This window comes from Sitophilus oryzae, unplaced genomic scaffold (genome assembly GCF_002938485.1).
Source record: "Sitophilus oryzae breed Bouriz unplaced genomic scaffold, Soryzae_2.0 scaffold_499_pilon_pilon, whole genome shotgun sequence".
NCBI lineage: Eukaryota > Metazoa > Arthropoda > Insecta > Coleoptera > Curculionidae > Sitophilus > Sitophilus oryzae.
The window spans coordinates 41,821-185,999 of record NW_022147083.1 but is presented as its reverse complement, the minus strand read 5'-3'; the positions used below and the strand labels follow the sequence as shown (position 1 = coordinate 185,999).

Here is a 144,179-nt window from a genome sequence, read left to right as displayed (position 1 = left end):
ACAGATTGACTTTAGGGTGTAGAGGTTCGATAAGAAGGGATTTTTCGAAACTCGAATTTTAAGGTAGTGAAACTATCCCTCAAATATTAAAATATTTTTTATTTAAAAACCGGTGAGTTTTTTTGGAAAAACTCTTAGACATGTATATTTTATGTTGTTGTTTTACATATTTTAAGATTTTTTATAAATTTATACAGGGTGTTTCATGTTCATCAAATATGACCATTGAGTAATCACGATTCTGCTTAAACTGCTTGACTTTTAAGGCTGATTTTTGGCAAACGGATTGACTGTGGGGTGTAGAGGTTCGATAAGGAGGGGTTTCTCGAATCTCAAATTCCAAGAGGGTGCAAACGCCCCTCAAATATTATAATATTTGTTATTTAAAAAACGGTTAGTCTTTCGGGAAAACGCTTGGACAAGCATAATTTACTTGGTTTTTTTACATATTTTGAAATTTTTTAAAATATCATACAGGGTATTCCAAAAAGTTGGGTAATTTCTTAACCACGATTCTGCTTAAACTGCTTGACGTAAAAAGCTTATTGTTGGCAAACGGATTTTTCGAAAGTCAAATTCCAACGAGATGAAACTACCCCTCAAATATTACCAAGTTATATAATAATATCGCCATATTGTTTTTTCTCATGCTGACATAAATGTGAGAAAATTTTATCCAGTTTGTATGTTAATGGAAATTCTTGCTTTGCTTTATCATCACAATTACAAATGATTAATTCGACGCGAACGAAGTCGCTGGTACACGTTAGTAATCAGATAATCCACATTCAACCAACCTGATTAGTGAAGATTCTCCCACATTTCGTTGCCAGGAAGTAGCCATGCGCATAACGTTTTTCTATTAGCTAGTGCTACATCAAATTAAATGCCCTCCATGGAAATAGTAGAAATATTGACTAGTAGGTATTGAAATAAGGTATACACTTTCTAACAAATATTGCTATATTTAGCAAATCATAAATCAAAATGTAGATACATCAAAACTAAAACAATATTATAAAGTTTGCTGAAAAATATTATATAAATTTCTGATATATTTTCATAAAATATCGCAACTAAAAGAAGTACCACCAGTAGTATTCTCTACCCGAATGGAAAGTGCAATCCAGAGCTGTTACAGAATTTTACACTATCGCCATTCGCTTTGGCATTAAAATATGTGTACGAGTACCAAATTTTAAGAAAAACGGCTTACCAATGTTCTTAAAAATAAACAAAATATATTATTTTTATTTAACATTTTGAGGGCTGTAACTAGCTTGGGAAGCATTTCAGTGCATATTTATGTTCATAGTAAATTTTTGTTTTATTTTTATCTGTAGAAGCACCCATCGATGGTTAGATACACTATTTTTTTTGACACCCCAATACTCTAAAGCATAATAAAGTTCCAATATCAACCCTTTTTAATTTTTTTATTGGCAAAGAGAAAATCGATTTCCAATAATCCTTAATTATTTCGAGATTAAACCACGTGCCACTGTATTTTTATTCAAGGTTAACTGACGAGCGATTATTGTCATTTTTGTAGCATTAGAAGAATTTTTAGGAGGAATTATTATCGTTAGTATAAAATAGATTCGTATTTTAAAATGAGTTTAAACAAATGTTTTGACGTTTAATGAAACTATAAGTCTTGTCTATCCAATTTTGATAAAGAAGTTTATTATTTATCTTTGGGGAAATTAAAATAACTCTCGTTGCACATCATAATACGACTACCAGCAAATTCCATAAGACGACGCATGCTGTCACTGCTGACGTGCAACGAAAGTTGTTTTAATTTCCCCGTAGTATTTTACCGGCATATGGAGGCGCAATAAAATTATCGAGTAAAAATATTTTTTTGCACTATGCATCCTTTGTCTGTTTTCTCTCTCCTAAGTTATAAACTTTTAAATTTCTTGTGATGAAAATGGTTACTATCTAAAAGAAAGTTGTTACATCCAACAGCAGTAGGGTTAAAATTCCAGGCAATTTAACATGAATTTATTTTGCCAAAGTGTATTCGGATTTTAACTCAAGCTCGTAATTTTCCAGACTTTTGAAAATTATTTTACAATATAAACTCGAAACTAATTCTGAGGTATTTTCGAATAATTCTAAAATACTAACCGGTAAACTATACTATGTTTTACTCTTATATTCCTATCAGATTGCTCTTTCGGTTATAACTTTATGTGTTAATTTCTATCAATTAATTTTGTCGACAAGTTCTGCTGTGTAATGAAGCTCTATTTTTTTTATTAATAAAGTACTATAAAATTAGACTAAGATAATTTATTACTTAATTGTTATAATTAGTAAGATACCCCATGGCCTTTGCTAAAAATATTAATATTAAAAAAATATATAAATTAAATCTTTCTTCATTTTTACAGTAAAGGAACTTGAAACGATTGTTTGTTTGAACAAATATGTGTAAAAATAAAGAACTATTGCCGCATGTTTATCAGAGAGAAGCCGGGTTCGTATTTACTCGAGTTTAACATAAACATACTACCGTACACCGTTCTACTATCAGTTCCTCCTGTTAACCACTCCTTACTGCAGCTATACTAGAGATGGGCAAAAGTAACCGGTTTTTTGAATAACCGGTATTTTCCTCTAAAATAACCGGTTATTTAAAGGTAGTTTTTTTTCACCAGTTAACCTAATAACCTTGCATTACGTTCAATAACCTATAGCCGGTTATTTTTTAAAAAATCGTACTTGTTTAAAACAAGTAACAATTAATATTAGCTGTTTGAATCGTAAATTTCGAAGGAGCGAACGGCACGGATCTTCCAGATATTACGACGATAACGGGAGATCCCGCTCCCGCTCCCAAAACGAAAATATATGACATCAAACATCAAATGTCAAAATTAAATCAGGCATCAGGCGAACGCTGATAATAATCAAAACAACAGCCGAATGGCCCTGACAGGTCAGGCCGTAAAACAAAGTACTAATGCCATAGCCTACTACTAGCCACCAGCTAGCCAAGTGATACGAACCTAACTTCAAATAGATTCTCTAAATTCTATATTTAAATTTTAACCGACTTTAACGGAATTTCAACGGTTCTTCAAAAGTTTTCCATGGTTTCGCCCAGTTTCACCGTAAATATATTTTATTTGTAGTTTGAAGTCTCTCTTGAAGCTTAGACTAAGAATACAAAATTGAAGTTCAAGTAACGAATGAAGATACTCTTTCATTATTTATTCATTCAGTCTCCTTATTTTTCTTTGGTATTTGATTAAAATAACTTGGTTGTAGATTGTAGAACTTGTGAGTTGTGTGGTTTATTTGAACGTTAAGTAATTACTAGTTTTAATATCATATCCATGTCTACTCAAAAAAAATGAGGTTAGCATTTTTATTTAAATTCATTTTGTACATATACATACTTACATTGCTACAATCTCTATTTAATCATGCGATTTAACTAAGTTTATTATCTAAATTTGAAGTAGACCTATGGAGTGTAGAGGTAAGTAAACCTATGGAAAACTAAATATTTAGTTTTGCTAGGTTAGGTTATTTTGAATAACCGGTTAATTTGTGTCGGATTAATTTTGTCAGAACAAGAAGTTCGTCTTAAGATATTTTTGAATAAAGAGCTGTCACAGTTTGAATTAATACAGGGTACCACACCGTTAATTGAACATCAGATCAAACTGATTGATTGTGAACCGATCAAACGGAGATACCGCCCGCAGAATCCAAAGATGCAAGAAGTTATCAACACTGAGCTAGAAAGAATGCTAACTGAAGACATAATACACACTTGGCACTTGAAATAACTAGAGGTGGCGCCTGAGAACTTAAAGACAATACTGAAGGACACCTAAGCACCAGTAACGCAACGTTGCCAAACCTAGAAGAGAGCTATATCCTACACTGGATGGAACAAGGCTGAGAAAGAAGAAGACTTATACATTATACTATAATAAATAATCACTAATTATCAATCTCATATTCAGGGTTGTTCACCACATACGACACGGAGTATTGTAGCTAAATGATTAGATTTTTACAAATTGTAAGTTTTGGGTTTGTTGAAGGACTATTAGAGCTACAATTTAAAAATATTTTTACAAGCTTCAGAGTGTCCCAAATAAATAAAAAATATCAAAGTTGCATTTTTTTAAATGGAACTCCCTATATATTATTACATTTTTAGTTTCTACGATTAAAATAAACGTAAATTTGACAAAGGTTTATTACACTAAAACCTTACCGTTTTTGAAATATTTTCAATTTTGTGAAATTGCAGTCAAAATTTTAAGGCTTCATTTCTCCAAGGGTATCGAAGTTTTTAATTCTAAATATTTACTGAAGTTTATTTATTTATCAATTATTGTGTTGCAATAATAAAAATTATACTACCTTATACAGAGTGTCTAAAATTTTAAATAATTACTAGCTTTAAACGGCAATAACTTGTTTAATTTAAATGGAATACTCTGTATATTTTATGAGAATCAGATGCACAATTTAATTGTCTATCAAATTGTATTATACCATTTTTTACCTATCTCTTCAAGTTTCCGTAGAAAATGCATTTTCTTGCAATTTGGAACTCATTTATGGTGGAATACTGACATTTTAGATTATTTTTAAAGATGTACCAACTTTTTAAAGAGTACAGATACTAATATTGTCGATATAGTTTGTTTATTTCATTAAAAAATAAAAAAAAACTGTTATGTATATTTGTTAAAGAGGGCCAATTAATATGATTCCACTATTCAAACTACAATAATTGACTATTTGCGTTGATTAATAATAATTGCTCCAAATACTAAAAAACTGAATTTTGTATTGTATTGTAAAATGTGTGGTAAAATGTAACACCTTTGAAAATGATATTTAATTTTTTGACAAATGCTTATTTATAACAACAGAGACATTCATTTTTCAAGTTATTATTATATTGATTTCTGATTCAAATCCACATTTATTTAGAATAATTTATTAACGAACATAATTAAGTATGTAATAAATTAGTATTTGGGCGGAAATAATGGTGGTATATTTAATTAATGGTATACTCTTTTATAAAGATTTAAATAGTTTTCTTTTTGCATAGAAATGGGCTAGTAATATTATCATTTTGCTAAAAACTATAATATTACTAGCCTGTTCATTTTGTACATTCGTTACTTTAAAAACAATCTAAAATTCCATAGATATATTGATAAATGAGGTCTAAATTACAAGAAAATGCATTTTCTACGAAAACTTGAAGGGATAGGTAAGAAGTGGTATAATACAATTTGATAGACAATTAAATTGTGCATTTGATTCTCCTAAAATATACAGGGCGTTCCATTTAAATTAAACAAGTTATTGCCGCTTAAAGCTAGAAATAATTTAAAATAAATTTTTAGACGCTCTGTAGGAGGTAGTATTATTTTTGTTATTGCAACATAATAACTGATCAATAAATAGACTTCAGTAAATATTTAGTATTAAAAACTTTGATACTCTTGGAGAAATGAAGCCTTAAAATTTTTACTGCTATTTCACAAAATTGAAAATATTTCAAAAACGGTAAGGTATAAGTGTAATAAACCTTTATCAAATTTACCTTTATTTTAATCGTAGAAACTAAAAATGTAATAATATACAGGGTGTTCCATTTAAAAAAATACAACTTTGATATTTTTTATTTATTTGGGACACTCTGTATCTTGTAAAAATATTTTTAAATTGTAGCTCTAATAGTACTCCGTGTCGTATGTGGTGAACAACCCTGTTTATAATTTTTTATTCAATTTGAGGCACATTTTAGTCAATATATTTATACTGATATTTTTTGAAATGTAAAGTTATAATAGATTTCAATAAAACAGAAAAATACACAAAGAAGTGGCGAAATACAAAATTTTAAAACAAATATGTACATGCACATGCATAAATCACGTTTGTCTGGGCGGTTTATTAAATAACCGCGATAAAACTAATAGAAGCAAATTAAATTTCTCGACCGCTAGAAGGAATTTAAATTATATAATATATTCAACGCTAACAATGTAAAACTAGATGAACAAAATAATGAAAAATACATACGCGATAAGAGTAACTAGCACTAACAACTGAGGGCCATTACCATTAGTCGTTCATACGATTTAACACGAGTTAAAGCTATTAGGTTTTCACGGAAATTTTATTTAATAACAAGGGAAAATCTAATATAACGTATTTTTAATGTAAATTCTTGATTCTGAAGATATATTCCTTGGAACTTAAAATATAAATAAAATAAAAAAGTCCTAGAACTCTAATTTTGAATAAAGTTCTGGAGGAGGCTTGTTTTTGGCTGCGTTGTGGAGGAGGCTTGTTTTATTGGTCCATCCCATTTGTATTCTCAAAAAATATCAATATCAAAGAGCTACACCTACAGGGTGTCCCAGGCTGAGCGTGCATTAGTAGTTTCTAGAGAACTACAATATTATCTAGATCGGCGATTTTTTGCCCATCACTGTTTCACAACGAGATCTATCGATTAAAAATATTTTCAGTATGACGGCACTTCCTTCCGGAAATACCGGAACTTGACAGCAACTTTCTTATTTTAAATGGATACCCCATTTGTATATAGGAGGTACCGCAAAAAGTTAAATACAAAAGTTATAGGATTTTTAAGTATATGTATATTAGCGAGTAATAAATTTAAGTATACAGGGTCGGTCATAAATTTGTGGCACATCAATTTTTTTTTTTAATGGAACCCCTGTATATTATTGCATATTTTAATCCTTCCTTCCTTTACATTTAACCAAAAATAATATATATATATATATATATATATATATATATATATATATATATATATATATATATTATATATATATATATATATATATATATATATTATTTTTGGTTAAATATAAAGGAAAGAGAAAAATATGCAATAATATACAGGGGTTCCCATTAAAAAAAATTGATGTGCCACAAAATTATGACTGACCCACTATATAAATTTATTACTAACATACATAACTTAAAATGGGCTATAACAAAATGGATTTAACTTTTCAGACGTATTCCTATCAGAAATATCGCCTGAAAATATTTAAAATAAGAAAGTTGTTGTGAATGTTCCGGTGCATTCTCTAAAGGCAGTGCCGTCATACACCCTGTCCGATTTTAAGACTTTGACGAAAACAAGTGGACCGGACAATAAATCAAGCCGATCTCCAAATATTGCGGACCTCTAGAAACTATTCAAGAACGCTTCAACCCTGAGAACACCCTGTACCGAAGTAACTCTTTGATATTGATATTTTTGAGTTACAAATGGGATGGATTCCAAAAACAAGCCTCGCTCCTAATCGCAGCCAAAAACAAGCCTCCTCCAGAACGACTTTAAATTAGTAAGTTCTAGCTATTCTTTATATTTTATTTATATCTTTACAGTGACCAAGGAATATATCTTCAGAATCAATTTACATTAAAATACATTATATTAGATTTTCGCGATTATTGCCAATAAAATTTCCGTGGCTCTAACTTTAATAAATCAATTATCATGTAGTGACTTTAATGACCCTCGATTAGACCAGATAGCAGACACTAACATCGCGTATGTATTTTTCATTATTTTAATTCATCTAGTTTTACATTGATAACGTTAATATGATATATATTTAGAATTCATCTGTGATCGAAAAAATTTATTAGCTTTTATCGCGATTTATTTAATAACCGCATGAACAAGCATTTAATCATGTGCTATAATACATATTGTTTTAAAGAACCACAGTATTCACTATTATTTGTGTATTTTCTGTTTTATTGAAAGCGTTGAATTATAACTTTACATTTCAAAAATCCTTCTAGCGGTCGAATAAATTAAAATGTGCTTCAAATTGAATAAAATTATAAACAGTTGTTCTCGCCCATACGATAACGAATACTTATGAAGCTACAATTTAAAATATGTTTTACAAGATACTGAAGTGTCCCAAATAAATCAAAAAATATCAAAGTTGTATTCATTTTAAATGGAACACCCTGTATATTATTACATTTTTAGTTTCTACGATTAAAATAAAGTAAAATTTGATAAAGGTATTACGCTTATGCTACCGTTTTGAAATATTTTCAATTTTGTGAAATAGCAGTAAAAATTTTAAGGCTTCATTTCTCCAAAAGAGTATCAAAGTTTTAATACTAAATATTTGAAGTCTATTTATTGATCAGTTATATCATTGCAATAACAAAAATAATACTACCTCCTACAGAGCGTCTAAAATTTATTTAGAAAGTATTTCTAAGCTTTAAGCGGCAATAACTTGTTTTAAATGGAACGCCCTGTATATTAGGAGAATCAAATGCACAATTTAATTGTCTATCAAATTGTATTATACCACTTCTTACCTATCCCTTCAAGTTTTCGTAGAAAATGCATTTTCTTGTAATTTAGACCTCATTTATCAATATATCTATGGAATTTTAGATTGTTTTAAAGTAACGAATGTACAAAATGAACAGGCTAGTAATATTATAGTTTTTAGCAAAATAATATTACTAGCCATTTCTATGCAAAAAAAACTATTTAAATCTTTATAAAAAGTATACCGAGGTAAATAACTATGCCATTATTTCCGCCCAAATCTAATTTATTACATGCTTATTATGTTCGTTAATAAATTATTCTAAAACAAATGTGGATTTGAATCGAAAATCAAATAATAATAACTTGAAAAATGAATGTCTGTTGACCATAAATAGCATTTGTCAAAAAATTAAATATCATTTTCAAAGATGTGACATTTTACCCACATTTTACAATGCAATACCAAGCTCGGGTTTGTTATTTGGAACTGGTATTAATCAACGCAAATAGTCAGTATTGGAGTTTGAAGACTCAGTGGAATCATATTAATTGGCCTCTTTGGCACAAATATACATAACAGTTTTTTATTTTTTAATGAAATAAAAACTATATCGACAATATTAGCTATCTGTACTCTTTAAAAAGTTGGTACATCTTTAAAAATAATCTAAAATGTCGAGTATTCCACCATAAATGAGTTCCAGATTGCAAGAAAATGCATTTTTCTACGAGCACTGAAAGATAGGTAAAAATGGTATAATACAATTTGACGAACAGTAAAATGTGCATCTGATTCTCATAAAATATACAGAGTATTCCATTTAAAGTAAACAAGTTAGTTGCTGATTAAAAAGTAATATTTAAGGGTACAGACAGACTCTGTATAAAAACAGTATAATTTATTGTTGCAACGCAATAATTGATAAACAAATAAACTTCAGGGTAAATATTTAGGAGTAAAAACTCGATACCCTTGGAAAATATGAAACCTTAAATTTTGACTGCAATTTCACAAAATTGAAAATATTTCAAAAACGACAAGGTACGGATGTAATAAACCTTGTAAATTTATTGTCCGTTTTAATCGTAGAAACTTCAAAATGTAAATAATATATAGGGAGTTCCATTTAAAAAAATGCAACTTTGATATTTTTTTATTTATTTGGGGACACTCTGAAGCTTGTAAACATGTTTTAAATTGTAGCTCTTAATAGTCCTTCTCAAAGCCTACAATTTGTAAAAATCTAATCATTTACGCTACAATACTCTGTGTCGTATGTGGTGAACAACCCTGAATATGAATTGATAATTAGTGATTATTATTAGTATAATGTATAAGTCTTCTTCTTTCAGCCTTGTTCCATCCAGTATGAAGATATAGCTATCTCTTCAGGTTTGGCAAGCGTTGCGTTACTGATAGCAGGTCGTGTCCTTCACTATTGTCTTTTGAGGACTCGGGCCACCCTAGTTATTTCAAGTTAATGAAGTGTGTATTATGTCTTCGGTTAGCATTCGTTTCTAGCTCAGTGTTGATAACTTGCATCTTTGACTTCTGGCGTATCTCCCGTTTGATCGGTTCACAACTCAATCAGTTTGATCTGATGTTCAATTAACGGTGATGATACCCTGTCGATTAATTCAAACTGTGATTGCTCTTTATTCAAAAATATCTTAAGACGAACTTCTTGTTCTGAGGTCGGCAGGCTGATCAACTCAACGGTATCCAGATTATTAACCATGTTAAAGACGCAGAAGATATTAAATTCATTCCAATAATATTGAGATAGATGAATCAAAACGAATGAAATAAATATATGTACAAAATGTAATTTACAAGTAGTTTAAAATGCTAACCTCGCACTTTTTGAGTAGACATGGATATGATATTAAAACTGAAGTAATTACTTAACGTTCAAATAAACCACACAACTCACAAGTTCTACAATCTACAACCAAGTTATTTTAATCAAATACCAAAGAAAAATAAGGAGACTGAATGAATAGATAATGAAAGATTATCTTCATTCATTACTTGAACTTTAATTTTGTATTCTTTAGTCTAAGCTTCAAGAGAGACTTCAAACTACAAATAAAATATATTTACGGTGAAACGTGGGTGAAACTGGGCGAAACCATGGAAGACTTTTGAAGAACCGTTGAAAATCCGTTAAAGTCGGTTAAAATTTAAATATAGAATTTAGAGAATCTATTTGAAGTTAGGTTCGTATCACTTGGCTAGCTGGTGGCTAGTAGTAGTCTATGCCATTAGTACTTTGTTTTACGGCCTGACCTGTCAGGGCCATTTGGCCGTTGTTTTGATTATTATCATCAGGGTTCGCCTGATGCCTGATTTAATTTTGACATTTGATGTTTGATGTCATATATTTTCGTTTTGGGAGCGGGAGCGGGATCTCCCGTTATCGTCGTAATATCTGGAAGATCCGTGCCGTTCGCTCCTTCGAAATTTACGATTCAAACAGCTAATATTTAATTGTTACTTGTTTTAAACAAGTACGATTTTTTAAAAAATAACCGGCTATAGGTTATTGAACGTAATGCAAGGTTATTAGTTAACTGGTGAAAAAAAACTACCTTTAAATAACCGGTTATTTTAGAGGAAAATACCGGTTATTCAAAAAACCGGTTACTTTTGCCCATCTCTAGTATAGCTGCAGTAAGGAGTGGTTAACAGGAGGAACTGATAGTAGAACGGTGTACGGTAGTATGTTTATGTTAAACTCGAGTAAATACGAACCCGGCTTCTCTCTGATAAACATGCGGCAATAGTTCTTTATTTTTACACATATTTGTTCAAACAAACAATCGTTTCAAGTTCCTTTACTGTAAAAATGAAGAAAGATTTAATTTATATATTTTTTTAATATTAATATTTTTAGCAAAGGCCATGGGGTATCTTACTAATTATAACAATTAAGTAATAAATTATCTTAGTCTAATTTTATAGTACTTTATTAATAAAAAAAATAGAGCTTCATTACACAGCAGAACTTGTCGACAAAATTAATTGATAGAAATTAACACATAAAGTTATAACCGAAAGAGCAATCTGATAGGAATATAAGAGTAAAACATAGTATAGTTTACCGGTTAGTATTTTAGAATTATTCGAAAATACCTCAGAATTAGTTTCGAGTTTATATTGTAAAATAATTTTCAAAAGTCTGGAAAATTACGAGCTTGAGTTAAATCCGAATACACTTTGGCAAATAAATTCATGTTAAATTGCCTGGAATTTTAACCCTACTGCTGTTGGATGTAACAACTTTCTTTTAGATAGTAACCATTTTCATCACAAGAAATTTAAAGTTTATAACTTAGGAGAGAGAAAACAGACAAAGGATGCATAGTGCAAAAAATATTTTTACTCGATAATTTTATTGCCTCCATATGCTGTGGTAAAATGCTACGGGGAAATTAAAACAACTTTCGTTGCGTCAGCAGTGACAGCATGCGTCGTCTTATGGAATTTGCTGGTAGTCGTATTATGATGTGCAACGAGAGTTATTTTAATTTCCCCAAAGATAAATAATAAACTTCTTTATCAAAATTGGATAGACAAGACTTATAGTTTCATTAAACGTCAAAACATTTGTTTAAACTCATTTTAAAATACGAATCTATTTTATACTAACGATAATAATTCCTCCTAAAAATTCTTCTAATGCTACAAAAATGACAATAATACCGCAAACATTTTCAAATATATTTCACATTTAGTGTACTAAAAAGTTTATAACAAATGAGAAAAAAAAACTATTGAAAAGGGTTTACGCGGAATCAGTTCAGGGCATCTAATATTAGCGATGGGAACTATTGAATGAATTAGACTATCGAATGGTTACTGAATGAATGATTTCAACTATCGAATGGTTTTATTCGAATAAAATCATTCATTCATTTGTATACTAAAGCATATGTGACAACCTCGCCGTGCAACTAAATGGTTATCGTTGAGCCACGACTATCGAATGCTTTTGATAAATGAAATTTAATATTCGTTTGATTTTTGTGTGCGTCAGTGCATTAGTAGTTCTTCCAAATTTTTATAACTTCGCCTTATAAATACTGACTTATAAATATTTTTGCGTTTATTAAAATATTTAAAATACTAAAATAGTAGTTTTTTTTAATTGACGATTGTGGGCGTGTGCAGGTGTCAACATTTTTCCGAAAATTCGTGTGATTTTCCGTAGCCCGATCTTTCAATTATTTTATTTTATATGGTATATGGTCTATTTTTTAATGGGAAATTTTGAGAAGTAGCAATTTTTAAGAGAGATGAGATGAACTTAGAATTAATTTTAAAAATACATATGTATTATATGTGTATATATGTGTATTTTAGATGTTTTAATAATATGAATTAGTTGAACTTAATAATTATATTTAAGTAATGTGGTTAAGTAAATGGTTATCGAACTCAAACTATGGGGTGAGAAAATTAAATTGAAAGTTTTACACGTGCCAATTAAAAAAAAAGTTAACGATGTTTGTATTTTGTTTATGCTAATTCTCTTACATGTAGTTTTTTGCTCGGTTTTTTTGCGAAGAAATATTTCATTTATTTTTTAAAGTAAATGCCAGTAAAAGTAAATATTATTTTTAAATACTAATATAAAGTACCTAAGATAAATAATTTTGATTTCTAATTTTTTATTTATATTTTCCTTCCATTACACTGCATGCTTAGAAAATTAATAAATGTTTATATTTCGTGATTTTAAAGTTTGTTGTTAATATAACAAATTAGTTCTTTAATTATTATTATTTAATAAACCAACGTTGCCAAAAAATTTAAAGACTATATTATTTTTAAATAGGATATAATATAAATAATTTTGGCATCTAATTTGTTGTTTATATTTTGCTACTACGTAAAAAAATGTTTATATTAAATTATTTTAAATTTCGTTGTTAATAGGTATAACAAATTATTACTGTTATTATTATTTTTATTAAACCAGTCTTTGCTTAAAAACATTAAAAATAATTTTCCTACATCCAAAATAACAAGTATTATTACAGTGTAACAACAGAATATTAATAAAAAAATTCTAAATATATAGACATACTATCCCTAACTAACTAAAGCCAAACAATAATATTCTTTGCTAAAATCCTTCTAATATCAACTAATACCAATATATGGCAACAGCGCCCTTCATAATGTATTTTCTTTGTAAATACTAGCACCTCAATAAAAAAAATAATGTGTCCTTATCTTTATATGACTCCGCAAAAAATCAAAGATGCCGGCTTCTTTCATAGCATTGCCACCGACCGCTGTCGGGTTTCTCGGAAAGAAACCTACGTCGCCGGGCGACAACTAAAATCCAGATAATATTTTATTATAATCGATCTTGACAAATAAATGAATTTCATAAATGAATGAATTTTATAAATGAATGGTTTTTGCTGCCGAATTACTAGAATACAATATTTCAAGGCAGATGACGCATCTATTCGATAATTTTTATTCGAATAGTTTTCAACGAATGTTTTTTTACTAGCTATCGAATTATTCGAATGAATTGCAGCTATCGAATGTTTCGATAGTATTCATTCGATAGTTCCCACTACTATCTAATATCAAAAAAATTAAATGTACTCTCAACCACTTTTGACATTGTACAGGGTGGGACAAATTTGACGCTTTTAAATGGAAACACCTTTTTCTATAGGAGATAGACAAAAACTAATATCGGTGTCTGGAGCTCAATTTTTGTCAAAAACATGATGGTGAAAACCGTATATCGATATCTGTTATCGTTTCGGAGTTACGGGGTGTTTTTCAAAAATATGCATTTTTAACAAATCACTGTAACTTTTTTGCTATGGAAAATTTTGTATTTTTATGAAAACATTTCCAAAGCACCTTTTTACGTAGAATTTAATGGTTTAAGTATAATTTTTTTTAAATTAATAATTTAAGAATTATCGACAGAAAATTTGATTTTTTATATGGGACACCCTGTATATTTTTAATTTATTGAAAAAAATTTAAAATTACCTTTCCAAAAATATAACACACTTGATATTTTGCTCGATTCCTCTTCGAGATATAGAGTATATAAAAATTCGCCCGCTTTAAATAAGTAGGCTTTGAACGGCATCGGCTGTAATGCAAAAAAATTCTAGCTGTGAGCACCAATTAAAAAGAAAATAATATTTGCTATGAGAGATGCAGAATTTTATAACAATTTAAAATATATTTAACCAACATCAACACATTTAAACTATATCTAATAACAATAAAAATAAATAGCAAACCAAGACATGAGATTTTGCTACAGGTGTTGTGAACATGTCTCGCGGAATTCATTATCTCAGTGGGGGTGAAAGATCCCTCTCATAACTGCTAATTATTTCTAATTCTTGTCTAGATTATACGGAAGAATAAGGAACCTTTATTCTTCCGCAAATATATCCATAGGATTAGATCCATGGGCACTAAGTCAGGCGATCTCGACGGCCAACGGCTGGGATCTTGGTTAGCTCTTCATTTATTCTTGAAATTGGCTGCAAAAATTTGCTAACAACTTCAGCGTTCAGAGGCGGTGCGTCGTCTTGCTGGAAAAATATGTTTTCGAGTTCCATTAAGAGCATATCATCAATAAGGGGTCCAAAGCCTACAAATTAAAAGTGGCGAACTTTTAAAAATTCTGTATTTCGAACGGGATTATAACAAAATATCAAGTGTGCTATATTTTTGGAAAGGTAATTTTAAAAAAAAAGTCCCAAATAAAAAATCAATTTTTCTGTTGATAACTCTTAAATTATTAATTTTAAAAAAATTATACTTCAACCATTAAATTCTACGTAAAAAGGTGCTTTGGAAATGTTTTCATAGAAATACAAAATTTTCCATAGTAAAAAAGTTACAGTGATTTGTTAAAAATGCACATTTTTGAAAAACACCCCGTAACTCCGAAACGGTAACAGATATTGATATGCGGTTTTCACCATCATATTTTTGATGAAAATTGATCCAGACACCGATATTAGTTTTCGTCTATCTCCTATAGAAAAGGGTGTTTCCATTTAAAAGCGTCAAATTTGACCCACCCTGTACATATTGTTAGTAAACAGCAAAATACAACACTAATTATTCCCCACAATAAACTAAAACACTTAATTCTTGCATTGGACGCGCGTTTCGCTAACCATGTTAGCATCATTAGTAGATAATTAAAATCAATATTGTATTATAAAAAAGGAGTGTTAAATTAAGGTTTATGATGATATTAGAAATCAAATATTCTAAAAAATATCTCCACGAAAATAACTAATAAATATAATATTATCTGTACAGGGTCCGGCAATAGTATGTACGAGGATGTATTTCAGGAAAATATTTTAACTTCATTTCTACGGTGGCTCAAAAAGTGTGAGTGGATTGGGATGATTTTTAATAGTACACCCTGTATATTATTACCATTTTTGGCTCCTTTCGATCACTTTAAATAATCCTAGGATATGAGTAAATGTATTTCGATAATTTCAGAGATATTAGTAAATTAATAAAAAATGTCAACCTTCTTTAAAGAAATTATTAGAAATACAAGGACTGTTATTAAATGTTATTAAAACTACATAGGGTGTTTACTTTAGTACCATCTCGTAATCTTAAATCATATAGGATGTTCAAAATTCTACGCCAAACATTCTAAAACATAAAATATTTTTTTTTTAATGGAACACCATGTATATTATTTTTCTATTAAATGTAGAGTTAAAAAATGAACATTTTTTGACTACGACCAAAAAAACAAAAAAAAAATTGAAATACTCTAAATACAAAAAATTATCATTTTTTAATCCTCCATCTACTGGGAAAGGAATATACAAGGTGTTCCATTTAAAACAAAAGAAGAAAAATTATTTTATATGGCGTAGATGATTTAATTATTTTATATGGCATATGAAAGTTTGGCGTAGAATTTTGAACTTACTGTATGATTTACGATTACGATATTTATAACAAAGTAAGTACAGACCATCTAAAGTAAATGTAGAATGAGTAAGAGGGGGGGGGTTAATCACTGCGACCTTAAAGATCTATTGTGCCCCCCATCCTTGAGTCACACAGTCACACAGCCTATAACCCATCATACCCCTGTTGTAGTATAGTTTTGATTTCATGACAGTACTTGTATTTTTAATATTTTTTTTTAAGAAAAGCTGAAAAAAAATATTTATTAATATCTCTGAAACTATCGGAATATATTTACTCATATTATCTAGGAGTATATAAAGTGATCTGAAAGGAAGCCAAAAATGCAATAATATACATGGTGTTCCATTAAAAAAAATAATCCCGATCCGCTCACACTTTTATGAGTCACCCTAGAAGTTAAAATATTTTATAGATGCCGGACGTACTATTGCCGGACCCTGTATTTTTTTTAAACTGATGAAGTCCACGCAAGCAGACACTGCAGGGTGGTCCGAACTGTACTCCAGAAACTTCGAAAGCATATTCTGTGCAAAAAAAAAGTAAAAATAGTTCTTAAAACTTATGTCCCAAAATACTACTTCGTTTTGGAGAAACAGAGTGTAGAAGTTCCATTTTTATTTCGATTTTTTACTAATAATTCTTGAACTAAAGTCGGTATTGGGATGAAAATTAGTATCTGGGTTTATTTTAACATGAGAAATTTAATTTCAATGTCAATATGACTCCTACTTGTAGGGGGTGCCATCTACATTTTTTTACTGTTTTGAAGAGTAATAACTTTTCGTACGTCCCTGTATTACACTACTGAGTGAAAACTTATACATTTGTATTTAAAAAAATGTGTTTTGGTAAAAATCGTTGCGAGCAACAGTTCTCGAGATATTTGGATTCTTAATTATCAATACAAATCATCAATGACAAAAATTAAAGATTTTCACTAGAAAGATATACTGAACTAAATTTTCGAGACAATTTAATATCATAGGTATAACTGAAGCTGTTTTAAAACCTAACTGTAAGTTTTCCAGAAATTTTGCGATTTTTTAAAAATAGTATTTAAGTTAAAACAAGCAGTTTTATTAATGAAAAAAACAAATCCTTTCAAAATGCGCATAATATCTAATGCTAGCAAATCAAAATTAATTTTGGATGGTTTTTATTATAATTTTTAAAACTAAAAGTGTTTTTCAGAATAATTTTTATTTAATTTAGCAGCACTTGCTTATTAAAAATGACATTACTACAATTGCTTACTTTAAAACAGATTCTTGTTGAACCTTTAGTATCAGAACGTTTCGAAAATTATTAATTTACTCAAATATCTATCTAGTGAACGTGTTATACAAACTTTTTAACTTATTATTAGGTGCAGAATATGCTGCTGAAGTTTCCGGAATACAGTTTAGACCACCCTGTATAACAGAAATAAATCAATCAAAAATAAAATTCTTCATTGATGCTTATTAAAATTTCAAAGAAACAACAACTGTCACTCTCAAACAAACCTTCATAAACTATTGTCAATTAGGACAGGCTAAACTTTTCGAATTGAAAGAAAAACAGAACATACCCTAATTATAAAACTTTTGGATTATATCTTATGATTAACTAATGAAACATGTTAATAAACTTTTAATAAAAAGACGGATAATATTAAATAACTTATTCGGGTAAAAATGACACTTTTTGCTGCGAGGCTGTACGTTTGACATATATTTGACATTTGACATATATCCGAGGCACAGAAAGCCATTTTTACTCCGAACAGAACATGCTATTTTTTTCAAACGCCACAAATAAGTTTTGAAATAATTTCAAACGTTCCAAATAATATAAAAAGATTTATAAGTCATATCTTGTATGTAATTATATATCGAGAAACTGTCGCTCGTTGAATTTGACACTTTATGTCAGTTTATTAATATATTTTCGTACTTTTATGCTTAGGCATAAAAGTACTTTACTTTTATGCCTAGGCGTTAAAATTACTTTTTTATATTGTCAATCACGTCGCAAAAATTAATACTTTTGTGACGTTTTGTGACCCAAAACCACACACAAAAAAAAATATTTTAAAATTGAAAATTCTTATTCGACAAAGCAACAATTTTTGCTAATTAATAATTATGAAATGAACTAAAAAAGAATAAAAAGTCTCACTTAAATATATTTACTGCTGTTTAACGGTAAAAAAATGTTGGAGAAGAAAATAAATATAAATTTGTTATGCTTTTGTAAAAGTAAAGATTAAATGGAATATATGATGTGTTCAATTTTAAATATAGAATTTTTAAAATGCTGCCTAAGACTTGAATCCAGAGAAGCCTAGAACGTAAAATTACCCAATAAAATATTAAAGTAGGTCATAATTTTATTTGTAGATGTAGTAGGTACACATATTTTAATAATATAAAACATTTTTATATTTACAGTCAGCTTCATATTTCCTTATAAGGACATAAAAAGCTCTACATTTTTACTATTACAAAAACTTTGTCATAATTTATATTTAGGAATACATTATAACACATCTGTTTATCTTAATAAAAGTATTATTTTAAAGTTGCTAGATAGTATTTCTTGTTTCTGTGTCAGTGGAAATATACCCAGCTTTTTGTTCTAGGAATGGACCTTCCACCAAGGAATATACATTATTATTGTTATAATATTTTGTATAAGCTTCATAAAAAATATACTGAAAAATTTCCTCCTGTAACGTGGATGAAGCAAGCATGTTTGTCCAGTAGGCCGCTGAATTGAATTTTGGCGGTACGATCTGTGATTGTCACAGCTACCGCTAGATGGCGAGAGCGCCTAGCACTCTCCATAGTAGTACGTTTTGTACTCAAATGCTATTCTCTGCTTTTCGTTTGTCAAATTGAGGGTTACAGCAAAGTCGGCCTGTCTGATGAACTTAATGCAGAGAATAAGCATATATGTAGGGTTTTTTGGCCCCCTTTTCCGCTTCTTGCATTTTGTTTGAATAAACTAATAGTTTATAATAGACGCCGGTGACCATTAGATAAAGAGTTGGTTAACTTATAAAATTTAAATAAAAATACAATAACTGCTCTATACGAAACCTCTCAATTCAACATTTTGGCTGTATTTCTTTTATAAAATAATAATATACATATTAGTATTACGTAAAATATCACTATAATTTTAAATAAAAAGAGTTAATAAAATTATATATTTAATGTTTTATTTCTATATTGCCTATGCAATTTAATTATTCTTTTTTGCGTTTTGAGTGGGGGGAGGTGTAGCTTCTGATACGTTAAGCATTTTTGTTGGTTATAAAACACTAACACGCTAGTTTCTATTTGGATTCTAACGCAGTTTCATTGACAAAATATAATATACAGGTTTCACCGGAAATGACTACTACTTTTTATTTTTGAATGGCACCCTCGGTATTTTTTTACTTTATTCGATAGAAAATGACATTCTAAATAGAATGACATATCGCATTTCAACTTTTGACAATTTTGCATATGGTTATTTGTAATTGTAATATGCGGTTCATAACGACAATTTGACTCGAAATACCAAGTGTGTGGTATCAAATTATTCGTAAAAAAATGCTTTTTTCCAAATATGCTAATGAGCCACCCTCGTTCTATTTGAAAAAATTGAGATATGATTAAAAATACGATTTGGGCATCTTTTAACCGTCCAGGTGAAGGCACTAAAACCTTAGACTATCAAATCTATTTTTCCAAGGCTCCTTGATTAAAAATTGTCTTTAACACAGCCATGGAACTCTAGATTAAAATTTAAATACAATTTTTTTGAGCGAATATGTCAAAAGTTAATGATAAACATAATTAAACATATGATATGTCATTCGATTCAGAGTGTCATTTTCTATCGACTAAAGTAAAAAATACCGAGGGTGCCATTTAAAATCAAAGTTGTAGTCATTTTCGGTGAATCAGGAAGTGACCGAAAACAATTGAATACGTGAAACAATCCTAATTTATGTCATAGTAACATACCAATTTTATGTCATAGTAACATACCAAATACCGTTTTTTATCTCAAAAAATAAAAAGTTATAGGGTTGAGCCACTTTTGAGACGCACCCGGTATACATTATTGTTGTTATAATATTTGGATAAGTAGGTATAATAAAAATATAATGAGTTGAAATTTATATTAATTAACTGAATTATCTCATTACCGAATTAATATAAGTTTTTAGAGTTTACTGCTTACATTCATGTACGCAATGAGCTTTCAATAATTTTTGCAAACGGTGTTATTTAAATTATTATTAATTTAAACGTATATATTATAATCAAATAATTTATATTAACCAACACAATAAAATACAATTGAATAATTAAATTGTTATTAAATTTACTAACGGACATATAAATTTATATTATAAAGCTTTATAAATTCTAACTACTACTAATACAAACTTTAAATTAGATATAATACAGGGTGGTCCGAACTGTATTCCGGAAACTTCGGCAGCATATTATGCAGATAAAAATAAGTAAAAATGTTCGTATAGATGTATGTCCAAAAATGCTTAGTTTGGGAGATACAGGATGTAGAAGTTTCATTTTTACGAGGCATGTTTTTTAAGTAAGTACCGTTTTGCGATTCCGCCGCCGCAGCGCTACGGTCGGCGTTCCGTGCAAACCTACATCTCTTGTCTATGCACAGACGCCAGTACAGTCTGATTCTTCATTGTATACGTTGTTTATTGAGTGTTTAAGATGCCTCCGACAATCGTGAGCCACGCCAATTGTGAAGTACGGGCTGTCATACGATTTCTTAGTGCTAAAGGCGTAAAACCGATCGATATTCATCGTGAGATCTGTGAAGTTTACGGACAAAACATTATGAGTGATGGAATGGTAAGGAAATGGGTGAGAGCATTTAAAGATGGCCGCACAAATGTGCATGATGAAGAACGGAGTGGGCGTCCTTGTAGTGTTTTGTATCGCATTGTGACCGAGAACTTGAATTACCGGAAATTGTGTTCACGTTGGGTTCCGAAAATGTTGACGGATTTGCACAAAACCCAACGTTTAGGCAGTGCATTGACTTTCCTTGAGCAGTACCACAATGAAGGTGAAGATTTTTTAGACAAAATTGTTATTGGTGACGAAACATGGGTGGCCTACGTCACACCAGAATCGAAACAACAGTCCATAGAATGGCGACATTCATCATCACTCAAAACAGTGAAGTTTAAGCAAACAATTTCTGCCTGGAAAATCATGTGCACAGTTTTTTGGGACAGAAAAGGAGTATTGCTAGTGGAGTTTCTGCCTCGTAATGAAACAATCAATGCAGCATCTTATTGTGAGACATTGAACAATCTGCGCCGTGCAATCCAAAACAAAAGACGTGTGGTTGAGTAAGGGTATTGTTTTGCTGCATGACAATGCCCGTCCACATGTGGCTAATCGGACCAAAGATCTCATCAAATCTTTTAAATGGGAAACTCTAGATCATCCTCCATACAGCCCTGATCTGGCGCCCAGTGACTACCATTTATTCCTGCACTTGAAGAAACACCTGGACGATAACGAAGTCAAAACAGTTGTGATACAGTGGCGGCAGAATTTTATGAGGAGGGTATTGAAAAACTGGTGCCACGTTATGACAAGTGCCTCAATATTCACGGAAATTATGTAGAAAAGTAGATTAAGGTACAGGCTTTCATGTAAAAATAAAATTATTGCGATATCTTTGCACGTTTTTTTTTTAATTCCAAAACGGTACTTACTTAAAAAACATGCCTCGTATTTCGATTTTTTCCAAATAATTTCTGCAGTAACGTCAATATTTGGATTAAAATTGGCGTTTGGGAGTTTTTTGGCATGAGAAATTTGATTTTGATGTTAATATGACTCCTACTAGCAAAGGGCGCCACCTACATTTTTTTAACTGGTTTGAAGAGTAATAACTTTTCGTCCGTACCTGTATAAAACTACTGAGTAAAAAAATATACATTTACGATGCTTTTTACGTAAAAAAGAGCTCTTGGTAAAAATCGCTACGGGTAATGGTTTTCGAGATATTTGGAATCGAAATTATCAATACCTGTCATCACTGTCATAAATTAAACATGTTGACTAAATAGTTATTAGACTGAGATCATGAATTTGAAATGTTTTTGTACCAAAAGTTCAACAAAAACTATTTTATCATCATTTTTTTGCAGAAAAAATATGATTCATTTAAAAAAAAATTCCCAAATTTATTATTTCATTGAAATAACTATCAAATCAACGTGTTTATTTTTCGTCAATAATGACATGTAATGACTATTTCCATTCTAAATATCTTGAACGGTTGCTCGTAGCGATTTTTACAAAGAGATATTTCTTACGTAAAAATCACGGAGATATATATTTTTCCCTCGGTAGTTTTATACAGGTACAGACAAAAAGTTATTACGCTTCAAAACAGTTAAAACACATGTAGGTGGCGCCCTCTACCAGTAGGAGTCATATTGACATCAAAATCAAATTTCTTGTGTCAAAAACTGGATTTACCGAATATAGATTTTTTATGAATTAAAACTGGTATAGTTCAAATTATCAGAAAAAAATATTTTTTGGATATAGATTTCTGTATCCGGAAACTTACTATTGTCTTCTAGATTTTCTACATTTAGTATTCATTTTAATTAAAATTTAATTTTTTTGAAGATCTTTAAACTGAAAAGAAGAAGAATTTTAATTAACTAAAAAAATCAAAATAAAGTTAATTAACTTTGAGCAGAGTTCGACCTCGTCAAAAATAGCATCGATAGTCATTCCCCAGCCGCCTTTGACGCCGTTTTTTCTCGATCATACGGTATATAATTCATTAATAAACTAATTTTAATTTCTAAAGTATTTATAAAAAAATATTATACAAGCAGAATCGGACCCTATGTTGATATGAAAAATAAATCTTATTTTTACGCGAGGCAGGAATCTCCTCACGAGAGATAACACATGTTTTTTAAAACACCCTGTATGAATGTGTTCAATTTTAAATATAAACTTTTTGAAATGCTGCCTAAGACTCGGATCCGGAGAAGCCAAGAACATAAAATTACCGAATAAAATATTAAAGTAGGTCATAATTGTATTTGGAGATGTAGTACACATATTTTAATAATATAAAACATTTTTATATTTACAACCAGCTTCATATTTCTTAAAGGGACATAAAAAGCACTAAATTTTTACTATTACGACAACTTTGCCATAATTTATATCTAGGAATATATTATAACGCATCTGTTTATCTTAATAAAAGTATTATTTTAAAGTTGCTAGATAGTATTTCTTGTTTCTGTGTCAGTGGAAATATACCCAGCTTTATGTTCTAGAAATGGACATTTTACCAAAGAATATCCTACATTATAATTGTTATATTTGGGATAAGCTTCATAAAAAATATACTGAGTTGAAATTGATTTAATTATTTTTTTATATTTTTGTATTAGTAGCTATAAAAATTTACGTTTGCAGTTGATTTGTTTTTCAGTACCATAATAACTTTTTATTATTATGTTGTAGTAGTAATATTTAGTTTAGAATCATACGAAATATTTTGTAAAATATAGCACAAATCTTTCTAAATCCATCTTTTTGTTTGTCATAAACTTATAATCATGTCCCGATAAATTATGAAAAAAATATGAAATAATCATTTAACTCACAGAAAAAATTATATTTTTCTACTATTAACTAGTATTTAAAGGTTTAAGACATACCTATACAGGGTGCGTCTCAAAAGTGGCTCACCCCTATAACTTTTTTATTTTTTCAGATAAAACAATGATATTTCGTATGTTCGTATATAACATAAATTGGGATGGATTGACGCATTCAATTGTTGTCGGTCACTTGCGGTTTCACAGGAAATGACTACAACTTTTGATTTTTAAATGGCACCCTCGATATTTTTTTACTTTATTCGATGGAAAATGATACTCTGAATCGAATGACATATCATATGTCAACTCTGGTTTGGGTTAGCCGATTTAAACAAACTAATGCTCGCTTAAAAGAGTCCTCCTTTCTTAATAATCTACAGTATAAATTTTATTTCCATAGATTTTTGCGCGGTAGCTAGAGGGCGCTGTTCGACATCATAACAGATATTGCGCTTTTGCATAAAAAACTTAAATAGTAGATTATGTTTCTTTTTGCGCAGTTAAATGGAGCACAAAATTTCCAAAATATCAGCGCAAATCGCAACTTTCTATCTTCTCTCTAATAAGAGATATTAAGAGTACAAATCATGTTAAACTGCCGCCTAGGATTATACAGGACGTAACAAATTTACCTCTTTTTGTTTCCTAGCCAACTACTATAATTTTTATACATTATAATCCTAAGGGGCAGTCTAACATCATTTGTTAATATCTCCCTTTAGGAAGAAGATAGAATGTCGCGGTTTGGCGCTGATATTTTGGAAATTTTGTGCTCTATTTAACTACGTAAAATGTAACATAACATGCTATTTAAATTTTTTATGCAAAAGCGCAATATCTGTTATGATTTTAAACAGCGCCCTCAAGCTACCACGCAAAAATCTATGGAAATAAAATTTATACTGGAGATTATTAGGAAAGAAAAGCTCTTTTAAACAAGTATTAGTTTGTTTAAATCGGCCAACCCAAAGCTCTTTTAAATGAGCCCTGGTTTGTTTAAATGACATACACAGGGTCAAACAAAATGCAGGGTCGCTGATATGTATGGGAACGGGCGATTATTAGGTAAAATATAAGAGGTACCGCAAAAAAGTTAAATATAAAAGTATAGGGTTTTTTAATATCTATTAGCAGGTTGATGTTTGTCGAATAATTGTTGAATTTAGATACATAATCGGTAATTCATATAATGTACCTAAATTCCATGCCCTTCCTGCGAGTGTGGCAAAATTCAAACCATCAAACATATCGTGGAGGAATCCCTGAAACGGCTTATAATGGCAGACCAGAAAATTTCCTATTGGCAACTCCAGAATTAATAGATTATATAAATGTGTTATGTTCGTTTGTATTTTTTTTTCTTTTTGTCATATACGTACTTTGTGTCTTAATATGCCATACGCTAAATAAATAAATGTACCTATATTCAACCATTTCCCAATTATGAAATTTTGATTTTAAAATGTTAAACGAAAATTTTGTAATTTCCAGACTTAATATAATCTCATTTTATATATCTATAAATGCTAACTTGCAAATTAATGTGAAATATTATTGTTAGTTGTTAGTGTTACTGTTATAAGTAGGTATAACAGTTTCCGCAGAATGGCATTGTCAAATAAAACCAAACACATCGAAAATAATTAAATCAAATTGTATGAGTGATATTTTTAAAAGTCAATAACTCGGAAACGGTTGGTTTGATGAACATTGTGTGTATCTCGATTTTTGTTTAGAACTGAAGGAAAACCCGAAATATGCAATAATATACAGGGGGTTCCATTTAAAAAAATCAAACTTTTTTATGTGCCACGACTTCCTGGCCTGTATACTTAAAGTTATTACTCGCTAATAGACATTTAAAAACCCTATACTTTTTGTATTTCACTTTTTGCTATACTTCCTATAGTTTACCTAATATAATCGACCGTTTCCATCATAGACTTAAAATAAAATATAGACTGAGCATCTCATTCATAAATAGCTGGAACATGCGGTCAGACAATGTCTTGTTATTGTTTTAGGTTATAACGAGTGCGACACGATCGATAGATAGGTTGTCTCTGTCGTAACGGTCGTTCCCTGACGACTCTGCCGAGAAACACAACACTGTCTTTCGTTTCAAGCACACCTGAACTCTCCGTATCATAGCCGGGTAATTTTTTCATTTTAATGAAGCTATAATTAAATTAAAATATATCGTATTTAAACTTTTTATGTTTTGATTAAGATTTAGGACAGGTTTTTAAATAAAAGTTTAGAAAAAACGTCTTAGAGTCCAAAAGGATAAAAATAATAAAATACACGTTATAGAAGAAATTTTATAATCGAAATTACGTAATTTTGAAATTAATAATAAAATATTAACCTAATATTAATCAAAAGAGGATCTATTCCACAGATATAATAGAATCGGCGACAGGGAGAGAAAAGAAATATGATTGTTGTAATTTTTTTCTGGTTAAGGGATGTCTTATGTAAATTAGAGAAAACATAAATCTGTTCCATTAAAGCAAGGAAGGTGATAGGAAGTGGATAAAATGAAAACTACATTGTATTTAACTCGATACTGTCTTTATTATACTGAAGGTCCCAAACCCGAAATATGCAATAATATACAGCAGGTTCCATTTACAAAAAATTAAACTTTGATGTGCCACGACTTTATAACAGACCCTGTATACTTAAATTTATTACACGCTAATATATATTTAAAAGCCCTATAACTTGTTTATTTAACTTTTTGCGGTACCTCTTATATTTTATCTAATAATCGACCGTACCCATAGAAATCAACGACCCTGTATACTTTGTTTTTAATTTTAGATGTATGATTGAGTTTCAGCGTTCATTTGTTTGTTAGGATTTGTAACATAGCCAGAAGACTCGAAATGTTAATTGCCATCAGGATCAGCTTTAATAACCCTTTTAAACCCTCTTGAATCTACCCATTAAAACCAGCTGTGTTTTCTTAGAGCAATGCGTGTCCCGGGAACCGCTACAGACATTACGTTACGCAGTTGTGGGTTTTACTTAAGTTAGAAAATGCTTTCTCATCGTTGAAATTTGTAGACATTTCTATACAAAAGTTCTCATTTATTTCACTTTCTGTACTTGCTATAAATTGTAAGATTTCCTACTGTTATTGACAAATTATTTTAGAGGGTGTTTCTTAAGTAGGTAATCGAGAGAGAGAGTAAATTTTCGAAAAAAATTGTAAGCCCGCCTCGGTATTCTTGTATGCTTGTTTTATAGCGATTCTGATATATTTAATGTAGTTTCATTTAATTTATTTCCTCCCAAACCATCCAATGAACAAGAAAAACTCAATAAATCTAGTTAAAAAAAGAGGAACAATCAAGAAAAAATAATAATTTTCTCGAAATAAAAACAGTCGCCTACCATTTATTTTAACCAAATAATCCAGGGGCGCGTGCAAAAAAAGTTTTTTAGTATTTAGGAGGATCTTTCCTAAGTAGTGTAAAAAATTCCACTGGTTCAAATACCCATGAGAGCGACCGTTGTACCTACAGCATAATAAAACTCTTAATGGAAATGAACTTCCTTTACACCCACAAACAATATATCAAAAATAAAAAAAATATCTAAAAAATTCTCTCGAAATTCGATTTTTTTTTTAATTTTTAACAGCCTGATGTATTTTTAACACCATGTTTATATGAACTGAATCACATCCTGAATTTTTTTACACTACTTAGGAAAGACCCTCCTAAATACTAAAAAACAGTTTTTACCAAATCGAAATCCTTTAAAAAATTCTTTGGGTATTTATGTAACAAAAGTATCAGCTATTTTAACAGTTTTAAGTAAAATAGGTAATATTAATTTTATTTAAGAAAATATGACATGCATTGCTATTATGTCGTATTTATGATTTCTTATTTTGTCGCTCTAAATTTTAAATTAAAAGGATATTACTAAAACCAAATTGTAAATGCGTGCAATGCAAGTGTTAATTAACCATACTTTTGTTCACGGAATATAGTATACTTCAATCTAGCACACCCAAAACGTTTGCATATCAGAGAATAATATCCTTGTCATTTGCGTAATATGAGTCACTAATATCATTAATAAATTAAACGCTCTAATAAACAAGTTTAATTAAATTAAACACAGTACAAGTTTTGCGTTAACTGTTTCCGATATATATCCCTATCGAAATATGACAGAAAGCTCATTAATGTTTTACGCCAATTGATGGGAATATTTAATGCAAATTAAAAATTTGAGGTGAAGTTATTAAAACATATTTAGAAACGTATTAATAATAATTAATTTCATTTCCGTTATACGAGCCCTAACAACTATATGTTGGGACAAGGTCATATTTTGGAATTATTGCCCTGGTTTTTCAAGATGACTGAAAAATATATGTTTAATTTTTTAAATATAAACAACATAGCCATATATCCTAAACAACTTAACAATATTTTTATGAATTTGTAAATCAATCCATATTTTTTACAGTAGCGGATTTTGTTCATAAAAGACAACTTTGCTGACAAATAAATGTTGGGACAAGTATTTTTAAATAATTAATATCATCATAGGCGGCTTTGCTATAAACGTCACAAATGTCGCAAACTGTTTACTTCAGCATTGACAGCTTGTAAGTGACTCGATACTTTGAGTAGTGAGATTTACTGTAAGAAATTTTAATTTTTTTAATTTTCAATTTTGTTAATTTAATCCAAAGTAATGGTCCGTAGAAAAACTACAAATCAAAAACTACGCGAAATTATCATACGTCAATACAGTACGGGAAAAACAATTCGAAAAATTTCTGATGATTTAAGTATTCCAAAAACCACGGTATTTAATATAATAAAAAAATACGGCGAATCTGCCAATAGTAGACGTTAGAGGTAAAAGTTCGGGAAGGCCAAAAGTTGTATTTCAGAGATTTACGAAATTCAGTAAAAATTTGCAAGTCTGCGAGAAGAAGTACTCTTCAAGCGAAGTAACAGTTCAATTGAATACTTTAACTGGATTAAATATATCAAGAGAATGTTGCCGAAAATATATCCATAAATGCGGTCTGGGGTTTTACAAGGTAAACTTTATTTTGTGTGGGTAATCAATTACCTGAAGATTATTGATACAAATTCTTATTTAGGCCAAAGAAAAACCGCTACTGACAGAAATTCAAAAGAAAAATCGCTACAATTGGGCAAAATCTAAATTATCGTGGACACAAAATGATTGGAATAAGGTCATATTTAGCGATGGGTCTAAATTTGATGTTTGCTTTGGAGATCATCGAAAAGAATAATATGAAATAAAGCAGAAGCCTTTCATAAAGATTGCTAAAAGATGGTTGTTAAATTTCCTAAGGGCTTTATGGTTTGGGGTTGCATGTCAGCAAGAGGTTTGGGCAAATTAAATTTTATAGATGGCACTGTTAACGCCCAAAAATATCAACATATACTTGAGACCTCACTTTTGCCTAGTGCTCAAGAATTGTTTCCAAACGAAGACTATATTTTTCAACAAGATGGAACATCGTGCCATTCAGCAAAATCAACTAAAAATTGATTCGGTAATAATAATATAAAAGTTATATCTTATCCTGCAAGTAGTCCGGACCTCAATGTTATAAAAACTGTGTGGCATAAAATGAAGCAATATTTAAGAAACCACCCTCAAAGAACAATTTTTGATTTGCGGACAAAACTGCAGGAAATTTGGAATAATATTTCTCCTCAAATGTGCCAATCTTTGGTAAATACAGTGCCATTAAGAGTTCAGGCAGTTGTTAAGGCGAAAGGTGATGTAACTCCGTATTAAACAAATTTCTTGTTGTGCTGTCCCAATATATAGTTGTCAGCAAATTTGGCTTGATTTTGGCAAAATAAGCTATTATCAAAAGTGATTTGTTTGCAAAGTTATAAAAATATAGTAAAATTGACTAGATCATATTGTAATGTTTGAATTTAGAATAATAAACAAAATAAATTGAGTCGTTTTAACAAATTACTATTTTTATTGCAAAAAAAGACCTTGTCCCAAAATATAGTTGTTAGGGTACACTCAGATGCAAAAAAAACGCAACGGAAAAATTTTTCGTCATATTTAGAGTGTCATATTTTTATTTGTAGCCCAATTTTCATGATTTTTTATGGAAAATTATATATAAATATATCAACTTTAATTCCTAAAATCAGTTTTTTATAGAGTATTGGGTTTTATTAAAAAAGGATAATGAAATGGTGGCTGTTTACTTTAACTTTAAAAAACTTTGTGCAATAATTTCGTTAGAAATTTACACCACCACAGTGTTTAAATAACCAAACTGAATGGAATACTGACAAGCCGATGTTTTTTTACAGAGCGAAGCAGCCTATTTGGACGTATCTCGCGCAAAGACCAAACTATTTTCGCAGATGTTGCACCGCATTGACAACGCAGTGCTGCTTGGCGCGGAACGGCGCGGTGGGTCTGGACGCACCTTTTAACCTTCAAAGAACTGAATAAAAATCAAAGAAACAATGAGAAAGAACGAATTTAGATATGAACAGGACGTAATATCCAAAATATAATGAAGTTCGGACGTCCAAAGTAAAAAATCTTTTATATTTTCAATTTATTTCATAAAATAACGAAACAATGCTCTGTCAGTTGGTTTATATTTTAAATATTATTATCTAGATCTAAAATCATATCCCATCACTCTTCTACTGTGTGTTACATCGACTTCAACATAGGAAATTCCACTTGACGAATAAAATTTATAATTTTTTTAGAGAAAAACATTCAAAAATCTCACTAATATTTAAAATCTCCATTGCGATTACGAAATTTTCAATTTTGTTAATTTAATCCAAAGTAATGGTCCGTAGAAAAACTACAAATCAAAAACTACGCGAAATTATCATACGTCAATACAGTACGGGAAAAACAATTCGAAAAATTTCTGATGATTTAAGTATTCCAAAAACCACGGTATTTAATATAATAAAAAAATACGGCGAATCTGCCAATAGTAGACGTTAGAGGTAAAAGTTCGGGAAGGCCAAAAGTTGTATTTCAGAGAGATTTACGAAATTCAGTAAAAATTTGCAAGTCTGCGAGAAGAAGTACTCTTCGCGAAGTAACAGTTCAATTGAATACTTTAACTGGATTAAATATATCAAGAGAATGTTGCCGAAAATATATCCATAAATGCGGTCTGGGGTTTTACAAGGTAAACTTTATTTTGTGTGGGTAATCAATTACCTGAAGATTATTGATACAAATTCTTATTTAGGCCAAAGAAAAACCGCTACTGACAGAAATTCAAAAGAAAAATCGCTACAATTGGGCAAAATCTAAATTATCGTGGACACAAAATGATTGGAATAAGGTCATATTTAGCGATGGGTCTAAATTTGATGTTTGCTTTGGAGATCATCGAAAAAGAATAATATGAAATAAAGCAGAAGCCTTTCATAAAGATTGCTAAAAGATGGTTGTTAAATTTCCTAAGGGCTTTATGGTTTGGGGTTGCATGTCAGCAAGAGGTTTGGGCAAATTAAATTTTATAGATGGCACTGTTAACGCCCAAAAATATCAACATATACTTGAGACCTCACTTTTGCCTAGTGCTCAAGAATTGTTTCCAAACGAAGACTATATTTTTCAACAAGATGGAACATCGTGCCATTCAGCAAAATCAACTAAAAATTGATTCGGTAATAATAATATAAAAGTTATATCTTAAAGTTATATATTAAAACTGTGTGGCATAAAATGAAGCAATATTTAAGAAACCACCCTCAACGAACAATTTTTGATTTGCGGACAAAACTGCAGGAAATTTGAAATAATATTTCTCCTCAAATGTGCCAATCTTTGGTAAATACAGTGCCATTAAGAGTTCAGGCAGTTGTTAAGGCGAAAGGTGATGTAACTCCGTATTAAACAAATTTCTTGTTGTGCTGTCCCAATATATAGTTGTCAGCAAATTTGGCTTGATTTTGGCAAAATAAGCTATTATCAAAAGTGATTTGTTTGCAAAGTTATAAAAATATAGTAAAATTGTCTAGATCATATTGTAATGTTTGAATTTAGAATAATAAAAAAAATAAATTAAGTCGTTTTAACAAATTACTATTTTTATTGCAAAAAAAGACCTTGTCCCAACGTATAGTTGTTAGGGTACACTCAGATGCAAAAAAAAACGCAACGGAAAAATTTTTCGTCAAATTTAGAGTGTCATATTTTTATTTGTAGCCCAATTTTCATGATTTTTTATGGAAAATTATATTACAGTTGAGGGTTGGAACCTTTGGTGTTACACAGCAAAATAAAAACACTAAATCACCACAATACACCAAAACACTTTTACTTTTACACTGGACGCGCGTTTCGCTAACCATGTTAGCATCATCAGCAGATGATTATAAACTGAAATTATATATAAATATATCAACTTTAATTCCTAAAATCAGTTTTTTATAGAGTATTGGGTTTTATTAAAAAAGGATAATAAAATGGTGGCTGTTTACTTTAACTTTAAAAAACTTTGTGCAATAATTTCGTTAGAAATTTACACCACCACAGTGTTTAAATAACCAAACTGAATGGAAATACTGACAAGCCGATGTTTTTTTGCAGAGCTAAGCAGCCTATTTGGACGTATCTCGCACAAAGACCAAACTACGTTCGCAGATGTTGCCCCGCATTGACAACGCAGTGCTGCTTGGCGCGGAACGGCGCGATTGGTCCGGACGCACCTTTTAACCTTCAAAGAACCGAATAAAAATCAAAGAAATAATGAGAAATGAAGTTCGGACGTCCAAAGTAAAAAATCTTTTATATTTTCAATTTATTTCATAAAATAACGAAACAATGCTCTGTCAGTTGGTTTATATTATAAATATTGTATCTTTAGATCTAAAATCATATCCCATCACTCTTCTACTGTGTGTTACATCTACTTCAACATAGGAAATTCCACGGAAATGTTATACTTGACGAATAAAATTTACCATTTTTTAGAGAAAAACATTTAAAAATCTCACTAATATTTAAAATCTCCATTGCGATTAGGCTTTACCAAATTTTTCGTTTTTTAGTTACAAAAAATAAAATGTTTCTATATTAACTGATAATTCTGTTCCAGTCAAACAGAAGTCACTCATGTCACATTACGATAAATATCCTGTTTTTCTTCTTCTACAGGTCTATAAACATCCTAAATTTACATTTAGGTGTAAGTTTTAGTACAGAATATTTACATATTTCCATAAAACTTTACACAAATTACACCGTAAACTTGATATTATTAAAAATGAATATTTTATATTTATAAAAAAGGAGGTAGCAGAAAACTCAAAATTCGTAAAAATGTTTCTAAATGAAACGAACAAATTCATTTTAATGAGTTTAATAAAACTCATTTTAATTCATCATTTACTATAAAATTAACTGTGAGAAACTTTTATTTCTCATTTTAAAAGTTTTTAAAGATTTTCTATGTGTATCTCGGCGATGCAACACACACGGTAGAGTATTCTATGTCTTTACCCAATTTCAAATTAAATACAATCAACGTACTCCATGATCCTATTGATTTTATCTAGCTAATTTTTGTCACATAATTATAGGTTTATATCTAGTTTTAATTCTGTAATTATTAAAATATGTTTTAAAGGTGTAATTTTTGTTAAATTAACAAAAGGTATATCACAGCCACCTAGATTTTTTTAAATAATAAAGATCTACTGACGCAAAATCATAAAGATTAAAATATCTAGGAAAATCTTTGTCTGAGGGTTAGACAACCTTAATAGTATTTTGTAGATATATGAATTCCCCATTGAACACCGGAATAATATACCGGGTGTTCCATTTAAAATAAAGAAGTAACTTACTTTTAAAAGTGACTAATGTTCCATATTAATTTTGTCTCACCCTGTATAACTTCTCGGGTCAAATTTTAATTTGGTTTAACATACAATGGATACTACAATTAAATATCAGGCTATACAAGGTCAACTAAAATTTAGGTAACTGTTATTGAAATTTAAAATTTACTTTTCATTTTCACAAAATGTGAAATATGTCAAAATCCTTACAATTTAGGTATATGCTGCTTTAATAAAACACAACTTTATTTATTTCGTAGAATTAGAAAATCAATTAATATATAGTGTGTTCCATTACAAAACTTTTTTTGTCTTGTTTGGGGACACCCTGTATAACTCTATATATTTTTTAGTTCTAGCATTATATTTTTTATAAAAGGCTTTCAATTAACCTACATATGCCGCCAAAATTTCACTTCGATATAAACTACGACCGTTCTCCATGGAGCGTCCGCGTCGTATGAGAGGCGTCACCCTGTAGAAACTACTAAAACCAAATTGTAAAAGCGTGCAACGTAAGTGTTAATTAACAAACTGCGCTTTTATCCACGGAAAAATAGAAAATATTAATTTAGCGCACCCAAAATGTTCGTAACTCGGAGTATAATTTCCTTGTCATTTGCGTAATTTCAGTCATTTATAAATTAAATGCTTTAATAAACAAGTGTAATTTAATTAAACGCCATGCGAGTTTCGCTTCACCCGTTTCCGGTATATCTCCGTTCCGAAATATGACAGAAAACCCATTAACATTTTACACCAATCGGGAACAATATGTAATACGAATGTAAATATTTAGCTTGGAATTATTGAAACAGATTATGAAACGCTTATAGCGCACGTCAAAATTTTGTTAATTTTAACCGTATTAGTATGTGATAATTTAAAATAATGATTTATCTGAATTATTGTAGTCTGCGTTGTAATTTAGTTTCTTCAATGAGGTATGCATATACAAAAGTAACGGAAATAATAATTAGTGCTTTCTTATTAGTGCTCTCTATCAACGTACTTGGAATGTAAAGTCTGGATTAGTTGGCTTTTTTAAATCTAAATTATTATATTACCTATCTTAAGCAGACAGTAATATCACCTGACTAGTGAGAAAGAAAATCTAGGAACTAGTGGGATTGCAGTCGGAAGGGTTTGGACTAGAATTAATACGTTTTGTTAATAGTCAAGCTTTCGGAATTTATTTATTCTATCCTCAGGACACTGAAATGGAAATACATGTTAGAGAAAAGGCTATAAAAGTCAAGTAGAAATAACTTACTCAACGTGGTAAGAAATCCTTCATTAAAAACTACATAAAAAAATAGGCTTGACAGATACATTGAAATCTCCACAGTAAAACCATCACTGACAAGTCAACCACACTAAGGGCTATATAAAAAAAAATATTTTTACCTGTAAAAAACTATTTGTTACACGTAAAAGAATATTTTTTTACTCGTCAGAAACTTATTGTTTCTGGTAAAAAGCCTTTTGTTGCGCAAAAAAAATTACGTGTAAAAAACTATTTGTTACACGTAAAAAACTAATTTTTACGCGTCAAAAACTTATTGTTTCTAGTAACTCTTTTACCCAAAAAAAATATTTTTTACGTGTAAGAAAACTATTTGTTACACGTAAAAAACTATTTTTTATGCGTCAAAAACTATTTGATTCTGTTAAAAAAAACCTTTAACCTTTTTAGGTGGGCTGTCCAGAAGCTGGTTCTCATCGAAACGGTAAACAAAAGTTTTTCAGTTGATATTGAAAATATTGATATCGACGATGTAAGATGTTAAAGAGGGTTGTTCGGCCCGCTCAAATATACATGAAATGAACAAAATTCTTACAGCTTTAGTGTATATTAGCAATTTGTGTTATTCAACCAAACAATTTTCTTTTTACTTTCTATTTTTTTTTCTACTTTCGATTTTTCAAAATTAGAAAAAGACACACAGCTAAAGGCAAGAAAATATTATTTAATTATATTTTTTATATTTATATTTGAGTTCCAATGATTTATTTTAAAGTTACTCTGATATTATATTATATAAAGTTATATTATCAGAGTAACTCTAATAAATCAGAAAAATCGATAAATTTTAAAATTAAATAATTTTATAAACTGTTAAAATTAGTTTAGTTAAAATAGTATAATAATACGGCATCTGCAGTAAAATTGGTTTACATTTAACAGATATTTTAGAACACCATATTCAAACAACATCGAGCTCTAAATTATAAAGCAAAATGCGATTTTAGTGCTGCCGAGCATCGACTAATAAGCCGCTTCTAATTTCACCCTGAAATTACCCGGAAAATTTTGCTGCAAATTGCTCGAGTTATTTGAGCAACCTGAGTCTCATTTCAGCCAAGATCTAACATGCATATTGACTTGCTCTATTACCGCCTTTCTGTAAGGTACAACAGAAGATGTAGAATTATATTGATACAATATTAAGAAATTTAAATTAGTTTTTTAACAATAATTATTATAATTTTTGATATTCAACTTTTTAAAATTATTATTAAAAATATCAAATAAATTATTATAAAATTGAAAACAAATTTCTTCCAGTATAGGTATATAATAAAATTATATAAGGATTCTTGCCACTTAACTGCTGATATAGAAATTTAATTCTACGCTGTGTTCGTCATAATGCGGATCAACCTGCTCTACCGGTTTCGGAGCCCTACTCCATCATCAGGTGAGCTTGGGCAGATCCACAAAATGACAACCACAGCGCAGAGATAGTTAATTCCGACTTGTCGGAAAGTGTCGGTTAGATATTAAGTTCAAGACGATGATCAAGATGATGATGGAGTAGGGCTCCGAAACCGGTAGTGAGAGCAGGTTGATCCACATTATGACAGACACAGCGTAGAATTAAATTTCCATATCAGCAGTTAAGTGGCAAGAATCCTTATATAATTTTATTATATACCTATACTGCAAGAAATTTGTTTTCTATTTTATAATTTGGCTTGCTTGAGAAAAAGTCTTTTACCATCTTTTTACTATTGATAGTTTCCCCTCGGTGGTACGAAAGTACTACCATTGCACGCAGGCCACTATCTCCCGTTCGGGACTTAATATCTAACCGACACTTTCTGACACGTCGGAATTAACTATCTCTGCTCTGTGGTTGTCATTTTGTGGATCTGCCCAAGCTCACCTGATGATGGAGTAGGGCTCCGAAACCGGTAGTGAGAGCAGATTGATCCACATTATGACAGACACAGCGTAGAATTAAATTTCTATATCAGCAGTTAAGTGGCAAGAATCCTTATATAATTTTATGAATTATTATTTGGCATATGTTTTTTGTAATATTATAGTTTATATAGAGTGGTGGCAATTTCATTGCTGGTATTTCGGAAAATGCAAGAGATACGAATTCGGTTAAATGAGACAAAACATCGCATTAATAAAAATTTGACAAACGTCTGTGAGAACCCTTGATTATCTTCTTATTTATATAAAAAAAATAAGCAGACAGTAGTATCGACTGACTAGTGAGAAAGAAAATCTAAGAACGAGTGGGGTTGCAGTCGGAAGGGTTTGAAATAAAATTAATACACTTTGTTAATTGTCAAGCTTTCGGAATTTATTCATGGCTGTACTTAAACTGCCGTTAAACGGTAGCTTACTAAAATGCCGTTAATAGGTTTGACGTCGTTGATGTGACGCACTTGACGGCTTTATGAAATATAGGAATTTTATAAGGACTTACCAACGCTATCCACCCCACCAAATAACCAACCTAACCAACGCAACTAACTTCGACACTGATAAAAAATATAAAAAACAAATATAAATTAGTAAAAATCAACCAACCCCACCAAATATAACCAACTAACCAATGAATTAACACCCTCCAAATAACCACGCTAACCAACCCGCCAAATAACTAAACCAATCCAACCAAAAAGAGTGAAAAAAATGCAATAAGATCATGCTATAAGCAAAAAAGACAAAGTATGAAAAATTTAATATTATTTTCTCGTAATAAAGGAACATATTTATCAGCATGAACTTCAACCGGCAATAATTTGTGCATCAGCTAAAATTTGCAAGGCAGATAAGTTCGGAGATTACGTATAATAGATATAAACGTCGCCAAACTCGACCATAGATCGTAATTTTGGCAATGTTCCAGCATCATGTTCATTGGCTGCATTAAATTATCAAGGTGTATATAATATTATAGTATGTGTGCATTATAATAAAAATTGATTATTGAGAAGCAATCTTAAAAATCTGCTCTTGGAAAATGTTATTTTATTTATTTTAACTACCTAATGAAAACAAACCCTAAGTATATCTATTATAAATAGTATATATATTATAAAGTCTAATACATGTTATAACGCAACCTTGGGTGAAAAAGTTTATAATGAGAACTCAGATTCACCAGGTTCTGTTACAAATAGGTTCCAGCTAGCTCAGTAAATAATTAAGTAAAATACATATGCACAGAACAAGAGATATCAAAAGGGAGGTGTATGGAAAAAGTGTACTGATTGAAAAGTCTTATCTGTCCTCCAGTGGTCGTTCCAGTCAGTCCATGAGAAAATCCAGATTGCCGGTCTTCAGTGTCACAGTGGCATTCCTCGTCACAGTGACATTCACGTCACAATGGCATTAGTTGCAGTACCAAATCCAGTACAAAAAAATTGATAAAAATCCTAAGCTAAACCGTAATCATCACTAAGAGCCAAGGAACAAGAACCCTAAAATGTGATCTATTTTAGTGACACGTTCTAGTTTGGACATAGTAAAATACCTTTCCACCATGCGGACCTTTCAAGACAAGATGGCGTCTCAACGCATGTTACTCCATGGAAAAGGGTTCTTTAACTGTCCTCGTACTCATCCCAGTACGTCCACGCACCCATCTACAACTCCTGTCCTCTAAAATAAATAGTTGTAGAAGAGAACCTTACACCTAAGAATGTCTCTTACCCAACCAACAAAGATATCCCTTTTCAAGGATTTCCGGAATTCCAACTACACAGGCCAAGCTCAATTTCTTGCCAATCGGTCTTCTCGACCCTCAATGAATTCCAAGACCGTAATTCTACTGAACAATCCCAATATGGAACGGCGACCAGCCAAAATTTCACTAAATTTCTTTTATTTTCGGCAGAGATCAGAAGGCTTCCCTTGCTTTCACCAAGATGGTTCAAAGTCGAAAAGGACGCGTGTTTGCAAAATCCGCAAAAGACGCTGGACTCCAAGATACCAACCCAAAAGTCTAACACAGGCAACCAGTAAAACAAAAGACCCAAAATAAAATTCGATGTAAAATTTTATTTAATGCATACGGATTGAGTGAAACATTTTATTACATCATAATAAAATTATAATAATCCCTATAAGAACATAATATCTTCGGAAAATTATTAATACATTTTCCGATCATATATAAAACCGTTTAAAAAGATCGAAAACCTAATTTCCAAAGATCCATCTGTCAAACTTAAACGCTGGACGATCAGCTGACAACAACTGAAACGTCAGTCTGTAAATCGTAATATAAACAAGATGAAATTTAGGGAAAAATCAACTATAATCAGGTAAACCAATTGATTACACACCGGAAAAACACATAATAAAAATCTTTAACCCCTATGTATATGGCAGACCCAACATTCCCACTTGTTGCGTTGAAAACAGACAAAAGATAATCACATCAAGTCTATGTTCAAGAATCCTCCGAAGAAATATGCCAAGAAAATTATCCTAACACAAGCATAAGTCTAAATAAAGAATTAGTAACCACTGTAGAAAGAAAAGGTAGGTTTTAAACAGACAAATTGATATTTTATTAATGAGGTTTTATATTACAGTTATCGGAGACAACTCCATCCCAAGAAATTGTTGTGGTGAAGAGATTTAATAGATAAGATATTATTAGAAGTTATATGTACAGTTAAGAAGTGAGCTAATTAAACGTTATTATTCAAGTTATTCAAGTAAGTTTAGTTTTATTCCTAAAAATAAGCAAAATAAGTAAAATAACTTACGGTGAAATTTTAAACCGTAACAATGTTAATTAATTTATTTCATACCTTATCGTTAAACACACCTTTGTATACTTAATTTCAGTTTGGAAAATACGGTTTTACAGTAACAAGTCTGATAATTATTTTTACCGGCCAAAGCCCACGTGCGATTTTACCGTTTGAAGTTTTTATTTCGATTTATGTCCATTAAAAACACGCAAAAGAAGCGGCAGGTTTGCAGTTTCTATCAATCTATCAATTAGTAACGAAGAAGCTCGTGGATTTCTCGGCCCGTTCAACGATCAATCCTTTGAGAAAGAGATAGGCGAGATCGACGCGGTTAGCGTTGAAAAGACGAAGATGAAAGATATGCTCGGATCGATCGTTGAATGGGCCGGAATTCGACCACAAACACAATCTACTGCTAGTGCCAGTGGGGTGTGTAAAAAAATTATTATTATTTGCCATTTATTTTAGAAATTTTTATTTTATAGTTTATTTGTGTATAGATTTTTTATGTTGCAGTTTTTTCGTTACATGTGTGTTTTAATTATAATAATATAATATAATGAATAATTATAATTATACAGGGTGGCCCATCGAAAACGTTCCGCAAGGCATAACGGCCAGGGTATTATTTTTTTCATAAAATCCAAAAACACGTCAATTTTGTTTGTGAGGGGGACAACTTTTGCCCCAAAAATGATTGCAAAATCTTCAATCCTCTGAGCGGGGGTGTCATCTCCCAACTTTTTTCAAATGGGAAGGGGGATCAAGTGGCGCCGCAATGAAAAGAGCTTTCTATTCTCTATATTTCCCCGCCTCGTTTTTGAAAATCGGTAGAGGCGTTGAGAAAATATGAAGGATTGAAATTTGAAAAGTTTATTTAAACATTTATCAGAGTAAATGATAGGGATAAATTCCTTCGACCAATTTGAGTTTTTTTCTTATTATTTCTAGATGTTTGCGCATTTTTTCACTTGCCACAAGGTTGAACGATCAGGTACGGTAGTTGCTAGATAGCTGTTCTGTGACTTGTGCGTTGAAGTTCTTCTCTGACCCACAATAGAATTTCCAAAAATACCAGCCCACACGTTCAATTTCTGAGGGTTTTGTGTGTTCACCTCGTGAAAAACCCTGGGGTTATCTTCAGCCCAGTACCGACAGTTGTGCCGATTAACTACATCGTTCAAAAAGAAAGTACACTCATCCGAAAAACACACATTAAATAGGAAATTATTATCATTCGCCACTCGTTAACTCATAGTTTCACAAAATTGCAAGCGACGATCAAAATTGTCTTTGTTGAGTTCTTGTACCACCTGAATTTTGTACGGGTGGAACTTGTGTTTTTTTAATATCTTTTGGACATTTGTACGATTCACGCCGGTCTCATTAGCTAATTTTCTTGTACTCAGCGTACTATCCATGGCAACTTGGCCCAATACGAATACCTCCATAGCTTCATTTACTACAGGATTTTCCCTCTGCCTTTTTTATTCATAACAAAACCAGTTTCTCAAAATTTTGCTACTAACTCGCGAACAATTTTGGCATAAAGGTGTTTGTCAGGATGGCGTTCATTCAATATCTGCACAAACCGATTTCCACATTCATTATTTTTAAAATAAAGTTCGATTATTTCCACTTTTTCTGCAAGTGAGTACACCATAATAATTGTTAAAAAGTTAAACGATATTGAGAAGAACTTCAACTCATAAGTCACAGCAGCTATCTAGCAACTACCTCACCTGATCGTTCAACCTTGAGGCAAGTGAAAAAATGCGTAAACATCCAAAAATAATTAGAAAAAACAGCAAATTGGTCGAAGGAATTTACCCTTATCATTTACTCTGATAAATGTTTAAATAAACTTTTCAAATTTGAATCCTTCATATTTTCTCAATGACTCGACCGATTTTCAAAAAGGAAGCCGGAAAGTATAGAGAATAGAAAGCCCTTTTCATTGCGGTATCACTTGACCCCCCTTTCCATTTGAAAAAAATTGGGGGATGACACCCCCGCTTAGAGGGTTGAAGATTTTGCAATTATTTTTGGGGCAAAAGTTGTCACCCTCACAAACAAAATTGACGTGTTTTTGAATTTTCTGAAAAAAAAATTACCCTGGCCGTTATGCCTTGCGGAACCTTTTCGATGGTCCACCCTGCATAATAGTCTAGTAAGTATTACTAATTGCTAAAGCAATTTTAGGACATAATAACTTTTTGAAGTGAAACTTCTTTACACGCGCTGGGAGTAAAAATTCAAGGCCGTGACATACGAGCTAGCGAGACGGACCTGACACACGAGCTAGTGGTAACGAAATGTGGTAACGGCTTAGAAATACGTAGTAACGCGACGTGTATTTGTGAGCAATCCACGTGTTTATCAAAAATATTGATATTTAATAAAAATACTCGAATGTATGGGAAAGAACATTTTGGGGAAATGGGAAAGAACATTTTTATTAACCACGATCTTTCCAAGAAAGAGAGAGGTGAACAAGGTACTCAAACAAAATTTAAAAGAGGCAAAGGAAAAGGGTTTAAGGGCGTACATTAAAAGGGATACTCTTGTAATTGGCAGCGAAACTTATAATTACGAACAATTGGTGGAGAGAGGAAATAAAGGTAACGAATCTGATTGCGAAGTCTTTACCGATATTCCATCTAGAACATCCCTAAGTGCTCCGGGGACACCCGTCAACGAACAACCTGTACAACCTATAGAGCGTCACAAGCAAGAAACTCACTATCCGGATCCAAAAGCTAAGCCGACCAGTACTATTGAATTTACCATTAATCCGGGAGCATCGACTACGCAAACTCGCAGGGGTTCGGCTGGCCTTATAACCGCATCCCTACCTTCAACTAATAAGGGAAGACCAGCAACAAGAAGTTACTCGAAGCCGGTATAGAAATGAAGATGTCGTCAAGTGTAAAGAGACATTTTTTTTTAAACAAAACGTTAGTGAATTATTTATATACATTGATGGCGCTCGTTTGTGCGCGGCTACAATTTCCTTGTAATTTTAGTCTAATTGGAGATATAAGCATATATCGCGACTTGACTCTGCACTTTTGGGACTTTTAAATAATTAAAATATACTATATGTTTAAATTTAATTTGGTGTTGGGCTAAAAATAAATAGACTATTAATATTTAAATATATAGTAAATACATGGACGTTTATAAACCAATATAGATTATTTGTTTCTTTATTAAAGGTATTTGGAGTATATTGTAAAACAAAAAAATATATATTTTATCTTTTATTCTCTTTTGAAAAATTAGGTGTTTCCGATATGGGTCAGATTGCAAGTTAAATATTTAAAAGCTTAACATATAAGATAACAATGAATTCATATATTAGGGACTTTGAAACAAGGTTGATTGAGGCAGATGTGGTGGATGACATTAATATATGTAAATTTGACATTGAATTATCATCATTTAAACTTTTTCATAATAATATTCGTAGCATAGATCACAATTTTGATGAGCTTCTTGTTCTTTTACGTGGAATAGATTTTGAATTTGATTGTATAGTACTTACTGAAAGTTTTAAAATTTGGAATATTGATTACCGGGATACCGGGATACAACATTATATATAATGAAGGAAGTCTAAATAAAAATGATGGAGTAGTAGTACTTATAAAATGTTCGTTAAATTATTCCTATAAAATACTAGATATAGGAGATAAGACCGCTGTGTAATAACTTGTTTTTTAGCGTGCTTAAGTGTTGGACAATGAAATATATTAATTTGATACATTTAGATATAGTTAAGAATTTAGTATAAAATATTGTAGTTATTGTTGTAGAAATAAAACTCCTCAGACAAGGTTCTACCTTAAGAGGATATTATGTTTATTCACTATTTTGTATTCGTAAGTTATGTATAAGTCTTGTATATACTTTGTAATTGGATCAGTTTGAATAAACATTATTTATTATTATTATTATCAATTTTTTTTGGTAAATTAAGTATATTTTTTTCAGTGTATTTTTAACCGATACAAATTATATGACATTGGCCGAAACCCCCATCCTCCCCCATCACAGATTTAATGAGATTCGGCTTGACCCTCCCCTTCTGATCTCCTCCCGTAATTAATTTGCGTCATATTTTGCTCACTTCCCCACATACGATATTAACAAAGTCCTAACCGTTTCAAATTTAATTTCGGCTCAATATATTTACTACTCTCGTCCTGGTTTTTGCGTTACTCTCCAAACAAAAGGTACATTAGTAGCGTGTAGTCGTTACGACAAACATCAAATACTTTTTATACGTTTATATTTTTTAGTTTCTTTTGCGACGGCCTTTTTCCAATGAGGCCTACACAGCCTGGACCCACTAATTAGAGACAACAGCGGTTTACAATCTCCTAATTACTCCTTTGGGAATATACGTCGTATATACCTAGTCGGGAGGATTTTTGTTGGCCTTAGGGCAATCCAGATATCGACAACGCAGACGACTAGACGGATAAAATTAATTGCATTCGAGGGTATTAAAACTTGAATGTTACTTTACTCAATAAAAAATAAATTTATCGATAATATTCCCAAGAGCCAAAATTAAAGACGACATGGAAATCAATTTGGAAAAAATCTTTGAATAAGAAGACTAAGGAAGGAGCATAATGATATCCATGTATTCATGCATGGTGGGCGGAAAAAGCTCTCTAGGGTGGGGATCCTTGACAGTTCTGTTTGACGATTCATTTGACACATTTGAATTTGATTTGAAATTTTGTGGATTTGTCAGTCTTTACGGAGCTTATTTTATGTTATTTATTATTTATTCTACTACTGATAGTTGTATAAAGGTAGTAAATCTAGATGGAAATTGTGGCATAACTTAAATTAACAGTGACATTATCGCGATTTATCGAAAAAGACTCTAAAATAGTTGGTTGTGTAGCGTGCGGTAGATCTCGGCAAAAATTGAGTGAAATAATGGAACAACTTTTCGCTATAAGTGACTATATAATATACATACGTGTAGTAAACCGATCATTTATGAAATTCACTTAAATTAATTAAATTATATATTTTCTTACATTTTAGCTTTTATTTACTACTTGTCAAAGATCAGATGTCAAAGAATTCTGATACGTTAATTTGACTTTCCTGCTTCAGTAGCGTATCGGATGTTTGTGTTAATAAATACTTATATAACTTATCTATTTTTATTAGAATTATATATTGTTATAACAATTTTAATAACTACCAACATTTATTCACAACGTAAAATAAAATAACACATTATTGAGTCTACCCCACGTCTACTCTACATCATAGTTTTACATTTTTTAAATAAAATTAGAACGGCACTGATAAACCGGAATTTAAGTCGGCCATATTTGAGGCCCATCGCGGTGTACCTAAGATTTTTGATATGCTCCTTCCTTAGTCTTATTCAAAGGAAAAAATAATATTAAATATAATTTTAATCAGCCATGTTGATATAAAACCAAGCGACAATAGTTGGGCTTACATGACGTCGATCTGACTTATCGTAGACATTTTTATGGTATATCAATGTAATGCTAGGCCAACTCGGATAAACGGATAAGGCCATCGTCTGATGTCGCGCCTCGGGTCGCCTTAGCGAGTGTGTAATTTAAGCATAATATACTTTATGGCTGTACACACTCGCCGAGGCAACTTGATGCGCGACCGGGTGGCCAACTAAGAATGGACGCCGGCTGTATCTCAGAAACTACTTATCGTATAACTTTGGGAAAAAAATTCAAATAGGTAAATCGACCAAGAGAAATCGCTGGAAATTACATTCAAGTTCAAAAAATGCCCGCTAAGGGGTGTTTCTCTAATAGCCAATCAGGAAACAGTGTTTTTCTCAAAAATATTCAGGTGAACAGGTATTTTAAATATTACTATTGTAATCATCGATAAATTTGTATTTTTTTGATATAGAGTATTTTGCTCTATCTCATAAAATAAAGTGGTGGGGGAAGGTTAAACTTGCTTTTATTAAAATAGGGATAACTCTGGTTTGGGTAACGCGATTTAAACAAACTAGGGCTCGTTTAAAAGAGCTTTTCTTCTTTAATGATTTCCAGTATAAATTTTGTTTCCACAATTTTTTTCGTGCTAGCTAGAGGGCGCTGTTTGACATCATAACAGATATTGCGCTTTTGCGTAAAAAAATTAAATAGGAGGTTATATTTCTCTTTGCACAATTAAATAGAGCACAAAATTTCCAAAATATCTGCCCAAACCGCAACTTTCTATCTGCTCTCTAACCGGAGATATTAGGAGAACAAATCATGTTAGGCTTCCGCTTAGGATTATATGGTTTAAAAATTATAATAGTAGGCTAGGAAACAAAAAGAGGTAAATTGGTTACGTCAAAATATCAAAACGTTGAAGTTCAGGTTTCATGCATCCGAATTTCGGGCGTTTTCTTAAAAAAATGACGTCATAATTATTTAAACGTGTTTATATAACATTATCATACATCCATATAATTTTTACGAATTTCTTGGTTAATTATACGTAGGTAGATTCAGATTAAAATGTCCGAAAGTCGGAGAATCAATAATTTTATTAAAATTTCTAGGAATTTTGTGCAGCCATATTTTTTTTAACAGAAAAAACCGCCGAATTTCGTATGGTCGAAAACTAGGAGTTTATTCATATAACGTCATTTACTTATTAATCCAAGTTCGTCCTTGATTTCACTTGTTTTCGTGTTTTACCTGTTGTTTGTGTAATTTATTATTATATTATAAAGTTTCATATTCTGCCCTTGATGCAAGTAGTTTAGCACCAAGACCCTTGGTCGGTAAATGTTTACGCAGGAATTCTAGGATGGCGAATGATTGGACTTTTTTAATTATCTGAATGAAATGAACTATCCATAATTTCTAAGAAATGATTTGCCAATTTTGTTAGGGGATCCATCATGATGAAATTGCATTTGTTGCAATTTCATCAGCATGAATGCCGTTGGTGTAGTTGAGGCGGTGGTGCCGCTTATTTTGCTATGAATGTGTGGGGCTTCTTGTATACGACTTACTTTAGTAGATAGAGACGCTGGAGCGGCATATTTCCATGGCCAGCTCGGTCATCGGATACAATACGCCTGGGTACGATACAAACGCCCCCTAGCGGGCATTTCTCGAACTTGAAAATAATTTCCGGCGGTTTATCTTGGTCTATTCACAGTTAGCCTGGGCCAAGATGTCAAGAAAAAAAATATATAAACTTTGAGTACTTTATTTTTTAAATGCCGATACCACTGGTTGGTAAAGTTTCAAAAAAAATTAAAAATTAAAATCGCCGACGTACAATTGGGGTCTCTACACAAATTTAAAAAAAAAACTTTTTCAACCAAAGTAAAAAGCGCGCAGAAAGTTTTGTTAATAATAAATAACGACCATCAGCACCAAAAGGTATGCTTACTGTTGCCCCCCTCCCTGTTTCTAAATCCAGGAGGTTGGGTCTCTGCACAAATTTAAATAACAATTGACTTTAATCTAATGGAAAAAGCAAAAAAATATTTTTCTTCTAATATTTTAGTGATAAAAGTTTACTTTATGATCGTAAGTATTAGTAAACAAGTAAAACTACAAACTAACAATTAAGGAAGTACAATTAATAACTTTAACACACACTGAATTTAGACTAAAACGGAATAAAACAATTACGTACTATAGCTATAAGTAAATAAATACATTTTAAACATGGTTACTGTTGTAGGAAGCAACACTCCTAAGGAGATTTTTTTGACCAATTTGCCTGCCTGGCCAGGTGGAAATACCATTTGTTTAAAAAACGTGAACTTACTGATGATTTCCATTTAAAACTGGGCATAGATAGTATATAGAGGCGAATCTTTAAAAATTTGTCTGTCTTTATGTTGTTACGAAAATCCCGAAATAAAACAAGAATGACATAAAAGTACCGGAATAAACAAACTTATTGTAATAGGATTGGCTTCCAAAATAATAGAAACCTACAAAAATATCAGAGCAATGTTTGAGATTTTGCAAGTCCGTACTATTTGTGGAGTCAGTTCTTACACATTTGCCGCAGATCTAAAGTTGATAATGATTATATTGGGCCTTCAATCTTCAACATCATGCCATCCATGTGCCTGGTGTGATGTTAACTCAAAAAATTTACAGTCAAGGGGAGAACTAAGATCCATAAAAGATATTTCCAAATGGCGTACCTTATGGAACGAGGAGACAGGTGGAAATTTAAAGGAAACAAAAAAGTACAGTAAGTGTACTGCTAAGTTTAATTTATTGACTTTTTAATAGTTATTTTTTATTTTTGTAAATTTTAATTAAAATTTTTTAGAGAATTGCGTCAACATTCCTTTAATAACTGGTGATGACGATCTTCCAATTATCAACTATATTCCACCGCCGGAGTTGCATTTGTTGATGGGGAGTTGTACAAAAAATATACGATTCTCTAAAAAGGACTTTCCGGATATTGCTGAAAGCTGGCTAAAAAGTTCTGGGATACAATTAGACCATTACAGCAAATTTAATGGAAATAATGTCAGAAACTTGCTTAAAAAAGTTGACGTCCTTAAAGCACTAGATCCTGGTATGACTCTAATTAACTTACTTTGTAACAAAACTTTATTTTATTATTGTTATTTGGATACTAAGCCCTTTGCTTATTTTTTTAGACAACAAATACATAGAGGTATTTTGTGCCTTCAATAATGTGGTAGCCAGCTGTTTTGGAAAATATATTGATATCAATTACGAAGCCTATATACTGAAATTTTCCGACAAAATAAGAGATATGAAAATCAGTTTTACTCCAAAAATTCACGCTGTTGTTCACCATATAGTGGATTTTCTTAGTATTTCACAGAAAGAATTGGGCTTTTACTCTGAGCAAGCCTCAGAGCAGGTGCATCATTCTTTTAAGTTGTTCTCAAAAAACTTTAATTTAAATCCGAGATCACAAAAAACTATCAAAAAAATCTCCTTAGGAGTGTTGCTTCCTACAACAGTAACCATGTTTAAAATTTATTTATTTACTTATAGCTAGTACCTAATTGTTTTCTTCCTTTTTAGTCTAAATTAAGTGTGTGTTAAAGTTATTAATTGTACTTCCTTAATTGTTGGTTTGTAGTTTTACTTGTTTACTAATACCCTTATACTTATGATCATAAAGTAAAATTTTATCACTAAAATATTAAAAAAAATATTTTTTTGCTTTTTCCATTGGATTAAAGTCTATTTTTATTTAAATTTGTGCAGAAACCCAACCTCCTGGATTTAGAAACAGGGAGGGGGGCAACAGTAAGCATACCTTTTGGTGATGATGGTCGTTATTTATTATTAACAAAACTTTCTGCGTGCTTTTTACTTTGGTTGAAAAAGTTTTTTTTTAAATTTGTGAAGAGACCCCAAATGTACGTCGGCGATTTTAATTTTTATATTTTTTTGAAGCCAGTGGCATCGGCATTTAAAAAATAAAATACTCAAAGTTTATATATTTTTTTTCTTGACATCATGGCCCAGTCTAACTGTGCTATTTACTTATTAGAATTTTTTTCCCAAAGTTATATGATAAGTAGTTTCTGAGATACAGCCGGCGTCCATTCTTAGTTGGCCACCCGGTTACATACCGTTAATTGAAAAAATAACTATATTATATTGTAGATTTTCTTACAGTGGCGAAATACCCATAGAACTTTTTTGAAGAGATGAATTCGCCACATCCGACGGGGGCCTTTATCCGTACAGTTATTTAGTATTGTTTAATTAATACATAAATATTTTTGTAACATGCTGTTTTAATAAAAAAAGCACCTACTGCGGTCCTAGAAGATAAACGAGACTAAATAGATAAATTGCCATATTTTCTGCTTTATTTGTATTTTCGTGAACATAACTCTAAGATCGTTAAGGGTCATGTCAACTAGAAAACCAACTTGTTATTCTTTTCTACGGCTACATATATTTATATATGTTAGAAAATATAAGAAAATATATAACGATTCTTTTAAGTATGATCGTTCTGTCGAAATACATTTAGTGAGAAAAAGGGTGGAAATGATCACATATATCTTGATAAATAACACACGAGAGGCTCGACTCAAAAATTATTATATAAAGACGCCTTTGAAACCAAAATGTGCTGAAATATTTATGAGCTGCAAGGTGTTCCTTAGGGATATTGCGCTCGCATAGACTCATATTTCTAGTTAGATTTATATCGTCAAGAATGTATAAAGGTGTTGAAGTAAATGTGCTTTTGAACTGAACTATTTCAATGATAGGTTATTGAAAATTTTTAGGGAGCATCTTTTGTTTAAAATAAAACTATTTGCATGAACGTATCCAATTTATTTTAAAGACATAATACACAGGGTGTCCCAGTTCAAAGGAAACAAGGCAATTTAAAGGCATTTCTGGTGTGAAAAGTACAAAACGGCAAAACATGTAAACTTTATTTTCCAAGGAGAAATAAGATGCGACTATTTTTGAAGCCTTTAATTCAAACCCCACACCGCTGGAATGCTAACAGTGAACTGAACTGAAAGACATTCAGTTTGTCATACATAACAAATTAAATAAAGTAATGCTACCTTTTCATATTTTCAATAACTTTATCTATACTGTACTTTTCTATAGTCTTTTTCATAGAACATATTTAATATTATTTTTAACATAACTTTCTTTGACATATAACCACTATAATTATTAGAGTTCTACAATGTCATTTATTACCATCAGAGTCCATCCTGAATAAATATAGTCATTAATCTTAAGTAATATACAACTGTGTTGCCTGGCGCCAAATATATGTGTTTTTTATTTATGTTGTGTTTTAAGGACGCCGAGTTGCCTTGGTTCGGTTCTCGGGCGCCACCCTCAAAGTTTATAGTGTTTGAGAGACCACTAGTGCCAGTACGGGTAGCTTTTATACAGTGGAGACACCAGGGAGTGATGAGGTGAAAAGAAAATAAAACACACAATTAGCTACAACGTAACACTAGATTTTTTTATTTAACCAATTAATTATGTACAAAAGTAATCAAAGAAAGTTTACGTTCTCGAATTGTACACAATAATAAAATAAAATAAATGTTTAGAACCTCGTAAAGCAAAATTTACAATAATAACCGAGTACCTCTAGAGTTCTGATCGATTATTCCCAATACGCAACTCTCTGACTGACTCTATCACTCGAACTCAGGACGCGTTCCCGAAGTAACGTTCCGTTAGACACGACGACGCGAATTCCAGATCGGCGTCCCATTGAACACAGACACGTAGGTACCAGAGCAACAGACTCTACCACGACGCGACTCTCTAAGCGTCGCTCGACGGCGACGTCGTTACAGGTGTCCCGATGGTCACATCAATGTATTTATCGGAGCGGCGTCCTTTTTGACAGCGAAACACGGATCCCGGTTCGGCGTCGGGAGTTAGCAGCGTCCCGTAATACAGACGCGGAAGTCCGGGTCTCCTTGACGTCGAAAGATGTGAGCTATGTTGTTCTCTGTGGGCACAGACCTCATGCCGTTGGTCCCGATTCCTACGTTAAACGTTCTCTTCGCGAGCGTCCTGTTGGACACATACGACCGACGTCCGGGTGCTATGACTCGAAGTTAAGGGACGCGGTACTCTCGTGAGCTCGAGATTGACATACGCCGCTTGTGGAATATAAACGCTAGCCGCCACACCTATCACCTCGTCTCTTCAGGTCCGCTGAGAGTTAACAATCACATGTGGTATCGTGTCTCTCTAACAGCGAGATCCCGTTAGTCTTCAGCGGTCACCTGTTGCAGGTGCTCGTCCGGACGGTCACATACCTAGAGAAATGCGGGCGCGACAAAAAGAGCGTCGGGAGTTGAGCGAGATCCTGTCTAGCACACCTTTCGAGGAGCTTATTTCTCGTCTTGAACCAGGTCGGTCGGTTCCTGAAGCCACTTTTAGCTGTCCCCTAAAGAAGATTAATTAGATTATTGTGACCCTTAATTAGTTTTTCCCGAGAGGTACGTTATGCCGGAGCAGTTGTCAGACTACCCTTATGTTGTCTATTTCCCGGTAGCCTGCATAGTACACCTATTCCCTCTGTTCGCCTGCGTCGGGCGAACTACTAAGCCAATATATTTAGAAACCCCTTCTACACATCGGACGAACACGCCACACCGGAGCAGTTGTCAGGCCACCCTTATATTGCTTAGTTTCCGGGACGTGATTCCCGACAACTGCTCTAGCGCACCGTATTCCCTCTTCGCCGGTCTGCAACCTCTTATTAATTATACGAATTTTAAAACCCCTATCGGAAGGATACGCCACACCGGAGCAGTTCTCAGACTACCTTTACGTTACATAGTTTCCGGGACACGATTTCCGGCACCTGCCCTAGCAACCCGTATTCCCTCTTTCGCCTGGTCGGCAATCTCCGCTCTCCCTTATCCCTAAAACGCACCTAGGTGGTACAGTAACCACTAGTAATCATAACAAGAATACAACCTACCTTCGAACACTTCTGCGGCTGGTGCTTTTAGCTGGGTTCAGTGAGCGACTCCGGCACTCACCTTATGCCTCGTCCGGCCGGCTCCTCCGGCAGCTGCGCGTCGTCATTGCACGAGCGGGGCACTCCGGGCATCAAACTTCACTGTTTCGTCGTCAGCGTATCAAGTCTTTCCCGCCCCGGAATTCTAAGTCTCGGTTATATCTGCAGCCAAGGTACTCTACTGGCGCTCCCCTCCACTTAGTATGCACTAGTAGAGTAGGGCGATCGGCGAGAACGGTTCGTTTTCTAGCATTAAACTATAGCGACTAAAACCGATACACAACTCTCTTTACGCAGGTGGATGGCAATTAATATTTTAACTTATTTAATTTAACAATCGGAACACTAATGAAGTCCATTACAATAAGTGATTATAATTAACAATAAAATACATTGACTGTCATTATTAAAAATGAAGTCCTTTATATTCTAGTATAATATAATAACCAGCAATACAGGGTTCCCAGGAATGCCAGAAATTTTTCAGAACTTCTTTACAATGTACTCTAGTTTTTCTCCAGTGAAACACAGTATCCACGATATGGCTGCTCCTACCGTATTGAAAAGCTGTCGCAATATCACAGTTGAATTCGCATATCTACCCCGCCCCTCAAGTCTCCACCGCTGTCGTTGAACCTTACAACTCTATCCTGACCACCCACACCACTCCGTGTTTATAAACTACGACAAATAGTATAATTCATTCTCTAATAAAAAGTGCCTATCATGTTATCATCCGAAGTATGCCTAATCTACCAGATACCAACTCGTCATGTGACCGATAACCTGGAACCAAATATGTACGAACTTACTGTGGACAGCCCAATGCATCACTTATCCGACATTTTAATGCAGTACTGACATTTGGAACAGCAATAATGTAATTCACTATTCCCCTCTCACTAGCTAGTCTACCCTTTCCATGCTCGGTTCGGCTCAGAGTTGCCCTTTATGGCGGCTTCACACTGTATCCTACGAGGTAAGTATCTTGTAATATACACTCACTAACTTTTATAATCTAGGTTGTGAAATTGCTGTCAAAATTTTAAGGCTTCATTTCTCCAAGGGTATCAAAGTTTTTAATACTAAATATTTACTGAAGTTTATTTATTGATCAGTTATTGTGTTGCAATAATAAAAATTATACTACCTTATACAGAGTGTCTAAAATTTTATTTTAAATAATTACTAGCTTTAAACGGGAATGACTTGCTTAATTTAAACGTAACACCCTATATATTTTATGAGAATCAGATGCACAATTTAATTGTCTATCAAATTGTATCATACCATTTTTTATCTATCTCCTCAAGTTTCCGTAGAAAATGCATTTTCTTGTAATTTAGAACTCATTTATCAATATACCCATGGAATACTGATATTTTAGATTATTTTTAAAGATGTACCAAATTTTTAAAGAGTAAAAATACTAATATTGTCGATATAGTTTGTTTATTTCTTTAAAAAATATAAAAAAACTGTTTAAATATTTGTTAAAGAGGACCAGTTAATATGATTCCAGTATTCAAACTACATTAATTGACTGTTTGCGTTGATTAACATTAATTGCTCCAAATACTGAAAAACTGAATTTTGTATATGTATTAGACAGTGTGGTAAAAATGATATTTCATTTTTTAACAAATGCTTATTTACGAGCGTATTTATAACAACAGAGACATTCATTTTCATAACTTATTATTATATTGACTTCTGATTCAAATCCACATTCATTTAGAATAATTTATTAACGAACATAATTAAGTATGTAATTAATTAGTATTTGGGCGGAAATAATGGTGGTATATTTAATTAATGGTATAATCTTTTATAAAGAGTTAAATAGTTTTCTTTTTGCATACAAATGGGCTAATAATATTATCATTTTGCTAAAAACGAAAATATTACTAGCCTGTACATTTTGTACATTTGTTGCTTTAAAAACAATCTAAAATGTCAATATTCCATGGGTATATTGATAAATGAGGTCTAAATTATAAGAAAATGCATTTTCTACGAAAACTTGAAGGGATAGATAAAAATGGTCTAATACAATTTGATAGACAATTATATTGTACATCTGATTATCCTAAAATATACAGGGCGTTCCATTTAAATTAAACAAGTTATTGCCGTTTAAAGCTAGAAATAATATAAAATAAATTTTTAGACACTCTGTATGAGGTAGTATTATTTTTATTATTGCAACACAATAACTGATCAGTAAATAGACTTCAGTAAATATTTAGTATTAAAAACTTTGATACCCTTAGAGAAATGAAGCCTTAAAATTTTTACTGCAATTTCACAAAATTGAAAATATTTTAAAAACGGCAAGGTTTAAGTGTAATAAACCTTAATCAAATTTACCTTTACTTTAATCGTAAAAACTAAAAATGTAATATACAGGGTGTTCCATTTAAAAAAATACAACTTTGATATTTTTTATTTATTTGGGACACTCTGTATCTTGTAAAAATATTTTTAAATTGTAGCTCTAATAGTCCTTCAACGAACCCAAAACTTACAATTTGTAAAAATCTAATCATTTAGCTACAATACTCAGTGTCGTATGTGGTGAACAACCCTGTAGAAGAAAGGCATTCGAAACATTCACAACTATAGACATTTCTATCTAAAAAGTCGATGGTCCTGTACTAGAGGTGGGCAAAGATGTAGAGTCGTTCATTTGAACGAGTATTAAAAATGAATCGTGAGATTCGATTCACTGCTTGCAATAAGGTTCGTTCAATTAAATCGTGGGCAGCACGGATCCATAACATTTGAACGATGAGCCGTAAAAGTTCAAATGAACGAATCGTAGGAGTCGATTCAATATGAGAAATTGAATCGTGTGATTCGATTCACTAAAAAGAATCGTAAAGCCCATTACTATCCTGTACCTAGTCTTTCTATGTCTTCTTTTTAAATTAATAATTAAATTTTTGGTATTAATTTTTCTACAAACTAAATTAACGATACTGAAAACTCGTGATTTCCCTTAAATACGAGCCTCTTGTTCTTTTTATAATACTATACTGTTTTTACGCTACTTTTTCTATAACATGCCATAAAACTAAAGGACAATTTTGAATTTTAGGTACCATAACGTTGAAATAATAAAACTTAAATGACATATTTTATGTGTCATAATAAAACTGTTTGATTTTTCATTCTGGTAAAAACATTCCAGAATGATGAACCAATATTCAATGAAAAAAGGTATAAAAGTTTATGTCATCCCGAATATAATAAAATTTGCATTTGTGTGCATTGTGTGAGTTTTGCGGGGCCTAATAAAATATTAATGCAAAATTTATAATTTTTGTTGTTTTTTTTATTAAAAAAAGGTGCCTTCTAAGTAAGGTATTTAACGTATTTTTTTAAGAGTCCATTTCACTAGTCCAAAAAAGTAGCAAAATAAGCGTTCGGCATTTAACGTTTTATGTAAAACTGACTAGGTATTTTTGCACAAATGAAGAAGGAAATTAAAGATAAATGATTATACTATATCCGTATTGTAGCACATTTTTAGACAAATTCTTTATTTTTAAGGTTTTGATGTCTGGACTAAATTTTCTCGAAAATAAAGACATAATTTAAAATTCCGTTACAATACGTGTAAAATCGCTTATTTCTGGGGCTTACTCAACCGGGTCTCACAATGCAAATTCACCTCAAATATCCATTTAGTTGGTCATTGGCAAGCAGGCTCTCATTGTACATGAAAATAGCAAAACAAACATTTACTGATCTGGATAAAATTGAGAGTTAAATAGCAAAACTCACCCGGGGGTACTCCGCCCCCTAGCCACTGGTATTCTGTTCAATATATCCCATTCCATATCTTCCATCTAATTCAAATATTATTCGGATCTATTCGTTATTCTTCAACAACTAGCTGGTGTCACCTGAAATAAGTATAGAGGCTTTTCCCGGACGCAAATCCGCAGCTAAACAGATTCGCATCCCTGATAGTCAAAAAGACTCGCATCCTTAATATTAGCCTGCCTCACAACTCTATAACAAAATGCATAAAAATTACCACCCATCCACCCCCTGCCTGTTGTAAAATAATGTTTTTATTAACAACTGTATTTAACTTTATGTAAGTTTCTTATTGTTTTATCCTTAATAGTAATAAAGACTCGCATCCTAGTACTCAAAAGACTCGCATCCTTCGTACCCTTAATAGTCATAAAGACTCCCGTCCTAATAGTCAAAAGACTCGCATCCTTAATAGTCTTAAATGCTCGCATCCTAATAAGCTTAAAGACTCGCATCCTTAATAGTCTGAAATATTCGCATCCTAATAAGCTTAAAGACTCACATCCTTAATAGTCTTAAATACTCGTATCCTAATAAGCTTAAAGACCCGAATCCTTAATAGTCAAAAAGACTCGCATCCTAATAGTCAAAGACTCGTACCTTTAATAGTCAAAATATTCGTACCCTTAATAGTCAAAAAGACTCTCAACCTTAGTCCAAAGACTCGCAACCTCCAAATGTCAGCTCTGTGACAAAACACAACACAAAACTACTTAACAGCCGGCCGTCTACTACTGACTGACTTGCCGCGCGCCGGCAAGCTAAGCCTCCTCTTACATCACATTTTTACCTGATCACAAATATTTATATCGCTTGCCACTGAATCATACTATTTTCTCTAATCGACTTTCAAATTAAATAGAGTGTTCTAGAATTGCTAGATAAATAAACAGAGGGTTTCCGAATTATAAAACCATTGAAGAAATTTGTTTCTTCGGGTTTTTAGGCCGTCGTTGGTTAGAATTTATGCGTCGGCGGAGGGGGCGTGGCTTGTTCCGGTGGTGGTTCTTCCGGAACTGGTCTACTTCTCTGTACTGCTACCTTGGTCCTAGATATAGCTGGATGCCAAATTCTGTTTAGGTAGTGAGTTTCTTCCTTCCTGTTGAAATTATTTGGATGTTTGTGAATTTCAACAGCTTCCCTGACCAGACGAGGATGATATCCAGATGTTGTGGCAATGACTTGGGTGACTTCGAAGTAGATTTTGTGGTCACCATATCTTAGAGCATGTTCTGCTACGGCCGACTTGTCTGTTTGCCCTAACCTGCAGTTTCTCTTGTGTTCCGTAAGTCTCGTTCCTACTGAGCGTTTGGTAGTTCCAATGTATACGCTACCGCAGGAACAAGGTATACGGTAGATCCCTGCAGAGGATAATGGTGCCCTTTTATCTTTGGCTGGTCTCAAGCAGTCCTTTATTTTCCGGGTAGGTTTGTATATTGTTTTGATGTTGTGTTTCCTGAGAACTTTTCCAATCCTATCGGTGACCTGGGAGACATATGGAAGGAAGGCCTTATTAACGGTGTTATTCTGTTCATTGACGTCAAGACTCTTCTGCCTAGGTGCTAGCGCCGCCTTTATTTCTTTCTCATTATACCCATTAGCAAGAAAGGCTTTATTTAAGTGACTTAGTTCCTCTTGTATGTGATCCTTAGCACAAATGCGTCTTGCTCTATTTGCTAGTGTTCCGATAATCACCTGTTTTTGGCTTGGATGGCGATTTGACAGTTTATGCAAACCGGTCTGTATGAGTGGGTTTTCGATACACCGTGTGATTCAAATGGTCTCCATTTCTCTTGACAAGCACATCGAGAGAGGCCAGTTGGTTGTTTTCTTCGGTTTCCATGGTAAATTTTATGCTCGGGCTCCGTGTATTAAGGTGATGAAGGAAGTTATCTAGGCTGTCTCGTCCATGTTTCCAAACAACAAATGTATCGTCCACATAACGAAACCATACTGCGGGCTTCAGAACTGATGACTCTAGCGCTTTTTCTTCAAATCTTTCCATAAAGAAATTAGCAATTATTTGGCTGATTGGGCTGCCCATTGCGACACCCTCTGTTTGTTCGTAGTAATTGCCGTTCCATAAAAACTAGCGACCAGTCAGGCACACTCGCAAAAGCTCCGCGATGTCAGGTGGAAATGATTCCTTAATTAGATCCATTGACTCGCCCATTGACTTTGAGTTGTCCACCCGGTTTCCTCTTACCGTCTACAAGCTCACCGTAAACCAGAGATTTTGGTAGGCGGTTTTCTTGCATTCTGCATACGTAAACCGCCCATCTTAAGCAAGCCTTTGTAATCACGACTCCAACGCTCTGGCAGCTAGCTTTTTCAAGGACAGATACTTTTGAGACATGGTGGAACCATCTGATTCTTAAGAGTTGTCTAAGGTGTCTCTGTTGCAACTTGTTTAATGCGATCATGTGTCGGCGGTACGGCGCGGCATCGACACCTAGGTTTCGCTTCCATATACCATGGTGGGAATTATTCTTGCTCGGTATACTGCAAGTTTTGTTTTTGGGCTCAAGCCACGGTTGTAGAAAACCCTGTCTTTTAATTTCCAGAATGCTCTTGAGACCCTGCTAATCCTGTGCTGAATTTCAGAGTCGATATTTGGCCTTTTCCGAAACCAAACTGCCGAGGTAATTTAATTCCGCTAAATATTCCAATAGTTCTTCTCCGATTTTTAGGATATTGTTGTGATCAATGTTTATTATTAATTATTGGGCCTTATATTAAGGCCCAAAACCTCGCATGCCAAGGTATATGTAACATTTCTTGTAATTGCTGTAACGTTTTTTCAACTAGAGCACAGTCATCAGCGTATTGAAGTTCTGTGATGAATTTTGTACGTGTTTTTGCCCTGAGTATTTTTATGTTAAACAGACCGCCGTCATATCTGTATCTAATGCCCAATCCTCTTTCCTGCAGTTTGCTGTCCACTATAATGGAGAGCGCTGCCATGAATATGTTGAATATGAGATGCGCTAAGACACATCCCTGCCGAACTCCTGTATTTGTTAGGAAGGGATCGCTCAGTGATCCATGATGGTGACACTCTTGACTTGTTGTTGTTATGGAGGCTTTTACACACTGTAAAAAAATTGTTGGGTACTCTGGGTGCGCCATCTATGACTTGGATAAAGGACTAAAAATTAAATTTAAAAAGAAATCTGCATTACATTCAGAGATATTTTAAGCAGCGTCATCTAACGCAATATATTATACCTAATCGCAATATACATATATCGTCAGTTTGAGAGAAGACTGTCAATTCAAAATAATTAATTTTTGTTTTCACAATGACACGACTGCAATTTGTCTATATTTTTATCTGAAGAAGAAATACAAGTTGTATTTCTTACTGCGTCTGCAGCAAGAATTACAAAAAATATAGACAATTTTTTTAGTTAACGTTAGATACTGGACACCAGCCTTGTGTTTTTCAAAAAAAAAAAAAGAAACCAAATTAAGAAATAGATAAATACACAAAAACACAAGAGGTGTCGTCTCTCAATTTTATTGTTTGACTACCTTTCCCATAACCAACCGTATAACTAAAAGTCAATTTTGTGTTTCAGGTTGGATGTAACGTCGAAATAATCAAACTTCAACATCAGACAATATGAACCCGTGCGAGCGCATCCATCCCTGGAGCATCGGCCAGAGGCAATCTCAATTTTAGGAGCCACCTGCGATTCCTGGACATGCTCTTTCTTAAATCGTTCCGAGAGTGAAGCAAATATGGAGGATCGGGACGACAACGGTACAAACGAGACGCCAACTTACATCAATGTGACGAACGAAATGCCCATCGCTTATGCGGTGCCGCTCTATGGTTACTTTATGCCCATTCTGTTAGTGATAACTATCGTTGCCAATACTCTCATAGTGGTAGTGCTCTCGAAACGGCATATGCGGACTCCTACGAATATCGTGCTCATGGCTATGGCGCTCTGTGATATGTTTACTCTTCTAGTACCTGCCCCGTGGCTAATCTACATGTATACGTTCGGGAACCATTACAAGCCCTTACATCCTGTACCTGTATGTTATACATGGAATGTTATGCACGAGGTAAGTGATTCAATGATTCAGTTATTATTCCTTTTAATAGTATTAAAAATGTGTATATGTAATTATACATTATGTCTAAAAAATTAAGACTTTAACGCCCTGTAGTTACAAAGCAAAGCGGAATCAACTGTTGATATAGAAAACGTCATATAATATGGTAGGGATTATTATTGCTCGGTACACTGCAAGTTTCATTTTTGTGCTCAATTCATGATTGTAAAAAAGCCTGTCTTTTAATTTCCAGAATGGTCTTGAGGCGCTGCTAATTCTGTGCTGAATTTCAGAGTCGATATAGGCCTTTTCCGAAATCAAACTGCCGAAATAATTGAATTACGCTACATATTCTAATAGTTCTTCTCCGATTTTGATAGCACTGTTACGATTTTCCGAGGGAGTGCACATGATTTTAGTTTTATCGATACCCAGGTATATGTGTTCGGCATTTTCTGTAACTGCTGTAACGTTTTTGCAAGCAGAGCGCAGTCATCAGCGTACTGAAGTTCTGTGATTAATTTTATACGTGTTTTTGCTCTAAGTTTTTTATGTTGAACAGACCGCCAACCAAACCAAACCATTCCTCTTTCCTGCAGTTTGCTGTCCGCTATAATTGAAAAAACGAAACACCGATCTTGCTATGAGAAATATAATAACTGCAGAATCTGTTTCAAAAATCGAAATTTGTGTCTGTAGATCTTTTCATCGCAATGATTTTTACATAATACAGATATTTTTATTTTTAAAGATCCTTGTTTCAGAGTAGTGATGGATTGTTATTTAACTATCTGTTATTTCATAACAATTATTTATAAATAACATAACGCAACTAACGCGTTACTACTTCTAAAAAATAACAGATATAAAATAACGACACGTAGAGATCGGCCGCTCGTGAAACGAAAAACGAAGTCGGCGCTCTGCACCACCACGAAATTCTATGCTGCTCGAAGCAATTCTAAAAAACAATTAGTATGGATGGAAAACATGCTATTTCGTCAACCATCGATACAGGCGGCGAGACAGCGGACAACGGAGTGGGGAAAGCGCTAAGGCGAACGTAGCTGCTTCGGTCGATACCGTCAATGGTCGTATTGGGTTTGCAACAGCTTAAAAATAATAGGATATAAAAGAAGCAGGTTTTTTGAAACAGTTGCGGGCATAACGCCTGGCGGTCGAGATAACAGGAGTGGGAAAGGAACGCTGCTGCATCGGTCGATTGTCGATGGAGGCTCGCAACGGGTTGGAGAAGCAGTCATTTTAGATATGTTGTTTTCCAACCTGTTACGAGCATAACAGGGCGGCAGTCGAGATAATCGGAGTGGGAAAGGAATGCTGCTGCATCGATCGATTGTCGATGGAGGTTCGAAACAGGTTGGGAATAACGCATCAGTTGTTTTAGATACATTTTGTTTCAACCTGTTACGAGCATAACGGGCGGAGGTCGAGATATTATGGCGCTGTATGTTTCAGTACTTACTTATTAAGTTTCAATATTTAGGTATTTATTTAATCTGAAAAATTTCCAGAATAATATTTTAAGATTTTTAAAAATGTATACAGGGTGTTTTGAAATATCTGGTCATTGATTAGTCACGATCCTGCTTAAAGCTGTTGACGTAAAAAGCAGATTTTTCGAAACTCGAATTCTAAGAGGGTGAAACTACTCTCAAATATTAGAATATTTTTTATTTAAAACCGGTGAGTTTTTTTCGGAAAAACTCTTAAAACACGTATATTTTATTATGTTGTTTTACATATTTTAAGATTTTTTAAAAATATATACAGGGTGTTTCATAAAATATGACCATTGAGTAATCACTATTCTGCTTAAACTGCTTGACGTTTAAAGCTGATTTTTTGCAAATGGATTGACTGTGGGGTTGAGGTTCGATAAGTAGGGGTTTCTCGAATCTCAAATTCCAACAGGGTGAAAACGCCCCTCAAATAATACAATATTTGTTATTTAAAAAACGGTTAGTCTTTTGGGAAAACGTCTGGACACGCATAATTTATTTTGTTTTTTTTTACATATTTTGAAATTTTTTAAAAAATCATACAGGGTGTTCCAAAAAGTTGAGTAATTGATTAACCACGATTCTGCTTAAACTGCTCGACGTTAGAAAGCTTATTTTTGGCAAATGTGAGAAAATTTTATCCAGTTTGTATGTTAATGGAAATTCTTGTTTTGCTTTATCATCACCATTAGAAATTATTAATTCGACGCGAACGAAGTCGCGGGTACACTCTAGTTTAAGTGTAAAATTAATTCGAACTCTAGTGTGTAGTTGGTTTACTTATGAAGAATATACTACACATTTTCTTATATTGCTATTTTTTGACAGCAAATGGTAAAATCATAACTAAGAGCTTCTCGCCAGTCGAGTGAGATGCACCCTGTACACTGCTACGCAATTCAAGATCTACGCGGATCGAGGGGCAGGGCGTAGGTAGATCGGAATGTATAGGTATAAACGAGTGGCGGAATTTTGGCTTTTTTATATCGCAATTTGTAAACAGCGCTTATTTGTAAACAACCACCGTTTTTAGAGAGGTATTATAGATAACAATCGATATTTAGAAATGTTTTGACACCCTGGAAATACTACCACCGAGCACGTCATTGTTGCAACTTGCAACTGCGTTAATACGCCTGGCGGTGACCGCCTCATACTCTTTCAGATATTTAGCAGTAAAATAAAGAAACCTGTTATTTTTAAGCTGTTATTTTAAGCTGTTTTTTATAAATAACTCTAACTGTTTCAACTGTTATCTAAAAATAACAGTTTTGCCCATCACTATTTCAGAGGCAATAAGTATTCCAAGAACATTGCAGTTTTGTTTTCTTTTGGTAGTATTATATTCAATTCTATAGTACGTTTCGTATAGATGCTAATAAAGAGATGTAAAAATATTCAACGTTCATATAGGTATTTAATCGCATAACACAACGTAAGCAATGATTCGGGAAATCATAGAGTGTTTCAGACACGTGGTGTACGCGCATAAAATTGTTCCAACAAATTTTATTTATCTCCTGCAGTAGAATCTACACGTACACGTGCCGTTTACTGAACACTATTATTTTAAAGTTGTCGGTATGAAGTATAAGGGTAGTAAAATATTGTTCTAACAATCCCATTTTAAGCAGCTTAAGATATTAGGCGGATGCAATTCTGTGAGAAATCTGAAAGTCAAATTTAGGGTAATGAGACAGTGAGATATATATATGTTAAGATAGGCAATTTGCAGGTCGTATAACATTATTCATACCAATATTATTACAACATAGAGACAAATATAAACAAACAAATTATGCAGGTGTGACTGGCTTTCTAGGCTCGATATAAATAAATAATTAAACAATTATTGTAAAAAAGTAAATTTGTAAATCATATTTATATATCAATTTTACAAAGAACTAGTAGCCAATTTATTACTTGACAGCATTTTACAAAAAACATATGAGAGTGATCGTAAAGTCGAGACGCTGGCGCTGATCTAAAATTTTGAGAACCATTGTATCATCTCTGGATTATCTTCTTCTTCTTCTTCTTCTTCTTCTTCTTCTTTTAGAAGGCGTATCGCCTGTTTAGTTCCGGTTTCCCCCTCGTCTAAGCAACTCTTGCGAGGTTGACTGCTAACTGTCTTGCCAACGTTTAGGTGGTCGTCCAGTAGGTCTTCTGCCATGGGGTACGTTGTTGCGAATTATTATGGCCATTCTGTCGGGGCCCATTCTATTGACATGCTGGTTCCATTCTCTTCTTCTCTGCCTTATCCATCTGACAACGTCGTTTGTTTGGCACTTTTCTCTTATGTCTACATTTCTCTGTCTGTCCCTCAATGTGTATCCAGTTATCATTCTTAAGGTCTTCATTTCAGTAGTTCGTAGGATTCTCTTTGTTACTGATGTTTCAGCTCTGGTTTCCGCACCATATGTCATCACTGGTCGTATGCAGGTTTTGTATATTCTTGACTTACATTCTGTACTCAAATGTTTGTTTTTCCATATGGGATATTTAAGATGTCCTGATATTGCGGCAGCTTTATTGGCTTGTTTCCTTACTTCTTCTTCCAGGAATCCTGAGCTTGTAATTTTGCATCCGAGGTATTCGAATGACATTATCTGATCAATAGTTTTGTTTTTTATTACCAATTTGCACCGTAGAGGCTCCTTTGTAATGGTCATGCATTTGGTCTTATTTGTGGAAATTTGCATGTTAAGTTTTTCTGCCTGTCTGTTAAAAGCTTGTAGCATTCTTTGGAGGTCGTCCTCTGACTCTGCAATAAGTACTGCGTCATCGGCATAGCATAATATGTTTACTTTATGCATTCCCATTCGATATCCTAATCCAGTATTCTTGACGGTTTTTATTACTTGATCCATGATTGTGTTGAATAACAGAGGGCTGAAGCTGTCGCCTTGGCGAATACCAGTTGTAGTTCGAAGATGCTGCGTTAAGGTAAAGTTTGTTCTTATTTGGATTGTTGTGTTTGTGTTTAAGTCCTTGATAAGTTCTGTGAGTTCTTTCGAGACATTACTGCTTTCCAAGTATTGCTGCGCATGATCTTCTGTATTATCTCTTTGGCTTGTCTCTTGTGCTTCCATTGGTTCATCTGTTTCTGCGTATAAATCTCTGAAATATTTTTCCCACGTATCTTCTGCAATTGTTCTTAGTTGTATTGTTTCATTTGTTTCTCGTTTCAAACCCGTCAACATCTTCCAAATACGTTTTTGTGCTCCGTATATATCCGCCTCCATTTCGCTACTAAATCGCTGCCAATATTCTTCTTTAATTTCTCGTACTCTATTATTAGTCCTGTTCCTTATTTCGGTATAGATATTTTGGTTCTCCGAAGTTGGAGATTTCTTGTATTGTAAGTATTTTTCCTTCTTTTCCTTTGTAATGTTCTTGACTTCTAATGTAAACCAAGGTTTAATGTTCGGTCTTCTATTGTGTGATACAGTACCGTGTTCCTAAAGCTTCTTTAGCACCTTTGCAGATGTTTTCTTTCAGTTTGTTCCAAGCTGTGTTAGGAGTATCAAACTGTACTATGGGGTTAAGAGTGACATGTGTTTGGCATCTGTTTGAATAAAGTTGTTTAGTGCTTTCGTGGTTGAGGGATTCTATATTGAATTTTTCAGTTTTTATTGATGGTCTTTTTTTGGATAGCGGCGCACCTATTCGTTCCTTTCCTCTGGATTATCGTTTTTGTAAATTAAATCTACTACCTATATTGCCATTTTATCAAGAAATTATGTTTTTTAACTAATAAAATAAAAAAATACAACATCTTCTTCAAAAATTCTTTTTTTTTCGCGAAAAAGGGTGTCGGTTTCTGGGGTCGAAATATACTACCCCTAAGAATATTTCCCTTATTTAAGACTCACCCTGTATATTTAATGTCAAATCGGGTATATTGTTTTATGCAATTCGAATTTTTATTTACGGAATAATTTCCAGTTTGGATTCCTTTGTTTAATGCAAAATATATTTCACAATTATTAACTCAGTCGCTATATTTTGTCTATTTACCAAGAAAGTTATGTGTACGTTTCAAAACAAATTACACACTCTCTAACTAACCTTTTCATTTTAAAAGGAAACATATGAAAAATAACTTTGAATTATTGGAGTTAAATTTACGCGAGCCATTAGTTTCCATCGTTGCTATAGTTACTAAAATGTGGTGCAATAATATGATCTCTAAGGGAATCTCTTGGGAGAGATTTATTTTTTTATCAAAAATATAAAATTGTATTTTAAGGTTTTGTGGAGTGTAGAGATTGAAATGCTGGTACACACATTATAATTTTATAGAGTAAGATAATTTAATTGAAAATAAGTAAAAATACGTTAAACAAATTTCTTATTCTACAATATTAGATCCGAGGGTAAAGCAGAAAAAATCTTATGGTGTTAAAAAGTTGAAAGTACATTTAAAAACAAAGATTTGGCCCCTAGTAGAATCCTTAATATTAATATTAAGGTTTGCCTCTTTAAATAACACGGAATTTTTTTTTATTTTTGAATGTTAATAATTTTGGAATGGTTTGTTTCGGCAACATCCTCGCGAGAAGATTTATAGAAAATTTCACGCTCTACAAAAAAGGTCTGAAGGCCAAAGTTCATCAGATCAACCGTCTCAAAGATATCAGCGAAAATATTTGAAATTTTAGATTGGTGTTATTTTTGATGTTGGTTGATCTGAGGAACGTTGACCTTCAGACGTTTTTTGTGGAGCGTGGAATTTCCTATACTCTGTTTTTTTTCTCAGGTAAGATTTCGACAGACGATGACAGAAGAAAAGCAGATGACGTCCCATACCAATCTATTTATTTTACTAAAAAAAGTTCCTAATAATTTTTAAGTTATCTATGGATGGGTTTAAATATAAATCCGTCATGCGTCGTGTCTTGTTGTTTTTAACCAGTTTTATTGGTTTATTTAAAAAATGACAGATCGTATTTCAATTTTATTGGTTTGACGGAACGATGAACGACAAACGGACGCCGATGCGTATGAACTCGCCTTTAGATTTTTGTCATTTTTGACGCTTGTCAAAGTCTTGCCAAATTCTAGGTTATAATTTTGTGTCAACTTTTGTTAAATACCCTGCGTTTTGGAATATGATGCATTTTGATTCGTATTATTACGTGTGTTTTGTGTCTTTTGAAGTCAAGTGGAGGAAAAATCGAGTGAAAATTAACTGTAGACCCAGAGCACAGTTTATGGTTAATACTCGCTGCCAGGGCAGAAAGTCTTATACACCAATGAAGTTGCTATCGATAAAGTTTGTATACCATTTCGTCGTAGATAAGTGCATCTCGTATATGGTAGAAGGATCAAACTAAACACATACTAAAAACTGGAGTAGCTGTAAAATATCGACATCACACGATAGGTAAATAATGGATTTTAGTACTGCAGAAAAATAATGTCAAAAGGTACTGGTTTAAATAAATTAAGGTTAAAGTTAATTAATCAACCTTTAAGGTATAAAATTTGGTAGGTGTTATTATTAATAAAATAGTTTGTTTTATTTACCTATGTTGTTTTATTTATTCCTGTGGAATATCACAAATTTGTATTTGTACATAAGTTATATTGATAAATATAATCATAAATGCGGGAAGTTTCATAAAGCTTGAAAGTAAATAATAGTTCTTTTTCATATTTTTTTGGTATGTAGTGTCTTGTTCTTGTTTGTTTTGTATTTAAAATTTTTTTGTAAATAAAATTCTCTAAAAACTCGATTACATTTTTTCAGTTTTATACAGTTTTTTTCACAATATTTTGGAGTAATCACTTGTCATCTTGTCAATCAAATTTTAAATAAGTATATCCTGCTATGCGTTCCAGTTGTACCAACTTATTTCTTTGTAAAATAAAATAAACTACTTTGAAATTAAAATGACAGACACATCTATCACTGTCAAGGATCTTCTCGTTGGACAGACTATATACATTTTCTCATGAGGATGTTGCGGAAACAAACCATTCCGAAATTATTATTAAATTAAGAAAATTAAAATATAAATAAAAAATCAGTATAGTATGGTACTGCCAACTTTTCTCGCCAGTCGCATGAGGGATATATAAAAAACATTTTTAATCGACCTATATAGCTTTAAATATAAATATTCCAAATCAGTAATATAATTGAGATAAAATTAATAGAGTAATATTAGGTTTAAATTTTGCGATTCCAATTAATATAAATAATGAAATACGGCAGAGAAATTTAATAAACCAATAAATTTGTGAAACTAAATGTCGAATGGGATTTAAAAAATAAATTATCAATGTTATTCGAACAAACTTTATTTAATATAAATAAAAGTAAATTGGATTTTATAGTTTTGATGCTGGATAGGTTCCTTGAATATATATTTCCTCGGTACTTTAACAGTAGACATCGAATTAGTAATCCTATCGAAACTAAAACACATTGTCTTACTTTATTTTTACTTACACTGCAGTGACCAGGAATTTCTGGAATCTGTAGTGGTGCATCCAGACCTGAGGAGTCGAGTGTGAGACGAGCGCGAGACATTTGCGGTGTTTTTCAAAGGATGGAGGGGTCTCGCAAGAGCCTCGCGACCGTCTCGCGAGACAACCCCCGGAGCCTCGTTGCTATCCGTTCCCTGTCGGTTTTTCAACGGCCGAGAGATCAAAGAAAGCTCGCAGTCAAGTCTGGATGTGTTTTTGGTAGGCTCGCTCGACTGCGAGATATTAGCTCTGATATTATAGTGCATATTGAAATGGAGACTTTCAGGAAGAAGATCAGCTGAAATTAATCGATTTATATAAAGAAAAACCAATATGATGCAATCCAAAAGATAAAGAATAAAAAAAAAACACGATGCGTGAGTAGATATGTGAAAAAAACTTGGGAAAAATGTAAAAAAATTATTTCTCTACTGGCAACATACAGGAAGGAGATTATTACAGGAAGATTAATTATTATTGAATCTTGTCACCTAGTAAATTAAATATACAGGGTGAGCCAACGATAAAGTTCATTATTTTATTTGTTTTGAGAATTATTAAAAAGTGTTTTAGAATTATTAAAAAAAATAGAAAAACTGTAGAGAAGGTTAAGATACACATTTTAAAATTATTATAGAGTATACAGGGTGGTTCAAAATAGTGTTACGGATATAACATATTTTTCTAAATGTAATACATTATTTTTTTTATTTTTAGATTCTGCGTAAAATTTTATAACTTTTTTTATCTATAATGCGAGGTATAATGTTATATACCTAAAACTAATAGTTTTTGTAATATTTCAATTTGCTTAAATAAAAAAATGTTAGATTTCAGAGTCGTAAAAAATTTTCATTATTGCTATTGTTGCTGAAGTCGGAGTGCTAAAATTTGTTAGTTAGTTTAATTTAATAGTTTTATTTAAGTTAGTTTAATTTGATAGTTTTATAGGGACGAAGAAAGAGATATAGGTAAAGATATTTGAGTTAGATGCTACAGTGTGTTCAACATATATTTATGAATTTCGACTATTTAAAATAGAATTTACAAATTTTGCACTTTTTGCCGTACCGAAATCTAATATTTCTTTAAACAAATTGAATTATTACAAAATCGATTATTTTAGATATGTATATAATATGATTTGCAAAAAAAGTTACCGAATTGCACGTAGAATCTAATAATAAAATAAAAAATAGGGTATTCCCATTAAAACATACCGCGTGTGAGAGAGACTCTGAGTGTTATTTGTTCTAGAATAAAGTAAGAAAATACCGAGTGTCCCGTTTAAAAATCACATGTTTTAGTTATTTCTGGTGAAACCGGAAGTGGCCGAAAACAATTGAATATGTCAATCAATCCTAATTTATGTCATATACTAGCATACCAAATCTCGTTTTTTATCTGAAAAAATAAAAAAGTTATAGGGGGTGAGCCACTTTTGAGATGCACCCAGTATATCTCGGTCTCACCAGTATACCTCTTGCCTCGGTCTTGTCTCGCTCTTGTCTTGCTCTCGTCTCGCACTCGACTTCTCAGGTCTGGACGCACCATAGTATGTGTAAGTAATAACAAAACGGATTCGCTCCGGAATGGTCATTCTAATGAAAAAATAATTTCGGGAGTATCTGGGTTAAGTGCAAACCTAAGGTATGTACTAAGATGTAGGGATGATTTTTTTTCAATAGAACACCCTGTATATTATTGCATTTTTGGCTTCCTTTCAGGTCTTAATCTTACATAATCCTGTCATGAGTAAACAATTCAACTATTTCAACAATTTCAGAGATATTAATAAATAAATAAAAATTATCTCTTTTTCAGTCTTTCTTAAAAAAAAATATTAATAATACAAGAACTGTCCTGAAAGCAAAACTATATTAAGTATTTACTTTAGATGGTCTGTCCTTACTTTGCTATAAATATGGAAATCGTAAATAATACAGGATGTTCACAATTCTACGCCAAACTTTCTAAAATATAAAATAACTTTTCTTCGTTTTTTTTAAAGGGACACCCTGTATATTAGTTTTTCAATAGAGGGAGAATTAAAAAATGAACATTTTTTGTATTTAGAGTATTTCAAAATTTTTAACGGTTTCGCAGATATTCCCAGTTTTATATTTCATATTTATGGCATTTGCTACAGTAAATTTTTATCAAAGCCCACCGTACCCCCCGCACCAATCCCCCGCACTGTATACTAATAATAATCGTTTTTAGATGGGCGTATTTGAAATAAAAATTGAGTAAGTTTCGGGATTGTAGCCGAAGATTTTTTTAGGGTGCTATTGGTGATGTAGAATGTAGAATGAGTAAGAGGGGGGGGGGTTAATCACTACGACCTGAAATATCAATTGTGTCCCCCTTCCTTGAGTCATCACACAGTATAACCCATCATACATTCCGCATTCCCTGTTGTAGAGGGGACAGGACTTCCCATCCTCATCTGACAACAGTTCTTCCTCCGAGGGTACACACCCTTCCACGGTTGGAGTTTGGCTTTTCGTGCCGTCCTTCACAGTCGAGGAGCTTGCCTCCGGCTGAGGAACCCGTGAGGTGGAGGCTGGAGGATGTCTCCATTTTCTCCACCTCTTTAACTTGGTCTCGCCTTAGACCTGATACCGGTGTTGTCCCGTATCTATAATAGAGGATATGTCCCTCTTTCTCTATTGCCTTCTTGGATTTGAGGTCAATTCCTATTGTGAGGACCTGACCATGACCCTCCTCCCTCGAGTTGATGACTCGCCAACTCGATGTCCTTACATTAAAGTTCTGACCCTGGATAAGGCTCAGCAGGTAGGTGATGTCTTTCCCCTTGCTCCTCGGCAGAAAGACCGTGATGGCCGCCCCTTTAGGGATGTTTTCTCCCTTCACTGCAACCAGTTCCGGCACCAGTTCCGGCCCTTGCCAATTTTTAAGCTTAGGTGCGATTTCCACCAACCAATTCGCCGATTCTTGAAATACACACAATCTATGAGGATCATGCCCACACGAAAGTGTATCCCCCCAAAACGCAGCTGATCCACATTTTGTAGATCGTTGTGTTGCGATCCGATCGCCACTACTTCGTCCAGTATAGCTTCTACGTCCCTGCTTGCCTCCCGGTGTTGGACGGCTTTCCATCCTGGCTTTTTTCTCTCCCTGCCGGAGAAGAGGTGAGAGGTTCTCGCTCCCTCTCTTGCCCTTTGATGGAAATGTGTCACGTTGTTTCTTGGTTTCTTTACTCTCCCCTTTTAGGAGGAGTGTTTTTGCTTTTGCTTCCTCTGGAGCAAGTCCGGAGGTATCTCCGTGCTTCTGCTCCGCTTCCAAACCAAGACCTACTCTCAGAGGATCCGTTTTTTCGTCTACCCGGCCTGGGTCAACCAGGCGGGCTAGACGAAACGGTAGCTTGTGTCGCTTATTGGGTCTAGAGGTAGGCTCCCGACGCTTGCTGGAGAGGGTGGTAGCTTGTGTGCCACTTGTGGAGGATGATCCCAAGCAAGTGTCAGTCGGAACTTTTATTTGTAATGTTCCCAGTGTCGCTAGGGGGCTTCCACAGCTTCACCGGTAGTGTTTTTAATACTATAACTCATAGTGTCCCCATGAGTCGCTAGGGATAATCGGTCCACTTCTACAGAGTCCCGTATGTAGAAGTAAGGGATAAATAACCATAGCCACGCATCCCTTTGACCTGGTCCCGCCATCGCATCGTAGGATTTAGGTTTTTGGTGAGGTTGCCTCCTCTTGGTCCAGGCGGTTAAGCCAAGACCCTCCCCCCCACACCCTCTACCCGCGAGATGTAGAAGATGACCACAGTCATTAGAGGGTGCCTGGTATGACGGCCAGGGGTAACTTCGTCCGGCATCTTTATATGTCTTGTGCAAATCTCTGGCCACGATACTACAGCCAGGGACAAGACGATGAGTGAGATGCTTGTTAGACCAAGCCAAGCGCTAGGGGGGACTCCCTCCAGCACCTGACCAGGAGCTTCCCCACCAACGAGAAGGTCTTGCATCTCCTAGGGGAAGATTGTGCTATTAGGGATAGTACCAATTTTCTCGTAGAACTTCAAGGAAATTTGAAAATATTTCAAAAACGGTAAGGTTTAAGTATGATAAACCTTAATCAAATTTACCTTTATTTTAATCGTAAAAACAAAAAATATAATAACATACAGGGTGTTCCATTTAAAAAAAATATAACTTTGATATTTTTTATTTATTTGAGACACAATGTATCTTGTAAAATAATTATAAATTGTAGCTCTAATAGTCCTTACAATTTGTAAAAATCTAATCATTTAGCTACAATACTCCGCGTCGTATGTAGTGAACAATCCTGTATATATGTAAATATTTCGATAAACATATTTCAGACTTAATATCATACCTTTTATAAATATAAACTGAGTTTTCTCCATGTTGGAAACATTTACCGAACAGCTGCAATCGTTCTTGCAAGTAAACATCTACATTAAACCAAAGTTAAAATTAACCGACAGAAATGAGAAGCAAGGGTTAATTAAATTCCTATAGACGGCAGCTTCCCAAGCTGGTCCAAGTAAAACCGCTGGGCGCATACTTTCCCCACTTAATAAAACCCCATCGTTGCACGTTGTTTGATGTAAACTTAACCTAAAGTTGGAACGAACACACGAGGATCACACTGGATATGGCTATTGTAGAGTGAAATGTCAAGGTGCTATGTTTGTTAGCGTCATCGTCAGTCCTAAACAAGTTTGTGGAAGTTTAGTGTATAATCAGAGACTAACCCAGTGGCGGACAAAGGGGGGGCGGAAGGGGCGGTTCGCCCCGGGCCCCGTCTTATTTTTTTAATCAACTGGCTTCTTTCTTCTTCTTAAGGTGCCGACTTCTTGCGAAGGTTGGCGACCATCATGACTAATTTTATTTTGTTGACTGCTGCCCTGAACAGATCATTGGATGTACAGTTGAACCATTCTCTGAGATTTCGAAGCCACTACATCCGTCTTCTTCCTATGCTTCTCTTCCTTATTATTTTACCCTGGATAATTATTTGTAGAAGCTTGTATCTTGTACCTCTCATTACGTGGCCCATATATTGGAGTTTTCAATTTTTTAATCGCTCAATTCCATGACATCTGCGGCGGCCATTATTATATGACATTCCGACTATTTAATTTTTGGCATAGATAGCCACATGTCTTCTCTTTATGGTACAGTGGCTGTGGCAATCACTAAATTTGACGTTTAGGCTATATACATATTTTTGACAGGCAGTTTTTTCCTCCAAAAATTATAAATATTTTTTTTTGCTCAAAAACGGTTAACGTTAGGTTAGAGTGTTTAATATCAGAATCCATAAAATTTTACAGAGAATTTAAGTAAGTAATAAAAAATGCGGTCACCCGTTTGAAATAAGAAAGTTGCTGTCAACTTCCGGTACTTCCGAAAGTGCCGCCATATTGAAAATATGGAAAAATTTTCTTTTAGAGGCTATCGCTTCTTTCATTATAATTTTGGCGATACTAAAATTTATTCTGTGCCCTGTGTCCTATGAACGCTGACAAATCTTAGATTTGTGAAAATCTCCCTTTCTTAAATAATCTTATGTCCTTTAATTCTAAAATTTAAGGGTCTAGATGTTTCACCAATGTAAAATTTATCGCATTCACATGGTATTTGGTATATTACATTTTTTGTTTGTTGTTCTGTATTCATTGGTTTAGTATGTGATATTAAATACAGAACAACAAACAAAAAATGTAATATACCAAATACCATGTGAATGCGATAAATTTTACATTGGTAAAAAATCTAGACCCTTAAATGTTAGAATTAAAGAATATAAAGATTATTTAAGAATACTATTAAAAAAAAATCTTAGATTTTCACAAATCTAAGATTTGTCAGCATTCATGGGACACAGGCACAGAATAAATTTTAATAACGCCAAAATTACTATGAAAAAAGCGATAGCCTCTAAAAGAAAAATAAAGGAGGCTTTTTTTAATTTAATCTAATAAAAATAAATGTATTGCTCATGCATCTGTAGATGTATGGCAATCGCTTCTTTAATTTTAAAGAACATAATAAGTTGCTAGATAGCTGTTCTGTGACTTATGAGTTGAAGTTCATCTCAATATCGTTTAACTTTTTAACAATTATTATGGTGTACTCACTTGCAGAAAAAGTCGAAATAATCGAACTTTATTTTAAAAATAATGAATGTGGCAATCGGTTTGCGCAGATATTGAATGAACGCCATCCTGACAAACACTTTTATGGCAAAATTGTTCGCGAGTTAGTAGCAAAATTTTGAGAAACTGGTTTTGTTATGAATAAAAAAAGGCAGAGGGAAAATCCTGTAGTAAATGAAGCTATGGAGGTATTCGTATTGGGCCAAGTTGCCATGGATAGTACGCTGAGTACAAGAAAATTAGCCAATGAAACCGGCGTGAATCGTACAAATGTCCAAAGGATATTAAAAAAACACCGTTCCACCCGTACAAAATTCCACACAAAGTTCACACAAAGTTCCACCCGTACAAAATTCAGGTGGTACAAGAACTCAACGAAGACAATTTTGATCGTCGCTTGCAATTTTGTGAAACTATGAGTGAACGAGTGGCGAATGATAATAATTTCCTATTTAATGTGTGTTTTTCGGATGAGTGTACTTCCTTTTTGAACGGTGTAGTTAATCGGCACAACTGTCGGTACTGGGCCGAGGACAACCACAGGGTTTTTCACGAGGTGCACACACAAAACCCTCAGAAATTGAACGTGTGGGCTGGTATTTTTGGAAACTCTATTGTAGGTAAGTTTAACGATATTGAGAAGAACTTCAACGTACAAATCACAAAACAGCTATCTAGCAACTACCGCACCTGATCGTTCAACCTTTTGGCAAGTGAAAAAATGCGTAAACATCTAGAAATAACAAGAAAAAATAGCAAATTGGTCGAAGGAATTTATCCTTATCATTTGCTCTGATAAATGTTTAAATAAACTTTTTAAATTTCAATCCTTCATATTTTCTCAATGACTCGACCGATTTTCAAAAACGAAGCGGGGAAATATAGAGAATAGAAAGCTCTTTTCATTGCGGTGCCACTTGACCCCCCTACCCATTTGAAAAAAGTTGGGGATGACAGCCCCGCTTAGAGGGTTGAAGATTTTGCAATCATTTTTGGGGCAAAAGTTGTCACCCTCACAAACAAAATTGACGTGTTTTTGAATTTTCTGAAAAAAAATTACCCTGGCCGTTATGCCTTGCGGAACGTTTTCGATGGGCCACCCTGTATATCTAAGGTTAGAAGTATATTTATTTTTTATTCAATGTTTAATCTGTTAAATCATAAAGGCTGAAGTCTGGTGCCTAAAATTTGAAATAATGTAGAATTGTTAAGAATTCTCCTGTAAGAGAAAAAGTTCCGACTACCTAAAGCAAAATTATTTATCGTTCCTACTTTTAAATTTATTAAAAAAAGTAGTGCAATATTCTTCTTATATACAGAATAAGGAATAGAAGTTCTATGTTAGGGATATTGCTCTAATTAATTATTTTGAAAACTTTCAGGCATGCAACTCTAAAAAGGGTGAAAATTTATTCGATTTTCTTTGGAGGAGATCCCAAGAGCTTTTAAAATTTTAAAATAAATTGCACTCGTTTCTAATTACCTTATATTTCTTGGATTCACTGCGGAAGAATTTTAAAAGCTTTTTTGTTCACTTATTTTAACTAGCTACTTGAGTTTCGTTTTGGCTAGACTGATTGGTTACCCAAGTTAATCTACAGGCATAAGCTAGATCGAAATAAATGTTAGTTTACTACATTTATTTCAATCTAAAATTAGTAGACTAAAATTATTAAATAATGAATTTGATTTGGTAGGGATTATTCTTTTTCTTACAAGTGATATCCTTTAGAAAGCTAAATAAAGGTTGATTCGCACTCTACTTTCCATATCCATTCCATATCCGTTTCTTATTTTTATTGTATTGACGCTATACGTAAGCTTCCGTTCCGTATCAGTTCCATACTTTTTATTGTACAGGGTGTCCCACTAAGAATAGCTTTCGGATGTATCTCGGAAAGTATTAGCCGTAGGGCCTACGGAAAAAAATATTTATTACTAACGGGGCTATGACAAATTGCTGGAAATTATTTTCAAGTTTGTAAAACGGCCGCTAGAGGGCGCAACTGCTATGGAAAATAAGAAAATAGAATTTTTACAGAATTTTGCCTAGATAATGGGTACTATAAATAATAGCTTCATAATCTTCAGTAAATTTTGGTTTGGTTTGGTTTGGGTAAATATTAATAACTCCGGACTGGATGATCAGAATCCAACAAACGAGGGCTCGTTTAAAAGAGCGTTTCTTACTCTATATTATACCATTAAAATAATAATAATAAGACGCTAGGGGGCGCTTTCTTACAATTTAACAAACATAGTGCGTTTTTTCAAAAAAATTAAATACGATAGTATCTGTAATTTTAGCTGATAATAAAGAGCTTAATTCAGCGAAAACTTCATCTTGATATCTTCTTTCAAACCGAAGATATTAGCAAAATTATAATAAATACCAGGTGCCCGGTGGCGTAGAGGTACAGGCTCTCGTCTACCAATCTCAAGGTAGTGGGTTCGAATCCTACACCAGGCATTTCATCTGCCGACTATTTTTATTAAAATAAAAATAGTTTGGGTACCTAGGTCGACTCAGCCTTAAATGAGTACTTGGGATTCACAATCCTGAGATAATAATAGACGGTTGAAGCGTAGTGCTAGCCACATTACCTTCCTTGTATACCGAACGGATCTAGCATGACAAGCTGTACCTTGCTACTCCCAAGGCGTCAAACGCTATATACGGGAGCTATTATTATTATTATAATAAATACCAAAAAGTAAGCCCTTAATTACCTTATTTTTACAACACGGTATCAGTAGCCCTCTTGATTATGCCGAAAAAATCTTAAAATATAATTCTGCTAAATTTTTTCAGAATAAATAAATACCTAAATATTGAAACTTAATAAGTAAGTACTGAAACATACAGCGCCATAATATCTCGACCTCCGCCCGTTATGCCCGTAACAGGTTGAAAAACAATGTATCTAAAACAACTGATGCGTTATTCTTCAACCTGTTTCGAACCTCCATCGACAACTGACCGATGCAGCAGCGTTACTTTCCCACTCCGATTATCTCGACCGCCGCCGCCGCCTGTTATGCTCGTAACAGGTTAAAAAACACCGTATCTAAAATGACTGCTTATTTTCTATACGTTATTTTCCAACACGTTGCGAGCCTCAATCGACAATCGACCGATGCAGCAGCGTTACTTTCCCACTCCTGTTATCTCGACCGCCAGGCGTTATGCCCGCAACTGTTTCAAAAAAGCTGCTTCTTTTATATCCTATTATTTTTAAGCTGTTGCAAGCCCAACACGACCATCGACCGATGCATCAACGTTCGCCGTAGAGCATTCCCCACTCCGTTGTCCGTTGTATCTCGCCACCTGTATAGATGGTTGTCGAAATAACATCCATACTAGTATTTTTTTTGGAATTGCTTCGAGCCGCATAGAATTTCTTGGCGGTACCGGTGCAGAGCGCCGACTTCGTTTCACGAGCGATCGATCTCTACGTGTTGCTATTTTATATCTGTTATTTAGAAGTAGAAACGGTTGCGTTATGTTATTTCTAAATAATTGTTATAAAATAACAGATAGTTAAATAACAACCCACCACTAGATTTAAGTCAAAAATATAGACTTCATAAAAACGACTTCAATAACGCTATATTGAATTAAAAATGACTTAAGTAAAAGACTTAAGACTTAGATCATTTTGATTTTAGAAATGTCTTAACAGATAAGTCTTTTTAAAACTGACTTGTTGCAGCTCTGTCTAATAATATGTTTAATAATTTTGTAGTCGGAGTTTCCAGCATATTTAAACTTTAATCTATACTAATATATAAAATCCTTAAGTGACTGACATACTGATTAATCATGATCCTGCTCAAACCACTCAACGTAAGAAGCTCAATTTTGGCATACAGGTTGATTCTGGGGTGTAGAGGTTCGATGAGAAGGGATTTTTCGAAATTCCATTTCCAAGAGGGTAAAACCACCCCTCAAATATTACAATATTTTTTATTTAAAAAACGGTCAAGTTTCCGAAAAAACGCTTAAACACGTATATTTTATTTTGTTTTTTTACATGTTTTAAGATTTTTTAAAAATGTATACAGGGTGTTTCGAAAAATCGGGTCATTGATTAATCACGATTCTGCTTAAAGCGCTTGGCGTAAAAAACTGATTTTTGGAAAACAGATTGACTTTAGGGTGTAGAGGTTCGATAAGAAGGGATTTTTCGAAACTCGAATTCTAAGGGGTTGAAACTATCCCTCAAATATTAAAATATTTTTTATTTAAAAACCGGTGAGTTTTTCGGAAAAACTCTTGAACACGTATATTTTATTTTGTTGTTTTACATATTTTAAGATTTTTTATAAATTTATACAGGGTGTTTCATAAAATATGACCATTGAGTAATCACGATTCTGCTTAAACTGCTTGACGTTTAAAGCTGATTTTTGGTAAACGGATTGACTGTGGAGTGTAGAGGTTCGATAAGGGGGGGTTTCTCGAATCTCAAATTCCAAGAGGGTGAAAACGCCCCTCAAATATTACAATATTTGTTATTTAAAAAACGGTTAGTCTTTCGGGAAAACGCTTGGACAAGCACAATTTATTTGTTTTTTTTACATATTTTGAAATTTTTTAATCATACAGGGTGTTCCAAAAAGTTGGGTAATTTCTTAACCACGATTCTGCTTAAACTGCTTGACGTAAAAAACTTATATTTGGCAAACGGATTTTTCGAAAGTCAAATTCCAACGAGATGAAACTACCCCTCAAATATTACCAAGTTATATAATAATATCACTATATTGTTTTTTCTCATGCTGACATAAATGTGAGAAATGTGAGAAAATTTTATCCAGTTTGTATATTAATGGAAATTCTTGCTTTGCTTTATCATCACCATTACAAATGATTAATTCGACGCGAACGAAGTCGCTGGTACACGCTAGTACATCATACATCTATATCGCTTAAAATATATACATTGATTTTATATATTTATTAGAGCTTTTAGAGCTGTAGAGCTTGGTAAATTGAAATTTTTAACTACATCAATTTCAATGTATTAATTTAAAAGGTCTATTTATCAATTTATACGATGAAAAGTACAACTAAATTTAATTTCGAACATTGATTCTAATAACGTATCTCTTGAGAGAATTTAAACTGAATAGTTTAAAATGAATAAAATGCAATTTTGCCATATATCGATTTAGTTTTTCCTATAATAGGAAACGCTTTTTAAGCAGAGTATTTTATTGGAATTTGAATCCGAAGTAAGGTTTCAAGTATAACAAATTGGAACGTAATTTTAATTTAATTTACTTTTATTCTCAGTAATAAAAAACTGAAATTAAATTTTTTGAAATATAATAAAGTAAAGACTCGATAATCCGAAGAGCGCTAATTCGGATTCCTTGCTAGTCCGGATCGGCAGCGCACTTGCATTATGTACCTTGTAATCCGGATTTCGTATGATTCGGTAATCCGAATTTATGGTTCTAACTTGTTTTAACGCGTTTTCTCGAAGCGGTAATTCATTTATATCGTAATAGTTTGACGGCCGGACGTGTTTTAACGTACGTACCTAGTTCAGAATGGGGAAACGTATTGGAGCGAGAATTGTATTCCTGGTTTATTAAGCAACGAAGCAAACATATTCCCCTTTCATTTGAAATATTAGGCGCAAAAGCTCGTCAACTCTTCCATAATATTTATGGAAAAGATACATTTACTGCAAGTGGAGGCTGGCTTCTTAATTAAAAAAAAAAGACATGGATTAAGACATCTTAAAATCTGCAGAGAGAAATTATCCTGCTGTACCGCCATTTATTGCTAAACTAAGGCAAGTTATAAAAGATCACGATCTCGCTCCTCGACAAATTTATAATGCTGACGAGTCAGGACTCTTTTGGAAGTTATTACCTGATAAAACCTTAGTTCACAGAAACGAAGCAACGGCGCACCCGGCAGAAAATCAAGCAAGGAGCGAATTACGTTTTTAGCTTGCACAAATGGTGATGGTATCCAAAAACTTCAACTTCTTATCATCGGAAAAGCAAAGAATCCGAGAGCATTCAAAAACAAAGCTTTACATTTCGAATATATCTCTAGTGGTAACGCATGGATGACGTTTGCAATTTTTAAGGATTGGTTTCGTAATTCATTCTTCAAACAAGTAAAATCATTTTTGAAAAGCCAACGACTTCCTGAAAACGTCTTACTGTAAATTGATAACGCGCCCAGTCACTGCTCTGAGGAGGAATTAATTAGTGAAGATGGGAAAATTTTCACTTTGTTTCTACCCCCAAACTGCACAGCTTTTATTCAACCGATGGATCAAAATGCAATCAGATTAACAAAGCTAAACTACCGAAAAGGTCTTTTAGCCCATATTCTTTCGCAACTTGAAGACGGGGATGATATTGGTAAATGCATTGAGCAAATTAATCTTATGGATGCAGTTTGTTTACTATAATTCATGGCAAAAAGTTACAACGACCTCTTTAGAAAAGTGTTGGCACAAACTTTTATCAGGCAATTTACCAGATTATGACCCTGATAATCTCATTCCCCTAATCCAGTTGCAAAAGAAATTGCAGCAAGTAAAACATGGCTACCAAGACAGTTTAAACATGTTGACGCAAATTGATGGAGAGATTCATACAAATGCTGAAATGAATCAATGAGTTGAAAACTCATAGAAAATATCATAGAGGATGGTGATCTCAAACATGAAGTTATAGACGACGCCGACGAGACCAGCGATGAAGAAATCTATATCCAGTCAAAAAAAATCAAGCACGTTGATGCAATAAAATATTTTACTGGGATTGCAGTGGTCTGAAGAGAATGATCTTAGTATTAACGATATTCTTGTCTTAAAAAATATACAAGAGGAAGATATAGTTAAGCATTCTTCAGTTAATGCACTTAAAAAACAAAGTAAAATCTTTGATTATTTTAAATAATGTAGTATGTATTTTATACTTTGGTATCTATAGGATGTATGTTCCTATTCACGAGTTTTGTTATAGAATATATATACTTATTCTTACTTAAATTATATTTGTTTAAGGTTTTGCTAATAAAAATGGTTTATTTTATTCATTGATAATTGGGTATAATTGGTTATTGATAATAAACCAGGTGTTTATCCAGTGGCGTCGTAAGTACTTAAAAAAATAATAATAAACATAAAAATGTCTTATTTTAATGACACACCCTGTATCAATATTTATAAAAATTAGAACTTAAGTATCTTAGGTAAGGAGAATTCAATATAATTTATCAGATTTGAAATAAATACTGTCCTAAGGGTAGTTTACTCTTGACTCGAAAAATATCAAACCCCATTAAAACGTACGTCTATGAGGTATCGCATTTCTTACCCTGGGCAAAATGTACCTCTTATAGCCATACAGCCTCCTGCCAAAAATGAAAAAGATCGCTCAACAAACAATCAAGATATTGGCTTGTATCCATCTTAAGTGGGACACCCTGTATGTCGGCGTCATACAATGAAATTCATCGTGCCTATTTGTTTCACGTATTACCAGCAAACAAAATCTCTAATTGTTATATCGTTTGACTATTGATCTCAGGCATTTCCTGTAATGAGAGTGAAGTATTTCAGTGAAATTCCGTAATTAATTGAATCATTTCAGTTACTCTATTTGACGCTTTAGTCGATGTATGCATTTATTATTTAGATCTATTCAGTGCATTTTAGATGGAAATAGACATGCCACACTCTGAAATTTGACCCATTCTATACATATTTTTAATATAAGTTCTACACTGAAAAAAAGGATCTCTCAGTCGAAAGGAATATGACTTTGACCCAAAAGATTGGCGCTTTTCAATAAGGCCAAGAACGACGTTTCTTTGCCCAAAGTATTAACTATCTTTTCATAAGCTTTAAAAAATTACTTTAGAGAATAGAAGAATCTATCTGTCCAAAGTATTTCACTCTTGACCCAAAATGCAAAGAAGTTCTTGCATGCTACAAGAACAATAGTCTCTTTAATTCATGAGATACTTGTCTTAAACTGATTAAAGAGACACTTGTCTTAAACAAATAGCGAATACTATTGACTCAACTAAAATTTATTTTGATCTAAGAGAATTCTATACATCATATACAGGCATATTACGAGGTATATTATTTTCTGATAAATTTAGGTTTTCCTGGTCTGTAGTAAGTAAAGTGATATTATTTTCCTCGATAGTAGTTATTTCTGCTTCTTCACTCCTTGGTATTTTTTGGGGTGGTTTATCACTCTAGAAATTACAAAGAAATGTTACATCACGATCGCGATCAAAGTAAAGCAAAAAATAAATTATTAAAATTATAAGCTTTGGTCACATTTTGAATTTTTTAATACGACGACTTGAAATTCTAAAATTTTTGTAATTATTTGCATAAAAAAATCGATATCTATATTCTTATTCTATCTATAGTCACACATGCATTATCTAAACAGGTGCATTAGGTAAATGTCTCTTACCTTCAAATATAGCAAATAAATGCTCTAATTTCCATTGTTTTCAGAAACTCCTTGAAAGAATCCATATATCCTAAAATTTGTCCATAAAAAATGACAAATGCATGTTAATAACGATCACTAATTTGTTATACGATATGCGTTTAAAAAGCAAATTATGCAAAATTCCAAGTGGAAAATTCCAAGCAACAAAACCCGTGCGTACTGTGCGTACTATGATGTACGACTGATCGGACTGCCGACTGATTGTATATACCGTCCTTCGTCATCGTCTTTGCGTGTTGTTATTATTTTTCATCAAAAGAGTATTTAGCTATTGGAAAAATGACCATGTTTCTTGAATGAAGTACTTCCTAGCGTATTTTTCTTATTATCTTAAAACAAAGTAACTTGCACTTGGTTGCATGAAAATAGATTCAAGAGAAATTTTCGAATTTTTCAAGAGAACCAGTTTTCTTGATTTAAGAGAGTTTTTCTTCAGGCAAAATATTTTCTTTTACGCTAAAATAAATTCTCTTGCCACTAAATTTTTTTTTCAAGAACGTTGACGACTTTAGTTCAAGTCTATCTTTTTTATCAGTGTATTATCTTAAACCACTTTAATATTGAAACTCTAATGTTATTAAATAAAGAAATCTTCCCAAACAGTACTGTCACAATTATTTAAAACAATTTTTCAAAATTGCTTATTTTTATTTTACAAAGAATTCCACTTGTCGGCACAGACTAAAAATAAATGTTCAAGTTATCTAGTGTTGAATTCGAAATGACACTTGATAAAAAAATTATCTAGCGTTGATAATATACAGGGTGGTCCGAATTGTATTCCGGAAACTTCGGCGGTATATTCTGCAGATAAAAATATGGCAAAAAAGTTCGTATAAATGTATGCCCTTAAATGCTTAGTTTCCGAGATACAGGGTGTACAATTTTCATTTTTATTTCGATTTTTTCGAAATAATTTCTGAAGTAGCGTCAATATTTGGATGAAAATTGGTGTCTGGGAGTTTTTTAACATGAGAAATTTGATTTTGATGTCAATATGACTCCTATTTGCAGGGGGCGCCACCTACATCTGTTTTAACTCTTTTGAAGAGTAATAACTTTTCGTCCGTACCTGTATAAAACTGCTGTGAAAAAATATACATTTCCGTGACTTTTTACGTAAAAAATGTCTCTTTGTAAAAACCGTTACGAGCAACCGTTCTCGAGATATTTAGAATAGTGCTGTACGGATCCGAGTTTTTAAACGGATCGGGGATCCTTTAAAAAAATCCGGATCCGGATTTATCCGTATCCGGATTTGAATATGCGATTCGGATCTAGATCCGAGATTCGGATCTGAGATTCGGATCTGAGATTCGGATCTGAGATTCGGATCTTAAAATCGCATCTGAAATCCGAATCTCAAATTCGGATTCCATACCCCGGTTATGGTAATTTCGAGGGAAATTTATAAATTATGCACTGAAAAAAAGGATCTCTCAGTCGAAATGAATATGACTTTGACCCAAAAGATTGGCGCTTTTCAATAGGGCCAAGAACGACGTTTCTTTGCCCAAAGCATTAACTATCTTTTCATAAGCTTTAAAAAATTACTTTAGAGAATAGAATAATCTATCTGTCAAAAGCATTTCACTCTTGACCCAAAATGAATATGCAAAGAAGTTCTTGCTACAAGAACAATAGTCTCTTTGATTCATGCAAAAATTCTTGAATGAAAAGGGACATTTCTTGATTAAAGATTTTTTTAACTTTTCTTAAACCAATAATAGCGAATAATATTTACTCAACTAAAATTTATTTTGATCTAAGAGAAGTCTATACATCATATACAGGCATATTACGAGGTATATTATTTTCTGATAAATTTAGGTTTTCCTGGTATTTACTTACTACAGAGTAGTAAGTAAAGTGATATTATTTTTCTCGATAGTAGTATTATATAATAGTATTTCTGCTTCTTCACTCCTTGGTATTTTTTGGGGTGGTTCATCCCTCTACAAATTACAAAAAAATGTTACATCAGGATTAATCAAAGTAAAGCAAATAAATTATTAAAATTATAAGTTTTGGTAACATTTTGAATTTTTTAATACGACGACTTGAAATTCTAAAATTTTTGTAATTATTTGCATAACAAAATTGATACCTATATTCTTATTCTATCTATAGTCACGCATGCATTATCTAAACAGGTGCATTATGTAAATGTCTCTTACCTTCAAATATAGCAAATAAATGCCCTAATTTCCATTTTTTGAGAAACTCCTTTAAAGAATCCATATATCCTAAAATTTATCCATAAAAAATGACAAATGCATGTTAATAACGATCACTAATTTGTTATACGATATGCGTTTAAAAAGCAAATTATGCTAAATTCCAAGTGGAAAATTCCAAGCAACAAAACGCGTACGTACTATGATGTGCGACCTATGAAATGCGAAGTACGACTGATCGGACTGCCGACTGATTGTATACCGTCCTTCGTCATCGTCTTTGCTTGTCGTTATTATTTTTCATCAAAAGAGTATTTAGCTATTGGAAAAATGGCCATGTTTCTTGAATGAAGTACTTCCTAGCGTATTTTTCTTTTTATCTTAAAACAAAGTAACTTGCACTTGGTTGAATGAAAATAGATTCAAGAGCAATTTTCGAATTTTTAAAGAGTACCAGTTTTCTTGAGTTAAGAGAGTTTTTCTTCAGGCAAAATATTTTCTTTTACGCTAAAATAAATTCTCTAGCCACTAATTTTTTTTTCAAGAACGATGACGACTTTAGTTCAAGTCTATCTTTTTTTTCAGTGTGGGCATAAAAAAGTAGTTTAATTTGCAGCACAAGATATTTAATTTTCAAACAAAACAAAAAAATACAACCAAGTATGCGGATGCGGCATGCGCATGTTATGCATGGAACGACGACTGGCAACAGTGAATACGAATACGACGATCTTGGATCCAGATCCTAAATCCGGACTTAAACCCGGATCTTAAATCGGGGTCTTAAATCCGGATCTTAAATCCGAATATTTATACCCGGATCGATCCGGTTCCGGATTGTACACTTTAAAAAATCCGGATCAGATCCAGATCTGATCCGGATTGAAAAAGGATCCGGATCTGATGTACAGCACTAATTTAGAATGGAAATAGTCAATACATGTGATTATTGACAAAACATAAACACAGGTTGAGTAGATAGTTATTTAACTGAAATAATAAATTTGGGAAATTTATATTTTTTTTAAATTGATCATTAATTTTCTGTAAAAAAATGATGATCAAACAGTTTCTGTTGAACTTTTGATACAAAAACATTTTAAGTTTATGATTTCACTCTAATAACTATTTAGTCAATATGTTTAATTTGTGTCACTGATGACAGGTATTGATCATTTCGATTCCAAATATCTCGAGAACATTACTCGTAGCGATTTTTACAAAGAGATCTTTTTTACGTAAAAAACGTCGTAAATGTATGTTTTTACTAAGTAGTTTTATACAGGTACGGACGAAAAGTTATTACTCTTCAAAAGAGTGAAAACACATGTATGAGTACACATGTACAAGTAGGAGTCATATTGACATCAAAATCAAATCTCATGTCAAAAAACTTCCAGACACCAAATTTCATACAAATATTGACGTTACTTCAGGAATTATTTAGAAAAAATTGATATAAAAATGAAAGTTCCACACCCTGTATCTCCGAAACATTTTAGAACATACATTTATAGGAACTTTTTTACTTATTTTTACCTGCAGAATATGCTGCCGAAGTTTCCGGAATACACTTCGGACCACCCTGTATATTTATTCCCTAAATAAGAATATCAATTCTTACACGTATAACAGTCTTTATAGATAGCCCATGTAGAGAAGTCTGTTGTGAATACAAAATAAGACAATATTTATAGACATGAAATGAACTAAACTGACTTGTTTCACGGTCTCTGCACGACGTATAAATTGTAAAGTAGCTTCAAGTGCAGTTTGTAAAGTACCAATAAACTTAGAGTTCGATTTACTGCACCCTAACTATAACGGAAGTTTACTACAAATTTATAGCGTACAATATTAAAAGATTTGTTATTGCTTACAAAAAATAAATTTGTGTTAGCTTACCATAATTTATTGCCCACGCTTTCAAATATTTTTTAAATAAATTTATTCAATAGCACGAATATGCTGTACCTAATATTCATTTTTTATATATATGAAAACTTTGTGTGTTACTGTTAAGCGGTCCATACACTATCAGACAAGTTGCGCAACTGCATCACCCATGCACTTAGTAAAATTTTGATCAAACTTTTTATTAAAAGTTGTGCATTGTTTGAGAGACAATCATGTCCTTAATTGTCATTGCGTCAATTATTATCGTATATGCCCTAGATGATGTCGATGATACCTAAAAACGAAAAAAACAAAGAATTTGGATGAAAGAACTAAAATATTGCACAACGAAGCGCAACAGACACATACACTACACAACGCGTTTCGCAAACATTCCTGTTGCTCAAAAGAATTCAAACATTCTTAAAACTCATCAAACAATTGCGCAACGCATCAAACACTACCATACATTGGCAACTCGTTGCGCAACAGCCTGCGTTGCGCAATTTGTTTGAGAATGTATGGGCCGCTTTACGGTTAAAGTCTGATGTCCGGTTAATGTCGACATTAATGTTTGGGTTGGGTTATGTTTTTGATTGTTTTGTTGCGTGTTATTCTCGAGATTAACCGGGTAATGTCGACATCAACCGGACATCGCACCTTAGCCGTAACATTACAATTACATATTAATTAATAATTTTAGGCCATTGAAATAGAAACGGCGTTTTGCATCACAGTAAATAAGTCATTGCAATTCTTAAACATATTATAAAAAGTAACAATGTTTCTTATAACTGTATAATAAATTAAGATACAAAAAAATATGCATTTACGACGTTTTAAAAAGGTCGCTTGGTAAAAATCGCTACGAGTTTCTATATAGGATGAGTTTCCTACGATGTTCTCTATGGGTATCTCGGAAACTGCTGGAGATAGAGAGTCGGTTAAATGGGGAAAGAATTGCAGTTTTGTGGGGTCATAAATATGCGCCTCTCAGATTTTTGAAAAAATTCACGGCTTACTATACTACATAATTTCGTTATAATCTATTTTAGACAAAAAGTTTTCAGATAAAAGTTACAGATAATCACATCCCTAATGAGTTTGTATTCTCCGATTTTTTCTAAAGCCTGTCATTTTTGACATATAGAAACCATAGTTGGCCATGACTTCATAAAAAGCGCCATTTTTTAAGTTTTTTAGCGATATAAGCTATAATAATGTTTTTTTTTTCGGAAAATTACTGAGGTATAGCAAATTCTTATCATTTTTAAACAATTTCGTTTTTAAAAAAACATATGTTTGTGTCATATGTCAAAAATGACAGGGTTTAGATAAAAACGGAGGACACAATCTCATTAAAGATGTGATTATCTACAACTTTTATCTGAAAACTTTTTGTCTAAAATAGATTATAATGGAATTATGGACAATTTTTAAAATAGCCGAAATTTGTTTTTTTCGAAATATCTAATAAGCCATGGACTTTTTGAAAAATCTGAAAGGCGCATGTTTGTGACCCTACAAAACTGCAATTCTTTCCCCATTTAACCGACTCGCTATCTCCAGTAGTTTCCGAGATACCCATAGAGAACATCGTAGAAAACTCACCCTGTATATTTGGAATCGAGATTCAAATCGGTTCTCTCCATATTTAGAATCGAAATTATCTCAATACCTGTCATAATTGACATACATTGGATATGTTGACTAAATAGTTGTTAGACTGAAATAATTAATTTGAAATAGTTTGTGGCAAAAGTTCAACAGAAATTGTCTTTCTCGAAGAATTTTCCAAAAACAAAATTTAAAAAGTGCAACTCAAATCGTATTCAAATGGCTTTTTAAATTTTATTTAAATAGTTCATCGTGATTTTCCCAAAATGGTAATGTTGAAGATTCTGTACCTTTATTCACCGAATCAAATTATTTTCGCTTTGACATCTTCCATTTGAAAAGAGCGATCTTTTACTCCCATTCAGAGAGGTAAAACCTCTAAAAGAATTTCTATTAGAGGGAAATTAGACGGAAACAGACCTCCAGTTAAATCACAAATTGCATTTTAAGCTATCCTATTTAAATGCAGTAGAGATATCGCATTTAAGCCGGATGTTAACAAATTGCTTACGTTTTCCTTTTCAAAGCTAAGAGAGTGTTGTGGAATTTTAGAGTAGCTTTTTGCACTTTTGGAAAAGCGGGAGCTCAGTGTAACACATACAGCTTACTATTTTAGAATTTCGTTGGAGAAAATACACCTTTCTTGCAATTTGCTGAGTATAAATCCTTTATACGAGAAAGTACTTGAAAGTGTTTTAGGTAATATATAATATAATACTCAGATATTACAAATATATTTTTAATATTGTACAAAAAAAACATAAATATTAGGCACCTACTACCTAATTACAAATAAATTTACCACAAACCAAAAAAAATCTAAAAAAAAACATAAATGCCATTATTTATTCAGATTTAGAAATGGAACTTTTTGCCAATGGCGGCTCGTGACTCGTGTGACTGGGTAGGCGACAAAATTTTAGTTGCATCTATTTGCAATTTTGGTTTAAATTATCCACATCTTCATCATGCTCAGAATTACTGATGCCCTCCAACAGAAAGAAATAATTTTGATCATCGCTGAAGTTGACATCAATCACCTGATCCTTGGACTGAAATTTGGTTATTGAATCGCTTGCTTGATCCAGATTTTCGGGCCGGCTTAGATCAACTATTGATCCATGTGGCTCCTGGTTCACCGTTTCCTGATTTTCGGCATGAGTAGATTCTCTTAACTCCTCTTCTGATGTTACATGAATAATATTACTAGCAACATTGTGGTCAGCGATTTGAAAGAAATAGTCAGGTGTAATATTAAGATTAAACGGTAAAAGGGATTTACCAAACCAAACCAAACCAAACAAATAGTTTTTTACACGTAAAAAATATTTTTTTTTGCGTAACAAAAGGTTTTTTACCAAAAACCTTAAGTTTTAGACGGTAAAAAAAATATTTTTTTTTGGGTAAAAAAGTTCTTTTACAAGAAACAATAAGTTTTTGACGCGTAAAAATTAGGTTTTTACGTGTAACAAATAGTTTTTTACACGTAAAAAATATTTTTTTTGCGTAAGAAAGGTTTTCTACCAGAAACAATAAGTTGTTGGCGCGTAAAAAAAGAGTTTTTTACGTGTAACAAATAGATTTTTACACGTAACAAATATGTTTAGACGCGTAAAAAATAGTTTTCTACCAGTAACAAATAGTTTTATACGCGTAAAAAAATAGGTTTTTACGTGTAACAGTTTTATTCGCGTAAAATAATAAAAATAGTTTATTACGCGTAACAAATGTTTTATCATGTCCTAAAATTGCATTAGCAACTAGAAATATTTACTATTCTATTATATAATTATAATTATTTATTATGTTATATTACAATTATTATAACAAGTACTAACCACAACACTACAACATAAAAAAACATATTTTTATATGTGTATATAAACTAAAATTCGTAAAATAAATGGTAAATGATTGTTATTATTTTTACCCACACCACCGGCTCTAGTAGATTGTGTTTGTCTCCGAATAATGCTCGGCCCGTCCACAATTCAATCCCAGCATCTTTTATCTTCGTCTCTTCAACGTTAACGGCGCCGATCTCGCCTATCTCTTTCTCACAGGATTGATTGTTGGACGGGCCGGGAATCCACGAGCTTGCGACGTTACTAATTGACATCTTGATAGAAACTGCAGACCTGCCGCGTCTTTTGCGTATTTTTAATGGACACAAATCGACAAAAGCGCTTAAAACGATAAAATCGCAAAAAGCGCTTGAACTTGCGACAAAAACGCTAAAAACACTTTCTGTGTGGCCGTGGGCTAAGTTTGTTATCACCTTGCTAAATTAAGTAATCACCTACCTTGATTTTTTTCTTTTGCTTCTTGGCCCTTTGTAAAGTATGTAAATAAATTAGAAAATACGACGACTACTGCTCAGTATACCGGGTGCGTCTCAAAAGTGGCTCACCCCTATCACTTTTATATTTTTTCAGATAAAAAAAACGAGATTTGTTATGTTAGTATACGACATAAATTAGGATTGATTGGCATATTCAATTCTTCTCGGCCACTTCCTGCTTCACCGGAAATGACTACAACTTTTGATTTTTAAATGGCACCTTCGGTATTTTTTTACTTTATTCGATAGAAAATGACATTCTGATTAAAATGACATATCATATGTCAACTTTTGTCATTTTTTACTTAAAACAAAATTCAATTTTAAATTGCAATCTAGAATGCCATGGCTGTGTTAAAAATAGCGATGGGAACTATCGAATGAATTAGACTATCGAATGGTTACTGAATGAATGATTTCAACTATCGAATGGTTTCATTCGAATAAAATCATTCATTCATTTGTATACTAAAGCATATGTGACAACCTCGCCGTGCGACTAAATGATTATCGTTAAGCCACGACTATCGAATGCTTTTTATAAATGAAATTTAGTATTCGTTTGATTTTTGTCTGCGTCAGTGCATTATTAGTCCTTCCAAATTTTTATAACTTGCCTTCTAAATACTGTGCTATTTTTGCGTTTATTAAAATATTTAAAATACTAAAGTAGTAGTGTTTTTTTTAAATTGATGATTGTGTACGTGTGCAGGTGGTCAAAATTTTTCTGAAAATTTGTGTGATTTTCCGATCTTTCAATTACTTAATTTTATACGGTATATGGTCTATTTTTTTTAATGGGAAATTTTGAGAAGTAACAATTTTTAAGAGAGATGAGGTGAACTTACAATTAATTTTAAAAATACATATGTATTTGTATTTTAGATGTTTTAGTAATATGAATTAGTTGAACTTAATAATCATATTTAAGTAATGTGGTAATGTGGTTAAGTAAATGGTTATCGAACTCAAATTTTGGGATGGGAAAATTAAATTGATTGATTAAAGATTTACACGTGCCAATTTAAAAAAAAGTTAACGATATTTGTATTTTGTTTATGCTAATTCTCTTACATGTAGATTTTTGCGAAGAAATATTTTATTTATTTTTAAAGTAAATGCCAGTAAAAGCAAATATTATTTTTAAATACTAACACAAAGTAATAAAAAGTAATACACATATATAATTATTTTGATTTCTAATTTTTTATTTATATTTTTCTTCTATTACACTGCATGCTTAGAAAATTAATAAATGTTTATATTTCATGATTTTAAAATTTGTTGTTAATATAACAAATTAGTTCTGTAATTATTATTATTTAATAAACCAACGTTGCCACACAAACAATTTAGAGACTATATTATTTTTAAATAGGATTTAATATAAATAATTTGGACTTCTAATTTGTTGTTTATATTTCGCTACTACTTAAAAAAATGTTTATATTAAATGATTTTAAATTTTGGTGTTAATAGGTATAACAAATTATTACTGTTATTATTATTTATTAAACCAGTTTTGCTTAAAAAACATTAAAATCATTTTCCTACATCCAAAATATAAAGTATTATTGCAGTGTAACAACAGAATATTAATAAAAAATGCAAAATATATAGTCATACTATCCCTAACTAACTATAATACCAAAGAATAATATTCTTTGCTAATACCAACTAATACGAATATAAGGCAACAGCGCCGTTCATAATGTATTTTCTGTGTAAATACTAGCACCTCAATAAAAAAAATAATGTGTCCTTATCTTTATCTGACTCAAAATCAAAGATGCCGGCTTTTTTCATACCATTGCCAGCCGACCGCTGTCGGGTTTCTAGGAAAGAAACCTACGTCGCCAGGCGACAACTAAAATCCAGTTTATATTTTATTATAATCGATCCTGACGAATAAATGAATTTTACAAATGAATAAATTTTATAAATGAATGGTTTTTGCTGCCGAATTAATATATTTCAAGGCAGATGACGCATCTATTCCATATTTTTATTCGAATAGTTTTCGACGAATGTTTTCTTACTAGCTATCGAATTATTCGAATGAATTGCTACTATCGAATGTTTCGATAGTATTCATTCGATAGTTCCCACTACTAGTTAAAAACACTAATTTTTAATCAAGGAGCCTTGGAAAAAAAGATTTGACCGTCTAATGTTATTCGTGTCTTCCCCTGGCCGGTTAAAAGATGCCCAAATCGTATTTTCAATCATACATATCTCAATTTTTTCAAATGGAACGAGGGTGGCTCATTAGCATATTTGGAAAAATCATTTTTTTACGAATAATTTGGTACCACACACTTGGTATTTCGAGTCCAATTGTCGTTATGAACCACATGTTGCAATTTCAAATAAACCATATTCGAAAATGTCAAAAATTGACATATGATATGTCAATCTATTCAGAGTCTCATTTTCTATCGAATAAAGCAACAAAACACCGAAGGTACCATTTAAATATCAAAAGTTGTAGTCATTTCCTGGAAGTAACAGAAAACAATTGAATACGTCAATCAATCCTAATTTATGTCATATATTAATATACCAAATCTCGATTTTTTATCTGACAAAATTAAAAAATTATAAGGGTGAGCCACTTTTAAGACACACCCGGTATACACAAAACTATCTATAAATATATGCGTTGTTGCTGTATGTGCCCCATTTTATGAAATATTGCGGTGGGGCGTCTATCCTTCTGGGGAATATATCCCATATTTACCCTATTTTGCTTAAATGCAATAAACTACCTATTAGTAAATTTTGAAAATTATTCAGAAAATTCCAGAATATGGTCGCATATATCATAAAAAAATCCAAATTTGCCTCCTATATTCCAGACTAATGATTTAAATAAAAAAAAACAGTTTGACCGTGTAAGGCAGATAAATATCGAAAATATCGCATATATAAAATATATGATAACATTGGGAAGCGTTCTACATTTGCTCGCAAAGTTCCAAAGATTTTTTAAAATTGCCGCTTTACTTATTCTAGTACTAGTAACCGAATTATATCCGGAAATTTGTTCGAGCGCACGAATATTTCCCGTCTTCAACTCGGGATAATTTTCTCAGAATATTCGCGGACGAGAGAAAATTTCTAGATAATTTAGTTACGTGTAGTAGGTATTCGGAAAGAAAATTTAACGTCAAACCTTATTCAGGCTAATCAAAAATATAACAATTTTACGTATCAAGAAAATATCAATTTTTTATTATATGGCATGAGACAAGTTAGTTAGATAAAATTATAGGAATAATAAAAAGTAAGCTGTTAGTTATTAGTTTTGCGTTTTCATAGATTTTATTTGACTAAAGCATAGATTTAGGAAGAACAGATATCACACTGTGCATTTTAACCCGATCAAACAATCGGAAGTTGACTACGTACTGTAAAAACCAACTGAGATAGAGAAGGCGACATTGCCACGTCTCAAATTTGCGCTTATCTACTTAGTTTGATTTGCAGAAAATGTGACTTTAAAACCTTCACCGGATATCAATAAATCTCAATTTCTTAATTAAATTAATAGTTTAAGCATTCGTAATAATATGTTATTAACCAGAGGATATATGCGTTACTATTAAAGGACATGTTTACTGTTTAATGTGCTGAAACGTCTAGAACTATTGGCAACGTCGCTGCTAGTCTTCCAGAATGAAATGAGCCGTCCGTCCCACCACCCCTCGCGACAGCCCTTGATCCGTTATAGCGTACTACGTTTAGCTTACGGTGTGTTTGAAGTCGGAATCAAATCCGATGGTGGGTTTACCTTTTTTTTAGAATGGGACGAACTGTAAATAATTCTAAGGCTACTAGTTTTATACATACCTATATACAGAGTGACCCAGGCCTCCAAAAAAGCTTTTTACCTATTACGTTTTAGGTTTGTAATTTTTATTTCAAGTTTTTACACAAAAAATGGGGGCCATTGTAACGCACATTTTCAAAATATTTTTGTCAACATACAGGGTGATTCTCGGGGTGATTCAAACCGCAATACATATGCTAAATACAGTTCATGAAGATTGGGACATTTAATTAAAATTTGATTGTCTGATGAAGCTACCTTTAAAAGTAATGGATTTGTAAATAAACGTAATATTCATTATTATGCGACAGAAATCCCATACTGTAGCACACAGATTTGATACTTTTAATGATAAATGCCTTCTATTGAGAGACTAAAAGGTACTGCCTGTATCAGAGCCATCATCATACAAGAAGAAGACCGAAAGAGTCAAATCTTGTCTTATATTTTCAAAAAAAACACAATTTTCTCATTAAATATTGATTTTAGGTATAGGAAGTTATTAATAATACAAGATTAAACAACTATTATATAGTACTTTACAGGAAGCTATCGATTGCGAACTAACTAAATCGTTACTAATTACTAATTTTAAAAAGTTCTTTTTAAGATCAAAAGGTAAAAGTAAAAACCTAAATTATCATTTGAGATTAAACGGGAAGTTCTAAATAATGTTGCCTATTCTAAACAAGAAAAATGTTTTATAAGTTTTATAACATCTCTAATTAAATTTGGACGAAAATAATATTTCTGTTTGCTGTAGGTAATTTTCTCAGGGAAAATACGTAAATAAAAAATGACTTTTTAAGTAAAAAGTCAAAAGGACAAGTTATTCCAAAGGACTGTCCTTTTCAAAAAGGACAGGTGGCAACCCTAGGTATTTCTGGAATGGAAATTTAATGGCAAATCTACAACTTTAGTTTGAAAATATGTTCCGGCCCCTATGTTTACAAAAATGTCTAAAATGTGCTTTTACCATTGCCTCCATATTCTGAAAAAAAAAATTGAAAGAAAAGTCACCAACCGCAAACCTAATATTGAACTGTTTCGGAAGCCTCAGTCACCCTGTAAATATTCAAAAGTAACTGAAAGTTTATATATAATTAAATTGAAAATCGACGTTGGAGCGATTTTCGAAAACTACCTACTAACGTTTCAACATAAGTATATGTGGGATATTAATTATATTATTATATTAGACCTTATAACAAGACACATCTGACGAAAAAGTGTTAATGTACCATATTAATATGGAGTAAACATTTTACTAATTACTTTACTTTTACTTTACTAATTAAATTCGTTCCAAAAAACGATACGCCACTGGCAATTAGAACAATCCAAATGCGCCTAGTTGCCGGGGTCGGAAATTTTAGACTTCTCTGTCTCTTCTGTCCTTGTTTGACACATCGGAATGTTTGATACACTACCAACGAGTATTTATGAATGAGATGTTCGGTCTATATTTATAATGTCTTTGGACTAAAGTTAATTGATTAAATTATAAGGAAAATTAAAAATTCCTTTATACACTTGCGTGCATAGAAATCGGCCCAAGGCAAATTTTTGAAGTTAACTATATATTTTTTATAAAAAGAAGAAAGAATTTATTGGGCAAGTCCACAGAAAGATTAGTCATGAGACATGACTAAAACATGACTACCCGTAGATACTCAGTGTACAAAGGCGCCATTTGCAGCCTTTGTGCCTCGTTTGCTTCTCCTTCTTCTTTTTTCAGGATCGCTAGTTCATCGTTGCTGATTCCTCCCGTATTGATGAAGCCGGAAGGCAGAAACACTGAGTGTCTACGGGTAGTCATGCTTTAGTCATGTCTCATGACTAATCTTTCTGTGGACTTGCCCAATAAATTCTTTCTTCTTTTTATTATAGTCTCCACGATAACATCCTTTGTTTATTTTTTATAATCTATTTGTCAGATTAAGAAAAAATACATGCTGTTTGAAAGACAATTTCATATTCTTTGAAAAGAGTTTAGAGATATTAATTTGTATTTTGGTTTCTTTGGATTAAAATTATTAAATTCATGCATGAAACAAATTATCTTTTTTTATTACTAAGAGGTGTATGTTATTATTTATTTATTTATTTATTTATGGACAATTAACTAAACTAAATTTTCAATAATGGGTATGACCCCTCTTGCTCTAACAACATCTCTCATACGATTTAGCATAGATTCGATCAAATTTGATATTGTTTCTTACGGGATGTTAAGTCAATCTTCCTCTACTGCAACAATGAGCTCTGGGATAGAAGTTGGGGCTCTTCGTCTAGTACGAATTCTTCGTTTTAGCTCATCCCATAAATGTTCTATCGGGTTCAAGTCTGGACTGCATGCTGGCCATTCCATAACCCGAAATCCGACTTCTGAAATGTAATCGTGTACGATTCTTGATGTGTGTGCCCTCGCATTATCATGCATAAATGTGAATTCGTTTCCAATGTAGTCGACGTAAGGTACCACATGAACTGCTAAAAACCCCTCAATATACCTAGCACCAGTTAAACCTCCTCTCCCGTACCGACGGTCGCCCCAACGGATGAAAACTGGGTCGGTTCGCGCAGTTATAGAAATTGCATCCCAGATCCTGCAGGAACCACCTCCATAAGCAATCCGCTCCTCAATGCAGCAATCGCTCACCCAGCCTCCGGTACATTTTTCTTCTTTGGTCGCTACCATAGAGGCATATCCTGGTCTCATCTGAGAATAAAATAGATTCCCATTGTTCTAGTGTCCAATTCAGATGTTCTAGTTCAAAACGCAAGCGTGCTTGCCGATGAGCTGGGGTAAGTTTTGGACCAATTGCGGGTGTTTTGGGGGTCATGTTACTTTCCTTCAATCTTCGTCTTACTGTCCACTGACTAATAGTCACTCCTCGTGTTTCACGGAGCTGTTGTTGCACCTGAATAGCGTTAAGACGCCGATTTCTTAATATTGTTGACACAATAAAGCGGTCATCACGATCCGTTGTCATCTCTTTCTACCAGTTCCAGGTCGACTACGAAAGGATCGAGTCTCCTCATATCGGTCACACACTCTTCGAACCGCTCCGCGTGTCATATGTAGTTGCCGAGCTACAGCTCTCTGTTTAAGTCCATTTTCGATTAAAGCGATTACTTGGGCGGCTTTTTCCGGTGATGTATGCATTAAATTGAAACACTAATCAAACAATGAAACAACTAATCAAAGAATAAAAGAACAATGTGAAAATTTCGATTACAAAGGTAGTAATTGCAATATTTGACAAGTTTGTTATTCTTACTGTCACCACAACACAAATACCTTTTATTTGTTTACCCGTTGGTACGCATATAAACGATAAGTACCCTGGATAAATTTATGCTCATATTAAAGCATGTCAAATTGTCTTTGAAACAGCTATATGTTTTACTTGTCTGATAAATAGATTCTAAAAGACACAGTTAAAACCAAAAATTCACAGTGGGCCGATTTCTATGCACGTAAGTTTATAATAAAAATAATAGAATAACTGTTAAAAAGCGTCTACACTATGCGAAAAACTCTTCATTCTGAAACATGTCAAGGTCGCATTTCGTCGCCCAACTTTGACGCATTTTGATTTATTTCCAGTTGTCTTAACCCACTTCTTCGGTTTACCTCGGTTCTTAAAAGCGCCTGAAAACTAGTCGTGAGGAGGGCGTGGGGGGATTTTTCTGGCATTTTTTGTTGCCTAGTTCAATTTTGTTTTGTTTTAGCTGTTTCCAAAACGTGGCGGTATCTCTATCCGAGACAAAGGCTTTTTTTTTCATAAATCTCAGTGAAATAAGTAAACCTAGACATTTCAAAAATAGCTGTTGTTATGATGATATTTCGTTTAGGTTAGGTTAGGTTATTATTATTCTCGTTATATGTTATACTGATATATATTCCACAGAATTAATATTCGAACACGCGTTTATTATTTGTATAGTATATATTCAGGAACGAAACTTTTCACTGAAACTGCAGGAATATAATTACAATATTTTTATGATTTAATGAATTAGTATATAAAATTGTATATGATATGTTTGTTTACGGCCTTAACTGATTAATATAAGAGTAGTATTGCTTGATGATTAATACTGGTAACACTATCAAAATATCAATATATCCGCTTGGGAAAATTATTAATTGACCCAATGTCAACAAAACTATGGTCCACGGACAAGAATCCAGAATATTATGTTTATTTTCCCCCACTAACTTCTTTTTATTGGGATTTAACGTGATAATATTTGACCAGGAAAAATTATCCACCGAGGCTCGATAAAACAAGGTGTACCTACACAGCGGATTTGCTGCTCAGTTCGAATTATCTTTAGCGATGCACCGCTGACCTACATCCGGTTAATCTACCTCTATCTTTATACTGCCGTTGTAAAAGATTAACCTAGAAAAATGCTTATCGCAATTTTGCTTGTTTGTGCTTACCCAGCTGCAGTAAATAATCTAAAAAATTAACAAAGTAAAGGTTACCGTAATTTGATTACGTTTATTAAAGTTGAAATTTTAATATTTCTAAATTGTTACAAGAAGATAGTAAAACACCACGATATTTTTTTAAAGGAAGGTTAAAATCGCATTAGTGTCTTTAACGAATACCCAATTATTACATTAATATTTAAGGGTATTTATAATATATGAGAAACAGATATCTACTTATTTCAGGACTATATAATATGTTACTCACAATCAGTGATGGGTGGTCGGTAGATACCCAATGGGTTAATAAAAAAATTGGGTATATACCTGGTAGTTACCCAGAAAGCGTAGGGTATATACCTATTGAGAGTATATTTTGTCGAGAAACCAACCCAACCTCTGTGACTGCTGACGAGTATTCGACACATCAAAAGATGATCACGCAAGGCGTTTTCTTTCATGAGCTTTCCTGTGACTGAAAAGCCCGATACGTGATGTTATTTGCCTACCGCACTCCGGACATTCAAAACTCTCATTGCTTTGTTGCCTCTTTACTTTTTGGTTGTCGCTGTTAACTGAGTTTATAATTCTTCTCCATTGAGTTCTATTGTGAACTGCTTCTTCCCAATGATTCTGCATGTTAATTCCCTTTAAGTTTTCGTGGAAAATGTCCTTGTATCTTTTGAGCTGTCCACTCGGCCTTCTCTTACCGTCTACAAGCTCACCGTAAAGCAGAGATTTTGGTATGCGGTTTTCTTGCATTCTGCATACGTGACCAGCCCATCTTAAGCGGGATTTTGTAACCATGACTTTAATACTCTCGCAGTTAGCTTTTTCAAGGACCGATACGTTTGAGACATGATGGAGCCACCGGATTCTTAAGAGTTGTCTAAGGTGTCTCTGTTGCAACTTGTTTAAAGCGTTCATGTATCGGCGGTACGGCACCCAGGTTTCGCTCCCATATAACATGGTCGGGATTATAATTGCTCGGTACACTGCAAGTTTCGTTTTTGTACTCAAGTCATGATTGTAGAAAACCCTGTCTTTTAATTTCCAGAATGCTCTTGAGGCGCTGCTAATCCTGAGCTGAATTTCAGAGTCTATATTGGCCTTTTCCGAAATCAAACTGCCTTTGTAACTAACCTAAATTGAACTGTCTGCGTTTTGCTGTATTATCAACATAATATACACTTAAGGCTATTGTGATATCGTGCAGTCTTTGTGGGGTAAGAGCCCCATCTACATTTCAAGTTTCAGCCCCCTGGCCCACATAGGCTCCAAGTTACGACACTCCGTCGTAACCTCCGATCGTTACCACTTTTCCTCTCGCGTGTCGCGTCTCGTGTCTTACGGCCTTCAGTTTTTACTACCATCGTGCGTAAAGAAGTTTCACTTCAAAAATAAATGAGGACATTACAATATAAATTGCGCATTATATTCGATTTCTATTTCTTAATTGAAGTGGTTAGTTTTTGTGGTTAGTTTATGCCTTGAAGTTTTAATTGATTGTTTCATTTTAAGTGATTAAAATTTAACCTGAGGCTTTCGAATATCTGTGAAAATATACATTTAAAGAAATAGATATCAAAAAATGGGTTTATTGATTTCTATTGAATAATTGTTTATTGATTTTTTCATATTTCAGTCCAAAGTAACCAAATTATTTTACTTTGAAAGTTTGAAAGTAAAAATATTTTTTGCTTAAATTTTGAGAACCACTGGATCTTTTCTCGGCTTTCTTACTAGTAAATTTAATCTACTACCTATGTTGTTATATTATCCAGAAAGTATGTTTTTTGACCAAAATCTAAAAAAAAATCTCCAATTTATTTTTCAAAAATTCGAAATTTTCAACTTTTTTTCGCGAAAAACCCCTCATTGATGCCCCTAAATATATTTGCACTTATTTAAGACTCATCCTGTATTTATAAAAAGAAATCTTGTGTCAGCATTGTGTTTTTTTTTTAATTTACAATCTAAATTTCTTTAAAATAAAACCCAGATTTTATTTTGGGCCTCTGTATTTAGTCATGGGTAAGTCATTAATATTAGCAGGGTAACAAGATTTCTGGAATGCCGCTGCAAATTGCAATTTTTTGTATTTAGTATTATTATACTGTTTTTTTTATTAATTTTAATATTTTCTAATATTAGTTTTTTAAATACAGGGTGGCCCATCGAAAACGTTCTGCAAGGCAATTTTTTTTTCAGAAAATTCAAAAACACGTCGATTTTGTTTGCGAGGGGACAACTTTTGTCCCAAAAATGATTGCAAAATCTTCAACCCTCTAAGCGGGGGTGTCATCCCCCAGTTTTTTTTAAATGCGAAGGGGGGTGAAGTGGTACCGCAATGAAAATGGCTTTCTATTCTCTATACTTTCCCGCTTCGTTTTTGAAAATCGGTCGAGTCATTGAGAAAATATGAAGGATTGAAATTTGAAAAGGTTATTTAAACATTTATCAGGGTAAATGATAAGGATAAATTCCTTCGTCCAATTTGCTGTTTTTTCTTATTATTTCTAGATGTTTATACGCATTTTTTTACTTGCCACAAGGTTGGACGATCAGGTGCGGTAGTTGCTAGATAGCTATTCTGTGACTTGTGCGTTGAAGTTCTTCTCAATATTGTTAAACTTTTTAACAATTATGATGTACTCACATGCAGAAAAAGTGAAAATAAGTTCCACCCGTACAAAATTCAGTTGGTACAAGAACTCAACGAAGACGATTTTGACTGTCGCTTGCAATTTTGCGAAACTATGAGTGAACGAGTGGCGAATGATAATAATTTCCTATTTAATGTGTGTTTTTTGGATGAGTGTACTTTCTTTTTGCACGGTGTTGAATCGGCACAACTGTCGGTATTGGGCTGAGGACAACCCCAGGGTTTTTGGGGTTGGACAACCCCATACAGAAATTGAACGTATGGGCTGGTATTTTTGGAAATTCTATTGTGGGTCCTTTTTTTTCTTCCTAGAAATCTAACAGGTAATATGTACTTAGATTTACTGGAAAATACCATCGACCCAGCCCTAACTCACATCATAGAGAACAATCCTGGATAGGTTGAAGCCGAACTAATATTTCAACAAGACGGTGCACCTCCACATCACTCTCAAAATGTGCGTAATTATTTAAATAATAACTTTCCCGGTCGGTGGATAGGACGAAGGGGTGCAATTGAGCGGCCTCCCCGGTCACCCGACATGACTCCTTTAGACTTTTTTTCTATGGGGATACATAAAAAGTAAAGTGTATATCACTAGTAACCTAACCCGCCTCATTAGAAGACCTGCGAAGACGAATTATTGATGTTGGTCGCAAAGTGACCCCGCAAGTTCTTCAGAATGTTCGAGAACGGTTTGAAAATAATTTGTATTACTGTATGGAGGTTGACGGGCAACATTTTCAGCATTTGCTTCATTAATATGGTAAGTTTTTTTAATTAATTCAATTTATGCGTTTTTTTTGTAAAAAGTACTTTTCAAATTTCAATCCTTCATATTTTCAAAATGACTCGACCAATTTCTAAAAACGAAGCGGGGAAATATAGAAAATAGAAAGCCCTTTTCATTGCGGTGCCAATCGACTCCCCTTCCCATTTGAAAAAAGTTGGGCTTAGAGGGTTGCAGATTTTGCAATCATTTTTGCGTCAAAAGTTGTCCCCCTCACAAACAAAATTGACGTGTTTTTGGATTTTTTGAAAAAAAAATATACCCTGGTCGTTATGCCTTGCGGAACGTTTTCGATGGGCCACCCTGTATTGTTATTTTACATGTTCTATAGATCTAATCGACCTTTTGTAGCTTATAATAAAATGTATCACAATAAAAGGAGTTTTAAAATTGACAGGAAATAGTAACACTACAGATAATCTTAACCTTGTTAAAGATTAGTTATTAACGTAATAAGGCCGATAAACAACAAATAACGGCCGGGCTGAAGTTTGTGATCCGAGGCGATAGCCGAGGATCATAAGCAGCCAAGGCCGTTATTTGTTATCGGCCGTGTTGCGTTCTAGATTTTTCGTCATACTGCAGATTTTTTAGAGCAATAAACACTACTATTTAATAACAAATTTTATTGAACAATAACACAAGTAAGGATAAAAAATACATAATGTCTTATACTAAAATTCATTTTTCATGATAATGAACATGGAAATTAAAAGTGCACTTGTTGTTCTTAGAAATCTGTAATCCTTCCCAGGGATTTACAGATTTTATAGAAGAAGATGATGCTACTGGAAGAATGGCAAATATTTGTATCCACTAAAGACACATTATTTTTGGAGCTATCATGAAAAAGTTGATTTGTTATTTTCATTCTTTTGGAAACTGATTTTCTATGTAAGTTTCTGCCACTGTTGAAGACTCCCATCCTCCTAGCTCCTTTAGCGATAGTAAATCACCACCATTTTCGGCGAGCATGGTTGCTGATGATCTACGAAATGAATGCCCTGTATAACGTTCTGGATTCTCCAAGTTCAAAAATTTTGCAATTTTTCTGCGGTACGCTCCCGATGGTATGTATACCGACGATTTGCTTAACACACTTGCCTTTCTTGTAACCAATGAAAATTTTGGATTGTCAAAGTTACGAGGACGCAGGTTGATGTATTTTTGTATAAACCATAGGCATCAAACGGAAGGCCCGTTTTGGAATAAGAAATTTCCTATCTTTCTTATTTTTAGTATTTCTTAATGAGACAAGAATATTTTTCTCCGAATCTTCGAAATCATCAACTGTGAGTGACCAAAGCTCGCTGCGCCTACAAGCTCCAAGAATACCAAGCACCAATACAATTTTTTCGAGTAACCAGGTGTAATCATCGGCATCCAGTAGAAAATTATTTATGTCATTCTCCGACAGAACTTTGGCTTTTTGGTGAATAACCTTCGTTTTTGCGCCTCAGAAACATGAACAGTTTACCAAATCTATGAACAAATATAATTTAGATGAGTATGATTAAATATCGAAGAATATAATGGCTTTTTTACCTTGATATGTCGATGTTTTCATATACTCTCAACGCAAGCTTCAGCATGGATATCTTTGTCCACAGTGATGTAGGAGAATACATTTCAGACATTCTTTTAGCATAAGCCAGCAATACCGCTTCATTTACGCTGTTTATACTTCTATCCTGCCGCCACTTCAAAAAATTGTCATATTCCTGCTGATATCTCTCTCTGGTTATAGTCGGAAGTATAATTTTGAGTAGCCGCAGCCGCTTCCTCCTGTATTTCCAACGGAATTTCTCGCGACATCTCGCTATGGTCTATTTTCCCAATTTTTGAAAAGTCCAACTGACAATAAATAGTCATTGTTGCAGGTGACAGACGTTACGATTACCTTAGAAACTTAACGGCCGCCGGCCGTTATGATAACGTCCGGCGGACGTTATATGCATCTTTTCCATTCTGATTTTGCTTATGTTATAATAATATAACAATATAGTATGACGAAAAATATTTTTCTTATTTTCTTAGTAACATAAACATACATATTAAAAAAACAGAATGCCATTCCTTTACATCATAGTTTTTCATAAATATTCATGTTCTTCAAAATTAATTCACATCAATAACAATTGTCCCCAAGTAATTTAGAGGTATGGTAATCCAAACCCAGAAAAGTTTCTAAGGGAACGATACAAAGTTAAAAGATACTTCCGTTTTCCGCTTAGCTAAATCTTTTATTCAAATGTGCCAAAAGTCTCTTTACATTGAAGGGGAAAACGTTCTCATGGGATTTATGCTTTCTGTTGTTGGTTGATGTTTCAAGAAACAAAGTTCGTCATTTTCTTACATATCTTATCAAATAGATAAGTCGTCTTTGAAAGACTTATAAATTGTATGCCCTTTTAGTGTTAAGTTAAATATCACAAATTAATAATAAACCTTATACTATTTCTAATTTATTAAACCTAATATATTTTATTGTGCATAATTTTTTACATAATATTAATTATAATTCAATGAGATGTTTTCTAGAAACAGAATGTTCAATTTATGGACACTACTACAGGGTGTCCCATTTTCGTATATTTTATTTATCAAACTAGAGATGCTACACACAGATTTGTCCTAGCTCTCTTAGTTCCTGAAATACAGTGCAATAGTCAATAACGAACACTTGACGACGAATAAATTATTTAATTGTTTTGACTATCTAATTTAAACCTGCCGTCTATGTTGAAAAGTTAAATGATGCACTTCTTTACTTACTTATGAAAATAAGTACAGAACTCATAACAACACAAATAAAATAAAAAATAATATACAGGATATTCCATTTAGTAAAACATAAATTTGGGTCATACGTCAAAAATGAGAGCTGCCAGCGAAAATTTAGTTACCGCACTGAATCCTTCGTGAAAAACTCATTTTTTTACCTTTTCGATAAGTTATAAGATTACTGAGTTACGAAGGGAGTCAGAAAATGCTACATTTTCAAATTCGCCTTGTATTTCTGAAACCAAGGAGGCTAGGGCACATCTGAGTGTAGCATTTTTAGCTTTATAAAAAATCAGTACAGTGATGTGAAGACCGCATTTTTGTATCTCTACTTAGAAACGAGAAGCCCATTAAACACACGAAAATGGGACGCCCTGTACAGATAGTTATAAATACTAGTTTTTTCCCGCGACTACGTTCGCGTTACACCTCGAATCGTTCATGCATACATTTAAATGATTTATTTACTTAACTTACGGTACTAATGCATTTAAACTATGTTTTTAAGAGTTTTAGAGCTACTTGTATTTACGAAAGTTAGCAATTGTCGATTTTCTGGGTGCTATACAGGGCAGGTCTTGAATAAGTGCAAATATTTTCAGGGCTGGTAGATCTCGATAAAATAAACATATTTTCTTTTTATCGTTTTCCAAATAACTCCAAAATACCCGAGTTATTTTATTTTAAAAATATTTTTTGCATAAATTTTCAGGACCACTGGGTCTTTTCGGGTTTTTCTGTCTGGTAAATTTAATCTATTACCAATGTTGCCGTATTGTCAAGAAATTATAGTTTTTAACTAAAAGCTAAAAAAAAATTCAAACATTTTTTCAAAAAATTCCAATTTTTCAAAAAAAAATTCGCGAAAAGAATCGTATTGCTGGGGTGATAATCGTGTTTCTGCGGTCAAACTATACTACCGCTGTAGCGTTTTTTTATAAACATTACCACTGCGAACGGCAGCTTTTCATCGGAGAGCAGTCGTGGATAAGGTATTTCACTGGAAAGAACTAATTAATAACAATAAACAAAAAAATACAGATATTGGGCGCCAGGCATGTACAGAGAAAAGAAAACACAGTTGTATATTACTTAAAACTAATGACTATATTTATTCAAGATGGACTGTGATGGTAAATAGCATTGTACAATTTTAATAATTATTATAGTGGTTATATGTCAAAGAAAGTGGTGTTAAGAGTTGTACTAAATATCTATAAAAGTAAAACCATTACAAGACATAATGTAATGAAACCTAAGATCTAAATCATATTTTAAATACTAAATCGACATAAATGTTCTTCATAATCTAACCACTAAATATAGTCTGTACGATATTATTTAAAATGTACGTTAAGTTAAGACTGAAAATCGACTGAAAATCAGAACCTAAATCTACACTTCGCTGTTCTTGAGGCAATCCTGTTTCGAAGAGTAGCAGCGTGAGGTGGGCTCGCATCTCTGTACTCGGCCATCCAATACAACAAAAGGGGCCAGAATGAGGACACCGTGAATTGGAATAGCCGTAACTACTAACTAGCTTATGGATGGGAACGAAGCAGCATGGGGCTCAAGCTACATCCACGCTGGGGCACTTTATATGCAAGAAAAATCATTCCTACTGGGGACACTTGCTCACAGGACATCCGTACATAGGATAATGGTACAAGGGAACACTACCCGTACCTTGGACCATAACTTAGGAACTATAACCTTGGAAATAGTCCGTACCTTGGAACAGTCCGTCCATAAGATAATGTACGTCCATAAGATAACGGTACAGGGGAACACTACCCGTACCTTGGATACTACTAGGACCTTGGATAATGCCCGTACCTTGTAAATAGTCCGTACGTTGGACCCTCGAATTACTTCCGAGGGCTCACTAAATAATAAAGAACATGCCCTTTCTTCCATATGACATTCTGGAGGACAAAAGAAAAGGGACGCCAACGTGCCAGCAAAATACAAATACAAGTTAGGTTGGGACATTCAAAACTCTACCCTGTAACTTCGAAATAGCAGCTGATTCAAATTATACAGCAAGATTTTTATAATTGCAGTTTCTCGAAGCAAGGATTTTTTGATGGTGACAGTCGGACGGTCAAAGCCAAGTGAAGTTAAGCACGGAGAGAGTTGACAGAAGCGATGTTGACAGCGCCTCCACAGAATAATTATGTATGTTTGGATAGAGGGTTTATGGCGCTCTTCTGTGGCGAACTTTAGAACTCGAACTTAAGTCGAAATTTTGCAAAATCTGAAAAACAAAAATCTCTCGAAAATAATAAATAGTGAAATGACATTTACCCTCTATGGATAGAACTCTACCTATGGTCCCATATAAACTGTATTACTAAAATAAATAGCTTTGACATAAAACGTTTTTAACTGTCGCTTTTCTTGATATACTCCCCTGATTTTATTTTATTTTTTCAGAGCACTAATACTCTCTTTATATGTTATTTTTTATTCCTAGAAGGATGATTTGAAGAAGAAATATTTCGTTCATATTATTGATGTCACTGAATAAACCCTTGTATAAAATGTTATACTTCTAGATGTTATAGTAATGCATTTTCGTACAGCAAACTTTCGTTCCCTATTCTACTCCCTAAGGGTATGAATTTCATAAATTTCTATGTCCAAATAATTAACTCATGTCTTTTAAATGATCCTTTGTGCAAATTTTTATGTGTATAATCCAGAGGTCACGAAGGTTTATATAATTTTTTACTAACTTTACCCATTTAGTTGATGAATTTCAAAAATCTCCTCCTATTCTTTCTGTAGAATTTCATTCTTCTAGACCAGATAATAAAGGATTTTCATACAACAAATTGTTCGACATAATTTTACACTCTAAGACGATGAATTTTCTAAAATCCTTTTGCATAACTAAGTCACTAATCACTTTCACGAACCTTTGTGCTAATATTGATGTATCTAAAGCTGGTGATATGAACTGACCCCTAAAATATCTAAAAACTTGATATATAATCTAACTGACACACTACTGACAATGACAAATAATTGATTTCTGGAGGTATTGTGTGTAGGTGTTTTCAGGTGTGTTTTAATATTTTGTCATTTTACATAAAGAAATAGCGATTCGAAGATATAAAAATACTTCATAACAAATCTACACATATATACCTTTCACTTAAAAAAGAATCATCAAGATTGGTGAAGCGGTTTCGGCGAGATGGATGTGACAAAAAAAAACCCGTGAGCTTTTATACATATATGTATGGATGGATTCATAAAAATAATATTATAGTGTACACAAATTCTTACTCGTCACTTAAAACAAAACTAGTTCCTGAAATAAACATTTCCAAAAGAATTGCGTGTTATTTGAACTGTAAAATACAAAAAAAATCTTTAGCAAAATTCATTCAGCGTATTGTCCCATAAGACGGAAAAAAATCGGAGATGACTTAAGAAATGAAGATCGCTGTCATTTGTTTTTGTAAAATTATATGGGGAACGACATTCATCGTCCTTCCTAAAACGACTAAAATCGTTTTTTTTTCGATCATACGGTATAAAACTGTTCAAATGGTTGCTAACGTGCTCGCACGATTTTCCTGTTTTGCTGCTCTCTAATAAAGCCCAATTTTCAACCTAACGAATCTAAAAGCAAAAAGTGAGAATCCTTTGTGCCTTATTGCTTTTACTTGAAGAATTTCTTCATTTTTGTCTTCAGAATAATAAAAATGGCTTTGTATTAAATAAAAAATGCTATTTTATTTTTTTAATCGATTTTGATTCTTATTATAGATAATAAGAGAACTATAGATAATTATGTAGATTAAAACTGCGACTTATTTTTATTTTTTATTTTATTTTAAATATCCTTTATTTACACTTTTCACAATATTTAGTTACATTTACAAATTTATTGTCCTTACAATCTAAATGAAGGTATCTTATATTTGGTCGGTTCTCAGATGCCAAGTTAGTAGGAAAACTATTGAAAATACTAATAGCCCTACTTATCGGACTATTTCGGGATTTATTGGTTCGTACAGCACTTAAGTAGGTATTATCAAGATGTATGGCGACATCTGTTGTGGAACGAGCAAAGTAGAAGAAAAGCGAGTTCCGTAATTTCGAACCAGACAACAGAATTTACTGGTAGGAGGCAGAAAGCTACAAAAAATTACAGAAAGTTCTGGAAGCAGCCGCTACAATATATAAGGCGCTTCCCGCGCTCGACCGGGCAGTCAGTTTTTGTATAGCGAACGGTGACATATTATTGGTGAAGGATTTTTAAATAGTTAATTGTGTGTTGTAATCAGTATAAATTGTGTGTATATAATGAGAAAATAAATTCGTTAAGTATTTTATCGCGAGTTTAAATTAGTGGACCCACGGAATCCGTAACAATATTCTTCTTCACTTCGTCATTAAATTTTATTTCAACGTTACATCTAGCCTGATTTTTTAGTACCCTGTAAATAAGTTTACATTGTTCTAGAATGAAAATTTTATTAATGTTTTGGATCTTAAATGTATCTTATACCTTATTTAGTAAAATTTCGATTTTATGAAAATTATTCATGCCACAAGTTCCCCATACTAGTACCGTATGATCGAGAAAAAACGGCGTCAGCGATGGCTATGGAATGAAGATCGCTGTCATTTTATATGTAAATTTATATGGGAAATGTCATTGATGTTCATTTCCCAGCCAACTGGACGCCGTTTTTTTTCGATCATACGGTATTAAGGCGCATTCTCACAACTCGTCTAATTGGCAAGTATTTTTTACTGGCATATAGGATCTAGCGGGAATGCGGCGTAGTTCCTATATAAATAACTCAGAAATTCTGTATAGATGCCCGAAGCACCATGTATACCCTAGGGTTCAGAATCGGGAAAACCCGGTACCGAAAGTACCGGGAATTCCCGGTTCTTTTGAGACATCAAAGAACCGGGACTCGAAATAAAAATTCCCGGTTCTTTCGGTACCGATTTTTTTTTACTCGTTAATAAAATGTAATTAATTTTTTCTTGTTACATGCGAAAGTTCATTGACACTTCCTAGAGGTCGAAATCAAACTCTTCTAAATAAATAGTGATGTTATCTCTTATTGTTCTTACTTCTGAAGTTCTTTTAAAGTTCCTATAATGTTTATTAACAGTTAGAATTTAGAATAAGTGGGAGGGGGGTTAATCTCTGCGACCTTAGAGATCTATTGTGTCCCCCTTTCTTGAGTTATAACTCATCATACAGTCCCAGGACTTCCTACGGAGACCCGTGTCCCTCAGAGTCGGGGAGCTACGACCCAGGCCGGGTAGACGAAACGGTAGCTTGTGTCGCCTGTTGGGTTTAGAGGTAGGAGGTAGGCTCCCGACCCTTGGAGGAGGTGGTAGCTTGTATGCCACTTGCGGAGGATGGTCTCACGCAAGTGTCAGCCACCTCTCCTGTAATTCTCTTTGGGTTTGGCCCCTTGGAACTTTCATTGCGTTACTGTTTCCAGTGTCGCTAGGTGGTTTCCCCACAGCTTCACCGGTGATGTTTTTATTACTATTATTACCAGATCTCATAGTGTTCCTATGAGTCGCTAGGGACAGTCGGTCCACTTCTACAGAGCCTCGCGTGTAGAAGTAAGGGGTAAAATACAATGGGGTGCCCCCCGGTGCCCCAAGGTTGAGGCTGTCCGTAGCCCCGCCCGTTATCGTTATATGTCTTGGTGCAATTCCCTGGCCACGACACTACAGTCAGGGACAAGACGATGAGTGAGATGCTTCTTAGACCAAGCCAAGTGCTAGAGGGGATTCCCCCCAGCACCTGACCAGGAGCTTCCCCACCAACGACAAGGTCTTGCATCTCCTAGGAGAAGTTATTAACAGTTATTGAAGTTTAGATATTATGTATATTATTTTATTATTAAGTACAATGTTGCTCAATATATTAGTTATATTTTATGTTATGTTTTTATAGGCATTTGCAATTTTAATTGAAAATGTATTTTTTTCAAATTTAGTTATAAGTTGGTTTACGTTGTTTGGTATAAATTTTAAGTTTCCTATATTTTTTCGTTTTTCCTTCACTTATGTTCATTTGTGTTGATTAGACTTCAGAACCGGGAAATCCCGGTTTCGAAAGTATTATGAATTTCCGGTCCTTTTGAGCCATCAAAGAACCGGGACTAAAAATTCCCGGTTCTTTCCGTACTTTCGGTACCGAATTTTTGTTTACTCGTTAACTGTATTTAAAAAATTATTTTTTGTTACATGCGAAAGTTCATTGATACTTTCTAGCAGTCGAAATCAAACTCTTCTAAATAAATAGTGATTTTATCTCTTATTGTTCTTATTTCTGAAGTTCTTTTGAAGTTCCTATAATGTTTATTAACGATTATTGAAGTATAGATACGTTATTTTATTATTATAAGTATAATGTTGCTCAATATAGGTATTAGTTATGTTTTATGTTGTTTTTATAGGAATTTGCATTTCTTTGACTGATTATTTCATAAATGTTTTCATTAAAAAAACACATATTTCTATCGATTTTATTTTTGAAAACCATCCCTTCCTTGCTGATTGACAAAATAAGCCATCACTGAACAAAAAATTAGCCAGTACCGAAAGTACCAAAAAAAACTGAAAATCCCGGTTCCTTAGAGGCGTGGTACCGAAATTCCCAGTTCCGACAAACAGCTCCGGTTCCGGAAACCCTATAGGAAACCCGTAGGCTCTTTATCTTTGAATCGTTGAAAACTAGATTGCACATAATATATTATGTTTGGGTAAATAATGTTGCTTTAATTTTATTTAAATAACCATAGACAAATTAGTTTCGGTATTACTTCAATAGCTTGTTATCCAAAATAGGTTTCTTATTTCTAAGTGAAAGGTAGTATCAGACACAGCTTTGTTGTGCAATTTTTTTGCAGCCTCTGCAAAAGTTGCATATAGTGTTCATAGCCCAAAACCCGCAGTTTTTATGCAGCAGCTGCCTAAAAAAGTTGCAGGTCGACACCACAAGCTTTTCCTATGTTCACACCAAAGCGCTACTTTTGCAACATATTTTGGTAGCCGCAGCCTTGGAGGGGCAACATTCAACAGTACACCACCCACAGCTCAAGGTATCGTGTGTGTACCTTTTGGGAGACGGTTGCGTTTTTTTTTAATGGATGACGAAACAGTGTTGGCAGCGGCATATTTACATATATGTGACTTTGGCGGCGAAACAAAAGCGGCGACAGAAAAAAACAAGAGTGTGGGTCAGGGAATGGAAAAGAAAGCGCGAGCAGTTGGGTGCATTCAATAATTTACTTAATGAATTGCATACTCAAAATTTCCGAAATAGCGGCTCGTCTTTTCGTTTGGTTGTGATAGAATGGACGACTTTTTACGTTCCATAAACACTCCCTTTCTTTTACCGCTTCTATTAAACATTTTATTTGTTCTCTATTCCAAATCGCTTGTTTTGACTTCGACGACATCGCAATTTGTCGGTTAATTCTTTACTAAATACCTACATATACATCCTGTTTAACTAATAAATCTGTTATCCTGAGTCAACTGAAAAAAAGTGTATACATTTCGGGCATGCCAACAGAATACTGCACCGATGTCCGCAGTAAAAGTTGCAACTGATTAGTAATCTTTTGCTGCACTTGCAACCTTCCTCAACAACTGTTCTTAACAAGGCTATTTCTTAAACTGCGCGCATAAAAAAAGTAGCCTACACAACCAAGCTGCGATCGCAATGTTGCAGGATGCCTAGATATTCACACTTGCAGCAATCAAGTTGCGCGGTTTTTTAATGTGCTGCGCAACAAAAGTAGCTATGTCTGATACTACCTTTAAATAATTTCGAGAGATAAGATCTCAAGTTAATGTTATATATCTTTTTGCATTTTTTAATATCAATTTCATTCATAAAATATATATATTTTCTTCGCTAAAACGAGGCAAAAATACGAACGAAATTTCAATTACCGTCGAAATGAGGAAACCATATTAGATTTTTTTCTTGCAAATATACTTCAAGTTCGAAGCCGCAATCTCATTCCAATTCCATCTTCCGTTATTATACGGATCCTAACTTAACAACAACTTTTAAATTAACTTAGACATGGAATATGGCTTCAACCTCATACGTTTTGCAGCATAACCATCTTAATTTGCTCCAGTCGTTTGAAAGACGTATATATTTTGTAATGACATTGATATTTATACATTCGTCAAAAGAAAATATAAAGGGTGAGTTTCCTACGATGTTCCCTATGGGTATCTCGGAAACTACTGGAGATAGAGAGTCGGTTCAATGGGGCAAGAATTGCAGTTTTGTGGGGTCATAAATATGCGCATTTCACATTTTTGAAAAATTCATGTTTTACTAGATATTTATTTTTTATTACTGTTTCGAAAAAAAAACAAATTTTGGCTGTTTTAAAAATTATCCTATTTCAGACAGAAACTAATCAGATAAAAGTTGTAGATAATCACATCTCTAATGAGTTTGTGTTCTCCGATTTTTTCTAACGCCTGTCATATTTGACGTATGACACAAACTTATGTTTTTTTTTTAATGGAAACCATAGTTGGCCATGACTTGTACCATTTTTTAAGCTTTTCAGCGATATAAGGTATATGTTTTTTTTTCGAAAAATTACTGAGTTATAGCCAATTCTTATCTTTCTCGACTAATTTCACTTAGTTGGCATGGTGTTCATATTTTGTTATGATGTCGATATATAGCTTCATCTTACGCCTTACATCATACACCTTACACAAACTAAAACATAAAGAAATAATATCACTACATACACTTTAAGTTATTTTCGAAAATGTTCAAAAAATCCGCCATTGTTTTGAGTACATAAAAATACATCATTTTTAAACTGAATTTCTAGCTATTCTCACAGAACGACCGGTTTAAACTTCTCCTGTACCGCCTCTTCGAATGCCTCTCTTAATTCATAAGTTCTTTTGTAAATCTTGTTGTTAACCAAACCGCATAAAAAATCTAAAAGAGATAAAATAGATAGGTCAGGGGATCGAAGAGGCCCTCTTGGTCTACCTCTTTCTATCCCTGAGTCTACATAATTATGATATAAATAATTTTTAACATTTCTTTCATTATGGTTGTAGTTAATAATATAATGAAAGTCATGTTGGAACCACTCTATTAATTATTACAGTTGAGGGTTGGAACCTTTAATGTTACACAGCAAAATAAAAACACTAAATCACCACAATACACCAAAACACTTTTACTTTTACAATGGACACGCGTTTCGCTAACCATGTTAGCATCATCAGCAGATGATTATAAACTCACATTTTAGTCAGTTAGTTTATAATCATCTGCTGATGATGCTAACATGGTTAGCGAAACGCGCGTCCAGTGAGGTAAAAGTGTTTTGGTGTATTGTGGTGATTTAGTGTTTTTATTTCACTCTATTAATGCGCGAATATCTAATTTTAACTTTTCTAACCATTCTCTAAAAAACGTAAGTAACTTTCACCGATCAAGGTATCCTCGAAACTGTATGACCAAGAAAAATTTAAAATAATCCGCTTTTCTTCATTTGAAAAATTCATATTTACAATTTTTGTTTATTTTAAATTACAAAGTTTGGATGTGACACTTTCACTTTTCTGAGAGCAACGACGATTAAACTTGTTTCCATGGGTAACTAAGTAAAATTAGTCAAGAGAGATAATTAGCTACTACTCAGTAATTTTTTGAAAAAAAAAAACATATTATAGCTTATATCGCTGAAAAGCTTAAAAAATGGCCCTTTTTTATGAAGTCATGGCCAACTATGGTTTCCATTTAAAAAACATATATTGGTGCCATATGTCAAAAATAACAAGCGTTAGAAAAAATCGGATAACACATACTCATTAGAGATGTGATTATCTACAACTTTTATCTGAAAACTTTTTGTCTAAAATAGATTATAATGGAATTAGAGACAACTTTTAAAATAGCCAAAATTTGTTTTTCTTTTCGAAATGTCTAGTAAGCCATGGACTTTTTCAAAAATGTGAAAGTCGCATATTTATGACCCCACAAAACTGAAATTCTTTCCTCATTTAACAGACTCTCTATCTCCAGTAGTTTCTGAGATACTGTAACGATGTTACTTAATTTTTGTGATAATTAATTTGTAGTGATTAAATTAATTAGCTTTTTGTTAAAAGCAAGTACAGTACGTCTGTCCGTTCTGTAGCTACGCGGTATCCGTGAGACGGGAAACGATATTCTCTGGATGTTTTTCGTAAAATATTAGACGACGCGTCCCATCAATAAAAATTCGACAAATTTGCAAGTGGCCAATAAAATGAGTGGGCGGGGCGATTTGCGGTGACGTACTCGTCAAGTCGACGTATAAAATATATTGCTGTTTATTTAAATGTTTTTTGTCCGCATTCAAAAATAATGCTCGGAAGTAAGAAAATTTATTTTAGATTATATCTATTGTTATAATAATAGTTTTAGATAATCCATTGTTATAATTTATTTAATTATTATTATAAAGATGTTTTGTACGATAAGTATCGGTCTTACAAACCATTCTAATGATTGTTTATGTATTACATTATTCTGAATGGATTTACCTCAAAATATAAGAAATTCGAAAATTTTACATAAATAAAAATTCACTCTGGTAATCCAATTTTCTCGACGATTTTGTTGACAATCTAAAATAAATTTTCCATAAATGGAAAGAAAAGAGGTAAACCTTACCCTTATTTTGGCGTGAAGTAGAATAAAACAGCTACTTTGAGAATACAAAATACGAGATTCTAGACATAAGAAAAGGGAACTTGAATATATTTTCACTTTTGAACTCTTTCTAGCCAAACTGTTTTTTCTCTACAGTAAAAGTCTAGACTACACTGTTTGTTGTTACTGTGCTTTATTCATTACGGTCCTGTGATTATAAGAAATTAAACTAAACCTACAATATAAAAAAATAAAACTTTAAATACTTTAAATAATAAAATATTTATTTAAAGAAAAAGAAATATTTTAATCATAGGCATTTGTACCTCAAGATTTTAGTCCAGGCCCGTATTCCTGTAACTTTGACATAAAAACGTTACGCTTTCAAAGCAGGCATCGATCAGCGAAATCAAGGCAGTCAATTTTGGTATTCGTTGCCATGTTGACTGTGTTCTGAATATGTTGAGCAATATTATTGGCAACATCACAATTTCTAATGTAGGTAATAGTCAAAAGTTGATAACTGACGGATGTAACAATGAAAATGTCAATGTTACGAATTTCATATAACCTATTGTTGAGTTATGTCAAGCTATTTTTCTATGGATATGTCCCCATACAGCACATCAAATCACATTTACGATGTGTTACATTATTAGATGTAGACACAGGGTGACACAATTCCCCCGATGTAAATATGCTACGTTTACACATTGTAGTTCAACACGTATGCACAAAGGTTAAACGTCCGCCTCACAATGTAGCCACAGTATAGCATTTACGTATACACAAAGTAAGAGATACACAGTGTGCCGTAGATACACAGTGCTTGTGTATTACGTCTAAACTCTGTTTACACATTGCAGTTGTGACTACCGCGTGTATACGTATGTATTTTGCTTCGTATATCTTGTGCTAGATAAAACTACTTCTTATGAACGAATTTAGGAAATAATACAAGTTTTGATGCCTAACTTTTCGTTCTTTTTAAGAAATATTTATTCAATGATACCAATTATATCTTTTTAGAACGAAAATTAGAAAGACAAAACTTTGTATGTTCCAAAAGTATCTCGATCGTAAGTTCAAGAGAAGTAGCCTTAAAATTGTTCCATTTTTGTTTTGTATTAAATGTACCATTTTTCTTCCATAAAATGTATTAAGTGGTTAAAAAATAAAATTATTATATTTCTTTATATCATGGAACGCAATAGCGCAAATAACAAAATAATAATAATTATTTACACTGCAGAAACCAGAAGTAAGAAAACACTGTAAAAGAACAGAATTTATATCAAAATGTATTAAAAATATAAGTACCTAGTATAACAACATACTAAAATGGTAAACACTGGTATATCGCCACGATTTGGTGGACCTCGTTTAGTCATTTTTTTCTCCTCTTTTCTCTCCAAGCAATTGGTTTGTTAGCATACTCATTCATCGAGCACTCTGTTGGACTTTGTTGTATTTTATTTCCAGATTGACAATCTCACCCTTAAATTTTATATAAAACTGATTATTGAATATTAAACATATCTGTATATTGATCCATCAATAACTTACCGAATATCAGTGTAAGAAGTTCTGGGAAGTGTTTAAATCTTTCTATCTCTGGTCCATTTAGATTTTTATTATTTCCAAATTAAAAAAAATATATTGCAGAGCTAACCTCTTTATCATTATACGAGAATATTTAGAGTTTTCATTCATTGGAGTCAAAATTTGGTAAATTGGGTATCGAGTAAGGGAAGAGTCGCTGCTATAATATTAAGGTTAGGTTAGGTAGGTTTTAAGGTAACAAGGTAATTAAAAACTTGTGCTTACCTTAAAATCTCTTTTAAACTACACACAAACAGAACATTTATATAGAGCTTCCGAATGATAAAACAATAATGGCTGCTAACACATACAACTCCTAGAAAGCACTTGGTCGGTGTATCTACGCTGAGGCTATCCGCGCGTGCGCACACCTTCATTTCATGCTAGAATGTAGACACAACAATACACTATTACAAAGTGTCTATATAAATATTTATATTATGTGTATATGTCACATTTTTACAAGATGTGTACTATAGGCACAATTATGATACGAAGTATCACACATACATATGACTTATACATTGTATGTCTCATATACCGACGTCAGATTTCATCATTTTAATAATTATTTGTTACGTTACAAAAAACTCTTTAGAATCTTGAGTGCATACGTATACAACTAGTAAATCACTGTATCACACAATTCTATCAATATAAACCTGCGAGTATCTCATATGTATATGTTGTGTTCAGATAAACACTTAGGTTCGCTTTTTTAACATATTTTGTTTCGCCCTTTGTAGAAACGTAATTTCATTCGGACGCTGTATGGGTCATTATTCTTATTGTACGAGGGAAGTGTTCAAGTCGATTTTCCGCATTTTCGATGTCTGCAGTTATATAAAAACGTAATTTCTCAATAGAAATTAGAATAATCGCTCGTCATCATGACAACATCATGATAATTCGTCGTGTTTGTTAATTTTCTTTGTAATTTAATTTTTTTTCTAAACCACCATTTATTGACTTATGAATATGGATAGGGAACAAATTCCTTTGTTCCATATAGGTATTTATATTTTGTTACTTATAATTTTAGGTTATACTATTTGTTATTTTATCTGCTGCAGGAGCCAGTATCATCTATTTTTTATAAGTATTGGTGCCCACTTTCTCTGATAGATATGTTAAAGACACCCGGTAAAATAAAAGTAAGTAGTTATATTTATCATCTTATTAAGAAAAAAGTAGTAGTGTCAAAAATATTTCGAACCTCTCTTAACATAACAAATTAATACAATTAATTTTTTGGGTAGTTTTATAGCTGGTTTATAGTAACCAGAAACTTTATTAATATACCTATTTTACTTTTGTTTTAGGATTAAAACTGGACTTGAAAATGGTTCAGGATCATGATTCTAGTAAAGTCTTCTTTGCTTGGATATTCACTTTGTTATTGCAATTTTATTAGGCAGTTTTTTCGAAAATAAGATTTTTAATGGCCTTTAAAAAAATTGGCCGATCGTTTCCTGCAACAGTCAGTTCTTCCGCATTTAAAATTGGTAGGTGGGTGGAATAAACACTGTTATATTTTGTTATTATATTATAAAAATTTTATTTAGTTTTATGTATAAATAAATATGTTTATAAAACAGTACAATTTTTGCTTTTTTTTATAATTTCCCTTATAATAGTAGTACTCTTTCGTTCTGAAAGAAACTGCAGATTTTCACTTAAACTGATTTATTTCCTACACCACGTTCCCTTTACGTGGTATAGTGAATAAATCAGTTTAAGTGAAAATTTTCAGTTTCAGAATGAAAGAATACTACTAATAAAGGCTAATTAAAATTTTCCGCCAGCCAGAATGTGCGATAATGTCTTACGATACGTTTTATACCTATCTCTTTCTTTTTCATATAAAGCACATAATAAAGAAAGATAGCAATAAAGACGTACGTCCTGCCATGGTCCTGCTAATTGGTTTCAAAATTGTTCTGAGTTGCGCTACGGGAACGCGGTCCCACTCTTTACCATGAGATTTGTCAGTCTCTTTTTATTTGTTTGTCTATGGTTTTGAGTCAATATTTTTTAATTATCTTTCTTGTGGATTGCTGATTGAATTGGAGCCAGAAATGGCTCAAAACGAAATAAGTAAGTTACCAACAGATATTCAGGCTGAGGCGACAAACGCCATATCCAAACAACTTCAATTTAAATCCCGAATAACTGATGAAAAGGAATACAAACATTTTCAAAAATGGAAGCAATTAAAACGTGCGAGAAGAAATAAAGTTTTTAACCTATCCTCGCTGTTAAAGTATCATTTAATCTTACCCTTGCGGTTAACCTACTATTTTATCTACTATTTTTGATAGATATAAAGCAATTTTAACAGTTGCTAGTGGAAAAAAAAGTTAAATTTATGCACGTTATACTTCTCTCGATATCTATTTTATTTAAATAAATCTCTAATCATTTTTTAAATAAATCGTTTTTGTTTCAGGTTATACCCAATCTGTTTCACACTGCAAGTATTTGGTTGACACTGGTACTCGCAGTCCAAAGGTATATTTACGTGTGCCATGCTCCTTTAGCTAGAAAGTTCTGTACATTGCCTAACGTATACAAATGCGTGGGTTATACGATGTTTGCATCAATACTTCACCAAGCACCAAGGTTATTCGACTCACAATATAACTCGGTAAGTTTAGATAGTACTGTATGAAAGAAACAACCAAAAATCAAAAGTCACGTTTTTTTAACTTAAATCTTAGGTAAAATTTTCATGAATCGAAAAACTGATAGTTACATGATTTAAATTTTATTATTAAATTATATGTTTTAGTTTTATAAATTAATTTATTAGTGACTTCTTTCAATGTTCAAGTGAAAAACCATTCATAATAGAACAACTATGTTTAACTTCCATTTCAAATATTCCAAAGAAATATTCTTAACCACTGGAAGAAGATTAAACTCTATCTAAAATCATCTAAATATTTATTCTTCTATAGGTAGATATCTACCGGTGATATAATTGATTAGTCTATCACTGTAATTTTTGACGAACAAATTCGTTGTCTTGGTTACAAAAACTAGTAGTGTTATGGGTTTCACATCCATGACAGGGACCAACTCGCTTCTTATTGCCTCTAACTAGTATTTTTACCTATGAAGCATATTTAGCGAGGAAAACTTGGAAATGTCTGGGAAGAGTTTGTATACTCGCCCTTTCTGTCATTATTACAGGATATATAATTTTATTTATATACACGTGTGGCAAAATTCATTAGCAATAGGAGCTTTTCAATGCGATAAAAAAAGATGGTAAGGCTGCAAAATACACTGCAGTACAACAGAGACGGATAAAGTGTCTTTTCCCTACCATTGTAGTACCATTGGGAAGTGATCATAGAAGTGATACGACGAGAGAGCTTCTGCGTGAGGGGCGGGTCTTTAAGACGCTTGTGTGGGGGCTACCGGCTACTAATAGAATAGAATGGAAAAAATAGAAAGACGAAGGACAGAGTTGCCATTCTGTTAAATCAAAATTATGTTGGCTTATCCTAAATCCCGAATCTTCTAATCCCATTATCTTGCCTACTTAATAAAATATTAAATAAAGTACAAAACAATTTTAAGAATGTTTTCTCTAGGCACATAACAACTTCTTTCTAAAACAAAAAGTAACATGCAGAACTTTGAAATCATTTCTAAAATAGCAAGTGCAATTCTATGAAATGGCAATACTGTACGATCTTCCTTCCAGTCGCCCCGACACCGACCGGTCGGTCGGCGGCGGCGGTGACAAAGGAATTAGGCCGAAAAAACTTTATAAAGGAGTAGCCGAACAGGATTGCCGGGTTTGTTAGATTATAATTCCATACGAGAACAAAATTCTCGGTAGATCTTCAACAAAAATCAAAAGAAAATAAAATATAATATTTAAGTCTAAAATTAGCTTTCCTATGTGTCGTAATACTAGATCACTCAAATAAAATACAAATATAATAAATATAACAAGAATTAGAAATAGCTAGGTATATTATATTCAGTGCGAGATTCTGAATCATACGTTCTGCTCGCCTGGGGTAGTTTTGTTTTAAAGTTCGACATTTCGTGATTTAGAGGTTTGGCAATTTCAAGGCCACGCTTTTGATTGGAAAATTTTGAGGTTTGCATAGGAGAATGGGATGGGACAGTGATTTCCCCAGTATGGTCTTGGGAGATAAGCTAAGGCTCGCGTGGGCAGGGGCACGTCGCTGCGTGACATTAGGGAAGTGGCAGGTAATATTGGTTAAATACAGCACAAAACAGGGAGACACGGAAAAGGATAGGAGAGACCTATATCCAGGAGTGGATGACTCCGGTTTGAGGAAGAGGTATATTATTTAATATTAAAAGATATATATTAAATTAAACAATATTAATATATTATATTAATAAAAACTATAATAAGTAGGGATAGCGGTCACTTTTTACCTTTGTACAAATTTTGATCAGTAATATCTAAAATTAATTTCATTTCAGTGGGAAAGCTGTAGCAACTCTCAATTCTTTTTTCATATTAATATATTTTTTTGGCAGGAAAAGCACTAAAATATTTATCCGTATTCAGTTTGTTTCTTAACTTAGATTTTGTTTTTTGTTTATATTTTTTTTGGGGAAAATATGGGTTCAACTTTAGTAGATGAATGAAACAAAATCTTTTCAAAAGATATCAACTTCTTCGGGCATATCGCCAATACCGCGCCTAATAAAGAGTAATAAGGATTTGTAGGAATATCTTTGTAACTCTGCAACTAGACAGAACGATGACCTATGATTACTAAATAAAATTTAATAAACAATAATAAAGTCAGATTAGACTAAAGACGCAGTTGAATATATCGTTAGATTTTTGTTTAAATTGGTAGATCGGTGGCTTACAGACGAAACCGGTAGACCTGGCAACTCTGTGATGGACTGACGTGACGGCGTTTTGCGGATGCGCGGGAAGGGAAATAAAATAATGGCGATAAAGGGCAGGTGGATGGTTATCATCAAAATTTGTTATTTTATTGGAGTTTGTCTAACTCGACAGTCGTAATGGAAGTGGAAACGGGGAAGTTGTTGTCCATCTCTGTTTGCTTGACTTTCTATAGCGTTTCATTCCAATGCATAAGTCCTATGCCTAGATATCGTAATACCGGACCTGTTATTATACATTTAATTACTCAAAACAGTGGTGGATTTTTGAATATTTTCAAAATAACCCTTAAAGTGTATGTAGGAAATATTTTTCGAAAACATATTATAGCTTATATCTGAAACGCTTAAAAAAATGCGTTTTCATGAAGACATGACCAACTATGGTTTCCATTTAAAAAAAACATATGTTTGTGTCACACGTCAAAAATGACAGGCTTTAGGAAAAACGGAGAACACAATCTCATTAAGGATGTGATTATCTACAACTTTTGTATCAAAACTTTCTGTCTAAAATATATTATAACGGAATTAGGGACAATTTTTAATAGCCTAAATTTGTAGCAAGGCGGCTGCGGCTTCAAGTTTTTATAATAAGGTGCCTGAGAAAGCCCACTATGTGGGAGCAAAACGTCGCATAAAAAAAAAGAAAGTTTCCATTTTCAATTAATAAAAAAAACCTCATACCCAAGAAAAGGGAAAAAAATATATGGATATAATTCTAAAGGTTTAAGAAAAATAAAAAAAAAACTATTATAAAAATTAGAAAGATATTTTCATTTGTCTGATGGTAATAAATTAAGGCCAACTTATATATAGAACCTGGTAAACACAAATGCGAATTATCATATTCCACTGGCTCAATTATTCTTATTATAGAAAAAACGCACAAATTCAGTACTAATAACTAATAAGAAAAGATAAACGGAGATTCGTATAAGCAAGCTCTGTTATTTTAAGACAAACTGTTTACGCCTGGATTGAGTATCTCGAGGCTTGCCAGTTTCATCAATTATATTCGAGATATTCGCCTTTGCCATCCTTTCTGTCTGTTGTTGTTACAAAGAGGAATTATGAAATTATTTCAAAGGTTGAACTTAGCCCGAAGTTGGCCCTAAGACTGATCCAGCACGACCTCAGCGAAAAAGGGTCTGTTTGACAAATACAAACCAGAAGCTTCATGAAAAATACCCAAGATAAACATCTTTGGGCCATGAAAAGTTGAGAAAATTGAATTCTTATCTCAAGCATTATTATTTCATAAATAATTTTTAATTTAAGAAAACTTGAATTCTTCAATTTATTTGACACCCTTCACTTGGTAAAAAAAGAATCATGGTAGAATTATAATGCATCGGTCAAAAGTTAATAGTGCTAATCGGTCGAGTATAGAACTAAAAAGTTCTTTAATAGTACCACATGCTTCGGCTGTACCAAATTAATCATGCATGACTAAGTCATATAATATATGACTTAGTCATGTCTAACATTCAGATTATATAATAAATATTTAGTCTAAATTACAGTTGAGGGTTGGAACCTTTGGTAGTTATTATCAGCAATAAAACATTTAATATTATTTGATTAAAATACTTTGCTTTTTAGCATTAGACGTGCTGTTGCTAACATAAAGAAGATCATCAGCAGATGATTATAAACTTATTTTAGTTTAACTTATTTCAGTTTATAATCATCTGCTGATGATGCTAACATGATTAGCCAAACGCGCGTCCAGTGTAAAAGTAAAAGTGTTTTGGTGTATTGTGGTGATTTAGTGTTTTTATTTTGTTTAAGTCTAAAATTAATAAAATAGAACAAAATTATTAAAACTAAACGAATGTAGGACTTCCATTGTCTTTATTTATTTTGCTTACACAACTCCCAAGCAGCATCTATCTGACTTCGAACTAAATCTGACCTGAAGCGACGTCAGACTTTGTGCAAATTTGTGCTCGGGTGCTGGTGATACGACCGGTGACGTCGCTTTCCTACAAAAGCGACGTCGTTGGATCCGAGAAAATCCAATGATCTGTCGACGTACAAAATAACAACGTACCATTTTTATTAATTCTCCAACGTCGACGCACGTTGGTTTCAGACGACGTACAGGGACATCATTTTGTACCACTGATTTTATTTTCTGTTTGGTATTTAAAGAGAAAGATTTTCTATCGGGCGAGGATGCTGATTCAACACCAAAATTTTATAACTAATTTGACAGACATGACGTCATCTGATTTTTTAAATGAAACCACATAGTTTAAGATGGTCTGGTAGACATATTTTAAGCATTTCAAAATATATGTTTGAACATACTCGATATACAGTGGATTTAAAAATGAATTGTTCCAGAATCATTTTAAGTGTCTCACCCAATTTAAAATTTTCCTCTTTTCTATTTTAAGATAGTAAAAAGATATTTTAATGTAATTTTTCGCGAGGATACCGATTTTCTACATTAAAATTTTTTGAAATGTCAATTTTGACAGATACGACGCCATCTTGATTTTTTTTAAATGGAAACCCCATTGGTCTGGTAGACATATTTTATCTAATTTCTAAAATATACAGTTTAGTGTACTTTGCATTTACCGTTTTCTATATACAGGGGGTTGAAATCAAGAATTCCTCTAATTTTTATGTATTTGAATATGAATGCCATTCACTTACAACTGAGTGGCATTCGTATCCAAATGCATGAAATTTACATAAACTGAGCTATCTTATGATAAATGACTAGCAGTTTAAAACTAAATTTTCAAAAAAGTTTTTTTTTATATACAGGGTGGTCCGAACTGTATTCCGGAAACTTCGGCAGCATATTCTGCAGATACAAATAAGTAAAAAAGTTCGTATAAATATAACTACAATATAATTAAAATAGAAAAGAGGAAAGTTTTAAATTGGGTGAGACACTTAAAATGATTCTGGAACAATTCATTTTTAAATCCACTGTATATCGAAAACGGTAAATGCAAGGTATACTAAACTATATATTTTTGAAATTAGCTAAAATATGTCTACTGGGCGGTGTTAAAATTTGATGGGGTTTCGGTTTAAAAAAAATCAAGATGGCGTCGTATCTGTGAAAATTGACGTTTTAAAAAATTTTAATGTAGAAAATCGGCATCCTCGCGAAAAATTACATTAAATAAACTTTTTACTATCTTAAAATAGAAAAGAGGAAAGTTTTAAATTGGGTGAGACACTTAAAATGATTCTGGAACAATTCATTTTTAAATCCACTGTATATCGAAAACGGTAAGTGCATAGTATACTAAACTATATATTTTTGAAATTAGCTAAAATATGTCTACCGGGCGGTGTTAAAATTTGATGGGGTTTCGTTTTGAAAAAAAATCAAGATGGCGTCGTATCTGTCAAAATTGACGTTTTAAAAAATTTTAATGTAGAAAATCGGCATCCTCGCGAAAAATTACATTAAATAAACTTTTTACTATCTTAAAATAGAAAAGAGGGAAATTTTAAATTGGGTGAGACTCTTAAAATGATTCTGGAACAATTCATTTTTAAATCCACTGTATATCGAAAACGGTAAGAGCAAAGTATACTAAACTATATATATTTGAAATTAGCTAAAATATGTCTACCGGACCATGCTAAAATATGTGGGGGTTTCCATTTAAAAAAATCAAGATGGCGTCGTATCTGTCAAAATTGACGTTTTAAAAAATTTTGGTGTAGAGAATCGGCATCCTCGCGAAAAATTACATTAGAAAATCTTTCTACTATCTTTAAATACCAAACAGGAAAATTATAAATCGAGTGAGACGCTTAAAATGATGTCCCTGTACATATACTTGAACTAGCCCGACGTCTACCCATTGTCCGAATAGGATACGTCTCGATATTGATAATCTCTAAAGTAACGTCCAATTATATTTTGTTGTATTTTATGTTCATATTTATAACCTAATTTACGTATCTCTATTTACGTCCGTAAATACAACCCATTAAGTAGTATTTGCGACCTCCGTACCCAATGGGTAAAAAACGAGAACCCTATATTACTAAGACTTCGCTGTCCGTCCGTCCGTCTGTCACAGAGGTCTATCTTATGAACCGTTATAGCTAGACAGTTGAAATTTTTACAGATAATGTATCTATGTTGCCGCTATAAGAACAAATACTAAAAACAGAATTAAATAAATGTTTACTAATAAAAAGTACTTTCATTAAACATTATCGTTTAAGTTAGAATTTTACATAGAATATTTGAAGTCCTCGGTTGGCCGCGTGGTTAAAGGCGTTAGGAGTGGAAGGCGTTGAGCCGTAGCAAGGCAGGTTCGAATCGTACTCAAGGCGACTTTTTTTAATCGTTTTTTTTTTAATTTTTACATATTTATTTTTACTTTTTACATATTTATGAAGTGTAGCCAATTAAGGAAACAACAAAACGAATGCTTGAAGCTACAGAGATCGATTTTTGGAGAAGATCAGCAGGCAAATCAAGACTCGAGCGAATAACTAATGAACGCATAAGAGAGATTATGGAAGTTAAACATACGATAGTGGACGAGATAAAGAACAGTCAACTCATATGGTACGAGCATGTCCAAAGAATGGCAGAAATAAGAATCCCAAAGCAAATTATAAACCGGAAACCTGCAGGAAGAAGAAAACCGGGTAGACCGAGAAGAAGTTGGCAGGAAGGAATTGACACGTTTATGGAGGAAAGATCTCTCGGAGACGGTGCATGGAGAGACAGACAGGCATGGAGAGATGGCATCGGAAGGCATAGAACGTTTTAAACCGATTAATATATAATATTTATTTGATTAATACAATTTTAGTAATGTTTTACTTGTATTTGATTATTAAAATAACCATGTTATATTGATTGATTATTCGGATTTAACATCTATTTATGTTAACCTTTTATATCATTACGATCTTTGACCTGTAAGGGCAATCTTCGTGGTACAGATATTAATCTTTTTCCCCTTAACTATATATATAAACAAAAGGTTCATGAATCTTCGTAATAAGTCAAGTCAAATTTAAATATTTATTATTCGAATATAAACAAGACCGTCTCTAAAAGTATTTCTTTTATATTATAATTGTTTGAATAATATTTGAAAAGATAGTTGCACAAATCCACAAATCACTGATACGCAAGTGAGGTTACACCTACGAAACCGTTGAACCGTCAACCATCAAACATTTTTTGACAACAAACAATTGACCTATCTTAGACCAATAACGAACAACGTCGTCGAATCGTTTATCCGGAATACGAAAAATTATATGCTCTGTGGTCGACGACGGATGCTCCTTACATGTCCCGAAGCCGATTGATTTTAAACAAGTTTTAAAAATAGAGTTTCTTAAATATAATTCTTGTATATTAATGTATATAACTGCTGTGCAGAATAGGTACTGAATATTTTCTAACAAGAAATAAATCTTATTTTTGGGTATTTGAATTGTTTCATTGGTTGATCCAGTTTCTCAAAATATTTAATAGCTATACTAATTTTAGTTTCCATTCAATTAATACACTTGTACAAATTTTCTTATTTTAGTTTGTACTATCCTTTGTAAAGTATCAGCATCTTTTTGAAATAGTGGCGCCGTTTGGTATGCAGTGTAAGGTATAGGTGGGTATCATTTTTTAGCCAAGTGCAGAAGCAAAAGCTTGTTCCCACCGCCTCCGATATAAGAGTAGCCGTTCGCAATATTTTGACTTAAATTTTCAATAAAAGGAAAGTTATCCGATTGTCAGCCATTTTAAAATCGTTTTTTGTTTTTAAAATTTATATTCACATTCCGATTTCTAGTAGAATAATATTGATAAGGTTGTGTTTGGGGAGAACCGCAGTACAGTTTTATGATTAAACCAGTTAGAAAATAAAAAAAAAATATTTCACTACCTAATTTTGAAGGCGCTCGTTGTTTTCCGGAGTATTTTATTCAGATATATAAAAAAAATTACTTCCATTGACAAAACTGATGTCTGGATTAATGATTCAGAATTATTATAATATGAAATTACGTAGGCACTTATAGTTATATTCGAGGAGTGATTATGAATCCATTTGTAATTAGGTAGTTTGGTTAGGTTTTTATGTATTTTTGGTAGCGAATTTGAAACCAAACGTAACGTAAGTGCTTAGCGACGTATTTTAAGTGACTGAAATCCAACGTAATATGACGTTGGTAATTGGTAGAATTACATTCCCTATTAGGTCAGATACCGACGTGGAGGCGACCCGAATCTGTATTCCCCATTTAGGTGCAAATAGGGGTCGTCAGGCGTCGAACCGACGCGACGTTGGTACCCGACGTCGGGTTTATTGAACGCGACGTATACCCGACGTTAGATAACGTCCAAATCAAGTATCACTGACTGTTGAAAGTTTTTCTCTTTCTCAATCGTGAATCTGATTGAGTTACTTCGTGAATTAAGATCCAAGCACCACAACATAAAATCGGGTTGTCCACAAAGGACCCCTTTGGAAAAAGTGAAAATTTAAAGAGGTCGTATTTATTCCTAACAATAATAAAATCTCTAGCAATCCAAGTATCGAAATTTCAACAATATGGCAACCACTCATAAAACGCTCCAATGCAGGTATTTTTAGTGGAACACCTCATGCTTGACTGCACCCAACAAATTCACGAATGAATGCTCGGCTCTAGTATATAAGCTCAGTAGTTTTAGGATTGAGTTTAATTCACACTTGATAACGGTCAGTGATACTTCTGACCGAAAGAAACGTGTAAGCAAAATAAATAAAAACAACGGAAGTCCGATTCTTTTAGTTTTAACACTGAATCACTGTCTACCACGTTCCAAGAAACAGAACAAAACTAGTTTTTGACAGGAATTTTTAAACATTATTGTAGAAATACTCTAATTATTTTTCATTTGATATTTTGACTAGGTTTCTAATATTATAATAAAACTACCTTTTATTATACCTAGATATTTTTGAAAATATTTTATTATTCAGTTGGTTTGGTTGTTGGAAATTGTTCAACTTCAATAGATTTCGCTATGTGAAACTTTATTTGTTCATTAATTAAATTATTCGCAATCAAAAGACCGAGCTTGTTTCTAATTAATTACCAAATTGATTCTCCACCCTTAAACATTTCGCATCATTGCATTATAGAATATTTTTTATGCGCTTGCCTTTAATTGAGAATAGTTTGAATTTTCCAAAGTCGAGATATATTATAGAAAACTAATATAAGTTTGTCTTCAACTCAGGTCTAAGAAGCTTATTAGCTTATTTAGACAAGTAGCAAAAAATAATGTTAATGCGTTACAATAGTTAACTAAATGGGCGATAAATCTTTGTGAGAATCTAAATAAAATAATGATAAATCTTTCTATTAATTTAAAAATGATAAGTGTAGTTTCAAAACAGGTCCCTACATGTGATATCGCAAATTCGAGGGATAAGAAAAAAACATTATCAATTATTTTTATTAAAGTAAAAATATACCTTTTAGTGAATCGGCGTTGGAAACAGAAAATCCCAGGCACATTTTGAAATGTCCAAATACACTATTCAAAACAATTATCGCATATTTGAATAAAAGTAATTATTACATATTTCTAAAAAAAGCATGCATTTTTTTAAATAAAGCATGCCAAAAGTAACCAAGCTAGTCTATCAAAGACATCATCGTCCTCCAAGTGTTGAGTTTCCATGGATTCTCTTATTCCGTCGTTCCAGGATCGTCGTGATCTTCTTCAGAAAAAACTCAGGAATCCTTGAAATTTTTGAAACTTTTTTGATAGCATTTTTTGCCCCAATTTAACTATCTTCGTATCTATTACGGTTTCCGAGATACCTATGTTCGTACCTCGAATTTGTAGCACCCTGTATAAACTCAATAAATTTTATTATGGATTATGCCTAATTTTTTACTTTTATTAGAGTTTCCATACTTAGAACCGAGAACTCAGAATTTAGAACTGAACTGCAATTTTGTAAAAATATCTATCATCGTATAATTATGTTATTTGTCTAGCTCCTGTTTTTTGTCGACTACTATTTCAGCTAATAGACTTTGCGGTGCTTTGCCCAGACGCTTTAGATAATATTACCTGTTTTTTGCGGGTTAAGTTTACATTGCAATTAACTAAATAATTAGTGGGGCGTTTCTACATAATATACTAATTTGAGGACACCGTTCTGAATTATATTACCTACAACAGTAAATTTACTTACCTTGATATTTAATACCACGTAATAATCGTAGATATTTCAATAAGATAAATATCTTGTTTAGCGGAATAAGTTCAATTTTAAAAAACCAATTTCAGAAATAATTAAATATCAATTGGTCCAAGAGTTGTCATAAATTTATTAATTTCTTTAAATACACATACCGGAAAAGTCTAGGGATATTACAATTTGGCCAGCCATCGTCAGTGATTTTATTATTTGCATTTCTATATAATAAAATTAAAATAAACAAATAGTTGACAGGACGTATTGGAAATAAAAATGCGAAATTTACCAAATTTTTCAAATTTACCTTGGTTTTTATTGAACTCAAAAATACACATTTTTTTCTATTCTAAACTGTGAATTAAAAAAAAAGATAAAACCATTTTTAGGTATAATAAAGGGTATGGCCTCCTCTACTGTTCATTACAGCCCTACATCGTCTCTCCATGCTCCTGATCAGGTTGTCGATCTCTTCTTGAGGTATAGCCTGCCACGCTGCATTCACGGCCCGAACCAGATCCCTACGAGTTTCACGGGGCATACCCATTCTCAAAATTCTTTTTTGGACCGCGTCCCATACATGCTCGATGGGTTGAGGTCATGAGATTGTGCCGGCCAGGGTAAGATGTTTAATTGATGAGCATTGATAAACTCACTTACGCTGTATGAGGCCGTGCATTGTCATGCATGAGAATGAAGTTTCTCCAAAAATCATTGCCATATGGTAACACGACAGGCTCAAGAATTAAATCACGATATGTGATTCCTGTTAGAAACCCTTCAAGAAAAACGAGATCGGATTTTCGGCCTAACCTGGACTCCTCCCAGACCATAACTTTTCCACCTCGGATAAGGGTGCACTTCCTGAACATGATCCAACCGAATAAGATTTCCCGGTTCTCTCCATACCCTAAGCCTTCTCGAATCGGATGAATTCCAAAGCGTGACTCATCCGTGAAGACTATTGGCCCATTGTTCATTCGACCACTGAACATGATCTTGAGCCCACAAATGTGGGATATTCTCGATTTCCTCTCGTTAAGGGTTGAGAGCTCTCCAGGGTGTCCCAGAAATAAGTTGACCTCTCTTAATCTATTGCGAACAGTGTCAACCCAACGGTTACATTATGTGTTTCCTGAAGAATTAAACTAAGCTCTGGTGCTGTTTAAGTCGGTCAAAATGATCTTGCTGAGGGGTAGTAATGCGATGTCGCCCTGTGTGCCTTTCAGCAACCTCACCACTTTCACGGTAGCGTGCACTTAATCGCTATATTACACTTTGCGTTGTATTTAATGCTCTAGCTAGGTCGATGGCGCATTCCAGCTTCGAGCATACCCATGGCCCTTAGCATTTCGTCTCTGTTAAGATGTCTACACTCCATAATGTCGTTATCGGCCTACAAATATGTGGTTGTTTATTCAAAACATTTATTTTTAACTTTAATAAAATGATATCTCTAGATTTTTCCGGTGTGTGTACATTGAATATAAACGTATTAATATTGGCATAGAGTGCGTACGGAAGAAATTCAATCATATTCAAATCTAGAATGCCACTTTATCTAAAGAAGATAACATTCGACTAAATGTACTACCAGTGTGACCTATTCATGCGAAACTTGGACACTTAAAACGGACATTATAAGGAAACTGCAGGTGGCACAACGCTCAATGGAACGAAATATGCTGGGAATAACCAAAAGAGACCGTAAAAGAATAGAGTGGATACGACAAAAGATCCAGGTAATAGATGTCATCCACAGAATCAAATCTCTTAAGTGGCAATAGGCAGGACAACTGGCAAGAAGAACAGACAAGAGATAAACCACAAAAATTACACTCAACGTCAATTTTTTTACGAAAAACATCGAGGGAATATCGTTTCCCCTCTCACGGATACCCCGTAGCTACAGAACGAACAGACATACTGTAGATATAAGTTTTCGATTGATAAAAATTTGACTTTTCAAGAGGAGAAAGATACGTAAATACATATATTTTTCTGTTTCTGGTGTTAATTCGTTGCAAAAAGATGTTATTTTAACTAAGTATAATACGGTCGTGATGCAGAATTAGTTAATAGGTAGGTATAGAATAGAATAGAATAGAATAGAATAGAATAGAATAGAATAGAATAGAATAATTTATTGATGTCAAAACCATACAAACAGTTGCGTACATAAGTCAAAATATAAAATAAAATACATATATAAAACACAATTAACTTAAAAATTAACACAAAAGACATAAAGTTAAGACCATCATATTAGATGGGTATACAATGAAAATTATATACTCTAGTTAATACATTGTAATATAAATATAGGGTGGGAGTTTCCAGTTCCCACATTCTGTTGTAGAAGGAATTTCCATCAAGTGAGATTAATATGTATATCACTTGAAAGAAACTCCCCTCGAGTCATACAGTGGATTTTCAAGTAACCAGCCACGAACCCTGCCCTTAAACACCTTATCGGACAATGGTTTATACCCATCCGGGAGTTTTTTGTAAAACTTCACACCCCAGTATCTAGGTCCATCTCGAGACCTTTCTAATCTATGTATAGGGATACTGAGGTGCTCCGCCCTAGTTGGCAATGTCATGAGAGCCGTGCTGAGCATTTGTGGGATATTTTTCCGTATTGGCTTTAACATATAATAGATTTTCCAATATATAAAGATTTGGGAAAGTAAGTATATTTAACATTTTAAAGGTTTCCCTGCAATCATCCCTGTAGCCCAATCCTCCGACAACTCTCACAGCCCTCCTCTGAAGCGCGAAAACCCTGCGCCGCTGAGGTGCGTGACCCCATGCCAAAACAGCGTTACGCGATGATGTCCTACGGTAGGACATCACAGAATGAAAAAGAGCGTAGTAAGCCGTCCGCAATACGCAACAGGAAACAGTACCTGACAAATTACGCTGAACGAAGAGCGCGCTTCTTAGCTTCTTGCATAGTTGCTCAATATGAGCATTCCATCTCATTTCACTGTCCAACGGAACCCCTAAAAATGGAACAGATTCCCTGGAGAAGCGAGAGTCCTCAGGCACACTCCTCAAAGAAAAAATTACACGATTTGTTTTGGCCTCATTTAAAACTGTATCTCATCACACCTAATCATTAAAGCAGCACACATATGACAGTTTTTGTAAATTAAATTGAATGAAGAGCATACACCTTCGGGTAGGCCTTCGATTATACAGGGTGTCCCAGAAATAAGTGCAGGTATTTTAACTGGTAGTATATTTCGGCCTCAGAAACACGCCTATGAGGTATTTTTTGCGAGAAAAAAATTTAGAAAATTTTGAATTTTTTGAAAAAAATTTTGGAATTTTTTTTAGTTTTAAATTAAAAAACAAAATTTCTTGATAATATGGCAACATAGGTAGTAGCTTAAATTTACATGAAAGAAAATCCAGAAATGATCTAGTGGTTCTTAAAATTTTAGCAAAAAAATATATTTTTTTTTAAATTTTCAAAGTAAAATAACTCGGTTATTTTGGACTTATTTGAAAAGCGGTAAAGAGAAAAAATGTTTCTTTTTACCAGATCTACCACCCCTTAAAATACCTGCACTTATTTCTGGGACACACTGTATACTAAGGGCTGGCAAAGGTTTAGTTTTGGGTCGAGATTTCCGTATGAAAGAAGAGTACAATGCGTTTATAATGTACTGAACAAAGAGAGGACAGTAAACACGTTGCCAAACGTATGAAATAAACCGAGAATATATAATCGCTAAGAGACGTGGAAGGGGATATAGCAGATTTGTCGCAGTTGACCGGTCTACCCAATCAATACCTCTGTCAGTACTTAAAGTTCTAGGGAAAGGTGTACGTCATGCGTTCAGCTTCACGATTTAATTACGTCTCGTGATACTTAATTTGTTTATTTATTAACGAGTCGTTGTCATTTTCCCTATAGCTTGATTTTTTTAAGTGCAAGCTAGAAACACTTGCATTTTTGGTAAAAATAAGTGGAATTGAGTGGGTGTTCGATAATGGTCGCGCTATTAGAACTCTGAATTCAAAAATCGATATCTCGAAATCTATTAGAAATAATAGGTTGTAGTTTTTTCAAGAACTTTGTTAATATTTCTGCTGTATTTTCTTTGTAGACAGTATGTGAAAATCTTTATCAATAAAAAAATTACACGATTGCTGAAAATTGCTATGCTCTAAAAGGAAATGGATGGATTGTTTACAATTTTTGAATGGAAAAAACAACCTTATCGAACTTTTCTTATGTAAACATATTGTAAAATATCCGATCTTGAAAATAAAAAAAAGTTTATAAAAAGTTAGCCTGTTATGTGTTAAAAAGTTGAGTTTTTAAATTATCGCGATTACTGACGTTTTCTCGTTATAAAAAAAATGACACCTAACGATATCCTTATAATTCCATTTCAGATGCTCAGAAACATGTCTAATGATTTTATCTAGTTATCTCTTGAAAGAAGTCTTTTACAAATAAGCGGTTTGCGATCGTGATTTTACTTTACTTGATAGGGAAAGGCGTATCGGCAACGCCGCAACAGCACACTGTCGCGCGTCGCGTCGGTTTTCTCTCACTCCGACTTAATAAGATCCCTATGCGATTTACTTCCACACATGTAAATGCCGACACAAAAGTAACAGTTGCCAGCACGGTATGTATATATAAGTGTACTTGGCATTAGACATATAATATCATTAGTTTAAAAGTACTTGAATACATTATTTTTATTCGGATGAATTTACATTCTTGATGGTAAAAGCTACATAATATATTTGATTAAAAACATAAAAAGATTATGTATAATTTTATTGTGATTCAGAAGTAAGATCATAAATTTTATGGCATATTTAACTTGTGTGAACTACCAAGAAACTTGATGTCACTAACTTTTACAACCAGTTAGCTGATCCTCAGAGAATAAAATAAGAGAAAGAAAGAATAGAGTTTGAAACTTAAACCAGTTAGTAACGACACGTGGGAATTACTGTATTTAAGGAAGTTCAAGTTCGTGATTTACGGACGCAGTAGATGTAGATTAATCTTTTTATAATGTAAGACCTCATTTGATTTACATGGTTAGTTAAATATTATGTTATGATATACTTTCTTTCAGATCATTTTTCTATTCTAATTTTATAATAATTTTAATGTCGATTCCTTTTTGCATAAATATACTTTAGTAAGTACGAAAAAATATTTTATCAAACAAGAAAAATACTGAAATGATAATTTTATTATCGTTCTCTAGGGGAAATATTTATATAGTTCTTAATATGTATGAAAGAAAATTCCATCGAGTTACTTCGTCTCTCAGTACCCTATATTACTACTAAATATGTAGTATATAGTATACCGGGCGTTGCATCGTCGGACGGGACATAGGAAATCCCATTTAAATTTTAATGGGGACAATTATTGGCTTCCCTAATTATTTTAGAGAATAATTCTATTTAGGTTTATTGAAGAGCACTAAAACCCACATTCAAAAGAATAACTTTAGATATTTTCGATTAGCCCGTTTACGAGTTATCGCCGATTTCTTTTTAAATATTTCTCCTTTCTTATGGCCCTGCATTTACTTATGAGCACCAGTCAAGGTAAAAGTTAACTGTCAAATGAAGTTGTCATTTCAGAAATTTACCTATTTAGTGCTTTACAAATTAATATGAATTAAAGTAAAATAAAGTAATCAATTACAAGGTTAATTATAGTATTATTACAATATTCAATAACTTATTAATTTAGGTACTATTAAATTGTTAGAACTTTAGGATTTAAGAAGATGTTCAAATATTCCTCCATCGACTGCTAGACAATAACCCAGGCGATCATAAAATTCTCTTCTTACATTCGCTAGTTGGTAAACTGAAATTCTCTTGCATTGGGCAGAAATAGCATTTTTTAACTCCTCTAGATTTGGGTATTTTTTATCCTTCTATATCCTGTTTTTTAAATGGCTCCAGAGAAAGAAATAATTCAAAAATAATATCACTACATACACTTTAAGTTGTTTTAGAAAATTTTCAAAAAATACGCCATTGATTTGAGTACATAAATGCATCTTTTTAAAACTGAATTTCTAGCTATTCTTACAGAACAACCGGTCGACTTCTCCTGTACCGCCTCTTCGAGTGCCTCTCTTAATTCATAAGTTATTTTGTAAACCTTGTTGTTAACCATACCGCATAAAAAATCTAAAATGGATAGATCAGGTGATCGAGGAGGCCCATGCAATTTATCCACCTCTTTCTATGCCTGAGTCTACATAATTATGATATAAATATATCAATAACATTTCTTTCATTGTGGGGGGGGGTGGTGTGTCATAATGAAAGTAATGTTGGAACCACTCTATTAATGCGGGAGTATCTAAAATTAACTTTCCTAACATGTCTTGAAAACCGTTCTGTAAAAAACGTAAGTAATGTTCACCGGTCAACGTAACTCGAAGCTGTATGGCCAAGAAAAGTTGAACCAATAATCCTACAAGCTTTTCTTCATTTGAAAAATTCATATTACAATTTTTGTTTATTTAATTTACAAAGTTTGTATGTGACAGTTTCACATTTCTGAGAGCAACGACGATTGTACTTGTTTCCATGGCTAACTAAGTGAAATTAGTCAAGAAATGTAAGAATGGGCTATAACTCAGTAATTTTGTGAAAAAAAAAACATTATAACTCATATCTTCTTCATTAGCGTCTTATGAAGTCATGGCCAACTATGGTTTCCATTTAAAAAAAACATATGTTTGTGCCATATGTCAAAAATGACAGACTTTAGAAAAAATCGAAGAACACTAACTCATTAGGGATGTGATTATCTACAACTTTTATCTGAAAACTTTATTTTCTAAAATAGATTATAATAGAATTAGGGTCAATTTTTAAAATAGCCAAAATTTGTTTTTTTTTTCGAAATATCTAGTAAGCCATAAACTTTTTCAAAAATCTGAAAGGCGCATATTTATGACCCCACAAAACTGCAATTCTTTTTCCATTTAACCGACTCTCTATCTCCAGTAGTTTCCGAGATACCCATAGAGAACATCTTAGGAAACTCATCCTGTATAACGATGCTTTAAAAAGTAAAAAACGAATAGTAGTTTTACATTAAAAAACACAAAACCTACAGAAAACTAGTTTTGCTTAAAAAAACATTTGTATAACGGAGTCTGTGAGACTCCATGCAGCATTAATTATACAGAAAGTAAGGTCAGCAGTTAAGGGTTAATGAAATCTAACAAAATAATTTGACGTAATCTAATGCAGATTTAATACCTACATTTGTAGATGTTTATTTATCATTAAAAAGCAATCAATGAAATATCCAAATGGTTAAAACCAGCAGAATAGCTTATACAGGGTGGCGCACCTCATTCGCTTGTAACAGTCAAATTTCCTCGCAACGACCTCTGTGCGCTAGCTCATAAATTATCGCAAATAACTATTATTTTTGCATCATGTTTACTATAATTTTATTGTTAAATATTATTTTATTTAGTATTTTACCATTATGCAACCGAATATACATCGCGATATTATCCAAGCTACAGCTCAACTACCTCTACACTCCATAAGCTCAACAATATTGTCACTGGAAACGGCCGACCAGCAGTAGGCTTTTTGTCCATCTCTCTATATCTTTGATCATCACTTTTGTCCGTCACTTGTCACTGTCAGATCAAATCAGATGTTTTTGGATTTATTTATCCTTTGTTTCGGTTATTGAAATTTTATAATTATCAGATAAAATTTCGTAGTTAAATTGGTTATTTTTGATGTGGATCGCAGTGTGCAACTCGTTCATTTAATTGTGGAATTTCTGAGTTTAGTTCGTTCATTGACCGGATATGAAATATGGCTGTCGAAAAATATTGTAGAACATCGTTTTTTTATTTATGCCTTTTTGTGAGTTGGACTAGTCAAGATATATAGTTCTCTATCTATATCCTGGAGGGAGATTTCCGGTTGAAATCTGATTTTGTGAAGGAAATCGAATCCTTGCATCACTTCTTGTGTACTCCCCGGCTGAAGAGTGTCGTCGTGAAGAACTGGCTGCCGTTTCGTGAAGCATTCCCTGTTCGTGAATAGCAGGTCTTCGTAAAGGAGGATTAAGGCTTCCGAAACATATTTGGTCAGAGACGTGTTTGGATTTTGTTGAATTTGTATGGACCACCGACCAAATTTCCGTCAAGGGATTAAATAGCCGAATTTTCCGACCGATATTCCGATTCCACGTGCCCAAGAAGTCCCCGAACAGTTCCAAGAGCAAGAAGACCGATCCAGACCGTACAGCACAGAACAGTCCAGAATTCCATCCGTTCCTGTTGCCCGTGTGTAGAGTTACCCGTTGGACATCATAAACCCTCGTTGAGGTAAAGTTCAGATTTGATTAGTCCTTCTTTATTACCTTTATTCACTCCTACACGTTGTGCTAGTCCTTGTTCTATAATTGAGGCTCTTTTCTAAGACAACCAATGTTATTTAGGGTTTTTATGTCACCTTTTGAAGTCCTACACCTGCCTGGTATCTGTACGTTTGCTGACGGGCTCCAGTGACAGTACACCGAGCTGCTGTACCCTGCTGTAGCTACCCCATTGCTATACACCGAAGCTCAGCCGGAGGAACTTCCGAGTAGTTTTCAAGTTCTTGTCAAGACATTACACTGTAGAGTAAGATCGTTTAGATATTAGTTAGATTTAGTTTGATATTTGTATTCCGCCCTTAGAGCATACTTAGTTTAAGTTAAGGGGGATGACGTCATAGATTTAGTTTTTATTGATTTAAATTCTGACTTAATATATTTCAATCTTATTTACATTTCATTCATTTCTTTTCTTTATAATTTTTTTAATATTTTAATAAATTGCTTAAATATTTTTAGTAGTATTATTTACAGTCTAGTCTCATAGTTAAGTTAGAGTCACTTTTAAGTTCAAATAATTCTAGTAAGATTTGAAGTTCAAGGTAGTTGCACTCAACAGTTCGAGGTTAGTGTTGACGTCTACTTAATAGTAACATCTTTTATGCCGAGTTCATAGAGTATAATCTCGTGGCGCCCTTTTATTAATATCTTTGAACCCCGACCACCCGGCTGTTAAAATTAAAAAGCTAGTGGCCTCTATGCAACTCATTCTGCATTAAGTAAAGTTGTGTTTTATTGAACTTCAAATTAGAAAGGGCGTGGCACGCTTCGGTTGATTATACGAAAACGGAAAGATGTAGAAACAAAATATTTTATGGGTACATGTAGAGAGGCAATGTGCATAATTTAAAATTATTTTGAAATGTACAGGGTGTGTCAGAACTAAGATCCATACTAAAGTTATATTTTTTTTATGGAACACACCCTGTATTTTATTTCATTTTTGGATTCTTGGGTATGAAATAAGGCATTTATTATAAGGGTTTAATATGTTTAAATGCTTTGGTTTTTGAGATATTTAAAGATATTTAAATATGCATGCTATAATAAAAAAGTTTGTCAACACCCTGTACATTACTTTTCAGAGTTAATTTTTGCGCTGATTTTGAAGCCAGAAAAATAAACTTTTTAAATTTTATTGCTTCCTTAAATGTATACAGGGGTATCAAAAATTGCTGGTCTACTTTAAATATTTATTTTACATATAATAACTTCGTGATTTCCAATGTAACACTATGTATTTATTTTTTAAAACAAGTCGAAGCAGATTTCATTGCTCTTTATCTGGCTCAGATTTTGGATAAAAAGCGATTTTTCAATAAAATGGCAATCCAGATGACTTTATTTAAATTTATAACCAGTTTAGTTTTATTTAATTTACCTACAAGTGTTTAATAAGTAAATATATTTATTATTTTATCAAGAAAAATAAAGTATTAGTTCCTTAATTTATATTACGATGACTTGTAGATATATTGGATTTTCTCTATAAAATAACTAATTAAGGCAAATTCATTTTCTTCCCTTCCAACGACAGGTTTTTGCCTAATAGGTTTTTAGAAATATGAAAAGCAGTTTTTCAAAGGAACGCTTGTCAAGAAAATTCCTATGTGGATATCTTTGAGCATAACCCTTCAGGCCACACAAACTGTGTATCCTCACAAAATAAAATCACTAGTTATCCGTCAGTATCGTATTTTATCAAGAACAATGAAGCAGTATCTAGCTGTACATTTCAATATAATTTTAAATTATGTACAGGGTGAGTCAACGATATAGTAAAGTCCATTATCTCATTTTTAAATGAGAATTAAAAAATTAAAAAGAAATTAAAAGAAATAATTTGAGGTTTACAAAAAAACCTTAATACAAAAGTTATAGGGAAGGTTAAGATACACATGTTAAAATTATTATAGAGTATACAAAGTGCTTCAAAAAAGTGTGGCGGATATAACATATGTTTTTTTTTTAAATGCAACACCCTATTTTTTATTTTATTTTTAGATTCTGCATAAAATTCTTAACTTTTTGTATATAATGTTATATACCTAAAACTAATAGTTTTTATAATATTTAAATTTGTTTAAACAAATGTTAAATTGCAGTGTAGTAAAAAATTGTCAGTAGTGTCATTGTTTCTGAAGTTAAAGTACCAAAATTTGGTAGGAGATTTTTATAGAGATGAAAAGATATATATAAGAAAATACATTTTAGTTAAATGATACAGGGTGTTCAAAATATATTTATGAATTTCAACTACTTCAAATTAAAAAATCTCAAATTTTTTAAATGGTACACCGTATATATTATCATTTTTTCTGGTAGATTTTACAAAACTCTTCAACTTTTATTAAGTATGTCATATACCTATTTTTAATAGTTTGAGATTTATTCCAATTTTTTCTATTTTTACCCATATTTTTAATAACAATTACGCTATAACATCATAGTTACCATGACAAAACAAAACTATTTATTACTTATATTTAACAAGTAGCGTAATAATAATTAGTTACAATTGTTAGAATTAGTTAAAATTAATTAACTTTACTCAAACAAACTAAAATCGCAGTCGTGAATATTGTGTATTTCTATCGATTTCTATATTATGAAAGATGACACTTGGATTTTCCGTCAGGACGAATAGCCACAGATTAAGGTAATACTAGATTACCTAATTGTTGATGACTTTTCGGATGAGGAATTTTCTTCAAAATACACGAAGTTTTTTTTTCGTAGTAATTTTGGCTTATAATTCATTTCACATAGCTAATATAACTACTGCCGCGAAACCGTCCCATTACACACTGAAAATAATATATAATATAATATGAAAATGTTTTCTAGGTAATCTGCATCTATTCTTATAGTGCTTAATAAAGTACTATATAATATATAGTACTGAATCAAAAAATATGTTTTTCTTGACTTGTTCGTGTATATCAGTCATATTGACTAATTCATTTTTCAGGGAAATCTGTAACTATTATCTCTACCAAATTTATACTTATTACAACAAATTAAACTAAAATTCAAGTTTTGTTCTTAACTTGCTTAACAGATGTGAAATTTTGATAATTATTACCTTTTGTCATGGCAACTATGATGTTATAGCGTAATTGTATTAAAAATATGGGTAAAAATAGAAAAAATTGGAATAAATCGCAAACTATTAAAAATAGGTTAATGACATACTTAATGAAATTTGAAGAGTTTTATAAAATCTATCAGAAAAAATGATAATATATAGGGTGTACCATTTAAAAAATTTGAAATTTCTTAATTTTAAGTAGTTGAAATTCATAAATATATTTTGAACACCCTGTAGCATCTAACTAAAATATCTTTACATAGGTCTTTTTCTATATCTCTATAAAATTATCCTACCAAATTTTACTTGTCCAACTTGAGAAACAATGAGATCACTGACAATTTTTTACCACACTGCAATCTAACATTTGTTTAAACGAATTTAAATATTACAAAAACTATTAATTTTAGGTATATAACATTATATACAAAAAAGTTATGGAGTTTTACGCGGAATCTAAAAATAAAATAAAAAATAGGGTATTGCATTTAAAAAAACATATGTTATATTCGCCACACTTTCTTGGAGCACCCTGTATACTCTATAATAATTTTAGAAAATGTATCTTGACCTACCCTAAAACTTTTATATTTAACATTTTTTCGTAAACCTCGAAACAAATGAGATAATGGACTTTACTCTATCGTTGACTCACCCTGTACATTGCTTTCCCACATATACCCATAGAGAAAGTTAATAGTTTAGAGAGTGGTAAATCGCGTGGTAAAATGTTGGGAGATTGCGCTTTTGGCGCCCTCTGGTTGGCTACAGGAACGAACTATGAAAGAGCGGGAGATTTAAATTATTATTATACTTATTATTTTAAGGCAATTAAAACTAAGAGTGCCCTTAACCAAAACAGTGAAATAAATGGAGATACCTACTCAATTTTTATATTATCATGATATTAAAGGATATAAATACAGCATTTATAATCCTTTTACACCTTTTTATTCAAAGTCTTACACACTAATATAAAATTTGACTATCTCCATTTATTTCACTATTTTTGGTTAAGGGCACTCTTAATTTTAATTTTCCTTTTTTTATGGGAAAACGATTAAATGGGAAGAATTGAATGGGAATGGAAAGAATGACCAATTATTGTATTTTGTATTAATTTATAATGCCCCTATTCTACTAAATATCTAGCTATATTGTACTTACAGTTAAATAGCTACATTGTACTAGTTATATGCATATTTACAGTTTTAGGATGGCTATTATTTCTTTTCATCGTGCTATCAATTGATTCGCTCCGACTTCAGTACTATACCTCGAGATGGCTCCAGGAATTATTTATCTTTACAGGCCTAGAATATGAAGATTCACAGTAGAATTTTTGGTTTTACTGCCTATTAGAAACAAACCTACCCCCCTACATCAAGGGACATAAAATTATGCCTTGTTCTCGGCCATGATATTCCTTCCATTCTATATCCAACATCCAACTTAGGAGACCTTCTGGTTCACAACAGGGCCTAGACTGGCCGGATGATATTTTAACAGAATAGCCCTTGACTTTCACACTTTCATATAATAATTAAATAGGAGGGCTGGATGGTATATTTTCTAGAAAGAATAGCCTGTGAAATAAAAACTTCTGCATGGACATTACCTTTCTTACCTTTGTCTGCTATTTTTTAATAAAAAACAACTGTTTAGTTTGCACAAAAATAAAATTAACAATCA

General features: G+C 32.8%; 2 protein-coding genes across 2 annotated transcripts; one reads left to right on the top strand and one right to left on the bottom strand.

The window, feature by feature from the left end:
* Positions 1-57,212: 57,212 nt before the first annotated feature.
* Positions 57,213-58,098, bottom strand: LOC115886838. The gene is made up of 2 exons (XM_030906142.1): positions 58,060-58,098; positions 57,213-57,995 (listed from the first exon to the last, which is right to left on the bottom strand). Exons 1-2 carry the CDS (start codon positions 58,096-58,098, stop codon positions 57,213-57,215), a joined length of 822 nt encoding a protein of 273 aa, XP_030762002.1.
* Positions 58,099-59,885: 1,787 nt separating this feature from the next.
* On the top strand, positions 59,886-123,917 carry LOC115886814 (sex peptide receptor-like). The gene is made up of 3 exons (XM_030906115.1): positions 59,886-60,332; positions 120,294-120,491; positions 123,849-123,917. The coding sequence occupies exons 1-3, from the start codon at positions 60,000-60,002 to the stop codon at positions 123,915-123,917; spliced, it is 600 nt and encodes a 199-aa protein (XP_030761975.1). The 5' UTR covers positions 59,886-59,999.
* The last annotated feature ends 20,262 nt before the right edge of the window (positions 123,918-144,179 follow it).

Excerpts from the sequence above, each read along its gene's own strand:
- LOC115886838 (XM_030906142.1), bottom strand. The coding sequence starts at position 58,098 with ATGGAAACCGAAGAAAACAACCAACTGGCCTCTCTCGAT. Across the intron at positions 57,996-58,059 it reads ACCAACTGGCCTCTCTCGAT|ACCGGTTTGCATAAACTGTC; the intron begins GTGCTTGTCAAG and ends CCACTCATACAG.
- LOC115886814 (XM_030906115.1), top strand. The coding sequence starts at position 60,000 with ATGGAGGATCGGGACGACAACGGTACAAACGAGACGCCAACTTACATC. Across the intron at positions 60,333-120,293 it reads CATGGAATGTTATGCACGAG|GTTATACCCAATCTGTTTCA; the intron begins GTAAGTGATTCA and ends TTTTTGTTTCAG. Across the intron at positions 120,492-123,848 it reads TCGACTCACAATATAACTCG|GTTGAACTTAGCCCGAAGTT; the intron begins GTAAGTTTAGAT and ends ATTATTTCAAAG.